The sequence below is a fragment of the Anabrus simplex genome, chromosome 5, assembly GCF_040414725.1.
Source record: "Anabrus simplex isolate iqAnaSimp1 chromosome 5, ASM4041472v1, whole genome shotgun sequence".
NCBI lineage: Eukaryota > Metazoa > Arthropoda > Insecta > Orthoptera > Tettigoniidae > Anabrus > Anabrus simplex.
In genome coordinates, this window is record NC_090269.1 from 254255670 (window position 1) to 254399848 (window position 144179).

The following is a 144179-nucleotide window of genomic DNA, read 5'->3' on the forward strand; positions in this document are numbered from 1 at the left end:
CCAAATTTTCATAGTTACCTTTGAGGACCCTGGAAGTAATGTTTCTTACCTTACAGTATCTACATTCCACCTCCATTGCCAGATTTCAGCCCTTTTGTCATTTTACCAGTTTTAGGCTTATGTATGAAAGTTGTCATAGAATCAGTAAAAAACAAATTTGATTAACCTTGATGCAAAAAAACAAGAATTGGTAGGTCCTTGTGGACACCAAAACCCATATTAATGGGCTTAGAATGTACATTTTCCTAGAAAATCATTATTAACACAGGCTGTTAATCTGTTTCTTGCAACTTCTTGTCAGGCTCTCCACTCCTCCCCTCCACTACAGTACCATCACACTTGGCGTACATCCTAGAGCTTACCCGGACTGGCTGTACAGCTTATAGAATGTGTGGATGTATTTGACATAGAATATGGTCCTCCTTTTCATATGGTCAGGTATATATCGCATGCTTCAGAGTGGGGAAACCCAGGCATTTATGACCAGAGAAAGAAATAAAAATTATATGTATTGTAAAGTATTTTCACGATACAACTGGCATTTTGCTTACCAAACAAAATCTATCTGTGATATTTACATTATTCTTACACAAGTCTTTTGATTGATTCCAATTGCCAGTTGACAAGGACAACACCAGAATAAAAATAAGAGGTTGCTCTTGAAGATAGAAGGATGTTTATAAAATACACAAAATGTATTCTTCTTCTTCTTCTTCTTCTTCTTCTTCTTCTTCTTCTTCTTCTTCTTCTTCTGTGAATTGGCAAGTATAGGCTTTACACTTGGAAGGCAAGTGAGGAGTTAGTAGACCACCGATGTCATGGCTCCAAAATTTTGAAGACTGTACTTGCATCAACAACACCGAACAACTCTTCAAGTTAGCTAAAGAAAGGGGTGCTTTGTCCAGGATGATCGTTAACATCTGAGGGACGGGATATGGCACTTGAATAATAATAATAACGTTATTATCATCATCCTTATCCCCTTCATAGATATTCACTTGCTGATGGTTATAATTATTGTCTTTCAAGTGCATCAGTTTTGGCGATTATGGGTTCTTAGATGGCTAAGGAGACCAATTTCCTACAACACAGACTCTGCTGCAATGCTGGCACATCAAATCTATCAAAGGCTCTTCTTGTTGTAGAGCCTGGCAATCATTTCTTCTTAGATTTTCTCATTCTTTTCAATGCTTTCTTTTATCAGATCCATGTCTCCATTCAATGTCAAATAGTCGCAAGATGATGGAGGTGTTCCCACAATTTTAACTCCACACAATGTTCAACAAGATTTAAAAATAAGACTGTAACATACAAACCCACAGTTATCACAAGAAGAGGATTGCAAACGTCGTTAGTGATGGGCAACGCTCTCGCTCGAGACTCTCGAGACTGACGTCACAGATCTCGAGATTCTCGCGAGACCCTCGAAACCGATCCTCCTGTAGTGCAAGCTGTGCGACATACCAGTAACTACGACTGTAAACTTGATAGTATAGTATAGTATATCATTGGCAGTTATGGCGTGAAATAACGTTCTCATATGAAAACGTGTGAGCCAATACATTTTGTCAAAAGCCTGGAAAAGTACTGCATGTTGAACTATGAGCTCCTTAATACCATTAACGAAAGTGAAGACATAATGCCAGTATCTTAAACTGTTCACAACGTATTTGGGGTGGACATTTTAGCTGAATAACCCTGCATATTTGTGAATAACTGTAGATAGAATGTAGACCTACTTGGATATTAGAGGCGTGCGTTATTCGAACTTGAGACGGGGAAGATGTGCTTTGCTACATATGCAACTCCCCTTACACATGAGTGGAACGTGTAATCTAAAATGCCCGACTTTGCTCCAATTCTTTCAGCAGGGGTGATGGGAAACGCTCTCGAGACCAATTCTCGTGTGCTGCGAGCTGCGCGACGCGACGTCCCAGTAACTACGAGTGTAAGTTTGATATTTATCATCAGCAGTTCTCATATAGAAATGTGTGTGACAATAAATTTTGTCAAAAGCCTAGGAAAACACTGCATGTTGAACTATGAGTTCCTAAATACCATTAACGAAAGTGAATACATAATGCCAGTATCTTAAAACTGTTCACGATTTATTTCAGGTGGACATCTTAGCTGAATAACCCGTATAATTGTTATTAGGATGTAACCTACTTGGATGCCTCACAATCGTTGTCGGCAGGGTAGCTCCTTGTGATTCAGACTGGGCCGGAGGTGTTCTGTGACTATTCCTCTTCATTTATATTATGTGTTTCCAAGTGTCGGATCATCCCAGTATTTCTGCCGACGTATTTTACTTCTTTTGAATAAACAACACAGTGGGATGTGCTATGTGGCATCTCTTTAATATAACCGACAACCACGACTTACGTTGCATTTCGGACATTGTCTTCAAGTTGTCGCGTACAACTAGACGCAATTACACAATGCACTGTCATATACTGAAGTACCTAACTATGACGGGAATATCTATAACATTGTAAGGAATTATTTCCTTCGATACTAAAATATCGGCAAACACAAGCAGTGGTCATATGTTATTGAATGTGGGGTCTGATAATGCTGTATACCTACCAGTCGAAAGAATATTGGAGCAAACTGAAGCATTTTAGATTACACATTCCACTCATGCATAATGGTGGTTGCATATGCAGCAAGGCGCATCTGGCCTCGTCTCGAGTTCGAATAACGCACGCCTCTAGTATCCAGGTACGTGTACCTACAGTAGCCGTCAGGTTTTGTGCTTAAACCTCTCATTCGTGTACCTGCCAGTGCATACAATACCAGAATGCGCATCCTTTATAATGAGAAGAAGTGTCTCAGTGCATTGGCACTGCCAGTGGCTACAATTAGCCTACGCAGTGGCCTCCACGGTATGCACTAGCCAGCGTCTTGGTAGGTGTGCTAGGTACCAACTGATGAGCCCAGCCTAGCACACAAGGGCGAAACGCTGGCAACCGGGAATGAGTTAGCTGGAAAATTTATAACGTCCAATAACGGACCATTTATATTGGTATTACCTGTAGGCCTACGACACGTTGCTCGCCGCACAATGAGCGGACAACCTCTCGAGATCTCTCGAAATTTCTCGCGAGAAATAGTGCCTGCGCTAGTCTCGAGAAATCCCGAGAAATCTCGAGACCTAGTCTCAGACTGCCCATCACTAAACGTCGTACCTAAAAAGAGCATTTTAATGGAGTGCATGTAATATTTAGCCACCTAACAAGTGTATTTTAATCACCACACTGTTTTCATTGTACATTTTTACATCATTCACTCATATTTCATATTTTTAGAGTGTACTTTTGTTAATTTTATAGAATGATATTAAGCAGCTGAAGATGATTTCAGTGAATCGAAACATGTCTTGGTAAAATGTAAATAAATGTCATTCCATTACTTAATAGCATAAAGTCGTTTAAGAAGTGTATTGATTAGGTGGAACATTATAATATTTTCTCTTAGAGTTATATCCATATCTTCATCACTGCTGTTCAAAATGGTTTGGGCACTCATAGACAGCAGCACACAACAAAATATTCACTGAAGTAACTCACACCCGAGCAAAGCTAGGCACATCAGCTAGTGTACTATGAATCTATAAACTGGGAATGCCATGAGGTTTTCCTACCCTTCATTTTTATAACGCAATACAGTAGACTTAAGAACTTTCTGGTCTACATGTGTGGGAATATCCACAGACCACTGCTGAAAGCAGCAACACACCACCGATACATTGTGCCCAACATGTGCAGCAATCCATTGATACGTCCATCCAACTTCCCACCGGCCCACAATGCGACTTCGTTCAAATGGCTGCAGTTGCTCGACAGGATCACAGCATACTCATTGTCGGGGCATGGTTGTATCTTAGAATGAATGTTGCTAACACTGTTCACGTCTAACTTTAGCACAGTTACTGCATGCAGAGTCAAAAGAGTGTGCGCACGGACAGGCCTCCTGAGCGCCTTCTGATCGCTGATGTCCATGACAAATGAACCGCCGATGTCCATGACAAATGAACTGCCGATGTCCATGACAAATGAATCACTAACACAACAACCCCTCAGTATGCTCATATAATACCCTGGTGACACTGAACACAGTCCTTGAGGACCTCATCTTTGAATTGTGTGCTTTTTTTTCTTTCGTTGCATGAGGTTATGTTTGCCAGTGGTTTATCCAAGTGCATTATGTGAATAATGTAAATGCACCTTGTTGGATACATTTAGGGTTTTTTTTTTTCCCCATGGCATTTGAAAGAGTTAAACTGTGAATCAAGGTGATAGCATGCATAAATGGGTCTTAAAATTTGTGACACAGCAAGGGTTGGTATTTCTGAATTACGAGAGAAGGGCCACGGCAGAAAATCGTACAAGGGTAGTCGCTGTACTGTGTTATAATGTGACGGCAGCGAGAGACTTTCTCCCCTCGTCATAGGAAAGTTCACTAAGCCACGATGTTTTAAGGGCATCAGGTACTTTCTGTGCAAGTACAGGGCATCTAAAATGCGTACAGAGCAGTAGGCCTAATCCAATGAATAAAACACTTGCACAGTATAGATTTCTCCTCGTCTTTGAATAATGTTTTTTTCTTTCGTTGCGTAAGGTTATTTTTGGCAATGAGTTGTCCAAGTGCATTATTTGAATACTGTAAATGCACCTTGTTGGGTGTATTTTGGAAATAATTTTCTCCATAGCATTTGAAAGGTTTAAACTGTGAGACAGTCTGATTTTTGCGTCCCATCAACTTTGAATTAATGAGATTTTACTGTATGTTAGAGGCCGTGTAGTTGTTAGTAACAAGCAACGTGACTTTCTGTCGAATCTCTTTGTAAATGACTGGAATGATGATTTTGCCGTTTATATCAATCTTTTGTTCATTATTAAATGTTTCCAGCTGGATATCGGATAGAGAAAAGAGTGGTGTGCCTAGTTTGTGGTATGTGGAAAATTCTAAATTCCCATGGAGTAAATTATATATTATTATATATTTTTCATCAATAGAGCATGTCAAAAATGTCAAAAACATATCAGATGTAAGGTTTTTCAGGCGTTTGCTCTATTAACCAGCGTTCCGTCTTAGGTCTGACACTAGACTGATCAGAGTGGGTTGTGTCAGACCCTACCCACTGACGCTGGGGTGTATGCAGGTGAACTCCCGTATGCAGTTATCAGTCTGTGCCTCTATATGATTTTTCACGAGAGTTTAATCCTGATGTAAACAAATAGGCGGAGCACCTTGGGTTTGCACGTGGACACAGACGTAGTTGATTGGAGAAGCAACCGTCGCACTCACTGGACTGTATGCGAGCTCGAAGAAAATTAATACGTGGCATTAATTTAATTTTATCTTAGTTTATTACATTTAGATAGTCTGAAAGAGTACGTAATCAAATTAAAATATGGTTGTCATATATACCGGTGTGTATCTATAATTTTTTTAAATAAAACAGTGATTAAATAACGAGATATGAAGGCAGAAGGCGTGGTGTAATGCAGGAAGTCTTCTCATAGCGAGGGAAAGTCCCAAGCTGTACAGCGTGGAGATAAGGTGTTGCATCTTGCAGCAGCTGTCAGTGTCAGTATTCACAGTGAGAGAAATGGAGCAAGAGGTGCTCTAGCCTACGATAGCTTTCTTTAATATTCAGAAATGAATAAATAAATAACGTAGGCCCTAATCTTCAGCAGTAGATCTCCCTTTAGACCCCTCTGTTTAGTTTCGCACAGCTCAAAAACTGTTCCTCGTCTATTTTAGGTAATATGCGCAGCACTGTATGTCCGAACACGAGACGTTGACGGGGCGGAGGTCGATACTACATGCTCAGCGAATCACAACTCTTTCTTTGGCTGAGGCGTGGACATGCCTTGTTTACATCAGGATTAAACTCTCGTGAAAAATCATATAGAAACTATATCCTGCACTATTTGTTGTTTATATGTTATGCATCAGTCTAGATATGGCATATTGTCCAAAAGCCAGATGCAAAGTATGCCTCCATTTCATGTGCTGTACTGAACAAGTTTACCCTGTCTGATAGGTCTCTAATGTAGCAGGATGTTTGGTTTTAGCTAGTGACCAAATTTTGTGCAGGTTAGTATAAATAAGAAATCATTTTCCATACAACCACTTCCAGATACATACATCTCTTATGAAATCTGTATGTTAATTTCCACATACTTACATTCTACTTATTTCAAAAAAGTCACATCATATGTGCGGTATGTAGTTCATGACACTTAACACAAATAATGAACTGATATTTGCACTAATTTCTGCTCAACAAACAAAAGAGGACTTTTTTTTTTTTTTTTTTTTCCTGTACAAGATCATTTCATTGATTTCTCAGTTGCAATTTTTCACACCAGTCTTGACACCATTAATAGTAGGGTAGCATGTCAACTTGCACATGTACCATACATGCTTGAATCTGTCTTGGCATATTGTCCACAAGATCTCAAGTCATTGTTGGTTCATTTCCCATTCATCATAAACAATTCTGCATAAATTTTGCAAATTACATGGTCGATTTTTATTTATCTCAGCCATCTTCAATAGGGTTCGTGTCTGCAGATCAGGCAGTCTCTGTATTTGAGTAATACCAGCTCAATGAAGGAAGATGTTCACGATTACTTCATGGTGGACACGCGAATTACCATATATTAAGATGAAGTCTCCTCCAAAATGCTAGCAATACAATTCCACTATTGGTGGAGCATTTATTGTGCCCTGAATAACCACAGGAGGTATACAGTGACGAATACAAATCTATCATAGGACATCAGTTAGCCACCACCTTGCTGCACTTCTCAGACATTGTGTCTGAGATGTGCAGGATTGCCTGGTACCCTCCATATACATTCTCTGTGTTTGTATGTATACAGACATATGTGTAACAGGCTGTAATGGTGTCAAGGTGTACGACCTGTATCTTACCATTGCCGTTAGAAATGCAGATTGATACTATACAACCTGTTCCTAACAGTTTGATTGGCCACGCAATATCCTGTAGCTACCTTGAACCCTGAATTGAGTCCTGTAACATTCAACATGGGTTCTCTGAGTCATCAGTAGGAGATAAAATTCAACAGCTGTAGCTGTAGAACATGGGTGGCCTGTGCAGGCCAAGTATTCAATGCCTGTTTGTTTTTCTGTGTGAATTATGGTTTTACATGCAGACTTCAAAATGCCTTTTATTGGACATGGTAGTGAACTTTGAAATATTAATCTCTCCAATATACACTGACTGACAGTGACAATGCAACACCAAGGAGGAGTGGTTCGAAAGGGATGAAAGTTGGGGAAAAAACAGAGACGGCACGGACGAATAATTGATGTTTATTTCAAACCGATATGCAGGTTACACAATGCGCACGGCATCGACTCAGTAGGATGTAGGACCACCGCGAGCGGCGATGCACGCAGAAACACGTCGAGGTACAGAGTCAATAAGAGTGCGGATGGTGTCCTGAGGGATGGTTCTCCATTCTCTGTCAACCATTTGCCACAGTTGGTCGTCCGTACGAGGCTGGGGCAGAGTTTGCAAACGGCGTCCAATGAGATCCCACACGTGTTCGATTGGTGAGAGATCCGGAGAGTACGCTGGCCTCGGAAGCATCTGTACACCTCGTAGAGCCTGTTGGGAGATGCGAGCAGTGTGTGGGCGGGCATTATCCTACTGAAACAGAGCATTGGGCAGCCCCTGAAAGTACGGGAGTGCCACCGGCCGCAGCACATGCTGCACGTAGCGGTGGGCATTTAACGTGCCTTGAATACGCACTAGAGGTGACGTGGAATCATACGCAATAGCGCCCCAAACCATGATGCCGCATTGTCTAGCGGTAGGGCGCTCCACAGTTACTGCCGGATTTGACCTTTCTCCACGCCGACGCCACACTCGTCTGCGGTGACTATCACTGACAGAACAGAAGCGTGACTCATCGGAGAACACGACGTTCCGCCATTCCCTCATCCAAGTCGCTCTAGCCCGGCACCATGCCAGGCGTGCCCGTCTATGCTGTGGAGTCAATGGTAGTCTTCTGAGCGGACGCCGGGAGTGCAGGCCTCCTTCAACCAATCGACGGGAAATTGTTCTGGTCGATATTGGAACAGCCAGGGTGTCTTGCACATGCTGAAGAATGGCGGTTGACGTGGCGTGCGGGGCTGCCACCGCTTGGCGGCGGATGCGCCGATCCTCGCGTGCTGACGTCACTCGGGCTGCGCCTGGACCCCTCGCACGTGCCACATGTCCCTGCGCCAACCATCTTCGCCACAGGCGCTGCACTGTGGACACATCCCTATGGGTATCGGACGCGATTTGACGAAGCGACCAACCTGCCCTTCTCAGCCCGATCGCCATACCCCTCGTAAAGTCGTCTGTCTGCTGGCAATGCCTCCGTTGACGGCGGCCTGGCATTCTTAGCTATACACGTGTCCTGTGGCACACGACAACACGTTCTACAATGACTGTCGGCTGAGAAATCACGGTACGAAGTGGGCCATTCGCCAACGCCGTGTCCCATTTATCGTTCGCTACGTGCGCAGCACAGCGGCGCATTTCACATCATGAGCATACCTCAGTGACGTCAGTCTACCCTGCAATTGGCATAAAGTTCTGACCACTCCTTCTTGGTGTTGCATTTGCTCTGTCAGTCAGTGTATATCCTTATATATCATGAAAATGCAGCTCCTCTATGGGATAAGTTTTTACTTGACAAGGACATGGAGCCTTATTACGGTCATCATTATGCCAAGCAGCCCATTAGAGGAAGCATGTACATTATGAATTTGACTGCTGGCGTCTTGCAACCCCAGAAGACCGGGCGAGTTGGCCGTGCGCGTAGAGGCGCGCGGCTGTGAGCTTGCATCCGGGAGATAGTAGGTTCGAATCCCACTATCGGCAGCCCTGAAAATGGTTTTCCGTGGTTTCCCATTTTCACACCAGGCAAACGCTGGGGCTGTACCTGAATTAAGGCCACGGCCGCTTCCTTCCAACTCCTAGGCCTTTCCTATCCCATCGTCGTCATAAGACCTATCTGTGTCGGTGTGACGTAAAGCCCCTAACAAAAAAAAAAACCCAACCCCAGAAGGCTACCTGTTGAAATTTGAACCATATACGGGTATGTCAGGGAACAAAAGTCGGGAAATAACTCTTGGTTTGAATGTTACTGAGAGACTGTGTGTGGAATACCCACCACATCAGATACAGTATTCATTGAAAATGACTTCCATTCTGTACCTTTATTGGAGTTGTTTGGTATTTCCCCACCACCCACTAGATGGTTCTGAATTATGCATTTAAATCCTATCTATAAGATTAGTATTCTGTTTTTAGTGTTAATTTGTCACAGTAAATCATATTTTGTTTTGTTCCAAGTTAATCAGAAACGTGTTTGGTGTAATATGATACCCCCTACTGTCCAGAGTATGATATATCAGTGGTCCTTAAAATTGACAAATTCAGAAAGTTTTGGTATCCTTGCTTCAGGATTGGCTATAGATGCAATTTTGAAAAATTTACAAGAAAATTTTAAGAAATATTTGGGTATTAGGTTTATTAGCAGACTGTGCTGAAAGACTGCAATCTAATATATTGGGTCTTGAAAATAGGAGCAGAAATTAGCATTTCCAAGACTAAATTGATGTCAATAGGGAAAATGCCACAAATCCTATGTCAACTGTAGCGTCTGTACTCCCGAGGAGCGGCTACAAAAGGCATCTGTTCTCCATGTTAGGAGCGGCCTACAAGTTTAGGCTGGCAGTAGCTCTAAAATGCCTTTGGGAGTGGCGAACCCATCGTAATAAAAGCCTATATGATGGCAAGTGTACTGAAGCCTCAGAAAATGCTAGGGCGTTCTCCACAAGCGACAGGCAGTTCTTATGATGCTGGGACAAATGGGCGACAACAATCAAATACATCAGGATAGCGACCATCAGTGTAGTGACACTAACAGAAAAAGTGGAGGAAATTGTAGATTTTATGGTTGACAAAGATATAGCATTGCTGGAAATCAGTAAGACCCAATGGAAAGGAAAAGGTGAGAGGAAACTAAAGAAAGGATACACCTTATACTAGAGTGGAGGAAGAGAAGCCGAAAATGGTATAGGTCTCATAATTAGAAAAGACCTAAAGGAATACCTAGAATTGGTGGAAAACATAAATGACAGGTTGATTAAGGTCAGATTGAGACTCGAAACTGGTGTTACAGATATAATTCAAGGGTATGCTCCACAAACAGGAAATACAGATACAGATCTAGAGGAATACCTTGAATATCTAGAAGGCCATGTACAGGACAAACGAGTTGTGATCATAGGAGACATGAATACCCAAGTAGGTCAGGAAAGAAAAGGAGATGAAGAGATTATAGGACCATTTGGATGTGGGAAGAGAAACAAGTCTGGAGTTATTTTAGACTTTTGTAGAAGAAATGAGCTGATCATTGGTAACACATGGTTTCAAAAGAAAAAAAGCCAGAAGATAACTCCCGCTTGTAGTCGCTCAGGTTGATATCCTCAACCCAAAATTAAAAACAAAGTAGGAATCAAACTACTCTCAAAAAATAAATAGAAAGTAAACATACTTATTCTTCTAAAGGTACAATACAATATTAACAGCAAAAATAAAACATAAACTTGAAATAATTGATTATAAAACTTAACTTGATAAATTGATTCTCTCGCCATAACCATTTATGTACAAATTCAAAAACTTAATAAAATAAGCCCATAAGATAAAATATCACTCCCAAAACAATAACTTAAAGTACCAAAATCACCAGATAAAATACACCCTATAAAAATTATAAAAGTTATACAATACATTAAAGATTTAACCACCCATCAATAATCAATAAAAAACATAGAGGGATTAAAAATACAATTATAAATATAAACTTTAACATTGTAAAACTCTAAATGTTTGAAAAAAATCATTACCATGAGTACGAATTATAGAAACCAACACAGATAAACCTAATGCCCCCTCACAAACAGAAAATGTTAAAAAAATCATACTAAAATACAATTCATAATTTAAAAAAATTAAATATAAATAAAGTAATCCAAATAAACTGAATGCAATAAATTCTAAACTCAACAATATAGGCAATAAATGTTTACGTTTAGAACAAAAAGTTCACACTCGTATTAAAAATACTAAAATCAAGATAACTTATATTTATTACCATTGTTTTAGTAGTTTAATAAAAATACTGGTCTTGTAAACCAATATTAAGATATCTCTTCTAGAACTCAGAGGAAAGAAAATTCTTCTCACTAATCCCCAAAATTAATATTTTACACTAAACTACCCTCTGAATTATAAATTTAAGAGTCCTTGTCTTTAATCTTCTTAACAGTCTAATTTTTATGCAAGCTAATCATCCTCCTGCTATAACCCTTATTATCATTGTGCAAACGTGCATTATTTCTATGACCATTGGATTAATATCATCCTCCTTTTGATTTTCTTATATTCTATCCTTGATCTTCTTAGGGGGTATACTAGTTCTTTTTATTTATATTACCAGTTTGGCTTCTAATGAACTATTTTACACTTCTGTAAAAACCCTTGTCATCATCATATTGTCAATCACCTTTATCTTAATAATTTCATCATTAAGAGATCTATATCTTACTAACATACTTACCAAAAATATTGATCTCATATCTATTGATCTAATATCTGATAGATTACATCTTGGTCGAGAAAGGTAACAGGAAAATGTAGGTAGATGTAAATGCCCTCCCAAGTGAATCTTTTGAAGGAGAAGAGTTGTGATACCGGGCGAGTTGGCCGTGTGGTTAGGGATGCGCAGCTGTGAGCTTGCATCCGGGAGATAGTGAGTTCGAATTCCACTGTCAGCCGCCCTGAAGATGGTTTTCTGTGGTTTCCCATTTTCACATCAGGCAAATGCTGGGAATGTACCTTAATTAAGGCCATGGCCGCTTCCTTCCAACTCCTAGGCCTTTCCTATCCCATCGTCGCCATAAGACCTATCTGGGTTGGTGCGACGTAAAGCCACTAGCAAAAGCAAAGCAAGAGTTGTGATAGCTAAGTTAAAGATGGGAAAGGTACAAAAGTTGACTGAGATTAGGCAGAGAAAGCTAAGGGTGTGGAAATTGTAGGAGAAGGAAATAATTGAAGTGTTCCAGACACACATTAAAACAAGTATACCTAGGGAAGACATCGGGAGTGTCGAAGACGAATGGGCGTACTTCAAAACTGTCATGGTGGAGTCCGCAGAAAAGACCTGTGGATGAGTATCAGGAAGGAAGAAAGATCAAGAAACACCCTGATGGAATGACAGCGTAAAAGATATAGTTAAACGGAAGAAACAAGCTTGGAAAAAATAGCCGAGAAACAGAACAACAGAATGCAAAACAGATTACAGGCACTGCAAGAAGGAGTGCTCCAAGGTGGTTCAAAAAGAGAAAAAGAAATGCTGGCAAACTGAACCTCTGCAAGAAGATACAACCGGAAACAAAAAGATCTTATTCCTCTGCAAGAAGATACAACTGGAAACAAAAAGATCTTATTCCAGTGGGTAAAAAAGCTGAAAAACCCAGGTGAAGGTGCTAACTTCATTAACAATGAACAGGAGGAAGTGATAATGCAGAAGCAGGATATAGTGCAGAGGTGGGGAAAATACCTTGGTACAAGGAGAAATCAAAGAACCAGATTAATGCTGATGGAAGATAAGGAAAACGAGGTGTCCATGGCAGAGATTGAGTGGGTCACTAAAAGGATGAAATGAGGCAAGGCAGCTGGAATTGATGAGGTCATCATAGAAATGATAATAAGCAGCAGGAGCAATTGGCCTACAGTGGTTGTATAGACTCTTCAGTGTGATATGGAGAGAAAAGAGTGGACGAAAGGGGTCATTATACCAATTTTCAAGAAAGGAGACATTAAGCAATGTGAAAATTACAGAGGAGTGACACTGATACATCACACAGCTAAGATCCTTGAAAGAATCTTGGATAAACAAATAATAGACAGAGTAGAGGGAAAATTGGCAGAACACCAGTATGGATTCAGAAGAGGCAAGTCCACATTTAACCCGGTATTTACATTGCGTCAAATGATGGAAAGGTATTGGGAATATGGAAAGGACATGGTAGTAACGTTTCTAGATAAAGAAAAGGCATATGACAGTATCGCAAGGAATTTGATATGGAAAACAATGACAGAGGCACAGATTGGGAATGAAACAATGCAGATGATAATAGCATTGTATCAAAATTGCAAAAGCAGTGTTAGAACCAAAGTGGGTCAAACTGAATGGTTCAGAGTCGAGACAGGCTTAAGACAGGGAAGTGTATTGTCTCCCGCTCTCTTCATTATCATCATGGATAGAATTCTACATGATGTCAAGGAGAAGATGATGGGTGAGCAAGTAAAGTCTATGCTCTTTGATGATGACATTGTAGTTTGAGGAGATAAGGAAGAGGAAATACAGACACTAGTTGATTTATGGAATGAGGCGATAAAAATTTTTGGAATGAAGATTAGGATTGCGAAAAGCAAGACTTTGATCATGGCGAGAGGAAACAGAAAATCCAGGGGAGTGATAAAAATAGGAAATGAGCCTCTTGAAGTAGTGAAAAATTTTAAATATTTGGGCAGCATGATGTCAGAAGATGGAAATTTGGAAGGAGAAATTTATTTAAGAATTCAGCAGTCAGCAATTTTCTACCAGTGTGTGAGAGACATTGTATGGAACAATGGTATGCCAGTGAAGTGCAAGAAGGTTTTATACTCGTCCTATTATAAACCTATACTGACATATGCTTCAGCAGCCTGGACGTTGACTAAGCGAAACCAAAGTAAGAAACAAGCAGCTGGAATGAGGTTCTTGAGGAGCATACAGGGTAAGACAAGATGAGATAGAATACGAAATGATGAAATAAGGAGAAACGTGGGAGTGTGAAAACTTCAAGAAGAGATTGATATAGCAAAGCTAAAATAATTTGGACACATGATGAGAATGCCAGGAGAGAGAATACCAAAGAGAACATTCTTGGATACAGATACTGCAAAGAGGCCTAGGGGACAGCCTGGAATGAGATGGAGGAGCTCTGTTGTGGACTGTATTGTGCAAATAGAGGATTCGATAGCAATAGAGTACTAGAAGAGGAGTGGTGGAAAGATCGAGTAAGGTGGATGGCTTTGGTACACTACCCTACCCAGAGAGAATCTGGAAAAGGGAATGGATGAAGAAGAAGAGTGCTATTTATACCAAACTGTTACTCTCCCTCATCTATCCCCCTACCCCCACATATTTTATATTATCAGCCTGAGAATATGTTGTATTGGTGTTACTCCTTTAATGCAAATTATTTAAAGAACTCTTGATCAAGCAAGTGTTTGTTTTATCCTAAGAAGCAACAACCAGAAACACTTCCACCACCAATACCACCGCATTTCACTTAATAAGCATATAGTGCATAAGAAATTGCCTTGCATCTTCCAGGTACGAAATTTCTGCTGTAGGCTCGCACTCTATGAGATGGGTGTGGCCAAACACAGGGCCCTAATGAGTCTTGCAACATTTCTACTTACCCTCCTCCACCTTATCTGCCCTGTGTGTGTGTCTCTCTCATGATGCATAACTTACCTGTGAGACCTAGAAGTGTTTCCTTTTTTTTCTTTGTCATGCTTTTAATTTTCTTTACCTGATATCCTCATTCATTGAAAGGTTGGAACTCTTTCTTTTCCTCCTTCAGTAATATTGTTGTGGGACTTAACACCCCTTGAAACAATAATCACCACTACCAGACAGATACAAAATTTAGGCAATAGAGTATTGTTATAGTCAGCACTTGTCATAGTGTGTAGGTTCTTTGAGACTTTTCTCTTTGGATAAAATATTATTACTAAAGACTTTTCTTCTTTTATGTGTATTAGCAATCATATTATGCATCACTGTTGTTTGTTTCCATTTGACCTGAAATTGGTAGAGTTCTTTCTCTTGTCCTTTCAGTAATAACCATTGTCAGTTTTCTGTATAATCTTAATTTTTCCATATATATGTTAAGTAGTTGTTCAATTGTAGCATTAGATTTGTTAACATCTCTGAAAAATTATGTAATTTATTTTTGTTTTACAATACTTATTTATTTATTCTGTCTGATGTTGATGGTTGTGGAAGTTTTATTTTGTTACTTGATAATAAATATGAATTCCAAGAGCAAGTGTTTTATTTAATCCTAGCTCGAAGTGTTACCTACAACAGACCCCCAACATAAGCACCTTTATTCTTTGGCCCTAGTTTTTGAGCCTGAAAATAAAATTTTCATTAAGAATTGTATGGAATATATATTTTTATTTATATATAAAGCTGCAGTGTTTGGGCTCTTGGGCCTATCCTACACTTAACTACATACAATTTCTTTGAGATTTTCACTGCATTAAATTTAAATATCACGGTAATTATGTACAATTAATTGAAAAACTTGTAAAAAGAAACTCATAAGTGCATTTTTATGCATTTTTTTGTTTTGTTTTCTGCAGTATTGGAAATTGTAATGAATGATTTTTCAAGTTCCCAAAAAAAATCCATACCATTTCATGAGTGTTTTATAAATAATTTTGCTATGTTTCATGTTGTACAGCTTCAAGCATCATATGATGATACTTTCTCGAAATTTTAAATGAACGAAAATCTATCTATATCAATTTGTAATCAAGCTTTGGCAGAATGATCAAAAATCTATTCATATTGAACTACCGGTACGTAAGAATAATAATCTATTTATACTGTTTTCAAAAAAAAGCAATCATTATTATTCCTGCCCAGGAAAATGATGCTTGCACTTTTTTCAGAGTATTCAAACTTTGTTTCTACCATCTGTTTTGGTATTTTCTTTTCCATCCTCTTCACATGTCTAAGTCATCTTAGTTTTCTCCTATCAATTCTCTCATTCAGGTTATCAATTATTACCTTTTTCACATCTTTCTTTCTCAATCTGTCTCTCCTATCATACTTCTTGGGTATTTCATTTCACTAGCTTGAATTCTGCTTTCTTCCCTACTTTTCACTGTCCAGGTCTCAGTCGCCTGAGTCAATATGGGCGCAAAATACATTGTTTGTACATTATCTTGTACACGTCCGTGGTACTTCCTTATTCCAGACAAGGATTACACTCTGGTAGAATGCATTGTTCTGTTGCGCCCTCTTGCTAATCTCCTTGTCCAGCCTTGTATTCTGCATAAATTCACTCCCTAGATATTTGAAACTGTCCACAATTTCAAGGCTTTGATCAATTTTCACAATGCCTTTTTCCTCTTGATATTACCATGGTCTTCCTTTCCTCTGTGCTGATGGATGAAGAAATATATACCAGGTAAACTTTATTTAATTTGCCTGTAATAAGTAGAAAATGGGTTTAAACAGGTTTAAGTAGATTTCTCTGATGAGTGGTTAATGACTGGTTAAAATGCTTTTTGCAAGTCTCCATGAACTAAGGAAATAATGTGCCAGTGTATACATAGAATTAAGTGACTGGAGATTGTAATATACAGAAATTATACTAAAATGCAGTAAAAATACTGGCCCCTTTGTCTCAGCAATCACAATAAACTACTTCCCCATCCATCCTAATTAGTCCACTATCTAAGATCACATCTTGTGGATTTACCTGGTGCCATATCAACACTGAAGCACTATATCATATGTAATTATATTCGTATTGGTCCGTATTGATACAGTTATAATAGATAGATGTAAGGATTTTAGTTTACCTGGCGAGTTGGCCGTGCGGTTAGGGGTGCGCAGCTGTGAGCTTGCATCCGGGAGATAGTGGGTTTGATTGAGTCCGCCTTGTCAATACACTTTATATTGATAGAAAACTATTTATTTTACCATACATGTTTCGGGAAAATCATCCATTCCCTTCGTCAGTGATGTCAGCTGATGTCTATCATCATAAGGTGTACTGACAAGACGGACTCAAGTAAAACTATTTTAAATAGTTCTGTAATAGATTCAGAGAAGTTAATACAGGATCAAACAACCATATTAACCTATTATGGTTAAGTTTATCAACAGTGGTGAAGCTTATGCAGTGCAGTTACCTCCTTACAGTCCTGGTAGAAATGGGTTCCTTACTTTCAACATTCAACTGGGCAGTGATCTGACTCACAGTAGCCCATCAAGCGCCCAGTATGGTTCTGCGGTTGCAACGTGATGTCCGTTCGTTAAACATCTTTGGTCTTCCCATGCGGCAGTTTACGCAGGATGTAATATTCTTACTGTGGTATTGAAGATCCACCCTCGACACTGTTGACCTCGGAAACCCTAATTCGCATGTTATCTCCGCATTGCTATGACCCATCATCATCCCATGTTCAAAATCGGTTAACTCGCGACGTATTGCCATCTCATGACACTGGTGTCTGTGACGGACTGCTCAGCTATGCCGCAGCCTAGCCACAACGCTCAGGGTTCATTCACAGCACATTGTCTAATGAGACACCCCTTCCGTTGACTTTTGGCCACTGAGTGTATATTTAATTTAAGCAAATTAATTATTTGTAGAACATGTTTCATTCCATAGGAACATCTTCAGCTACATAACATTGCTTGGGTGAAATTACATAGAATTATCTTCTCAAAAAACCATCATAAAATAGTACCTTTGTTATGCTTTAAACGAAATGAATTAAAAAAATAAAAATAAATGAAATAGGTGGGGAGGGTTGAATGGGACAGTGATGTGGGAAGGGAGGATGGATGTGTTTAGGTTCTAACCTAATTTTTAAAAAAATTCTTATTTACTTAAACAGACATTAAAAATTGTTAGTATATAGCACTTTTGTTCATACATGATGTGTATGTCTAAAACACATTAAAACACTGCATTACATGCTCTATTCACATGAAATAAACTAAAAACTTGCATTATGCATGGCCAAAACATGCACTGAAATCTATGTGTATTAAAACCAGAAAGTCATGAAATGAATACCTACCAAGATGGTGCTTTTTTAAATTTAAATAGATGGAAAGCCACATCAGCTGCTGCTAGACCCCTCCAAGGACACAGCAGGTTGATGACGTATCAAGACTTTGGGGAAGCTCTTTCATAACATCAATAAGACAGCAATCATCTTCACAAGATCCCTTAATACACAAAAATTCAAGAGATCCAATTTCACCAAATTAAATCAAACGACAACACTCACTTCAGAGACGAAGAGCAGCTGAAGGGAACAGTTTTATAATTAAGATGTAACATCGACCGAAAGAGTCCTTTTAAAAAACTTTTTTAAAATGAACAACTAAGAAAAACATACACATAACATATGAACAAAAGTGCTGTATAACTAACAATTTTGAACATCTATTTAAGTGAATAGGAAATTGTTTTAAATTAGGCTGTAACCGTACAACAGATTTCATTCAGCATTTATTATTAGTATTATTATTATCATTAATTAACCCGATTCATTATTTATATTCAGATTTTCATCATTTAGACCAGGGCCTCTCAGGGTGCATGCGCGTGGTGCATGCACTGTGCACGGTGCAAAAGACGACTTGGCTTGGTTGACCAGAGTGCAGACCCGCAATCCTCGATTTGGAGCAATAGCGCTTACTCTCTCTTTCCTCACGCTTGTCTCGCTCGCTCTGCCTGTCTCCCTCTGCCCCACTTGCGCCGTAGCGCTCCAAATCCGGGCTGACTTGAGCCGAGTATAGGCCAGTTGAGCCGAGCTTAGCCGAGTAGCCCAGAGACGAAGCGTTGATCCGAGCCATGCCTAGCGGCAGCGATGCACAGTGCACGGAGCTCTTGCACCTCTATCTGCACGCGTGAGATTTTGGGCGTTTGAGAGGCCCTGATTTAGACTGTAATATAATTAGGTATCGTGCATATTGTGTCATTTAAACATTGGATAAGGGAATTTTGTTTGTAGTTATTCTGTATATAAATAAGTGAAATTTGAAGATTTGATATAGTCATACTTTAACTGGTAACTGTAGGCAGTTGAGCTGGCATGATATTTTGCAATCGAGGCTATGTTTAACCGAGGCTGTATTAGGCAAGTAAATTTTCCGCTGACACATCCAGGTAGTTATCGTTTGTATGCATGGGGAAGCTATTAAGACATGACTATTTTTGTATAGTGGGTGGCCACGTGGTTTCGATCAAGTGTCTTTATTCGCTAGCTACCATGTGTCGATGTGGAAGGGATGACAGAGAGGAAGGGATCTGTGTGGTCATCCCGAGTTTATATAAGCCGATGTAAGGAGAGTTGTGTGAGCTAAAAGGTGGTCTAAGAATCGTCAAAGAAGTCTAAGAGTGGTGGTCTGATCTGAGTAGAGACTTGTACTGGGCTGATAGTGAAGCAGCAGCATCTAATTGCGAGGTAGAACTTCACTATGCAAGTTTATTTCAGTAGATTCACCAGAGATTTAGTGCTGTAGTCTGCTGGTGGGGTATAGGATGTATATATGTATATATCGAATTTAATAGATATGTGTAGTTAACAGTAGTCAGTGTGCTTCGAATTCTTTATTGAATTCTACTATGCAATTTGCAAACTTTGTTCGAGAATTGAATTAAACGTAGAACATCACATAGAACTGTTGTATTTATTTCAACAGTCTCTGTATTAGCTATCAGGACGTGTGAAACTAGAGTAGACAGTATGCCTGAATATTACAGTTTGTTCTGTAGCGTTTTCCAATTTCTAACAATAAATATTGAGAGGACGTAACCGCATTGAAGCTTACTACACTCGGACAGGGAAAGTAGGTCAACTCCAGGTTACATAAGAAGATAACAGCAGATGGCTTCCGACTTCTACCCGACGTTTATTCCCGGAATTTCATGTTCAACAGTGGTGTGTGCAGACATCAGATAATTACAGTATCAGGCATGTTATGCATAAATAACATGAAGATTTTTTTTTCTGCTATTTGTTTTACGTCGCACCGACACAGATAGGTCTTATGGCAACGATGGGATAGGAAAGGCCTAGGAATGGGAAGATAGCGGCCATGGCCTTTATTAAGGTACAGCCCCAGCATTTGCCTGGTGTGAAAATGGGAAACCACGGAAAACCACCTCCAGGGCTGCCGACAGTGGGGTTCAAACCCACTATCTCCCGGATGCAAGCTCACAGCTGCGCACTCCTAACTGCATGGCCAACTCGCCCTGTTAAGAAGAATTTAATCAGCGGCAATCTGAAAATTAGTTTATACTGAATGCAACAGCTTTTTAAATTTAGATAAACTTTTTTTCTAACAACAAATCTCATAGGGTACTTTTCTTAGTGTTAAATTAAAGTACGTCAATGCAAGTTCATTGTGACATAAAGTATAGTAATGAATTTAGTTTTCTTTCAATAATAACAAGTGATTCCTTATCTAAGTACAATCCTCAATATTGTGCAAATGCAATCTTAATCTACAATTGTTGTCCTGATCCATACAAGAACCAACTCGTCTCAATAACTTGCTAGATGTATTCTTGATTAAACCATGTGAAATATTTGATAAAACTGAGGTAATTGAAGGAATAGGTGACCATAAGGCTGTAATAATGGATGTAGGACTCGTACTAAAAATGCTTACTAAGAGGGTCACACAAGACAAAAAATTATACAGAAATATATAAGTTGATGAATTTGGGACTTGCCTTAAATCACAATTCAGTTGTTGGATAAGTGAAGGGAGTAGTGTGGATACACTTTGGGCTAAATTTAAAGGAATCATTTGGGAAGGAGTGAAGAGATTGTACCTGCTAAGAAGGGTAAAATGACCTCAGACCCTGTTTATTATACAAGGGAAATAAGAAAATTAAAAAGAAAATGTAGAATAGTAAACAGGAAAATCAAAGTGGGTAGGGAGAATAGAGAAACTAGAAAACAGCTAATGAGGGAACTGAATAGAGTGAAAAAGGAAGCAAAAGAGAATTATATGAATGGCATACTTCAAGAGGGTAATGACCACAAAGGGAAATGAAAAAAGCTGTATTCATATATCAGGAATCAAAAAGGAAAAGGAATCCAAATTCCTACATTGGTGGGAGAAGGGGGTGAACACTATTTAACAGATACTGAGAAAGCAAACCTATTTAGTAGGGAATTTAGAGATTCAGTAGATGATTGTCAAGAGTTGGAAACCAAAACAGAAGATAGAGAGGGAGAGAGACAGAGGGAAACAAGACGCTTCTCATTCACAAACGAAGATATTTTCAGAGAAATCCAACTGCTTCAGCAAGGAAAAGCAGCAGGAAGTGATCAAATTACTGGGGAGGTATTAAAGACAATGGGGTGGTACATAGTGCCTTATTTAAAATTTCTCTTTGACTATGTCATAAATAATAGTGTAATACCAAAGGAATGGAAGGAATCTATAATAATACCAATTTATAAAGGAAAGGGTGATAAAAGGAAACCAGAGAACTACAGACCAATCAGCCTGACCAGTATAGTTTGTAAAATATTGGAGAGTTTAATAGCAAAGTACATCAGAGGGATATGTGATGATAAAAATTGGTTCATGAGGAGCCAGTATGGATTTAGAAAGAAATTTTCTTGTGAGACACAACTGGTGGGATTTCAGCAGGACATATAACATCAGTTGAATTCAGGAGGCCAGTTAAATTGCATAGCCATAGATCTTTCCAAAGCCTTTGATAGAGTGGAACATGGAATATTATTAAAGAAATTGGAGGGAATAGGATTGGACGTAAGGGTTATACGTTGGATAAGAACATTTCTAAATTCAAGGGTTCAGAAAGTCAAAGTAGGAAATAATATATCACAGGAAGAGAAAGTTTGGAAGGGAATTGCACAGGGTAGTATAATAGGTCCGTTACTTTTCTTAATATGTGCAAATGATTCAGAGAACAATATAACATCAAAAATAAGATTGTATGCAGATGACATAATTGTTTATAGGGAAATAAATAACATTGAGGATTGTTCAGAATTACAAAAGGACCTTGAGAGTATCCAACAATGGGTTGAAGAAAATAATATGAAGGTTGATGGAGGCAAATCAACTGTTACGCCATTTACAAACAGGAGCTTTAAAACTGATTTTGAATATACTTTGGATGAGGTAGTTATCCCGAAAGATGGCAAGTGCAAATACTTAGGTGTGAGATTTGAAAGTAATTTGCATTGGAAGGGTCATGTTGATGGCATTGTTGGGAAAGCATACAGATCGTTACATGTCATTCCATCCCCTGGTCTATGGAGTTTGGTCAGCCGAAGTAGGGGAATGCCTGTAGGGGTGAAGTACATTGGGGACTTCGAGGGCCCTGGGACCGCTACGCTGTGAGGGCCCTTCAGGAACTCTGAAAAGTGGTGGCAAAAGGGGCTCTGGTTAAGACGCAGCAGCTCGTTATGCTACTTAGGTTCCAAAACAGGTTAAAAAAAAAGTAAATAAATGCAATGTAAATTTTAATCTTATTCCAGTTGTATAGTATTATTTGAAGTGATTCCACATACTGTATATGAGTTGAATATGTTTGTAAGTACAGGAGATATTATAAGTAGAATTTTGTAAACAATATAAATTTATTAAGGATGAGCTGTGTATTTAATAGAAAAAATTGTTAGCATAAATTGTATAATATTGTATTCTAGGAAAATTTTCTTCTTCTCTTGTTAATTTAAAATTTAGTGCTTGACAATAATGTATTTTAGTGTACCATTTGCCACCGAGGTAGACACCTCATTTGCAAATAAAGAGATTTTGATTTGATTTGATATTCCTGTATATTGCCATATGTGTGAGTTTATCACCTCACACCTTGAGAATAATTGAGATAGGAGGCATGCTCTCTGAATTTTGTTGCTTATTACAGCAACTGGCACTCAACCAATTTAAAGTATATTGTGTGAAGGAAATTAAGAGTAACAGTAGTGTAGGAGTAGTAACAAGGTTAGAACATGAACGGATCCATCTTCCCTTCCCACTTCACGGCCCTATTCAACCCTCCCCACCTATTTTGTTCATTTATATCTTTTATAAATTAGTTTTGTTTTAAGCATAACAAAGGTACGCTATTATAAGACTTTTATTATAAGACTTTTATTTTTTTTGAGAAATTTCACGTAAGCAATGTTTTGTAGCTGAAGATATTGCTAAGGAATGAAATGAGTTTTACAAATAATTAATTTTCTTAAAGCAAATATATATTGTATCAAACAGGTGGAAGTTTACTTTTATTGATTTAATGTCTTAGTACCATATCGCTTTGTCAGATAGCAGAATTTATTTATTTATTTATTTATTTATTAATTTCTTTCTTTCTTTCTTCTTTTCCTTCTTTATTAATCTAAGATAAATATACATAAGCATTTACAAATGACATAAACAATAAACTGTACAATCCTATATTATACATATTTACATAAACAAAATAAACAAAGGAAAAAATAACTCAAATACCGGTACAGGGAAGGGTACGATAAGATATCTTGGTTCCTGTTATAGATGAAGTACCGTATTTATGCGAATAATCCCTGCACTCTAACTTTAGCAAGGCTTATTTTGAAAAAATAAATGCCAGCATTTACACAAATAAAACCTGCACCCCAATTTTGTGCCTCAATTTTTTTTAAAAAGCTGTGTGGGAATTATTCACGTAAATACGGTAATAATAATAATAATAATAATAATAATAATAATAATAATAATAATATAGTAAATATCCTGTAAATTTCTATCAGATTTACTAGTCATGTAGGTATATACCGGTATGTATGGAGCATATGTGCGTATGTAGTACTAAACAGTAGTTCTTCCATGTAAAATGTATGTCTTTGCTGGCAGGACCTAGTGTTTACAGTGCACTATGTCTTCTGGTATAGGCTAGAGCAGTTTTGTTACTTTCATAGATCTGTCTCTGTCTTATCCTTGGCTTTGACAATATGAAAGTGACTGAGGTATGAGCGATGCTAGTAATGCCAATCCTTATGCAGCCAGTCCCTGCTATGAATGGTGTGAAAATGTTGCTCATAGGGTCGGTTGGTGTATGCATTTCAGTGGGCTTGGCAGACTGATATGTAATAGCAACTCTGGCTTGGTGAGGAAAGCAACGGGAAACTACCTCCTCATTTCCCTAGTACACCTCTTCAGTGATGCCTAGGCCATCTACGACAGCTGATGGCAGAGCTGTTGAGGATCCCACCAGCGGCATCGCTGACGGACTGAACATACATACATATATGTACATTATACCAAAAAAGCTCATAAACCCAAATGTACAATTGCGAATTATGTATAATAAAATATAATAATAATAATAATACCCCCACGGCGCTACATCGCTACATCATGATGGGTGTTGGCTTACAAAGTGACTGTAGTTTAGCCTGAGTGCATGCAGAGTATGAATCCTCTCGACCATTATTCTTTGGCTTTCTAGACCAGGGTCGCTTTCTCATCGGCAAATAGCTCCTCAGCTGTTCTAACATAAGCTGAATTGACATCGAAGAAGTTTTTAAATTCACGTAAAAATTTCTGATCTGAATGGTAATTGAATCGGTACCCTCAGAATAGGAGGTACTGTAGGTTCGATATCCCTATACGCAGGACCAGCAATTATTATTATTATTATTATTATTATTATTATTATTATTATTATTATTATTATTATTATTATTATTAAATAATGAGAACTGATAGCGGCCACATGTTTTATTAAATTATTTACTTCACTACATGTTTCAGAGACAGTGCTCCATCATCAGGTCGTGAAATAGGGATATACCGAATTTACGCGAATAATCCCCGCCATCGAATAATCACCACACCCTAACTTTAGCAAGGCTCATTTTGATAAAATAAATGCCAGCATTGACACAAATAAAACCTGCATCCCAATTTTGTGCCTCAATTTTTTTTAAAGCTATGCCGGGATTATTCGCGTAAATACGGTATTATACTTGGCTGGAATACGTATAGAGATGGACTTTTGGGTAAGAGAAAGGCTACTGTGAGTCTGAAAATAAACCTTCTACCATGAAAATGCCTTCTCAAAATCCCTAAACACATCATAAATTTGCCTGAAGACAGCAACACTATCCTGAGTTGAGCTTTATTTTCTGCCTGCTTGCTGTAGAGGAACATCAAACATTTTCAAATATATGTTGCTGTTTATAAATGGCAACAACTGGTCCCAAGAAAACAAAAGATTGATAACCATAAAAATCATAAAGTGCAGCAAAATACACTGACTGGCTGAACGTAACTGTAGAATATGCACATAAACTAAACAATCCTACATTATGTGCTCTATTTATATGAAATAAACTTAAAAAATGTATTATGCATGGCCAAAACATCCACTAAAATCTATATATATTAAAATCAGAAAGTCATGAAGTGAATACCTACCAAGTTTGTATTTGCAACAAACTTGTACAAAAACATGCACTTGCATAAAAATCTTTGTCTTTAGACATCAACATATGGATGGTATTTATAATGAAATAGAGATACCATTGATTTCCAGGCTGAATGGAGATCCTTGAGGAATGCCAGCTAATCTAGTAGCCCATGGGGATGTTTACTGAGATACACTGAGGATTTGAGAGAGATGATATGGAGTTATATGTTGTATGTTGACTGTATCAAATGTACTGAATTGACAGATGATATTCTGAAAGACAAAACTTAAATTTTTTGAAGAGATTTTCTCTGCAGCTTCTTGAACTTTAACATAGTCGAGGAGGTAAGTCACTAATTTATTTTGATCAATGAACCTTACTAATAAGCAGAAATTTAGAGTTCGCTGAATCTGTACTCTTGTCCTCCAATACAGAAAAATGCTTATCCTTCAATGTGTCTGCAGTTTTAATTTAAATTCCCTTGTTTATTACATTTTTAACAATGCAAGAATTTTTTGTTTGTTTAGTGCTAAATCTTTCACTATTTTACTACCTCACAATACAATACTCTGTATTGAATATGTTGAACTTTTCCTCAATTCCAAATGTGAATCTCAGTTCAATATGGAAAAATGAAGTTTTTAACTTATAATATTTTGCTACCTATCAGGTAGGGCAACCTGCAGTGGCGTATGCTGGGATAAGGACATGGGCTACCACTAGACTTAGAGTACCCGTTTTCGATAGTTGTTTTAGTGAACGTCAAGCCTTAAGCGTTTTGAGCTGAATAGCCAACGGAGTTACCTGCTGTGTTGTCAAGGCTGTTTCACAAGCTACTGCCTTGGCCTCTGCTGCTGTCAATAATCAATATTTGATCAGTGAAGATGGTAGCCTAAGGTTTAGTAAATTAAAATCCGGTTTTGAGGCTAAATGGATAGAATGCTTGCCTTTGGTCCGATGGCCCCGGTTCAACTCTCAGAATCAACCCTCATTAAGTCACCACCAAGCCTATACAGATGTCATGCATTATTATTATTATTATTATTAAATTCAATTTTTGAATTTTTCAGTATTACCAGTGGTCATACCCATCATTCACTGGTTTATCAGCTTCCTCGAGAGATCAGTGGTGGTGTCCAACTGATGATCACGGGTTCTATTCCAACCAACAAAAGAGAACACTAAACCTGAAAGATTGCATTTCATTTTAGCAGATCTACACATAAAAAGAAAACTATATTATCCCCATAACAGCAGCCCTGCAGTTCCTTCCTATAAGAATGTAAAAATAAATGGAAGTGAAATACCAGCACTCTGTTATCTACATAATTATGTCAGAAGAACCGGTATGAGGTGAGGAAGTATATACCGTACAATGAGTAACGCATGGTTGTTCATTAGCAGTAGCGATCTGACGAAGTCTAGCACACCTATCCCCCTGGTCTCTGCACCTATAGGATATTGAGCAGCAAGCCATGTGAGGTGTGGCGAGGGGAGAGGGATGCAGCACTTGGACTGCAATATCAGTCTCCGATGTCTTGCACTCAGAAATACGTGCAACGCTTTTTTTTCTCACTGCTTTCAGGTTTTGTAAATGGAACAATGTGTCAGATGCTTACATTGTAATGTGCTTTAGACTCCCGTCATTCTGTAAGTAACTACGTGTTATTGTGGTGGAGGATAGTTTTATGTGTGTGAGTTGCAGGGATGTTGGGGACAGCACAAACACCCAACCCCTGAGCCACTGGAATTAACCAATGAAGGCTAAAATCCCCGACCCGGCCAGGAGTCGAACCCAGGACCCTATGAACCGAAGGCCAGTACACTGACCATTCAGCCATAGACCTCTGTAAGTTAATTTCTAAACATAAAAATTAAAGTTATTTTTAAAGAAATTCCCATAAATATTAATTAATAATCAGAATATCCCTACAGTGTGATACATTTTGCAGAAAAATCCCTCATTCCCTACATGGCATAAAATATCCCTACTTTAGGGATTTTACTCTACATTTGGCAACACTGTATTGACCTTTGTTTTGTTTTTCATCTACGAAAAATAGAATGAACTGTTTGTACGGTATATATATGTAAACAAGTTTGACCTTGAACTCTGATTTCTTGCGGAATCATGCAAGCCAGTTCAAAACATATTCTTTATCGTTTTAAACCAGAAACCAAACAACTCCATTTGTCTATTGGAATCAATCGAGTCCGATTAACATATATTTGTCACTGTATGGCTCTGCCAACTGATATATGAATCTCTGTATTACCGTGTATCAACTTCCATCAGCTCGCCCCTCACTTAAAAACAAATTATTCGAGAAATGACAGTTTCTGATAGGTCTATTCCATCATTTGTTACATCAGCATATTTTCAAGCGCGAACTGCAGAAACGGAGACAACCTTCACGGTAGCATTTAAAATAGCAATTATAATTTGAGTCGCTGCATCTAGGATAAGCTAGGATAATGGGTTTCCATCTTTATCTTTAGTAAACTTCTGACAGTTATAGGGAATCAGGTAGAGTTGGCACCGCTCAATCTGCTTCAGTCTTGCCAAACACAGTATTTGTATTTAGTCTTACAGCAAGTCAGCAATATCGAACCGAGTGAGGCGGAAACTATTATTGCGGAGCGGCTCGAATTAAAGAATTTAAAGGGGATGATTCATTCAGATAGTTTAATAGAAATATTATTGGTTTTTATGATGAGCCATCCGGATCCAAAAGAAACACTGCGCCATGGGCATGTTGTGCTAGGTGATGTTTTATTGTTCTCCAGTGGTGCCATTTTAGGAAGGAAGGAAGGTGTTGACATTTGGTTCACACATTGGTTGTCAATCTTGACATACGTTTTTGTTGTGTGAGTGTTTCTTTTCGGTGTCTATGCTCAGACTTTTTTCAGTTAGACGCAAGATGTTGGGAATTGCGGAGACGGCAAAGAGGTGATTGTTTCATTAAGAGTTTCTGAAATGAAATATTGTCGGTTTTTCTACGTTATAGATGCAAGTGTGTTTTGTGAAAGGGCGTGACACCGTATTTTCAAGACGATAAACGGTCGAGTAAAGTTATGGAGCCATAGCCTGTAATTCAAGATCTGTGTGAAATAATGTTGCCCGGTATTGGAGTATTTGGAACTGGAAATGTAGTGAAAGTAATTGTTCCATTTTTGCGGGAGAAAGGATTCAAAATCGAGGCATTATGGGGTAGAACATTAAATGCTGCTGAAGAAGTTGCAACGGAACTTGAGATTCCGTTTTATACTAATAAAATCGATGACGTTTTATTACGTAAAGATGTTGACCTAATATTTATTATATGTTCTCCTAATCTGCATGCCCAGATAGCTGTCAAAGCTTTGGGCATTGGTAAACATGTTCTTTGTGACAAACCTGCTGGATTGTGCCAAGGAGAAGCATTGAAAATGGTTAGAGCTTCTCAGTACTATCCATCTCTAATATCAATTGTGAACCATAGTCTGAGATTCTTACCAGCTTTCATTCAGATGCGAAGAGCAATTGCTGATGGATATTTGGGCCTTGAAAGTGAAATAACTGTATGTGATGTTAGAGTACAAATGGGCAGTCTACTGCATGATGCATATGATTGGCTGTGTGATGATACAATGGGTGGTGGTGTTCTAACACTTGTCGGTAGCCATGTGATAGATCTGGTATCACATTTAACTGGTCAGCGAGCCACTCGTGTGCATGGTGTTGTTCGTACCTTTACTAAAACAACAGATCGTGTTAATGGTATACGACATATATCAAGCCCAGACTTTTGCACTTTCCAAATGGAAATGAGTGGGGGAACTCTTGTCACAGCGACATTAAATAACCATCTTCCTGGTTCATTCAGTCAGGAAGTCTTAGTTTGTGGACGTGCAGGTCATTTAATTGTGCGTGGTGGTGACCTTTATGGACGGAAATGTGGGGCAGGAAAAGAAGAAGTTATATATCTTGATGTGGAAGACCTGCAGAGAGGTGGTGCAATTAATTCAGCTGCTGCTAGTTCTATTCCTCGCCCATACATGAAAGGCTTGTTTAAGATGATTGGTGCTCTCAGAGAGGCATTCTTGCCTGTGGAAGATAAACGAGGTTGGGTGAAAGAACCAGTTGCTCTAGCTGCTACCTTTGAAGATGGTCTCTATGTTCAGGCTGTAATTGATGCCCTCAAGAAATCCAGTGCTAACAGAGAGTGGGTTAAGGTGAATATTATTACTGAGGAACCTGATCCTAACCCTTTGTTGAGTGCTGCAGTGCGTCGGAGTGCAATTTCCATGTGATGCCTGGATTGGCTGCCGTAAGGCAGCATTTGCTTCACAGTATCTAACTCACAGCTTAACTAACTGCCTGGCATGTTTGACATGTGTAATATATTACCCAGTATTTCAGTACTACAAAGGTTGTGTTGTCCAAGAAAGTATTACCAACTGTTATGTGATTGGATTATATTTAATATGAATACTAACAAAGTATTATGATAGGTTGTGATAGTTTTCTGATTGCCAGATGTGATAATTTTCTGATTGCCAGTATTGAAGGAGTAACTAAAAAGTACATTCTTTTTTGTGATGGTCTGCTCCACTTCTGATAGATTTTTACAGCTCTACATTTTTGCACAATACTCAGATATGAAGTCTTTAAAGTCCAGTTTTGATCTTCTCTGAAGACATGATTTCTTATAACACTTGAGTTAGGGTTGTTTATGATTAGATTGAAAGAGACAGTTGTGATTTAGACTAATAATTTATTTTAAATCGATAGGCCTAGATCTGATAGTTAATTTAAGTTTAAGTAGAAATCTTACAGAAGTTGTGCTTGCAGTATGAATAGGTTACAGGCTTATATGGTGTAAAATTAATTCTTGTAACCATTCGCTGGATATTGATACCTTGCTTAGTTTTTGGTGGAATATTGGTTGTGGAAGCACATGTGCATAGTGGCTATTTTTCCAACCTTTATCGCAGTTCAAATCGTGGTAACTGCGGAGAGGAAGTTTTGGTAGTGCTTTTGGGTTATGTGAATGATGTTGATCCACGAAATATCACTGTAATATTTGTCACAAATGGAAGATAGTAATTGATTTTACTCATATAAAGTCTCAAATCGGAGGTTGATTAAGAAATACCATCGTTATAGCGAGAAATATGTATACGTACTTACCGGCTGTAAAAGGGACTCCATTATGTTGTATTCCACTGCTCGTGCTGTCTTTTGTTTCTTTCTTGAGGTCCGGGGCTGGCACCGATCATTGGGAGTGCTATGTCTATGAATTCTCATTATCTTTGTCCATATGTCTTGCATTTCGCTGCTCGCACCGTCTTTTGTTTCTTTCTTGAGGTCCAGGGCTGGCACCAATGAATGGGAGTGCTATGTCTTTGAATTCTCATTTCTTTTTTTTTTCCATATGTCCAGCGCAGGTATTTTGTTGAAAGAAAAATAACATGATCCCTGGACAATTACATATATAGGCTATATATATTTTAAGGAAAATGGCACGTTTAATGAATCAGTTGGCCTAGAGCACATGAAGTGACAGCCCTTCAAATTACATCGAATGATAAAAATCAAATATACGACACCAGAGAACTTCAGTGAGCAAAGACATCACACACACGACAGTATTAGACAAACAAAACCCTTACGGAAGTGCTGCGACGTAGCAGAAATAGTAGTTGTAAGGCAGTAAAGTATGTATTCTCTAAAATAAAATATTTCAGAATATTTCTTAATCAACCTCCGATTTCTTTGAGTAAAAGCAATTATTACCTTCCATTTATGACAAATATTACAGTGACATTTCGTGGATCAACATCATTCACATAACCGTGCTTTTGTAGGAGAGGTAAAACTTTACTAGCTTATTAATACAACATGGTGCGGCTTGCACAACGTCATAACTCTACACTGTGGCTACTGATAGGATCATTGGTCTTCAGGTTAGAGCCGCAAAGTGGCCCATAGCCCTTCAGTATCCCTTGTGACAGCGTAGACTAGTGATAAGACCATTGGTCTGGATAGGTTAGACCATTGTGTAGTGACAAGAACATGAGATCTTTGCATTCTGTATTCAACAGTGGACAAAACTTCAGTTAATGAACATTGACTTACCCACTATGGTGGAGGATACATGTGTTTTCTACTTGTAGGAATTTGACCAGGGCCTGTTTTCCAGTACCCAGTAGGCTACAAAACATATAACATATACGGGAAAAAGGTTCCCATCCAAAAATATACCCTTCTTGACTGAGTGCTTGAACTTGCAGCCACGTTTCTGGCACACAAATTAATTTAGGCCTATGCCACACGTTAACTTCCAGATCTCTGACACAAACTCCACAACGATTCAATCGCTTCTTTGTACCTTGTCTAATAAGTTTACTTTTTTGTGTACTTAAAATATTAACATCCCAGATACTGCAGTTGAATTCGGCACAGACCATGACATCTTGCTTCCAAACTTTGTGGTTTCCATATTTTCACAGAATGTGGCAGCCATGGGCCACATATGATGCAAACTCTATCGAAGACAATAGCAACACACTACTCTGCAGCCAATTGAAGCACAGAAAATAGTTGCATTTCTCATTGACATATCCTCCCTTATTTAATTTTTCCATATAAGTAAGTTTACTTCTAGCAGTGGGGTGGTGGATCCCTCACACTAGCATAAACGAAGGATCTTTCCTCTCTGTCACTTAAAGTATTATTTCACATAATTTTTGCATGATATTCTCCTTCCTAAACATGCACCCCTGCTAGTAAAGTGTTACTGCAGGAAATATACTGGATGTTTCTAAAGCAGAAAGCAAGCAAAATACATGTAGGAACAATATCTTTAGTAAATGAAAGGAGAAATTGTTCCTTCGTGGACATGTTAAATTATCTAATATCTTTTTTATTGTACTACCAACATTATTTTCTTAACCAAAGTAGGTAAAGGTTAAGAATAGTACCTATCAGCAGCATAAAGTACACTATTTATTAAGGTGAATCATATAACTCTTATCTTGTATTTATTGTTGGAGAGCAATGTTCATTGGTAAGGCCAGAGATCCACCATCCCGCCCCTAGAAATACGGATATTTACATCTGTAACTAAATGTAAATTGTGCAACATTTTCACACAACTTGCATCAACAACCACTTTCATTAGCTGAAATTTATAAAATATGAAGTAACTCCCAGAATTCGTAACAGATGGATGGTTTTTTTATGTTTCTTTTTTTTGCTAGTTGCTTTACGTCGCACCGACACAGATAGGTCTTATGGCGACGATGGGACAGGAAAGGGCTAGGAGCGGGAAGGAAGCGGCCGTGGCCTTAATTAAGGTACAGCCCCAGCATTTGCCTGGTGTGAAAATGGGAAACCACGGAAAACCATCTTCAGGGCTGCCGACAGTGGGGTTCGAACCTACTGTCTCCCGAATACTAGATACTGGCCGCACTTAAGCGACTGCAGCTATCGAGCTCGGTGATGGATGTTATTATACAAACTGCAGCATAATAAACAATCTTAAGCAGAGACTATAAAACAAATGACCTTTCAACCTTAAAACAAACACCTAAACAAAGTCTAACCCCCTTATGCTGTAAACAAACCAAAGATGAATTAGTCTAACTTCTTGCACCTCAATTCGTTCAGCATATAATTGACATTAGATACCACGAGTAAGCAGCTGAGCAGTTGTTTTGCACTACTGAAGGCTGCAGCTATCTTTCTTGGTTGTCCGACTTTTAACCTGTAATACATAGTGTCTGTTCACCAGAATAAATCACTGCCCAATCCCACTGCTCATTAAGAAGTAACTAATTCCTTTGGAGTGATAATCCTCTTGTCCTGTGCCTTTAAGTAACATTCACTATTGTTACCAGGTATAATTCCCTTTAAAATGCCCCTTAAAATGCTTTTTGTTAAAAACCTACAACCTGGGCTAAGTGGCTCGCACAGTAGAGAGCTGGCTTGCCAAGCCAAAGTTGGCAGGTTCAGTTCTGGCTCTGTCAGGTGGTATTTGAAGTTACTCAAATATCAGTCAATCATGAGTCATAATTGATGTTCATTTAGGACTGTCACCCTGGCAGCAGATTCCCTGTCAATTGTTTACCTATTGTTTCCTTAAATGGTTTCAAAGGACTTGAAATTTATCAAACATTTCCTGTGATAAATTATTTCATTCCCTAATTCCTGTTGCTATAAATGAATATTTGCCCCAATTTGTCCTCTTGAATTTCAGCTTTATCTCCATATCTTTCCTACCTTTAAAAGCTCCACTCAAGCTTATTCTTCTACTAATGTCATTCCATGTCATATCTCCACTGATAGTATGGAACATCCTGCTTAGTCAAGAAGCTCGACTCATTTCTCCCAAGTCTTCCCAGTCCAAAGTTTACAACATTTTTTAACATTTCCCCTTTATCGGAAATAACCAAGAGTAAATTGTGCTTCTTTTCTACCTCGTGTCACACACAAAGTAACTCATATGGCACAGAATTTTAGCTTCGTGCCATTTCCAGAAACCATTAAAATACTGTAGCATGTGGAATATAAAACCAGTAACATTATTATTAAAACCCCACAGTTACTAACCTTTGCTTGGTGGGACATATCACTGCTTCACCCTACAGTTAAGTCTAAGTTACATGCTGAAATTGGCAAGGTATTTATAGTGCTAAATGACAGCCATGTTGGATTCCTAACTTAGTTGGGGAAGAGTGGGATCTGGTAAATGCAGCGCGGGTGAAGTTTAAGGAAGCGGAGATTGTATCAGTGGAATGCTGTGTAGGAGGGTTACTGACTGGAGGGTTATTGGGGATTTAAACAAGATTATAGAGTGGGTATGTGGGAAACTGGGAGTGAGATTTCTAGATCCTAATGGGTGGGTAGGAGATAGGGATCCGTGCTCAGATGGCCTTCACTTAAAATGCAGTGGTTCGTATAAGTTATGAAATTTGTTTGGAAGGGTTATAGGGAGGTACATTCAGGGAAACGGGGTGGCCTAGGGAGCAGTGATAAGGGTACAGGGATCTGGAGGTCAAGTAGGGATGACATAAAAATGTTAGTGTTGAACTGTAGAAATATTGTTAAGAAAGGAATAGAACTAAGTAATTTAATAGGTATATACTTACCAGATAAATGTAATAGAAGTTGAATCATGGCTGAGAAATTATATAATGGATACAGAAATGTTCTCACGGAACTGGAGTGTGTAACATAGAGATAGGATAGCAATGGTAGGAGAGGAGTATTCATTCTGGTGAAATAATTTGTAAGCTACGAAAGAGTTAAAGATGACAAACATGAAATTCTAGGCTTAAGGCTCATTCCTAAAGATAATTGGCAACTTGATATCTTTGGAGTGTACAGACCAGGAAAGGGTAGCACTGACGCTGATTCAGAATTATTTGATAAGATATTCAGCTATGTGGGAAACGATATGGAAAGGAATGTGATTGTAGCGGGAGATCTGAATTTACCAGATGTCAACTGGGAAGGTAATGCGAATGACAGGAAGCATGACCAACAAATGGCAAATAAGTTAATATGGGAATGACGGATGATTCACAAAGTGATGGAACCAACTAGAGGGAAGAATATCCTGGACGTGGTGCTGGTAAAACCAGATGAGCTCTGTAGAGAAACCGAAGTAATAGATGGTATTAGTGATCATGAAGCTGTTTTTTTTTTCATGGTTAAAAATAAATGTGATAGAAAGGAAGGTCTTAAAAGTAGGATTATTAGGCAGAACCATATGATTGATAAAGCAGGCATGAGAGAGTTTTTTAAAAGTGACAGTGATTGGTGGAAAAACAGTAAATAAAAATGTAAACAGACTCTGGGATGGGTTTAAAGCAGTTGTTGAGGAATGTGAAAACAGGTTTGTACCTTTTTCACCTTTAAAAAATATATATATTTTACGCCCACATTGGAGCACCTAAATCAATCCATATACATTTCCGTCTTGAGAGAATTAGCTACAAATTTGGCATATGTTTCTTTGTTTCTCAGGATCCTCTTCTCGGTCTTCAGTTTGCTGCATTGTCAAGCCTAACTCATCTTGGACTTCTTTGAACCAATTATTCTTCGTTTTACTTTTCCAAAAGTAGTTGAAAAGACCCACCTTATTATAATAGAGAAATAAAGAGGAGGAGGTGCAGATTGGAAAGAAATAGTTAGAAATGGCTGTGGAAGTAAGGAGAAATTGAAGGAACTTATTAGGAAACTGAATCTAGCAAAGAAGTCAGCTAAGGATAACATGATGGCAAGCATAATTGGCAGTCATAATTTTAGTGAAAAATGGAAGAGTATATATAGGTACTTTAAGGCAGAAACAGGTTCCAAGAAGGATATTCCAGAAATCATTAATGAACAAGGGGAGTGTGTATGTGAGGATCTTCAAAAGGCAGAAGTATTCAGTCAACAGTATGTAAAGATTGTTGGTTACAAGGATAATGTCCAGATAGAGGAGGTGACTAATGCTAAAGAAGTATTAAAATTTACATATGGTAACAATGGCATTTACAATAAGATACAAAAGTTGAAAACTTGAAAAGCAGCTGGAATTGATAAGATTTCTGGAGATATATTAAAGTCAATGGGTTGTGATATAGTACCATATCTGAAGTACTTATTTGATTATTATTTGCATGAAGAAGCTATACCAAATGAATGGAGAGTTGCAATAGTTGCCCCTGTGTATAAAGGAAAGGGTGATAGACAAAAAGCTGAAAATTACAGCCGAGTCAGTTTGACATGCATTGCATGTAAGCTTTGGGAAAGCATTCTTTCTGATTATATTAGACATGTTTGCAAAATTAATAACTGGTTTGATAGAAGGCAGTTTTTGTTTAGGAAAGGTTATTCTACTGAAACTCAACTTGTAGGATTTCAGCAAGATATAGCAGATATCTTGGATTCAGGAGGTTAGATGGACTGTATCGCAATTACAGCATTTGATAGGGTGGATCATGGGAGACTATTGGCAAAAATTAGTGGAATTTGACTAGACAAAAGAGTGACTGAATGGATTGCTATATTTCTAGAAAATAGATCTCAGAGAATTAGAGTAGACGAAGCTTTATCTTACCCTGTAGTAATTAAGAGGGGAATTCCTCAAGGCAGTATTATTAGACCTGTATGTTTTCTTATATATATAAGTGATATGAGTAAAGAAGTGGAATCAGAGATAAGGTTTTTTTCAGGTTATCTTATTCTTTATAGAGTAATAAGTTACAAGATTGTGAGCAGCTGCAAAATGGCCTCGATAATGTTGTGAGATGAACAGCAGGCAATGGTATGATGATAAACGGAGTTAAAAGTCAGGTTGTGAGTTTCACAAATAGGAAAATTCCCCTCAGTTTTAATTACTGCATAGATGGGGTGAAAGTTCCTTATGGGGATCACTGTAAGTAGGCCTACCTAGCTGTTAATATAAGTAAAGATCTTCATTGGGGTAATCACATAAATGGGATTGTAAATAAAGGGCACAGATCTCTGCACATGGTTATGAGGGTATTTAGGAGTTGTAGTAAAGATGTAAAGGAGAGGGCATGTAAGTCTCTGGTAAGACCCCAACTAGAGTATGGTTTCAGTGTATGGAACCCGCACCAGGATTACTTGATTCAAGAACTGGAAATATTTTTTAAAACAGCAACTCGATTTGTTCTGGGTGATTTCCGGCAAAAGAGTAGCGTTACAAAAAGTGTTGCAAATTTTGAGCTGGGAATACTTGGGAGAAAGAAAATGAGCTGCTCGACTAAGTGTTTTGTGATAAAGATCTTGATTCTCATAGGGAACCGATCTGTCAGTGAAGAGATGGTATGGAATGACATTAGTAGACGAGTTTGAGTGGTGTCTTTAAAAGTTGGAAAGATCACAATATGAAGATAAAGTTGGAATTCATGAGGACAAACTGGGGCAAATATTTGTTTATAGGAAGGGGAATTAGGGATTGGAATAACTTACCAAGGGAGATGTTCAATAAATATCCAATTTCTTTGAAATCATTTAAGAAAAGGCTAGGAAAGGAATAGATAGGGAATCTGCTACCTGGGCGACTGTCCTAAATGCAGATCAGTATTGATTGATAAAGCAGATGCACTCACGTATTTATTTATTTATTGATTGATTGATTCCTCTTCTCTTTCTAAAACTTTACAAAATTCTCACCTGAAATATCCTGTAGGGTTGAGAAGAGCATCCAGCCTTAAATACCGGTACCCAGTTCGCAGTGACTCTCACGTACCCTTGAAGGATTATTATTATTTTTGTTAGAGAATTTTATCTGAACTACCCACAACACAAAAGCATAAATTATCTAGAATGTAAAGTTAGTAGGGTAGTGTTACGTTCTTCAGGTTGGACTGTGCACATGTTCTGTGTACATTATGTGTTGCTTGTTGATATACTTATTGCCCCAAATCTAGGAGGGGTTCATCAGATGCCTTAATATACAATCCTGCGATGTATTAAAAACATTGGCAGTCTGCATTAAATGTAAATGGAATAAGGATATAGTCCAGTCAGATGAAAAGACTGTTCAGTAGACTTTGGAAGCTTTAACTCTTAGTGAGTTGGTATTATAAACTACAGGTTGGGGCCTATATACCTATATATCCATCCATGGAATTAGTGTGTTGTTTTTTTTTAGAAGAATATTTACTTATTGACAAAACATTATAAGATTATAGAAGTTGCTTCTTATGTATTAACGACATAATGGGAAATTTATCCAGAATTTAACATAGAAGGTTGATAATGCAAAGTTTGTATATATTTTTATGGTGTACATTTTTATGAAGTTGGAAGGTTACAGGACCAATTGCACAGAAATTTAAGGTTTCTGATGCATATTGATTGGATAATTTCTTTGACTGTGTTTTTCTGCATTTATACAATTAAGTGTTATTAATGACCTATGTTGGCTTCTCACATTTTCCACTTACTAATGCCACCTTGGTTAAGGATTCAGGTAGAATATGTATCGGTATTGGTGACTTAGACCTTTGGTATAAAAAGTTTTTTCACTATTCTTACTCAAACTGGTTTCAATTTGGTGCTGTTTTAACTATGAGCTGCATTACTTTGCCTCATTAAAATTTGTTAATATTTCTCATTGCATAGTCATGTTGTGTATACATGCATCGGCAGTAGAATGGCACTGATAGTATTACACCCACTAGTCGTAAAACTAATTACTGTTTTGAAGTGCCCTCTGTCATGAGGTTGGTGGTTGTCGCCAACAGATTTCTGCAAAGGAACTCATGGTGATGTAATATATCAATAGCATAGCAATCAAAATAGATGTCCCTTATTTACTAGCTGCAGGAATTGAGCTTTTTATTATTCATCCTCTGCTTGATACACTTTTGTGTAGTTTCCAGCTAGTGCTGAATCATTCCTCTATGTGGCTTTGGTTTTACAATCTGTGAGGTTTTTTGAATAGACCTATGTGATTTGCATTCCATCTGTTTATTAAGAATTTAGAAGCAGTTTCTGTACGCAACTAACCCTTCGTTTTTGTTAAGGGAATTGTTCAAAATAACTCTCCAACTTTGAAAATACCTATTTTCATCCATCAGTTATCAAAAAGTAGTAATACTTAAAGGTGTCTCCTAAATGTACAGATTCACTACTAACGTTCAGCGTAACTAATGATGCCATCTATTTTCAATGTCCGGCTCCATGGCTAAATGTTTAGCGTGCTGGTCTTTGGTCACAGGGATCCTGGGTTCGATTCCCGGCAGGGTTGGGAATTTTAACCATCATTGGTTAATTTCGCTGGCACGGAGGCTGGGTGTATGTGTAGTCTTCATCATCATTTCATCCTCATCACAATGCGCAGGTCACCTACGGGAGTCAAATCAAAAGACCTGCACTTGGCGAGCCAAACATGTCCTCAGATACTCCCGGCACTAAAAGCCATACGCCATTTCATTTTTTTTCAATGGTAATTGGTAATTGAGATAGTGATTGTTGTTTTAACCCTTAATTAGTTGCGCACCATCATTTACTGAATTTAGTCATGCACAGTCTTAAAGACCAGGTGCACTTCCTTTTAAAAAAGTGACTAAATGAGACTGAACACAAAGAATCGGCACACTCCAGAAAAATGACTGAACGTACTTCAACTCTGTTTGTGTGTGCTCGCGCATGCTCATACATTCACACCCTCTTTTTTCTTGACCTAACGTATATTTCTTTATCCACATATCCGGTACCCAGGGTTGGATCCTATAGTCATGCCAGTATCATATTCCTTCTGCCGGCCCCACGGTTTAGGGGTAGGCCCCAAATTCAATTCCTAGTCAGATCATGGAATTTTACCTGGATCTGATGGCTGGTTTGAGGTCCCCTCAGCCTATGTGATCACAATTTGATGAGCTATCTGATGGTATGATAGCAGTCCCAGCCTAGAAAGCCAAGAATGATGCTTAGAGGATTTGTTGCGCTGACCACTCATCACCTCGAAATGTGCTGGCCTTCTGGATGATAAGCGGTCGCTTGGCAGGCCTAGGTCCATCAGGGCTTCTGCGATGTGGGATTTGGTGTGGATCATATTATTTGTTAGTTTTGAAATATAAAATGGTCACAATTCACTGTTCATTGAGTTCTGCTAATTCTTCTCTGGTTTATTTTTAGGTTAATTCAATATTCCACCTTTACAATACCATAAGTTTATTGTCTATTTATTTAAACAACATTATTAACTATGACAGGACATGTTTCGTCTAACTTGTAGACATCATCAGCTGTAAGATATTTAAGAAAAAGCACAAAAAGACAAGGACAGAACAACACATTAAAATATATCGGGTTGCCGAACACGTCAACCAAAATAGCGAGTATGTTCCAGATTGTTCCAAGTACAAACATTCAAAAGCTGTTGATGAACAAAATTAAAATCACACACATGAGACGATACAGTAAAGCTTGTTGTTAAAGTTCTTCTTGAGGGTGCCGTTGACATGCAGCATTCAGGTGCGTCGGCAAAAGCTGATAATGAAGTGCATAATGTTATTTGTAGCAGAAAAAAGACAATCAATGAGCATGTGTAGGGAATCCAGTCAGAAGATGTAAAGAACGTCATATTGGTGCAAGGTTGACATTTCTTATTAAAACTAGGTGGAATATCAGATCGTATGACGTACGTAAAAATACAGTGGACGGCCCTAGAATGACAATAAAGATTATTATAAAAATTGAAAAAATTGAAATTAATCAAGCTTTTACGATATAAAAATGAAAGAATGAAAAAAGGAAGATTGTGGCACATCTGATTACTTGCGTTCTCGCTTCTCAAAGAGTAATTAGCTTAGCATGTTTGGTTTTTTTTTTTCTGACCGGGGATGAACTATGGAGGACGTGTGTGATGGGAGCCGGTGTGAGGGGAAATTAGGGGAAGGTTGGAATCAATAGACGGGGAGCGATCACGTGGAAGCTTTTTTGAATGTTTGTCGAAATAGGAACTGTTGAGTAATGCCTCAAAAATTACGTTCATAGTTTCGGAAATCTCATTTAAATTATGAGTGGGGTTGCGTTTTTGATCTATGTTAATATAAATGTTTTCTAAAACGTTGAGTAAATTGTCTTTACTATGAAAATAAAGAATTGTATTGTATTGTAATCTGGATGCGCTATGTCGATGATATATTTGCCATAATAGATCATAACATCTCCAACAGTGACATCGTTCTCGAACAGTTAAATGAAATCGATCCATGGATCAAATTTACTTCCGAAGTTGAAGTTAATAATTCTTTAAACTTCTTAGATATCACTATCAACAACAGCTCCAATAAATTCTCTTACACTATTTTCAGGAAGCCCACCCAAACTGTTAATACCATTCGGCAAGATTCGATACATCTGGAATCTCAAAAAAGAGCAACCTTTTATAGTTTGATCCACAGAGCCTACCATATCCCCTTATCTGATACAGATCGTAAAAAAGAACTCTACTCCATTCGCTTAATAGCAAGTAAAAACTGTTTTAGTAAGCATTTCATTGACAGGATATTCAACAAAATTGTCAACAGACCCAGTTCAACCCTTCTTAGAGAAACAAAAAGAAAAACAGACAACTATGCATATTTCACCTATACCAATAATAAGATTTACGAAATCACCAACATTTTTAAAAAGCATAAGGTCAACATTGCCTTTAAAACAATTAACAATAACATTAATCTCTTTTACAACCACCATAAAATCAATAACACTATGAATAATACAATAAATCAGGTGTATATAAGTTGAATTGCAATCAATGTTCTGCGAGCTACATTGGGCAAACCAGAAGAGGCTTTTTTATCAGATATAAAGAACATGTCAACGCCACCAAACATAAAAGATACTCTGCCATGAGCACTCATATGACGAGAGTCCAATCATTTCTTCACTTCCATAGAACAGGACCTAAAAATTCTTTATTTTCATATTAAAGACAATTTACTCAACGTTTTAGAGAACATTTATATTAACATAGATCAAAAACGCAACCCCACTCATAATTTAAATGAGATTTCTGAAACTATGAACGTAATTTTTGAGGCATTACTCGGCAATTCCTATTTCGACAAACATTCAAGCAAGCTTCCACGTGATCGCTCCCCGTCTATTGATTCCAACCTTCCCCTAATTTCCCCTCACACCGGCTCCCATCACACACGTCCTCCATAGTTCATCCTCGGTCAGAAAAAAAAAAAAACCAAACATGCTAAGCTAATTACTCTTTGAGAAGCGAGAACGCAAGTAATCAGATGTGCCACAATCTTCCTTTTTTCATTCTTTCGTTTTTATATCGTAAAAGCTTGCTTAATTTCAATTTTTATAATAATCTTTATTGTCATTCTAGGGCCGTCCACTGTATTTTTACGTACGTCATACGATCTGATATTCCACCTAGTTTTAATAAGAAATGTCAACCTTGCACCAATATGATGTTCTTTACATCTTCTCACTGGATTCCCTACACATGCTCATTGATCGTCTTTTTTCTGCTACAAATAACATTATGCACTTCATTATCAGCTTTTGCCGACGCACCTGAATGCTGCATGTCAACGGCACCCTCAAGAAGAACTTTAACAACAAGCTTTACTGTATCGTCTCATGTGTGTGATTTTAATTTTGTTCAACAACAGCTTTTGAATGTTTGTACTTGGAACAATCTGGAACATACTCGCTATTTTGGTTGACGTGTTCGGCAACCCGATATATTTTAATGTGTTGTTCTGTCCTTGTCTTTTTGTGCTTTTTCTTAAATATCTTACAGCTGATGATGTCTACAAGTTAGACGAAACATGTCCTGTCATAGTTAATAATGTTGTTTAAATAAATAGACAATAAACTTATGGTATTGTAAAGGTGGAATATTGTCTTAACCTGAAAGTATACGTACAACAATACGGACTTTACGATGAAATTTATTTTATGTAATCTTCTCTGGTTGTCATACTTATCAATCAGAAGAGCACACTTTGCAGTACGTTGTTGTATGTTTGTTGCGAATGTACTCTTGACAGTTCGTGCACGTAGCACTCATCTTCCTATTCTGCCACCAGGTTCTGAAAGTGCATATTCCAGATGCACCTGTGGCTTTGATGATTTTTGCCTGTCGGGAATACCAGCAAGCTGCCAAGGGAGGCTTTTGACTGTAGCTCTATAATTTGAACGTTGGACATTAAACTGTGAGATGTAATACTTATGTCAAGATGTTCAGGAAGGAACATAAAACACAGATTCACACTCTGTAATTTCAATGATAGCAGAAAATTCAGCTGCGAAAACTAGTCGCACATATAAGCTGTGACCGTGATGGTATGAGGCCATACGATTTAAAAAAAAAAAAAAACAGTAGAGTTGTATCCATGAAATCAGTGTTTGTATTATTTCATAGCTGCCCAAAAAGCAACCTAAGTGATACTTACCAATCTAGACATATCAACAATGTGTGCAGGGAAAGATACCCAACATGGTGGTTATCTCTGTTGCCTGGAAAGCTCATGAGAAGCAAAATATAACACATACGATCTAAAAGACCATGCACGACTAATTAAGGGTTAAGAGACAAAGCAATGGCAAGGGTGAAGAGACAAAACAATGGCATTATCAGTTCCAGTAGCCATTGCCAGAACTGTTTGTGTGGATTGGATGGCAGTCATTTAGTTTTTTTTAGCACATACTCTGCTAATGATTTTATTTTGTAAAACAAATCTATTGTATCTGTTCTGTGTTCCTTTGCCAAATCCACATTGGATTAGATTAGATACAAAATGTATCACCTCTTGAAGTATGAAGATATTGGCTAAGGAAAAGGGAGGACCATAAAAGATGAGAAATGAAAGACATTAAAAGTACAAAAGTACAAAAGTCAAAAGTACAAAAGTTAACCAGTAGAGTAAGCTGCCTCTGTGGATCCGTGGTAGAGTGTCGGCCTCCGGATCCCAAGATAGCGGGTTCAAACCCGGCAGAGGTAGTCTGATTTTTGAAGGGCGGAAAAAAGTCCATTCGACACTCCATGTCGTACGATGTCGGCATGTAAAAGATCTCTGGTGATACATTTGGTATTTACCCGACAAAATTAATTAAATCTCAGCCATAGACGCCCAAGAGAGATCCGGTTTACTCTGTCTGCCATCTAGCGGACCTAGAGTAAAACGGAACGTCGAAATTGACGAGCATACAGCCAGATGGCGTCAAATCGAAATGTCTGCACATGGTAGCTGAGGCCATACGATTTAAAAAAAAAAAAAAAAAAAAAAAAAAAAAAAACAGTAGAGTTGTATCCATGAAATCAGTGTTTGTATTATTTCATAGCTGCCCAAAAAGCAACCTAAGTGATACTTACCAATAGCAAATATTCAGCTTTCTAAAATTCATCCTCTGATTGATACACTTTGGTATAGTTTCTATCTACAGTAATTCTGAATTATTCCTCTATGAGCCTTTCTTGGTTTCAGGTTTGACCACTCAGATGATACCACAAAATGCTATTTGTCTTTTCTAATGTAATTTTCAAGCGTTGTTTCTGGCATTAATCATTCAAATCCAGAAATGGGAAAAGTACAGGGAAAAATAATTGGTCTGAATTACAGCTGTCTGAGATATATTTTACTCAGTTACAATTTATGCTTCAACAAGCAATCCATAAAATTACAATTGTCCCTGAGCCAAAAGAATTAGTCATATGCAGTTAAAATTCTCAACTAAACCAGGAATTGAATCTGGGGCCCTCTGAAGTAAATAAATTTCCAATTTCTTTGGATTAGGAGACTTGGTATTGAATTAAAGGAAATAGATGCTAGCAAGGAAACTCCACTCATGTCGTATCCAGTTAACGCTCTCTCTTCAGTTGATGACATAATTAATGAATTTCCTGATATTTTTTAAGAAAGAATTGGAAGACATATGATTGTAATTGACTTTAATATGATGATTAAAAGCCTTATGAATATTACCCATAAATTGTTGTGAATATATTTTCATGTTCATTTGGGAATTGCAGGTAATGTTCACAGTTGGAAAAATCGAGTACTTTTGATTTGTGAATGTTAGACTATGTTTCCGATCACTGTGATTAAGAACAATGGAATCGTGAGACTGATAGCAACTCTCAAAATAATCACTTAGTTGCTCATGTCTGATAATCAGATCGAAATGTACTTACTTACTTCGTCGATCCTCTCTTACCTTGCGGTATAGAGTTTTGAACAAGAGCTTGCTAAGTCTTTCTGTCATGCACTCATCCATTTAGTTAGCAGTCTGCCCCTGTGTCTCATTCCTTCATAGTGTGTTTCCCATTTCAGTCACGGGTATCTAATGTCAAGCATTCCTGCCACCTTACCATACCAATGCAGCTGTGATTCCTGTATCTAAATATTGAGGGGGTTTTGCATTAAAGACCATCTGGATAGTTTGATTGTGCATTCTCTCTCCTGGTCTTCTGGTCCTCTCTTCACAGATATCTCGTCTCTACTCTTACTCTCTGAAGTCTGCTGTTATGTTGGTCTCATAATGCCCATGATTATGAGTTATGTGTTAGATACTCAGCCAACTTTGTCCTCTTAATGCTTTCCTGTCACCCAGCAGCTGCAATTCAGGTGTAGATAGAAAGGTAACCTGAGAAAAACTTGCATCTATGATCTAACATTCTTAAAGCATCAGCATGTAGATTATATGTATTCTTAAGAAATGTACTTACTGTTATATGAGCATGCTTTAAACTTCAAAATACCAAAGTATGCTGCATCTGCTTGTATCAAATTGTATTTTCACAAATTTCTAATCCAGAGGAATTTCAGATATTATTACATGTTTATACACTTTGTAGCCTACTAATATTAATAAACTTGGCATAGGGTACCATTTTACACTTGACCTATCAGTGTAGCCAAATAGGCAGTTGCTTACCATTTTAGAACTGAAAAACTTCACTATTTAGATTTCTGAGATTCAGCTCCTGGTGCTGAATGTGCTTACCCTGAACATGACAAGTTTTTCTCACTTTTTCCTGGCAAATGGCAGTATAGTAAGTGATGTACTTTCCCAAATAATTGTTATATGGACTGCTGATGCCTATAATATATTATTATTATTATTATTATTATTATTATTATTATTATTATTATTATTATTATTATTATTATTATTATTATTATTATTTAGTGTGGCTATTGCTGGTCTTGTGCAGCCCTCTGACGAGGATGGGCAATATCGACCATGTGTGAGAAGTGCATGTTATTTTATTGGACTGACTCCTATAACTTTGGGTATTGGATAGTATCTGTATTCATATGTAGGCCCTAAAGAGTGCCCATGACTCCTGATTATATCAGTCCCCTTAATGAAATACAAACTTAAATTTTAAGACTGCCTGGATATTAAATGGAAATAAGTTCTGATGTTTTAAATATATAATAAAGAGTAGAAATTTATTTATGTTGTTTGTACATAAAAGACTGAAAGTATGGCTGCTTACTTCTCTTCATTATTGTCCTCTCATTCTTTGTTAAACTATTTTGTAGATTAATTTGTTTTGTTATAAATAAATGTACTCTGATCATGTAGTTGTATTTTCTGTAGTAACCAATTAAATATTTATTTAGTTAACTTGTACTGATGTTGACAAAAATAGTGGGAAGTAGCGGATGCAGGAATCCTTCTCCAGTAAATTTTGCTTTGCAGCTAAGGAATCTTGAAAACTTATACCTACTGACATGGTCAAATTATTATGGTAAAGATAAATATGTAACTTCATTCACCAGAAGAAAACTCCTCACACTATGGTATAATTTAAAAAAAAAAATAAGTTGTTAACAATATTTATCTTCTCTGATATGCTTTCTGAGTATTGCTTTGGATGTCTATTATGTTACTATATTTGGAGTAGCAATTGAATTATGTGCTCCATGTCATCATAATTATTTTAGTAATCTTGTTGACTGTGATGTAGAATTCTTGAAGGGGGCCTGCATCAAGTATGGTCTCTTCCCATATCAAAGAAACATAGCTAAATATATTCCTTTCAGAAATTTCCTGCCATGTTGCTGTGTGATGTGATGCTGCATCTTGTATATTTCTCCATGAAACTACTCTTGTACTTTTGATAGAAGTCTGTCATCGCATTTTCCACTAACTTGTATTATGTGAACTGTGACCAGAAAGAATGAATTCTAAGGCCAGTGTGCATTCTCGTAAAAGTTTATTTGACATAACTACAAATGACTTAAGTTATGAATATGATCTTTACTTTCCTACTTAGTTACTGCCATTATCCAAGCACTTATTAAGTGTTGGTACTAACTACTGGTTGGCAGTTTGTGGGATCGCGTGTATTTTAGTTTGATCTTTGTTCTTTCAGGGTGAATTTCAGTTTGGGGAATAGGAAAGGGTCTGCCAGAGCTAGGTCAGTTGAGTAGGGTGAATAGGCAAGCACAGTTATCTTGAAGTTCGTCAAAAAATCATGAAGCAAGAGTGATTATCAACTTTTTTTTAAGAAAGCCATTCGTTTTCAGTGCTGGCTGATTTAATATACCGTAACTTACATTTTTTTTAGTCTGTTGAAAACTCAAAATGTAACACTGTAACATATCTGTAAAAAGTGGCAGTTATTATAAGTAGAAGACAAGAAGACATGTTTAGTTTTATAAAAACATTGTCAGATTCTATCAAAATCATTTTTAACAACAACAAACACTTTTAACCATGCATTTACCGGTATGTTATATACAATATTGTTTATATTGGATAAACTTGTCTATGATTGTGAATTGGTGATGTTATGAACACGTGAGGTGAATTATAAATGTAGAAATCCTTTGTTGGCGCTTCAGTAAGTTCAAGAAAGTTTTCTGTACTTGCCTTAAAACTGCTTCTCTAACTACAATTGTTGGACTGAGTCCAGGTCACTTGCTTCTATTGTGGATTGCTAACTTGTCTGTGGAGTGGGGGGGGGGGTGATGCAGGAGGGTAACCCCTTTGTCAGTCATCACTGATCTGCATTTAGGGCAGTTACCCAAGTGACAGATTCCCTATCTGTTGTTTACCTAGTCTTTTCTTAAATAATTGCAAAAAATTTGGAAGTTTATTGAACATCTCCTTTGGTAAATTATACCAATCCCAAACTCCTCTTCTTATAAACAAATATTTGCCCCAATTTGTCCTCTTGAATTCCAACTTTATCTTCATATCTTTCATACTTTTAAAAATACCACTTATTCGTCTACTAATGTCATTCCATGCCATCTCTACTGATAGCTTGGAACATGCCACTTAGTTGGACTTCGCAACATTTTCGTAATGCTACATTTTTGTCGGAAATCATCTGGAGCAAATCAAGCACCTTTTCTTTGAATTTTTTCCAGTTCTCGAATCAAGTAATCCTAGTGAGAGTCCCAAACATTGGAACTACCTATTCTAGTTGGGGTCTTACCAGAGACTTATATGCCCTCTCCTTTACATCATTACTACAACCTCTAAATATCCTCATAATCATGTGCAGAGATCTGTACCCTTTATTTACAATCCCATTTATGTGATTACCATAATGAAGATATTTTTTCCTTTTTTTTTTTTGCTTACAGTGATCACCATAAGAAATTTTCACCCAACAAATGCAGTAATTATCATTGCAAAATATTTGTGCAGTAGGATAAATATTTCTCTAGAAGCTTAAATCTTACTAGAATTCTATTGTTATAATTAGGATAGGCTTAACAGAAGTTTAGAATTATGTAATTCCTTTCGATATTCAGTAATTTGTTCAGTAGAGATGGGGGAAGTGCTAGTTGGCTGTGTTTATTTGTCTTCAGATGTATTGGAATGAAATCACGATAGTGACTTTTATTATAAAATTAAATCTGTGTATAAGAATTAAAGAGTATCTAGTATGATTTTATTTTTAGTGATAAACAAGGAATTCAACTCATTTTTCAATTCCTTCACCCCTCGTTAAGTGGATTTTTTGAAAACAAAGAAATACATGTATCTTTATTTTTAAAGGAGACTCCAAATACCAATTTTCACCTGTGTAAATTCTTCAGTTTTTGAGATATCACTATCCTTGCAATCCTCTTTTCAGTCCTTTTTACCTCCTCCCTAAGTGTTTTTTTTTTTAAAATACATTTTTCTGTATTTTCAAAAGAGATTAAAAATACCTATTTTCACGTCTGTAATGTGTTAAGTTTATGAGATGTTCTGCAGATATTCTCATTTTAAGAATTCACCCCTTTTCAGTTCCCCTTAAGTGGATTTCCCAAAAATAAATGATCTATGTTTCTTTACTTTTACATGAGATTCTAAATACCAATTTTCACGTTTGTAACAATTTACGTTTTCAGATAATTATACTGTAGATATAATTTTTTTTTAAAATTCACCTCCTTTGTTACTCTGCCACGAACCTGCTACGCAGGCATAGCAGGGGGAGAGGTGATACTCCCACGTGGCGCGTCCCAGGTGGCTGATAGGGGTGTCCTAACCGGCTTGCCGGCGGACTTGACGGAAATAAAATACCTGTCGCAGACCAAACACACACCCCCGGTGGGTGGGGGAGGCAGACGTAGAATTCACCCACGGTATCCCCTGCCTGTCGTAAGAGGCGACTAAAAGCGGCGACCAAGGGATGATTGTATTCGAACCATGAAACTACTTTTGATTAGTATCATCACGGGCGGAACACCATGGGTCGCTTTTACTTGCGAGTAGTACTACTCTGTTAGGTACTGAATAGTTTTGTGATTCATAGCACTCAAGAGGGGTTCAGTGTGGGTTTCCAGTACCCGGGAGTCGTACGCATGTGAGCAACACCACGGGTCTGGGCGTTGCCTGTGAGTTGTACCACTCTATGAGCGACACCGTAGGTCTGCGTTGCCAGTGATTAGTACCCACTATGTGAGGAACACCACGGGAATACCGGCGCCCGTGATTAGTACACCTAGGTGAGGAACCTCATCGGTTTGCGTTGGCTATGAGTGGCGTCATTGTGTGAGAAACACCATAGGTCAGCGTTACCTTTACGATGTACAATACTTGTGAGTAGTACCTCAATGTTTGGAACACCATGAGTTTACGCTACCTTTGATTAGTACCGCAGCTTCAGAAATATCATGGTTCTCCTTTACTAGCCATAAGCACCATTTTGAGGGGCATTAGACCTGGACTTTGAACCCCTTTAGACATCAAGCATACTCGATTCCGGATTGTGCTTTATAAGTGGTCCCAAGGTCAGTAATACTACTATATATGACCTTTCTTGAGTTGAACCCACTGTTTCTTGTTTTTGTTGTTTCATGTCCATCCATTCATTCTTCATGACTTTTTTTTACTTTGGTCAGTGGATGATTTTGTACTTTTTGTTGTAATTTCATTTCGTACCATTAGGGTCCGATGACCTCGATGTTAGGCCCCTTTAAACAACAAGCATCATCATCACCTTTGTCACTCCTGTTCCCCCCCCCCCCCCAACATTAATTGAATTTTCCTAAAACAAAAAATACCTGTTTCTTTATTTTTAAAGGAGATTCCAAATACCAATTTTCATGTCTGTAACATCTTCAGTTTTTTTTAGTTTTGGCTTGGCGATAATTAATCAGTCAGTCAGGGCATGTTATTTTACATACATAAGTTTAGATTATTATTACATCTATAATTTTGTCACAGTTCATCTCATTACAAGTTGTCCATTTCATGACCGTATCGATGAGTATAATCAAGAAGGTGGTTTAGGCGGTTATTTATACTAACTTCTTGACAGTTCATCTCAGTGACCCTGAAAACTACGGATCGACACTAATATTGGTCTTTTTTGATAATCTAGAAACTTTGATTTAACGTTGCCATGGTTACGGCGGGTCACTTCTTCAGCCGATTCCTAGAGCCGAGGTACTGAGGTGCCAATAACTTTTTTAAAACAGTTGGTTTTAGGGACATACGGAGGTTTGTTCCTCGCATCGTGAGGCTTCAAATCTCTGTCTTGTCCTTATACAACAGATTAAATATTTTGCCTATATTAGCCTATAATTGTGATGTGCCAAAGGGCCTAACTCTAGGGAATGGTGAGGACTTAACATGTCAAATCACTTCCATAACCCTATCAGGAGCAATAAGAACAAAGTATGAAATTTTCAGCAAAATCGGTACAGGTAGTTTTTTAGTCTATAGAATACAAACAAACAAACAAACAAACAAACATTCATTTTTATATATAAGATTAAATACCTACATAACGGTCTTGAATGGTGAGCTGCTGCCTAAATTCATAGAATTTAGTACAGATAATTATAACCTGAACCACATTCCAGATGTATTTTTAACTCAGAGTGATCACCTGTGGGATTCATTAAGAGTAAATAAAAATAGTGTGAAATGTTATTTTATTAAAATTTTAATTAAATTTGTACCATGAAGAGGGGGAAATTTTTCAGATGTGTGTGAAGGTTGGGTTTAATGGCCTATTTTGCGATGTGGATTTCTATTGCTTCTTTTATGTTTAATGATTTGCTTTTATTTTTTATGTGTAAATTTTTAGATCAGTGTTGCTGCCTGTGAAGTAGTATGAGCTCTCATATACGTGCTTTCTGAATGCTGAATGCCAATTTTATCTAATGGGGTTTTTATGTTCTTTGTATCTTGTATGTAAATTAAATTTTGTGTGGCCTATGTAAGTGGTGTTGCAGTTTGATTCTTGACCTTTTAATTCATAAACTCCAAATGGTTGCCCAGTTGTACTTCCTCTTAGAACCATTATCACCACCACTACCATCCTGCTTTGTAGAAAAGGACTTCTTGTTTTGGGTTGCATTTGCTGATGTGTCTTTGTAGTATGTTATTCATTCTGAAGGCTACTTTAGACATCCTTTTTGAAAATATTAACTGTTTTTGTTCACTTAATTGAGGGCTATGTATTTGTTGTTTTCAGGTGTGTGGGATTTTTGTGTTTTTCTTTGTTTCCTTAATGCTCAATCTGCTGTATCAGGTGGGTGGTTGACATCTTTTTGCAGTTTGTTTTATTGTCTGTATTTCATTTTTGAAATCTGTTGTGCTCATTGCTATTGATATTGCTCTCATTGTATTCAGACCTACTAATTTGTGTTCATTCACTTATTAGATTCATTGTCTATTGTGTGAAATCTGAGTGGGTTTCCTGTATATTGTTTATGACAATTTTTCATTATTCTACTGATTATGATCTAAAATATCGATCCTCCTCTTGTTTTGAATGGCCATCAAAGCCTTTGTAAGATCTTGCTGTATGCTTGCTACAGCATTAATTGTTGTGCTTGGAGTCACTATGTGATGTCAATCAGAAGAATGTCTTATCCGTCCGAGAGAATAAAAGCTATGACATTTTTGTTACTAAAATTGAAATTTGGCTTTTGAGAAATGCATATGGTGTCCAGTATGCGGTGAAATACTCTAGTTTCATCCTCTCCCTGTGCATAGCATGTGAGAAAGTCCCTTTCATGGTATTTATCATCATTTTGGACACATAGCTTGCACACAATTATCTCTACTCCAATATCTGACTCATCTTCGAAAATGTCATGTAATTTTCTTCTTGTATCTTGGCAATTTACATGAATTTGTGGATTAGTTCAGTGAAAAAGCACTTCGGAGATCATAAACAGCCAACTGCCCCTATCTTCACGTGATCAATGCTCTTGCTCCCAGAGAATTTACAGGATCACCTTTGTTTTTTCCTCAGTCCGGTGGTATTTGAGGTGCTCAAATACATCAGTCTTGTGTCGCTAGATTTACTAGTATGTAAAGACCTCCTGCAGGACTAAATTCAGCACCCCAGCATCTCCGAAAACCGTCAAAGTAGTTAGTGGGACGTAAAGCCAATAACATTATTATTAATTTTGTTTTTTCAGTCATTTAAAATGTTCCCTTAAGCAATAATACATTTGTTTGAGTATTTCTGCTGAGTGCACACCTTTTGTGTTTAGAAATGATACAGTGCATCTAACATTTCACAGTATTCTGATTTGATGCAGCTATTTCCAAAATGTGTTACTGGAACTAAATTTGGTCTAGCACTACTGGACGAACATGAGTGGGAAAGTGAAAGAATCAAGGTCAGAGCTGATGTAGCCACAACTTATGTTAAAAATTTTCCCTTCAACCTATTTTTGATAATTATATAATTTTTTCTGGACATGGTCCATAGTGGTAATGACTTGAAAGTCAAAACAAACTCCATGCAAAACAGGTTATTTTTTGAAGAGAAGTAGTTTATATAACCTATAATTACACAATTCAGGTTTGTGTGGGGTGACCAGATGTCCCCTTTTTTCCGGACATGTCCTCCATTTTAGACGATTGTCTGGGATGGATTATGTAAGAAACCCAAAATGTCCTCCTTTTTTAGTGGATATGTTTATTTTGGCATAATCTGTTTTACTACTTTGTTTTTACAAATATTCTTCACTATGCAACGGCATCATCAATATCATATCAATATATGGAAATGTGATTATAGATATACAGTACATGCGATAGTTCTGTGCATGCCTTCTAATAACAGATGCTATTTACCATTACATGCTTCTCTCTCAGCAATACTCCATCAGAACACTGCTATGTTAATGTGTGATAGCTGACAACGTGGCAGGAGATAACCGGGATTTCAAGGAACCCTGTTTTGATTGTATGATGTGAAAAGTTATATTGATTATTGTGATGTTGAAAAATTTATTCTGTATTGCAAGTTAAGTCTAAATTCTTCCAAATTGATAATGTGAAATATTTCGATCAGTTCTGCAGTTTCAAGCAGTTCCTGAATGAGTGTAGGCCTAGTAATGACCCTGAATTGAACAAGTAACCTTGTAGTCAGAAATGGGCAAAGTATTTCAATTCACATAAGTCAGTCGATATGTAGAAAGACTATTTTCATTAATCTCAGCACAATGGACTGATAACAGGAACCTTTTCAGAGTAGCGGAGGAAAAGTTACAGGTTGGTTAAAAAAAAAAGTTGTCTATAGAGAATTTATACTGAATTTTAGTGTTATATTCATCATCTGAGACAGAAGCAAAGGAAAAGGATAAAGATTCATACAGAGGGTAAATACACATATAATGGCAGGCTAGTCTGGACAGAGGGAACCATGGTGGACTCCGCTAAATCTCATGATTCCAACAGATATGCCATTTCAATTTAAGAGATCGCAACTCCCAATTCGATTGGCGTTCTGATGAAGTTGACATTGTTCACAATGGTGGATGAGCTTCTCTATGACGGTGTCAATACTGGGCCAATAGCAATGTTGATGTGCAAGTTGCTTAGTGCGGGATATGCCCCTATGACTTTGATGTAACAAGTCGAGAACTCGTTGTCGTAGACTCAGTGGGATAACCACTCGGAAGAGGGAGCCTGTCTCTAAGAGTATAACTCCGGCACGAGTCGTGAGACGATGCTGAAGACGATGATAAGGCGCTAGGCTGGAAGGGAGTTTGTTCTGAAGAGGCCAACTGTTGCGTGTGTAAGTACGTACTGTAGCAAGCATATTGTCCTTATCCATTGCTTTAGCGATGCAGGTAGCGTCAGTGGGAAAGCTGGATACAGTGTCTTCGAGTTCGATGTTCAACTGGAGACATTCTGATTCCTGGGAATCGAAGGTGGTGTCAGGACCCACTGATAAGCGAGAGAGGGCATCAGCATTACAATGCTGGGATGTGGCACGATAGGCGATCTGATAGGAATAGTCAGAAGTTTACGGAGCGAATGCTCAGGGATCTTATTACCAGGATGGAATAAGTGTACAAGAGGCTTGTGATCAGTAATGATCAGGAAATGGTTGCCATAGAGATATTCGTTGAAACAGCGAATACCAAAGATGATAGCTAATGCTTCTTTTTCAATCTGAGAGTAACGACGTTGATGCTCGTTGAGTGTCTTTGAAGCGAAAGCTATAGGACGTTCTTATCCGTGACGATCCTTCTGAGAGAGAACGGCGCCGATTCCATAATCTAAGGCGTCCGTGGCGAGCGTGAGGAGCTTGCCGGGCTGAAAGTGAGTGAGTTTGACAGTTTGAACAAGGGCTTTGTTGATAGCTTGCCAGGCATGTTGGCATTGCGGAGACCACTGAAATTTAACACCTTTCTTGCGTAAGGCGTTCAACGGAGCTGCAACTGAAGCGAAGCAGGGAATGAACTTGTTATAATAGTTCACTTTGCCTATGAAAGATTGGAGCTGCTTGATGTTCTGTGGTGCAGGCATGTTGACGATCGCAGAGACATTCCGTTCACTAGGTCGAATGCCGTTCTTATCGAAGATATGACCTAAGTAGTGTACTTGCGGTTGAAAGAAAGTGCATTTATCTAAGTTCGCGTGGAGACCATTTTCTTTCAATTTAGTGAGAAGTAAGCGCAGATTATGGAGATGTTCTTGATGATCTTTGCCAGTCACCAGAATGTCATCAAGGTAATGCGCACAACCAGGAATGAAGGCGGTGAGCTGCGCTAAATAGCGCTGGAAAATAGCAGCTGATGAAGAGACGCCGAAAGGGAGACGCTGGAGCTGGAGCAGTCCAAGAGGAGTATTCAGCGTGAGAAATTGCTTGGACTCGTCGTTTAAAAGTAGCTGTAGATAGGCTTCTTTTAGATCCACTTTAGAGGAATATTGACCACCTGCTAAACGGCGAAATAATTCTTCCGGACGGGGAATTGGAAAGACGTCGATTTCAATCTGTGAGTTGACCGTAGAGCGAAAATCACCACAAAGGCGTACCTTGTCATTGGGTTTCTTAATGACGACCAGAGGAGTAGCCCATTGACTGGAAGTAACAGGGACCACTATACCGGCTTCTATCCATCTGTTTAACTCGTCATTAACTTGGTCTTGAAGTGCAAGTGGAACAGGACGGGCTTTGAAAAAGCGAGGCTTGGCTCCTGATTTCAGCTGTATGTGAGCAGTGTAGTCCTTGGCGGTGCCTAGTGTAGAGTCGAAGACTTCAGGAAATTGCTCCAGGAGATCCGTAACATCAGAGGTAGGTTGCAAGGTAGAGACTACATTGACGTTGTCATGAATTTGGAAGCCGAATAAATTGATGAGATCCATATCCATGCCAAGAATATTAGAAGCTGTGTAGTTGTTGACTACTAGTAATGTAATGACTTTCTGAATACCCTTATAGCTGGCTGGAAGAGTGATCTGGCCCTTAATATCAATCTTCCTCTTGTTAAACGTAACAAGCTGCATGTCAGCCGGAGAGCACGAAGGTGAGCCTCTGGCACCAGTCACACAGCATCGATCGTCAGCGATCAACTACGAGCGATGAAGATCGACTGGTTTGTAAAAACAAACGTGTCCGTTTTTCAGTCGCAGTCGTTCGATAATGGCGGACGCAACATAGTCATCTGTTGATGAAATCGAAACATTAATTTGCTTAGTGTATGAAAACAAAGTGGTGTATAATCCTAGACTCCCTGGATATAGTAATAGGGAGACCGTGAATTTTGTATGGCATTCTATAGTGTGGAGAATTGGGACAAAAACTGGTAAGTAATTATTAGATTTATTACGATTATCTTATGAATAGTGTTATCTTAGATTATTTATTGATAAAGTATATTATACGGAATAGAGTGGTAAATTGAGTTACACTAGGAGAAGTAGTAATTATCATTCTTGTAACTTAATTGAAGAAATGTTTGGAAAACATAAGCAGTGCTTTCCTAACCTCCATCTCGTACCTAATGAAATGAATACCATTGTTTGCTTTAATGACAAATAAGTGTAGGCCTATGCCATAAGTAGGCCTACTACATGTATATTTTCTTTGTCACAATATTCTGATTCATTGTTTCAGGAAAAAGTTGCCAGAACATGGCAAATTCTGAGGGCTGGATATCGAACTTGGAGAGATAACATCCTCCCTCTCCTCCCAGGTTCTGCTGTACAGAAAACATAAAATGGGTCTACTTCAATGCCCTCAACTTTCTGGAAGAAGGTACAGTTCTGTAATATTTATTTTTAAAAGTAGGCCTACATTACAGACCAGTGTTCTAGTTGTGAAAGAGTGAGGGGAAGATTCAGTCTGTAGGCCATAAGTTCCACCCATCTGTTCATTAATTTATCAGATATAACTGAAAGTAATATAATATAATCTAACCTAGCAATCATCTTACTAAAATAATTATTGAAAGTAACAATTTCTTAAACAGAAGGCTTGTGTCCAGACTAAAATGTAGCTCCAATTTAGAAGAATTGCATTAATATGTTGTTTATTTTTTTCAGTTCTATAACAAACACATCTATGGAAGTGGCACCTGGTGTATGAGAGCCTTTTCACCAAACTGAAATATAGGAGGAGGAAGCAGAAATAATTTGTGTTGGAGGGGTTTAACTCCTACAGTTCAGAAATTACTGAAGGGACTTCAACTTCCAGTCCAGTGGTTTCTGCTTCTACAAACAGCTTTGCCAGCAGTTAAAAATAAAAGAAACAGAAATGTGACAGTGATGTGTTAAGTGAATATTTAGAAAAGATACTGAAAACTGAAAAGAAAATATAATCAATGTTATTTTTAGTGTCTTCATGATGACATGGAAAGAATGAGTGAACTAGGTCGAAGGGTTTTCAAAGTTAAAATTCAGAAACTGTTGTATACAGTGTTAGACCAAGAAAGAATCTAATAAAATTTATGTTCTTGAGAAATGTTCTACTTTTTAAATTAAATCATTTTTTGTTATACTTATCTATCAATATTTATTGGAATACTCAGTGAGTTATGTGTATTAGGACCTGATGGGAAAGAACCTTAACTCCAATTTTTATTAATTATTAGCATTATTACAACATCTTAATTTGTATATTTTATGTGGTAGAACAGGTATGGTTTACAAGGAAAGGAGTTTTTGAAATACATGTAGTAGGTCCTTTCTGTGTGTATGTAGTAAGCAGTTGTAAAGCACAGGTGGTCTGAAACCAGACCAGCGTATTGATAGTTCTGTCCAAGAGCTGACTTCCTTCTTACGGTATACTGTTGATCACAACTGGAAACTCATTGCACTAGGTTTGTACAGCACAGGTGGTCTGAAACCAGACCAGCGTATTGAGACTTCCTTCTTACGGTATACTGTTGATCGCAACTGCAGACTCATTGCACTAGGTTTGTACAGCACAGGTGGTCTGAAACCAGACCAGTGTAAAGACATTAGTAGTTTTGTCCAGGAGCTGACTGCCTTCTTACAGAATACTGTTGATCACAACTGCAAGCTCATTGCATTGGGTTTAATGCATCTGTGTTCAATGTTGCTTGCTATACTGCCATCCTGCGAGAATACACATCCTAAATACCTATTTGAAATTATCTACCTGTTCCAGTTTTGTATTCTCAACCTGACATTCAGTTCTATTTTATCTCCTCATTCCAAGTACTCTCCTGCCATAGTACCTGTCTGCACCAGCAATCACTACTTTCATGTCTGTTACCGTACTTATAATTTATTAATAACATATAGGCCTACAGAGGGCATCAAGGTAGACTGCTTATTTTATTTCTTGTGCTGTAGATCCATTAATATTAGATTGCACAGTTTCAATAGACCAAGTTGTTTGCATAGGACAAAATTCTTACTACAGTTATACCTGACAGAATCCCTCCCTGCCACCTTATAACTTTGTAACTTAGGTAGCCTTTATCTCCTCATTCCAAGTACTCTCCTGCCATTGTACCTGTCTGCACCAGCGATCACTACTTTCATGTCTGTTACTGTACTTATAATTTATTAATAACATATAGGCCTACAGAGGGCATCAAGGTAGACTGATTATTTTATTTCTTGTGCTGTAGATCCATATAAACAATGAAAAACAAAGATGAAAAATTCATTTGTAACTATTTTGACAGATGTTTCCACCAAAGTTTTGTAGATTTTAATCTACAACATAAAAAACTGTATTTTGTGTGATGTGATATTAAGGGGATATGATGGCAGAATATGTACATTATTTATAAAAAATATATTCATATGACAGTTACATGCTTGTAATAAAAGGTTGAGTAGATTAATTACCCTGTAAGTCAATCCAAGATCTTACAAGGCCCATACACCCTACTCTGTCAAACATTCATTTATATAATTGGTATTTACAAACAGTTTTGACAGGCAATGTAAGATATAGCAAAATTAAATCATTTACCACCTGAGGCCTAAATAACATTTTACTGTAGACGGCAATAGTAGTCTATTTAGTTGTTAGAAAGGCATACTCTTCACTTCTAAAAATAGAAGGCAAGGTGCTTGTTATTAGCACCTATTATTTTTTGCAGTGGTTGGTTCTCATTTTTGGTGAAATTGAAGGCAAAGTTTTCATTTTCCTTGAACTGATTCATAAGGAAAGTATTTCAGGATGGATAGATAGGCTTGGTCATGTTCATATCAGTAAAGAAGTTACATATGAACAATACACAGAAAGGCAAAATCAACATTGAGGTAAGAAAGAGAGTCCTACCAGACCTTTGTGGAAAAAGTTGTTACTCTGTACTAAGGAGTTTACCAGTAACTTGGATGGAAGTGCAGGATTTATATTAATTGGCTTATTATTGCCAATTGAGCAATTAGATCAGCTTGCCAGTGCAAAGTTTGGGGAGACAGTCCTTTATGCTTAGTGATGAGGGTAATAAACAAGACCTTGTGTGTAATTTACATGTAGTTTTGACAAGTATCAGTCTATTACACTGCCAACGTACTTATTAGAACAATATTCCAGAAGCTTTTCCTATAGTTATTAAGCTAGTGTACAGAGCACTAGCCTCACCTGAACTCCTCAAGAAATGTACACATATGTGAATACACAGAATCCTAAAGAGAATTTACTTTGGAAGAGATGTCCATAGACAACCTTTCTTCACAGCCATTTGGTAAAATTAGCTGCTTTCAAAGCTGCTGTAGTCTTCAATGAAATAAATTCAGACAGGATTGTCATTCTTGCAAAGTTTGGATATGGACCTGGATTCATTGCACAAAACACAGTAGACCTACAGAAATTCAGCAACATGCTTGTCATGAAAGCAATATGATACTATTCTGAACATGGCACAATAACAAAGAAGAGGAGAGGCGACAAGAGATTTGCAGAGGATCATGAGGGAGAGAAACAGTGTAAGGAACTCCATTGCTTTTATCATTTTCACAATATTCAGAGCATATGTGCATTTTTCTTTCTTTCTTTCTTTCAAAATTATTTACAGGATTGTAATGAAACTTGACACACTATTTCTACATTAGGTAATGTAAATTTTGACTGGGAGCATTTCTTGATATGTCTATTATTTTGGTAGGTGGGATCTCACCAAGTGGTATGAAAAAAAAAAAAAGGCTGTTAACCTCCATCTAATAAACACCTCAAAATATCATTTGAAAAGACAGTAATTATGCCCCAGGATCCAGCATCATTAAAACAAATAAGCATAAATGGTATTCGTCTTAATATTTGAAATACAATGAGCCACTTTTGTGAGGCTTTTGTTGGAATTTTCACCCTGTCAAGAATTCTGGCTGTAGTGCTCTATGAATGGCATCATATATAATAGGAACAAATCCACTGATGTATTGTGAGCAATCCTAAATCTGTATGAGTCACCGATGTCCAGAAACCTGTAGGCCTAAATAAATATATTTCCACTGTTGATGGTAGCACCTTCAAATTATGAATTCAAATTGATGTACATAACAGTTTTCAGTCCTTTTTATCAATACTTTATTAGAATCCTGCAGAATGCCACTAATCTTTTATTTGATATATTTTGCCACGGACATACAGTAGTTGTTTCGAAGGTGAACATCACTTTTGACTTTAAACCTAAAAAAATCGTTGTGAATATTGAATTTAACGATAGTGTCAGCCTTTCCTCAGAACTTATACTTTTCCTGTAATTTGTTTGCCTGATGTTTATTATTGACTTCATTTTTTCCTCTAATTCCTTATACCGTAATTATTGATGGGCATTCGGTACTAGTTCCTGAATTTTTCTTCGTCATTCCGCAACGAAGGCACACTTTGGTGGAATTCTCCATGGCTCTTTACCTTGTCCACTGCGATCGTCTGGTTCTTTCCTTTCTCCTAATATATTCATAGGTTAGAATCATATTTCCACCCGAATTATCGCTTTCACAACACATTCTTTTTCTCTCGTGAATATGAATACATCTGTAGCCTGTACGGTACTGGGCGGGAGTATCAGCTGTTTCCGTGCAGTCGATCCCTCTCGATCGATGAGCAGTGTGACAAGGTAAATGAATTTAGTCGTTAGTACTCGATGTCAGTTGGTCGCTCTTGATCGTTCGATGCCCTGTGTGACAGCGGGCTAAGTCATGATACTTAGCCAGGTTGATGATAGAGACAGGTGAGCCAGTATATAACTGAAATTCAATAGAGCGATCAGAGAAAGAGAGTGGAACTAGTATCTTGCTGGAATTCTTGGTAGGCAGAATGAGATTGATCTGATCTATTTCCATGTCCTGTCGGGGCTGAGTATTAGGCTTTCGTGTCGAAGAAGTCTTGGCAGGGCGGAGCGAACTGTTACAGACTGTCTTGATGTGCCCGATTTTATGACAACGATCACAAGTGGCTTTGAAGAAACGGCAGTCACGGCGGTCGTGATGTTTGAAACATCCTCTGCAGGAAGGCAGGAGGTGAGACGTCTTCTGAGCAACAGGCTTTCTTGGAGAAGAGCGAGAGGGAACCTGGCGAGAACGCTTGGCAGAAAGTGATTTGCTGGGGCGGTTCGAAGAAGCAGACGACTGGCGGGCAGGCTGCGAGACTTGAGTGACCTCATGTTTATTAGCAATTTCCGCGGCAGTCTTCGTAGTGAGTTCATATACAGTAGCTGTACACTGTACTTCTTCTAAAGAAGGGTTACTCTTCTTAACAGCGTCAAAACGAACTTTGTCCTGGGGAGTATGGAGAATGACCATGTACCGAATGAGAGAATCTGTATAGGGCGTACCACAACCGTCCTTGGAACAGATAAACTGGCAGGGCTTGGCGAGACCACGTAGTTCCGCGATCCACTCGGCAAGAGTTTGGTGCGGTTGCTTCCTGCTTTGAAAAAACTTGTAGCGAGCGGCTACGATGTGCGGGTCTCTAGTATAATGCTCATTGATACGAGCTAATAGCTGGGCGAAAGGCACTTCGGAAATTTGCTCCTCAGGGCTTAATTTTTGCAGTAATTCACACGTCGAATTTCCAACTGAAGAGCACGTTGTCGCTTTTCGTCCGTGATTGAATGGCAGATGAAGTGTTGCTGAAGGTGGGCGTAATAGGCTGACCATTCTTCGTGAGCCGGGTCAAAAGCAGAAAATGTTGGGACTGCTGTGGGCTGTGCAGAAGCAGAAAGAGCTTGTATAGCTGTAAGCAATGCTGTTTGTTGTTGTTGCATGAATTGCTGTTGCTGCTGTTGTAAAGCTTGTAATATAGCAGCGAATTGCTCCGTCGTAGCCATGGTGTGCAGTGCGAGAGAGAGAAGAACTTATGAAGCAGCATGTACTGAGACTGGCTGACAACCTGACCTTCACGCGAGCAGCTGGGAGTTAGAGAGAGAGAGAGAGAGAGCTTGGCGTGCACCGAACAGGTGTTGGAAGAGGGCGAGCCGTGAAAAGGAAGCGGACTGTCCGTAGTTCAACAGAGTCGTTGCGAGGTAGAATTGTGCTGGATAAATGCGAACTGTTGGCAGAGTGCTGTTGGTCCCGATGTGCTGGTTATAGTACTGATGACGTTGTTTACTTCTTTGCCGAATTTGTGTGGTAAGTGAGGTACGTAGTACTGTGTGTACCTTGTCGCCAATTTTAATGTGATTTGCGAAATCTGCGTGTTAGTTTTGCTCATCGCCAATTTTAATGTAATTGGCGACGTTTGCGCGTTAGTTTACCTCGTCGCCAATTTTAGTTGTGTTGTATACAAGAACATGTATACAGGAACACAACTATATTTTATTACTTCAGATAGTCCTAACAACATATATACATACATTCAAATAAAACTTTCCTCGAAGCAGTATGAAAATTATAAACAGTTAACGTTGCTTGTAGACTGAAGTTCAAAAAGAATGTACACTTTATATACATATATACATGAATCTATCTTGATGCGAAAGTACATTGAAAAGCTAGAGTTCTTGATAGTTGAAAACTATCTGTTCTATACCATCACAAGTGTAATCAGTAGCGAAAGCTTGCACTAATAGAATATTAGTTGTTTCTGTAACTTGTCAGGAACTGACATTGAAATGCATAATTGGTAGAATACTAATTAATGTGATTGAGCCTAGGTGGGACTGAGGGAATACTGTCATTGGGCTCGACGTGGCTGCAGGAAACGGGAGCGGAGGCAATAACCCAAGGTGAAACCTCAAACACTCAGAATCAGTCCACCTATTCGAGACACCTTTTTAAGAGGGATAGCCTCCGTGTTCGACATTCGGCGTAATCTGGTGCTGGGCACTGGCAAGTCCTCACCTGTGGCTGGAAGGCAGCGCCTATAGCTGGCTGATGTAACAGGCAAGCGCAGTGCAGACGTCTCGTAGAGTCGAGAATAATCCAGGCTCAAAACAACCAACTAATTGTTAGTATATCATACCAGGAACTACACGATTGGATTTTGCATGGGTATGTCTTATTTGCATTATAAGATTACTGGTCACCTGACTGATGCACTATTTTACCTCTGATACGCCGAGAACAGGCTGTGTATGAATTTTGAGAGGGAGTAGTCTCCGAGTTATTATAAGATTGTAGAGGCATCACCCCAGGCACTTCGGTATCTCTTCTCGCGAGGGCCGGACCTACGTCCAAGTCGAGCTCCGTGTTTCTTTGTGTTGTGTACTATTAAAACAGAAAGTTGATAAAACAGCTTAATTCGAGTGAATTGTGAAGCAGATTAATATGTGAGATAGAATTAAGTGCGTGATTAAACTTTAACTTCTTGAACACAACATTTAACTTGTAAATTTTCTTCTTCTTATTATTATTACAATGATCACCCGAGATAACAAAGGGGACGTGTTATAATACAAGGACTGCTATGGTCTAGGATACAGGGTTGAGTAGTGAATACTGTGTGCAGGTCGTGTCATAATGCCCTGTGTTAATTGTCTTTGATTCGGGGACTTCACAATCAAAGATCGGGTCGGGTTGTAAGCGGTGACACAGACGATCGGCAAGAGATTAACTGTATGTGTCTGTGCCTAGATAACTGAAGATTTCTAGTGCCAAGGACGATGGATATTAACAACCGCAGTCAGCAGACAGAATCAGCAGTAATCAACATGGACATGAGCCAGCACTAAACCCAGGATGGGTCAGCCGAGCTGACCAAGGTGTTATCCAGTGATAATAAATGCATGCATGACGTAGGGGTACGGATATTCTTTATAGACTGTAGCTATTAAATGTAAGGGAATTTAGTTTATTTAAATGTAAATGTGCCAAAAGATGGCCCAGAGTTTTTCTTTTGTAACAAGTCTGAGTGACTTAACTTGTAAATATGGGTAAATTTATTTGTGGGGAAAGTATTTCTTTTTATTTGATTTTGGGTTCTACGTTTTTCTATAATTGGTTTTTATAATGAGTAGTTTATTAGTTTTTGGGATAGATGGCGTAGGGGAGCTGGTATTTAACCAGCGTACTTATCATGCATGTTGGGTAGTATTAATGTAGATTAGGTTGTGTGCAAGAAGAAATGCAACTGTGAGAAAACGCCCAGAGAACCGAACCTTGACCTCCAATGAGATATTTAGATAGGGAATATTTTCATTTTATTGTGTTTATTTAACGTGTTTTGATAACTGTAGGGCTCATTACATTTTGAATGTTGTGAAATTATCATTGTGCTTGTTGTTGTGATTAACATGTGTGTTTGTTATGACGTAAATATTAAGTGATAGATTAATGATAATGAAGTCACATAGGCACATCAAGTCAAGAGTAGGCCCATTTTAAAGGATCCATGATAATAATAACACTAATAATAATAATAATAATAATAAGAAGAAGAAGAAGGATAATATTAGAAGCCGGTGTTTTGATATCCAGATATCTGTGTTTGCTTGATTACTATCGATCCAGCTGTGTGTAAGATTGTGTGGGTAGATAAGGAAAATGTACGCTGACATTTGCGTCAGATGGCAAAGTTTAGGATGATTTGAAGTCAGGACTCACGGTGTGAGATATTGATGTTAGATCATGTTTGTATACACGTGTATGCTTATGAATTGAGAGATGAATTAGGAATTACCTCACTGTATTGAGGAAGTTATTTTATGTTGCCATTGATGCTTTCGCGGCCCGTACTTATAGACATGATACTGTATAGGCTTTTGGGCTTATGCCGTGTCAAGAAAATAAGGTGAAATTCTTTATGTTTTGCAGAGAACTGTGCTCTCCATCATCAGAATAAAATCTTGATGCAGAGCACAGTTCTCTGCGAAACGTAAAGAATTTCACCTTATTTTCTTGACACAGCATAAGCCCAAAAGCCTATACAGTATCATGTCTGTAAGTTATTTTATGTTGCAATTTGATGTAATGTGTTATTTTAAAAGGGACAATATTGTCCTTGCTTGACAGCAGCAGCCTGTCTCATTTTTTTCACACTCCTCCCGCTGAGAGGGTGGTGTCAGGGAGCCCGCAATGATGGGCCAGCCTCCTAGTATTTTTTGTGTATCTTTGAACACACACCGTGAGCATGTATGTCATTCTGTGTCCTTGCGGAGAGATTTTTTTTGTCTTACCTCCTCGGCTGATTAGATAGACGTTGGAAAGATGTGACCTGGTTTCTTTTTTTTTTTTTTTGCAATTAAAATGATTAGTACCGGGCAAGTTGGCCGTGCGCGTAGAGGCGCGCGGCTGTGAGCTTGCATCTGGGAGATAGTAGGTTGGAATCCCACTATCGGCAGCCCTGAAAATGGTTTTCCGTGGTTTCCCATTTTCACACCAGGCAAATGCTGGGGCTGTACCTTAATTAAGGCCACGGCCGCTTCCTTCCAATTCCTAGGCCTTTCCTATCCCATTGTCGCCATAAGACCTATCTGTGTCGGTGCGACGTAAAGCCCATAGCAAAAAAAAAAAAATGATTAGTAGGGCTTGCAGGATCCCTGGGGACATCGTGGACCCTGGTTTGGTTCTGGGCCTGTGTACAGCAATCTCACAGTGTTGGGACAGATGACTTGTGTCTCAGATGTATTGTGTATATAATATTTGTGTATCTTGTGTGATAATTATGTTTTGTATTGTTCGGTTATTCAGCGTCGACAATGATATTCCCCATTGGGGTAGTGAATTTGTGTATGCGGGTGGGTGTTCAATCCGAAATCATACCTCTGAAGATTGTGTTGTTTGTATTATATTATGTAAAGTTATTCCATTGGGAAATCAGTTTGTGTTAGGCTAGGTGTCACTCAGATTTGTTTACATTTGAGTAATTATAATGTTGTTTGCCCAATATAATTTGGGAATAGCTTCAGTGATTAATGCTCAGTATTCCGTACACGTGCAGTTCGGTGAATCATGGTAGTACTGTCTTATCCCACAAACATATATTTTTTCAATGATCCACTACAATGTATAATCGACTCTTGTATTCGCTTGTATATGTGTATCATTCTTCATCATCATCACCAGGATTCAATAAACCTCTTTGATTTTGTCTTAAACTTTAAAAAAATATTTTTGTTCTCATTCAGTTATGACACCCATCTTCTCCTACCTTTTATGCCACTAAGTTATTTTAGATTTGATGCCCATTGATTATAACCCATTTAGCGACCCTGATGATCTAACGCTGGAGACCCATTGGTGTAGGGGGCGGGTGCAGTTTGTCTGAAATCTCCTGCTAGAAATATTAATGCATTCCCAAATGGTCTGATGTTTCCACGCAAATCTTACAATGATCAGTTAAGAGCCTCAAGCAATTTTTTTGTGTCTGCCATTGTGCATTCATCCAAACAAGTAGTTTGTATTTCTGCTATACATTTTTCCATGTCTGATGCTTTGGAAATGTTGCACATAGGAGTTTCAATTAATTGCATGTTCAATGGCAATTCCAAGTGGAATGAGCTATTCTTCCACCTGGTAGCAATATCGCAGCTATTCCAGACGACGCAAGAGCTAAGGCGTCATTTTGGGATTGAATTGCTTAAAGAATTAATGTAATTAGGAACTTTTTAGCAGTTCCTCCTGTCACATCTGGGAAGAAGATTTTTCAAACCTCGTTATTGACAGTTTGCATTATGTGATTGTAAATGCCTTTTTGTTCAGTTGTTACCTTAGGAATATTTGACTGCACATATGACAAAAGATAACCTACGTTGTAATTTTGTTCACGACGCAATTCTACATCGAATGACGCAGCAGCCGATTGATTCAGTGATGCCATTCCCAATTGACTGAGAACTTGTTCGCGATTTGTAAGCACAAATCTTCAATCATTATCAATGTTTTGTTGTAGATTTTTGCTGAGAAATGTCCATATTAGAATTTTCCTCACGTATTCAACAGAAAATATCTTCTGACACGTGCGATTTATATTTCTCCCATAACTGTTGGACATGAAGGAGAGCAGGCGGTCAATGTGATTGCAAAATAGCATGAATTTGATTTGGATGTGACATGTTGCACGAGTCATAACCCATTAACGCCAGAATTAATTTTTTTCTGAGATTGATTTATTTATTGTGTTTTACAGCATGTTTGGGACCAAAATAAACTAATGAAACAAGTTTCAGAATTTTGGGACTTCTAAATAATAAGATGTAAAATATTTGATGTTGCTACATGGCAACGCTACGCTCTTGCAGTAACTTTTTAACAATGAGTTTTGGAAGAAGAAGTATTCAGGTTATAAAGGGCTTTTTTGTTTGTCGTACAATAACAATGTTAACACATTACTGACGGGCTACGTTAATTAACGTAGTTTCGTATTGGTGTGCAGGCGACCGGCTACTTAAATTAACGTTTCCTCACATTGCTTCATTCTTGTGTGATTTTATCCTTTCCGCCGTTTATTAATCAAAATATTTCGTGTTGTTTACAAACTAAAGTCTTTGTTGATCGGAATGTACATAGGTATATTCTTTCCTTGACTATGCTTTCGGCACAGGAAATGTGGTTTCATAACACTCAGTACCGCGTGACCGAGTGTATCAGCATGGCACGCCATAGCAAAGACAGCTTGAATGATGATATAATATTTGGAGTATTGCTTGGTGATAGTTTATCTGATGTTCCTATTGATTGCAAAAAATGTAAGTATTAGTGATTGTTAGAGGCATGATTTTTTCACATTAATTTTTGAACGATTTTGCAAGAATGATACTAATTTTCGCATTGTTTTGTGAAATAGATATTGCCGTATCACTTTAATTTCACTTTTACGAAATTCTAAAACTAATCATTTAAGGTTTCATTGCTATCACTGATCGTTGATTGTGGAGGTTTAATTGATAGACTGTACATACTTGGTACATACTTTTGAAGCCATTTCCGTACTGCAGGGTTGTCTACCTTCTCCAGCAGGATGTTGGCTTTGAGTAGCATTGCTGTTGTTTCGTGAATAAATTCTATTTTTTCACTCTTAGCTTTCTTCTGCATATCTAATGAGAGTTCTATTGTGGCCTGCCGTTTCACTGTTGGAGTACTAAATTTACGTTCTGAATGTTCCTTATTTTTAAAACAATGTTTTGAGAGAGTATCTTTTTTTCTCCCACTCGATACGAACATTACGAACTTTACACATTAAAATATTGCTTTCTGAAATGTATAAACCCTCACTTGCAAAACTGTTTAGCTCTGCTGTGCACCATAACACTTGTTGAGCGACCCATCTTTGCTACTGTCTGTGATCACTTTCTTAATTTTACCAGACCACGAAGCCAAAATACACCAGTCAGTTGTGCTGTTTGTAGACGTCATTAGGAATTCCAGGATTGCACAATGCCGTGAGGAAATAGGCTGGGGTGGGATTACCAGCCACCACTAGAACAACATTCCAAACATTTTGTTTGGCAAGAAGCCTGGAGCCAACCCCTTTTCTTTGATGCCATGTCTTAAAAAGATTTTCCAGAACATTAATGATAACATATTTCTTTCCTGTTGATTAATCTTTGTTCGCTCTTCCTTTTCTTTTCATACATAATCTTGGAACAAAATGTCAAGTTCATTATTCACTACAGATTTCGCTGTAATATCGCGAAATAATTGAATTTCACTTTAAAATGGCCTTATCGCTTTAATTCGCGAACATAATATCCATATTTTCTTAACCAGGAACATATGATTCATAAAGATATCGCAAAACTGCTTCAAATTATTTTTTGTCACGTTTATCGTTAATGTGAAAAAATCCTGCCTCTAGTGATTGTGAAGATGTGTGTCCATCAACATCAAAATATACTCGTGGAAGTGAAAGTGCGACATTCAGTTCAGACGAGTCTGTTGACGGCGACAGTAATACAAGTGAAGAAGCCAGTGATAGTAGTGGCAGTGAGGTTGATGGATGGACAAATAAGGATGAAAACAGAGTCCTAGAACCATTTATATGTTTTACAGGCCTCACTTATACGGCCAGTAATTCCGCCAATATCCCGGAGGTAGTAGATCGTTCCCTAGGCAATGACTTCCTTCAGCTTGTAATGAAACAATCAAATCTGTATTATGAACGAAATTCCGGGAGATATAAAACCTCCCCCAAATCCCAGAAATGGAAAAATATAAATGTGGTGGAAGGAAAAAGTACCCTCAGAAGTCCTGCAGAGTATGTGCTAACTCTCAATAAAATTCTATATATTTTTATGTATGGTGTTTCATTTAAAATGTAATATACATGGCACACATTTTAATGACCAAAAAACTACACCGTGCTTAAATAAATAAATATCATATTAAACATCATAAGGTTTGATAAATAACAATTTACAGAATATATTTCTTTTATTATAACTGATTAAAAAACTGACACGTACATCATCATACTGATGTGGAATCTTTGAGACTCCTACACTACTTCAGATATTATTTCTGTTCCACATTATTGCTCAGTAATGGCCAGCTGCGTGATTGCTTAAGATGATGAAAGAGGAAGGTACTAGGAAGAACAAGGATGTAAAGTGAAAGGTCCGAACAGAAGCGAATGACTCATCTACAGGAGTCTGTGAGACCCCACATCAGTAGCTGAGTGTGTGTGTGATTACATAAAATCAGCTTCATGGTCTGTATCGCACTTAAACAGATTCACAACTAAGTTTTTTTTTTTTTTTTCCACCTTGTCGATACACTACATTGCTTAAGGCTAGTTAAAAGTGGTACATGCTTCGTATATTATCAACATCTTCAGCCACATAACACTGTTTAGATGAAACATTCATATAATGACAAAGTATCAATGGTTTAGAGGAAGTGTCCTTAAAATTAATATATGTTTCTCAGCCATTTTTTTCATGCTTGCTTCTTTCATGGTACTGCAACTTTTACTCTTATCATTCCACCAGGGTGTTTCTTCTTGATCTTTCTTCCTCTCTGATACTCATCCACAGGTCTTTTCTGCATATTCCACCATGATTGATTTAAAGTATGCCCATTCTTCTTTCCCTTTTTTTAAATAATCTTGTTTTAGCATGTGTCTGAAACTCTTCTTTTTTTTCCATTTCCTTTAATTTCCATACTTCTAGTTGTTCAGTTATTTTCTGCATTTTTCCATCTTTAATTTTGATACCACAACTCTCTGATCTCCTTCAAAAGATTCACCTGGGAGGGCTGTTATATCTACCAGCATATTTCTATTCCATTTCTTGGCCAAAATGTAACCTACTAGGGTTTTGATGTTGTTATCCCAGCTATACTTAGTCATCTTTTGACAGTTTTTTCTTTCAAAACCGTATGTTACCAATAATCAACTCATTTCTTCGACAAAAGTCTGTTGGAATATCTCCTGCTTTGTTTCTCTTCCCGTGTACAAATGGTCCCATAATCTCTTCATCTCCTTTTCATTCTTAATCTACTTGTGCATTCACGTCTCCTGTGATCAAAACCTGTTTGTCTCGTGTATGGCTTTCCAAATTTTCAAGGTATTCCTCTAGATCTGCACCTGTATTTCCTGTTTGTGGAGCATACCTTTGAATTATGTTACACCATTTTAAGTCTCAATCTGACCTTCATTACCCTGTTGTTTGTACTGTACCTGCCACTAACTCACAATGTGCAATTTTCCTGATCTAGCTTGACTTAGGCCAAAATATGTACTGATTTACATTCTTGACTGTACAAGAATGGTGGAATGCATGACTTTTAAGTTTTTGCCAGTGATTTTTTATGACCAGATACCATAAACAAACCCGCTGTCATTCTTCAGTCACAGTGAAGTTGGCCTTGTTAGCAAATCTGCAAGTGATACTAAATGAATGATCTGTGTATGCGAAAGGCATGGAAATACATAATACAGGTATGCAGTTTTGCATGAGGTGAAAATCAATGTTATCAACAGTAGTTTGACCCTTGTAAAGAAGATTATATTTGAAGATGTAAAGATAAGATTATTCTTTTTACAATGCTAACTTCAAATAGAGTTATTAAAAAATGACTCCATTCAACCCTGTAAAACCATACATGACTGAATCTGTTAACTTCTAAACTTTTGAAATATGCATTCATGTTCTTTGCTTATTTTTGGTTATAATAGAAGTCAGTGTATTTCAGTAACACTGCATAGACTATCCAGGCATCATGTTTTGAAGTATGGTACCATAGCAGTGTGGAGTCAGGGAAAGATGAGATTTTCAGTTACATAGTACATAATTTAAGAATAAAAGGTATTTCAGGTGATATGGAGCAGAAAATTAAAGAAACAGTTAAGGTGTTTTCGGGTAAAATTTGCCTGCGATAGATAAAATGTCACAGGCACTATGAAAAATTCTTAGAAAGGAATTCTAAATGGCTGGGTGGAAATTTAGTTTTCCCAGAAGAAATGTGCAACTTTGAGTCTAAACCTCCAAGGGGAGTTACGCCTGGGCCAAGCAGGGATAGAAGGGGACGTCCTAGGGAATTATTTAGTAATAATTGTATTAAAGGTTAAAAAAAAGGAAGGTGCAATCATCGCGGAAAAAAAAAAAAAAAAGAAAACACATCCATGTTACAGCACAATTAATATTGAGAGGAGTTTCCTTTGCTAGGTCAAACCTTTTAACATCACCTTAACATCAAGTACAAGTTGTCAGCTTATAAGAGAGATTTTAACTCAGTTTTAATTAGCTGGTTATTAATATAAACATAACATCATTCTACATGAATGGACTATTATCATTGCAAGGACACAGTACAAAAAGAACTGTACCATCAAGAAAAAAGACCAAAGTGTTACCCATACACAGTGTTTCAAAAAATTATTCTTAGAGTGTGTGTTGTCACTGTTGTATGTATTTGTATACTTTATATATTCCTTATCCTGAAGATGTCCCATATAAGAGGACAAAACATGTTCTTATAATTAGTATAGAAAAGTGTATTTCCTCTGAGAGATAGCACAATGTAATGGCAAATAGTTTATAAAGATAATAGTGGAAACTTGGTTGCATTTGCTTGCATTTACCAGGAGACAGCACTTACAGTGCCATCTCTTGGTGCGAGTTGTACACTGCACCTGTCTTGCCATCTGCAGTTTAGCATTTTACTTGCCCGCATATAAAAATTACTTTGCAAGGTTGTATTGCTTATGCTATTTAAAATGTTATGTTCGATAAGAAATAATTAAAAGTGGAGATTTAAAGAAAACTAAAGCACACAGTTTTGTACGGGTTATTTGACTAGAATACAAACTGAAAGTAACCGTACATGACATAACTTTGATGTTGTAGGATAGGTACTGGGATCAGAAATAGGGGTATATTTTTAAAAAAATTATATTTAAACACTTTTCATGAACATTTGAGCCTATTTGTGAGTTACTTTCTGTAGCTTAAAGTGACACTTTTTCAATTTTGATACAGAGGAATTATTTTCCTTAATTACAAATGCTTAGATCAGGACTGCAAGATATTTGTTTGCCAACAACGAATACCGTTAACAACAGTCACACACTCGCTTTACAATAAAAAGTATTTATAAAATCCTCCTTATCAATACAAATCAAATCTGTTAGATGGAACAGAGTCTATACATGTTTCAGCCTATTCTCAAGGCTGTCTTCAGTAGCAGAACAATTATTACATAACATAAAACAAATTAAAAATCTTGATGAAGTGAAATGACAATGATCATGATTAATGAATTAAAAAAACATTTTGAGGTAAATTGACCATGGAAAACCATCTTCAGTGCTGCCGACAGTTGGGCTCGAACCCACTATCTCCCAGATGCAAGCTGACAGGTGCGTGATCCTAACCACACGGCCAACTGGTCTGGTAGGACAAAGTTTTACTCAAATATTAAATCATCTAAAACTTGGAATCAGGCACATTCAAATAACTCTAAAACTGCATAATAGATCGTAAAATATCAGTCAACATCTCAAGAAGGAATTCTATAAAAATTCACTTCACAACTAACTGATAATACAAATCTTAAAGGTTAACAGTTTTCCGGGCAACGCCGGGTGCTACAGCTAGTACTTAGATATGAAGAACACTCTGCCCGTACTAGATGAACCAATATCTACGGTTGAAGTATCAGAAGCAATGAAATAAGGAAAGAGGGTTGGGAAAATCTGGTGCTATTAGCGGAATCACTTACGAATTTTGGAAAAAGTTAGGTAACAAGAGTCATATGCTTGAAATAATAACAAAAATATTTAACACAATATATGATGGTATGAAAATCCCAAATTTTTGGCAAGAGGAGTAATATGTCATACATACAAAAGGACGGGAGAGAGATCTAATACAAATATTTATAGAGGTATTACTCTGTTGGACACACTTAGTAAGATTTATACGAGGATATTTGCAAAAAGACTCATAAAATGTGTGGAGGATTACTTTATACCACTGGTGTGCCAGTGCGGATTCAGGAAAGGAATGAGAACTTAAGATCAATAAACAATAATAGATAAATACTTAAAGAGAGAAGATGGTAATTATATATTACAGAATTAGATTTACAGAAAGCTTTCGATTCTGTCAGCTGAAGGGCAGTCCCCCGTTAAGCTGGCTGGAATAGGAGTGCAAATTAAAATGATAAAAAAACTGTATTCAGAAGGCAAATGCAAGATTAAAGTAAAGGAAGACTTAGCAGTGGGTACAAATTCCTCTCGTCTGATAGGTCGTTCTTGATTGACAATTAAAATTTGCTGACTGTTAAAATGAAACACTGTGGTGGGCAGTGTTGTGAAATCATCAATAACGTGGATAAAAAGTGTGTAACATTTGTAATAAAAAGTTGTCGTCTCGAATGGAACGACCTTGTCAGTCTCAAGTCACAAATGCTGGGGCTGTACCTTAATGAAGGCCACGGCCGCTTCCTTCTCACTTCTAGCTCTTTCCTCTCCCATCGTCACCATAAGACCTATCTATGTCAGAGCGACGTTAAGCCGATTGTAAAAAAATCCTTTGTCCTTGTGGAAGCTCAAATTGACTGGGAAGTATTTGATTATCATCATCATCATCATTATTATCATTTCCCAACTCCAGTTTCCTGGGTGTGGTGTACAAGTGCTCGCCATCTCCTTCTGTCTTCATACATCTTCTGATCCAGTACATCCTCCTATTTGTATCCTCTCTCCTCCACATCTGATCTTACAGTCTCTATCCAACGTTTTCTTGGTCTTTCCTGTGGTCTTATTCCTACGAGATTAAGCTCGAAATGTTTTCTGGCAGGTCTCCCTGTTCATTCTCATTATGTGCCCATACTACTGAAGTCTGCGTTTCTTTATGACACTGATAATAGGAACCTCAATACCAGCTACTTTTCTATTCACTTCATTTCTGATCTTGTCCTTTCTGGTTGTTTGGTTCATGGTTCTAATGAATCTCATTTCAGTTGCTTGGATTCTTTCCAAAAAAAAAAGTGATAACTATATGTATTTACCCGTTGCGCTATAGGTATGATGTACACGATTTCAACCGTTATTGAGACTGTCACCAATCAGCCTTGCGACCCCAGAAGAAGTGGGTTCAACACTAATCTCAGTCATTTGACAATTTTTAAGCCCCTTTCAGTCCCCTGTCTCATTGGAGGCTGAACATGGACTTAAACAGTACCCAGAGCATCAAAATTCATATCAGCGACACATAAACAATGGATTGGACATAAGTATCAGTTATTTTCCATTACTTTTTAAGATAGTAAGTCATATGTGTACCAATTTTGTATGAGGGCTATGCTGGAAGAAACATACATACATCCATAATTTCGGTCATTTTGAACATTTTGTTTTCCACCCCTTCTCATCTCCATGCCGATGGGTCTGGACGACTACATCTGGAGTGTCATTGTTCACCTCAGCGACTACGAAAGCTGTGAACTATACATTAATATTTGTCGGCATCTATTGTTTGTATGTTTTATATTTTTTTAATCCGAAATGTTACTATTCATCTCAGTGACCCCGAAAACTGTGGATTTGACACTATTTCCGATTATGTTTGTATGCACACACCCCGTACCCCAAAGAGGACTGAACTTGTAATTTTAAAAAATCTGGACTCTCACTATTCATCTCAGCGAGCCCGAAAAGGATGGATTCGACACTATTTTTGATCATTTTTATATATCACTCCCCCCTCGTCCCCACTCCAACGGGGAGTGAACTTGTACTTAACAAAATTCCGGACTGTCACTATTCATCTCAAGAGGGAGCATCGGTAGTGGTTAAGTGTCTGATTGTGATGAAACTTGGAAAACACATTGAGGTACACATAAAAAAGATGTCAGCATCAATTTTGGGTTCCGACATTCATTAGGGCGTTAACTAAGGGGCCTAAAAGTTGCAACATTTCAAGTTCTGCGCAAACAGAGATGAATAGCTGCTGGCCAATGCTAAGCCGGCGCAGTCTTCCTCGTGACACACCTCTGCACCTTCTCCCCTGCCCCCTCTTCTGGTTCCCCGCCACACGTTTTCCTTCTCCCCGTGCCTGCCGTCTGCTTAGCTACTGAACGGGACCGGTGCTACACTTTGCGTACTCTGTCAGCTTTCCTTATAGCTCTCCTTTGTAATTCCTACATTGTATTTGTCGTTTACTTTTTCTGAAATGTTTATGAAAACGTTTGTGTTGATTCCTGAAGCGTAATGTCGTTGAGCATGTCAACAGTTATTTTTCATCTTCAAACAACTCACGGAAGTTACGGTGAAGACGGTCCGCTGAACTTTTGGGAACTGCAGCTTTATGAAGCGATTGAGGGTGAGTGTTAAGCACTCAACTGTTTTCAGATAGGTTTTGACACTCATGGGGTGATGTCACATTGCGAGACATAGGCTGTAATAACGTAGATTGAAGCGTGGTCTTTTGCGCTACATGTGGAATTTTAGGTTTTAATTTTCAGCACTGGACCGTCTGATATGTTGATACCGATAATTGTCTTGTTTGTTTTTTTAAACAAACATTTGTTCTTTCCGTAGTTTCTGTTCATGAATATACATATAACAACATGTATTTTCATTATTTTTATTTTTCAGAGCTTATAAATTACTGCCTTGAAGGTGACAGTCTCTATTTGGAGTATGTTACAAGTTTGACCTACAGGTCTGATCAGTCAGAGGGAAACTAAAAGGCCTATAGCGAGCCAGAACCGTGACAAAGCCAAGACAGTGCCAGTTCGACAGACACTGCAGACTTACAGTATAAAACAAGAGCAATCACCTACTGGATGGGTGGAAAATGAAAAATCTGAAATTTGCAACTGTGCAAAAGAAATTCCATCGTTTGCATAGCGAGGCACAAGGCGCGGAGTACCGTAAGTCCGCAATTCCTGACGTCACAATCAAACAGTGGGCAATGCAGAGTGCCCGCTCTCAAGGGATCCATGACTTTAAAGCGTCCTCAGGCTGGTTGTACGACTTCAAAAACAAATTTGGAATCACATCCCAAAAAGTTACTGTTGTGACAACAACGAAAAAACTTGATAGGAAAACTGATGTTACGGTGGAAGCTGAAATGTTTGTGGAAAACGTAAGTGAAAAAATACAGTTACACAGCCCATCGCATGTTTTTAACAGCGACCAAAGCGGCTTTAATTTGGAAATGTACAATGGCAAAACGTTAGCACGCCAAGGAGAAAAGTCGATTAGCACAGTGGTCCAATCAGTTCCCTCTACTACGCACAGCTACACGATTATGCCTACCGTGTCAGCAGAAGGTGACAGTTGCTGATAGTTTTAAAGGTAAGAAATGGTGCTTTTGGTTCCCTTGTTAAGAAAATAATATTTTCACATGAAACTCTTAATGTCGTGTGCACCACATCTGGAAAGATGTGCAAAGCAGAAGTGCAGAGCTGGTATAACAACATCTTGAAACTAAGTTTACCCGATGGACAAAACATTTTATTGTTAGATTCTCTCTCTGGCCACAATGCACTTGTTCATTGCACGGAATTAGAAGTTATGACGATTCCAGCCGGCTCTACAGCAGTTTTTCAGCCATTTGACATGTATGGGTTTCAGATTTGGAAAACGTGTGCAAGACAAATTTATTACGGGCTGCGACTTATGAATACCGGCATCATGCTGCACCACCGTAACACCATCTGAAAGTTGCAATCACTGTTACATTTTCAGCTGACATCTCCTCGATTCAAAAACATGTGGAAGTACTCGTGGTACTACAGTGGGTACTTTGATAATCATCCTGGACAATTAAAACACCTAGTGTGTATTCCTTTGACAGTGTTGACTTGGTATGTTCTTTGTGCCCGAATACAAGTTTCGTCAAATGTTCTTGGTGTACAAAGGACTTGTGCATCAGACACTTCTACGAGGAACACCACTATTGTAAAGCATACGTCCCGTGATAAAAGTATGGTGCCTGTTATTGTGTTTTGTTTCAGTTGTCTTTTCATTATTTTTTAATGTTTCGAATAGACCAAAGATTGTTTTTTGTTTACTATCAGTTATTGACGGGGATTTTGCCCACTGTAATATATACAGAGTCATTTATTGTGTTTTCTTGTAATGTTTTGTTGTTGTTGTACCAGTTCGTACAATAGCCATTTTAATTTTTACATATGTAACTGCCATTGTACCCAGAAGACTGTAGGCCTATGTGATAGTTTAATATCCATGCTTGTTAAATACATAGACGTTCGTTAGCAATAATGCAAACGTACTGGTAAAGTAAGACTACAGGTCTGCTTGTGATTACTGTATATCTACTGCATATATAAATACACATTTTTTTTCCTTTTTTTTTTTCTCCAAGGCTTTTCTTATTACGTCAAACTTTACTATATTCCATGTGGACAGTACCTTGTGTGTATGTGGAGAAGAGCAGACCACAGCCCATTTGCTGCAATGCAGTTCATGCCCATTAAGCTGCACAACAGAAGACCTGGTTAAAGCGAAGCCAAATGCACTTGATGTTGCAAGGTTTTGGGCTCACATAGTTTAATGTGGCTCTTTGCCATTGGAGTATTTATATTATGTTTTATGTTTTTCCTTATCTTTAATTTTAAACTTATGTATGCTTCTGACACGATATAAATAAATAAATCAAAGTTGTCTGCATTGAATTTATTTATATTCGGCAGCCATTGCTGCAATTGAATTTTGTTGTGTCTGTCACTGCAAAACATAAATAAATCGTTCAGTACAAGCACAAAAAAAACATTCTACCTATATTCCTTATACCAGAGTACACAATACGGAAATTACCAGTAGTTTCAAACTTGCAGCTTATAATTGTTGTTGTCCGCGATTTCATTATGACACAACTGATAGCGTACACAAAGTGGGAAGGGGGGGTCCATAAAAAGACTTGTAACCAGGTTTTGGTATCCCGAGGTACCGAATCTCATTACATTCATTGAGGTCCTCTACCTGGGCACGTAATTTCTTTAAATAAAATGATATTTAAATTTGTTTAAAGGTGGGTAATTTATTTAATGGTAGGTGATTTAATTTAATTAATTTCATATGTATATCCACTCTTTGCCTTTGCTGGCAGGACCTACAGTAGTGTTTACAGTGCACTATGTCTTCTGGTATGGGCTAGAGTATTTTTTTTTATTTTTTTTTACTTTCATTGATCTGTCTCAGTCTTATACTTGGCTTTGACAATCTAGAAAGTGACTGAGGTATGAGCGATGTTAGTAATGCCATTCCTTCTGCAGCCAGACCCTGCTATGAATGGTGTGAAAATGTTGCTCATAGGGTTGGTTGGGCATGCATTTCAGTGGGCTTGGCAGACTGATATGTAATAGCAACTTCTGACTTGGTGAGGAAAGCAACGGGAAACTACCTCACTCCTCATTTCCCTAGTACGTTTCTTCAATGATGCCTAGGCCATCTATGACAGCTGAAGCCGGAGCTGTTGAGGATGCAACCAGCCTTAGAGCTGAAGATTGAATATACATACATCCACTCTAAAGGACACTACCGACAGCTTTAAGGTGGTTCTAGAAGTAAATAATCATTTAAGCGTTGGTTGGACGCAGTACCCCATCCTACGTTTGACCACGCCTGATGGTGATTAACTCGGGGTTGTACCCATGAATGTGACAACTCACCGGAATGAAAGTATAAAATTTGAATAAAATCTGGGTATATTAGTTTAGGTTATTTATTGTTATGTGTGAAGAGGAACGTTATTTAATTGATTTTAATAATTACAGTATAAAAAGAAGCAAAGTATAGCACTGGTCCCGTTCAACAGCTAAGCAGATGGGAGAAGGGAAACGTGTGGCGGGGATTCAAATGGAGGGGTAGGAGAGGAAGTGCAGAGGTGTAGCACAAGGACGACATTGTGCCGGCTTAGCATTGGCCAACAGGTATTCATCTCTGTTCATATGGTACTTGAATTGTTGCAACTTTTAGGCCCCTTAGTTAACGCCCTAATGAATTTCGGCAGCTAAAATTGATGCTGACATCTTTTTTCATGTGTACCTCAATGTGTTTTCCAGGTTTCATCGCAGTCAGAGACTTAACCATTGCCGATATTTCCTTGTGACACTTGTCACCGTATTGTAAGAAGTACCACGAGGCACTGTAGTAGCAATGAAAGGGACGCACCATCATTCAAATATTGTAAAAATAAAACATATCAACACCTCAAGATTCTCGGATTGACTTCCCTTTTGACTAAGCTCTCATAAAAACAAACTACTTCCAATGTAAAATCTGCTCGTCAAATCAAGATTAGTTCGAGGAAATGAACAATAGTTGCATTTCACCATCTACAACTAATAGATTACAGAAGCATGCCTCAAATCAACACATGAAACAGAATATTTCCAACTCATTAAAGATTTTAAGCTTTAGACGCTATTGAGTTTTAATGGAATTTACGACTCAAATTTTAATACAATAAGTCAACTAACAATTGTTTTTAAAAAACAAAGAACTTGAGAATTTTAGCCAAATCTCGTTATTATGAAGATATTACTGTGTTTTGGACGTCAGTGTTATTAGAATCAACGGATATCCCAATTTTAGCACTGTCATTTAAATTGTTAAACTGTCCATTGTGTGTACAAATGCCTATGTTTACGTATTTTACCACTTAGTTTTTAGAATCATAATTAAGTACAAATTAGTTATAAGCAAATTAACAATGACAGGTCTTAACCTTGAGATAAATTCAAAGGCTGAGGATGCTTGAAACCAAGCGAAACATGTCCCTTTTAATGTAGTGTTGTAGCAAATGTGAACTTCTAATAGCATAAAATCAATTGTATTGAAAAGGTGGAATAGGAAATGAAAAAATACAAATTTGTATGCAAATTATAGCAAATTTCAATACGGGTCTGAACATGAGATTACTTACATGTAACATTATGTGATGTCAAAATAAGTTTTTCTCGCTACAAGTCGATACTCAGTGACAACAGGAGGGGGATTCTCATTCAACAATCTTAAGATGCATGTGGTCATAAATTGCAACAATTCTGATAATGGAGACTAGATCAGGTATGAAAGTTTCATTCAAATAACATATGTTTTGTGTATAAATTAAAACTGATTGAACAGTGAAAATAACTGTAGTATTCGTCTTCCACAGAGTCCGTCCTTGCCTAGGAGTATGCAGTGTAACCTTAACGAGTTCATGAAATATTCATCATTTTAGTTGATTTTGGGTTAAAGATTTCAAACAATTAAAACTTTTAAACTCTAAATTAATTGCAGCCTGTAGCAATCGTAATAAAAGTGTTTCTATGTAACGTAGATGCTATTCATTATGACATATTTTGAATTTTATAGGTCATATTTTTTATGTTTTTTAGGTCATAAATGCATACATATTTCATACATTTTTAGGTCATAGAAATCCACCCCCTAGTTATTATTATCATATTTTCAATACCTAGCTTCAAAATTTCAAATGTTTCCTCTCTAAAATAATACCTAAATTTGTCTATGTTCATCTCTCCATCTGTACCTTACCAACTGTTTCTGTACATTGGTAACTTATTGTTTTTCTTTTGATTTTCTTTCACACCTCTCTGAAATGGTAAAATGATGCCAGCTCAGGTACTGTAGTTATTTGTTGAAGTGTGGAAGATGGCAAGTCAGGATGAAAAAATGCTATCATGGAGGTTCTTTTCTTGTGTATACATTACATTGGTGTTGTGAGAAGGATGGGTTGTAGACAACAGAAATTGCATTCTAGAACAGAATTGAAACTGGGGCTTGATGTGAAAATTTGTTTTCCTAGTCATCTTGTTGATCTGTACTATCCCACCGGTTTGTATTTTTACAGCTGCCCCTTAATACAAAGGTATGACTGTTTGCAGATGACATAGTCGTCTTTGGAAATTATAGAAACAATGTTCAGGTTCAACTTGATACCTGAAATAAGATGTTAGAGGAGTGGGGTCTTAAAAATAAGTAGAGACAAGCACAAGACAAGGAAATAGGAGCAGAAATGGGATAATCAGACTGAAATGAGAGGCACCAGAAGTGGCACATAGTTTCAAGTACTGTACTTGGGAAGCATGATAATGAATGATGGAACTGTTAAAAGAGAAATAAGTTGAAGGATACAGCAAGCTAGTAGATTCCACCCAAGGGTAGGGTATTTGGTATGGATAGATGATGCTCCAAGTAAAAAAAAAAAAAAAAACTGTCTACAAGTCCTATTACATGCTGGTATTGAACTATGCCACTGAGACATGAACAGCAACCAGGAGGGAGGAGAGTAGAATACAGGCATTGGAAATAAAGTTCCTCAGAAGTATGAAAGGTATAACAAAAACGGGCAAAATCAGCAATGGGGAGTTCAGAAGAAAGCTGGATGTTGAATGATTAGGAGACAAGATAGGAAACGTTTACATCAGGTGGTTTTGGGCATGTCATAAGAATGAAAGCAGACAGAATTCCACAAGTAAGTTTGGAGCAGAGATGTGTCGGAAAGAGGTCAAGAAGGAAACTGAGAAAGAGATGGGAGGACTAGATTAAGGAGGGTAGTAAAAGACAAGAAGTTGAGGTGGAAACCATATACAAAGAAGGGTGAAATGGGGGTCCTGCAGAAAGGTGATGGAAGAACAAGAAGGTTCTTATTTTTATTTGAGGTGAACTTCCTTGAGTTGGCATGGCATTTTAGAGTATTCAGTCAACATTATTTTATTTTAGTTTATCTTTCATTGAGGAAATGTCACTTAATAGAAATCTGGTACTAAATTATTGTTACTGCTGATCTTTAAAGAGGAGGTTTTTCCAGTGCATGATTTCTTAATTTGGGTGAGAATATACAGTATTTCAATATTCTCTACCTTGTATTGAGACTGAGTTTGCTTTACCATGTATAACTTATTGTTTGATTTTTCTTTTTATGCTTGCACTAACAGTAACATCAAATGTTGTGAATTATAAGATTTTATGATGTCTTCAAGATATTATCACTTAAATCTTCATGTGTTACAGATGACAAATCCGTTATTGTTTTGACAGTAGTGAAGATCTGAAATACAGGATTCAAAAGGACACCATTACCATCTTATTATTTTGTAAAGTATTATTCTAAGTTTTATTACACATTTTAGAATGTTCTCTACTCTTGTGTTAGGTTAAAAATATTTTTGACAAAATGTACAAGAATTAATCTGGCCAGATTTTGTAACTATTTTTGTTGAAAAGATTATTTTCCAGTTCCATAGCAGCATGGTAGCATGCTTCTGTTACAGTAGCAAGGTCACTTTTGACTGTTGTATTGAACATGTGCCTTACATAAACAAGTGTTTTTAGAAATGGTATATACTGTAAGCAATGTATTTTATGTTTTTTATGTCATTGGCATTAAACTTAAAAGCTTTCCACTGTGCCGAACACACAATTTCAATTTAAATATTACACAATAACATACCTGTAAAAACCCACATTATTAAACAAAGAATAAATACACACTACTAAGTGAAGAATGACATGTTTAATTCTTAATAGAACATCACATTCTATCAAGTCACATTCAGTATTTGGAAATAATGTTTAATAGTGTGGTTTTTTTACAGGTGTGTTATAGTGTAATGTTTATATTGAAATTGTGTGTTTGGGTAGACTGGAAAGCTTTTAAATTTCTGTTTAAACTGAGTTGACACTGACAAGTATGGCTTCCTTCTTAACAAATAATTGGCATTGCATATTTTTTCATTTGTATTATTTTATCATTTGAGACCAATAGCGGTTAATTTGTAAGTAATGTATTGTCCATTTGCAATTTCTTTTTATCCACATTTTCAGTATTCTGCAGGAATGATGTTTGAAAGGAATGTGAGAGAATAGATATTTAGAAGTAATTGTCATTGGTTGATGCTGATTTTATCAAAATTTATCAACAATTTTCTGAATGAGTAAAACTTCATATGCTTTCAAAAGCAATATAAGTACCCAGCTTTTTACTCATGTCATTTATATACATAAGAAAACATGAAGGTTCTGGGAGAAAATCAACAAGGAATAGCTGCCCCAAAGTAAATTTATTGCCATAGGTAAATTTAAGGACTTTTGCCAGTATTTGTAACCTCCTCTAACTGGATATTTTCCTTATATCCAACTATCTCTAAGTTATCACATATACACTCCCCTTATACATGAATGATTTTACCTAAATGAGTGTGCTCTTCCATTTTTCCATAAAATTCATATGACTGCCAATTATGTTTGCCTTCATGTTAATCTTAGCTGAATTTTTTACTAAATTCAATTACCTACTAAGTATATTCAATCTCTCTGTAATCCCACAACCATTCCTAACTCTTTCTTTCTAAAATGCACCTTTTTTCTAATCTCTTTATTTCTCTGTTATAATAAAGTGGGTCTTCCCCATTCCTTACCACCTTTAAAGGTACATACAGTACATATTTTCACACTCCTCAACATTTGCTTTAAACCCATCATATAAGCTGTTAACAGGGTTTTTTTGTTTTTTTTTTTGTTTTGTTTTTTTCACTAATCATAATTACTTTCCAAAAATTCCCCCACACCTCTCTTGTCAACCACATGGTATTGGGATCCTAGTTTTACAACCTTTCTTTCTATCACATTTTTTGTTAACTGTGATAAAGGCAGCTTCATGATCATTTATACCATCTATCACTTCAGTTTCTTCATAGAGCTCACCTGGTTTTATCAGCACCATGTTTAGAATATTTTTCCCTCTTGTTGATTCCATCATTTTCTGATTCTGCTGCCCTTCCCAGATTAACCTATTTACCATTTGTTGGTCACCCTTTTTGTCATTTGCATTATTCTTCTCAGTTAACATTTGGTAAATTGAGGCCACCTGCTACAGTAAAGTTCCTTTCTGTGTCATTCCCCACTGTAAAGGATGGGGAATGCCATAATAGTAGTAGTAGTAATAATAATAACAACAACCAGAACAGCAACAATAATAATAATAATAATAATAATAATAATAATAATAATAATAATAATAATAATAATAATAAAGTGGTCTAGACAGACTCCAATCCCAACTCAGATGGAAATTTCTGCTAGTAGTAAAAATTCCTTACAATAATTCTTTGAGGTTGGCACCACAGAAATAACGAGGTTTAGTACTTAAGTGTAATAGGAGATATATCCACGTAAAATTTTTTCTTTCAAATATGTACCGGCATGAAAGAAAATTCAGAACAAAGCAGTGAAAGCATTAGCTGGGAGTATCAAGGACAAAGTTTGAGGTCAACGTCAGATTAAATAAGGAGCACAATAAGTAAGTGTTGCACTTAGGGATTCACGTTAGGCTCGGACATAGGACTGCCAAAGCAAGATACGAGAGCACCGATAACTTTGACACAAAAATCTATTTGAAAACAATAGTAAATTTTACAAAATTTTCAAGAAAATCTAGTGACATTTATAATGTAGCCGTAGAAAAGAAAGGAATTCATACAAACATTGTTTTGTCCCAACCAGTCCATACATCGTGTAGAAAAGAGAAATTCAAAAAAGGGGAGGAAGGGATAAAATAGATACATGCTCAAAGGCAAATTAACAAGCTAACCAGAAATACCAAAACACTTTACACAGATTTAAATTCCAGGCAGAAGAAAACGTTAGAAGTTCATTAGTTACACACGTTGAAGATTACACACCTCGAGAATGAGAATATGAGTTTTCTGATATCAAGTAATATCCGACAAGTGATTTAGACTGCAATTTTAACCATCACGACATCTGAAGCTAGTCAGCCTAGCTTCACTTAACCGTGAATGGTTCAAAGCAAAGTAACGAGAAAACAAGAGTATGGATCAAGACCAGGGTTGATAAATAAATAGTCCATGCTCACAGTTGAAGAGGACACGAAAAGCAGTAGATGCCAGACACACACACCACAGAAGGCTTAAAACATTACGCACCAGGCGTAGACTGGTGAAGAAGAATAAAATCTTTGTTAGGAAATGGCATGCTCTCCATTAGCCACTAGGTAAATACAAATGGTCGTATTGAAGGCTTTTAAAACATAATTACGTGTCAGTCATACCTAATGTCCATGTCCATCGTTCCGGAGCGAGAAGAAGATAAATTATATACACTGCTCCTTAAGAGAGAAATAAAAGAGTCATAGTTCCACCCTCTACACAGACTTGAAATCCATCTCAATTGGGTATGAGCGAAGCCGTAATTTTTAATATATCTTGCCATTCAGAGCTCAAGAGTCTAGTATGATTTATTACCCAAGAGTTAGCCAATGAGACTTGCTCAAACAATGGAACTCTTCTCCTTTTATGAGGATAGTTACACCAGGTCTCGAAGTCTCTGCCTTTAGAATGCCTCTGTTTTTCCGTACTGGGATCTGTCTTCACTATTAATTTAGAGTTCATTAAAGCAATGCATACGTACAGCATCATAGTCCCAAACAGCATTCACGTGCTAATTATTTGTGGCTTGAAGTTTATTACTGATAATATTTAACTGTTGCAAGTAGGCTTCTCACATAGCACGAGGTACTGAGAGACCCTTATGTTTCTGACTTTCATACAATATACTACTTGATCTATCACTTGGAAGTTGAAGAATTTCTTTTACTGCACTCATGATGATGTTATCTGCTTTAATGAGACATTTCTTCGGAATGTTGTCACTATGAGCTGATTGGAAAGGATATATTAATGTAGGCCCAATGAACTAGTTAACAACTGTTAATTTCTGTCTTGGATGTAATAGATGGGTTGTTGCAAGACTGTCTAAATTGTCCTTCAGTTTCTTCAGTCTGGTCCTCATTGAATATCAGGATTTTATTAAATGAGGCTCCCAGGTATTTAATTTCCTCATCATGGCTTATGCTGACGATATTTTTGCAGGTAGTAGGTAACTCGTTGGATATTAATTTCCCTTGTTCAATGATAATCACTGAAGATTTCATGGTATTAATTTGTAGACATATCTCATTCAACATTTGAATGATGCTGGTAACTAAAAGTGAGGCAGCCTCTTTGTCTTTCCTGACAATAGCATTGTCCGTGGCAAAGCATAATGCGGTCACTGGATCCATGTTGGGGGTTAATTCAAAACCATACACATTATTTTGCCATATTCCAGACAGCAAGTTCATTTAAAATGTGGCTGATGTCCCAGTTAAATAGAAGAAGTGAAACTGGATCTCCTTGCATTAGTCCACACTTGATATAAATTTCATCAGTCTGACCTTCATGTGTTTTTACCTGTGTTTTATTTTCTCTGATAGGTTTTAATAATAATGTTATTCGCTTTACATCCCACTAACTACTTTTACGGTTTGTGGAGACGCCGTGGTGCCGGAGTTTAGTCCCGCTGGAGCTCTTTTATATGTCAGTAAATCTACCGACACGAGGCTGATGTATTTGAGCACGTTCAAATACCACCGGACTGAGCCAGGATCGAACCTGCCAAGTTGGGGTCAGAAGGCCAGCGCCTCAACCGTCTGAGCCACTCAGCCTGGCTGATAAGTTTTATTGTGAGTAGTTTCAGACATTTGGGTAACTGAGAATGTTTGAGTGTTGACTGAAGATGATCACGCCCAATGCTGTCAAACACTTTGGTGACGTCCAGAAACATCATACATGCAGAAGATTTGTGTGATACGGCTATGTATAAAAATGCCATTGATGATGTTGTTTACAAAGCTTCCCTGTGTCATCATGAACCCTTTCTGATATATTTTTTTAAAAAATGATATGTGTTCGTGGTGTCGACCTCTGTAGATCTTTTGCCACCACTTTCACCATATGATAAGAATTGCGGAAGTGTAGAGTGTTGAATGTGAGGAAAGGAACATTAAGGATGACACAAACACCCAGTCCCCAGTCCAGGGATATTAATCATTTACAATTAAAAACCCATTACAAGATATTAGAATCATTCCGTATTGACGGTTTTCACTTTACAATGGCGAAAAATGAAAGTATCCTCCTATTCAATACATCATATATTCCGTCATTAGACGGAGTAAACAAGTTCAGACATGTTTCGGCTCGTTTGAGCCATCTTCAGTGAAAAAATTAGGGGGGTTGGAATAATTTACATATTATGAGTTGAAAAAATGCTAAAAAACATAATGAAAGCGCAAATGAAAAAACAAACAAAAGAGAGCCTAGACGGAAACAAAATAGCACAAATATACAATATTTACATCAGTATGCAGAGCAAAAAACAACTTATTGCGACAAAATTCAGTGAAACAGGTGTTAATTTTTTAGCATTTTTTAGCATTTTTTCAACTCATAATATGTAAATTATTCCAACCCCCCTAATTTTTTCACTGAAGATGGCTCAAACGAGCCGAAACATGTCTGAACTTGTTTACTCCGTCTAATGAAGGAATATATGATGTATTGAATAGGAGGATACTTTCATTTTTCGCCATTGTAAAATTAAAAACCCCTTACCCGGCCGGGAATCGAACCCGGGGCCGCCGGGTGACAGGGGGACGCATTGCCCCTTACACTGCGGGGTCGGACTTCTGATATTAATTTAATGACACATAATCTCTGATAATACCATCTAGAGTTTTTACTATAACATACATCCCCGACTATGTTGGTACTTATTTCTGCTTGGCTTACATTGTTGGTACTAATGTGGAAAACTTCCACCTTCTCTTTACCTTCCTCCTTCCCTTCTACTTTCCTCAACATTTGCCTTAACCAAATTCCTGGATAACTCTCTAACCTGGTTCCCTTTCCTTCACACACTTTCTCCACCTGCCAAATAGTGGAGCCTCCCCCATCATCAGAGCCATCCACCTCACTTGATACCCTCTGCTCCTGGTCTCCCCTATCTTTTCTGGTGGCTTTAGAACCTACTTCCTCTTTTCTCCCTCCTATGACTCCATTCCACCTCTCTCTCTATATATCATCTCCCAACATAAATATCTATGCTGTTGATGGTTGATTTGAGTGTGGATTTTCTTTGCATTTTTCCATATCAACTACAAGAAAATATACCAGATATCAAATAAATATCTGTCTTTATCCTGGGCTCATGTAGTAAGAGTTGCAATCATTACCATTCATCTCGTGGTACATTATTAGACGTACTCAACACTCATGAGTGAACAGGGATGTTGACTAAACAAAGAACAATTCTAACTACACTTCAACTGACACAGATTTCGTAAAGTCCCTTAGTTCTTCTGTAATTTCATTGTGCATGTAACATTCACTTCTATTGACTAAAGAATCTGGGGAATGATTAAGAACTTGCACACAAAGAATAAACATAATGACAGACTAATGTTGGCAGGAAAGAGAGACAAGAATAAAACATGAAATGATCTAGTTTTACAGGCATCTTTTGAACATTTTTGTTGTCATATAAATATGGAATCATTTTCTCCTTCTGTGTTTGTACTGTATTCATGATCTTCATCTCATTTGGTTACATCTGTGTTATGTGTATTCCCTTTTTTCTGTCTTCGTCTGGCTTTCTTCTTATCCTACACCTCCCACATCAAAACTGAAGTTCTGTCAAGATGGTCCCTGAGAAATGTTGATGACTGCCCTCATTAAGAAGCTGGGATTCAAACACTACAATAGGTTGTTGAGGTTGAGAAAGAATGGATGTAGAACAACTAGGATTGTTGAGGAGAGTGCCCATCTCTTTAAGGATGATGGTTTATGAATATGAAGAGAGTGTTCTTTTACTTTTGTGTTGTTTTGTTTCTTCCTTTTCCCATGCTGACTTGTCATCATGTATATCCGGTTACATGTTTCTTTTCATGTTCCTGGCTCTGTATAAGACAGCCATATAGCCATATACTGTATTTTGTCTAGAACTATCTTATGACCTTCATTGACATTTCCACTAATATTGAGACTGAGATTTGTTCCAATACTCCTATCTACTAGTTTTAAAGCTGATATTTATTGTATGAAAATCTTAAATAAATTTGTCAAATATTTTTGATTGTTGTGTGTGTTTTATTTTTGAAATGCCATTGCTTAAGTTGTGATAAAAACCTGATATAAACTTCAGGTGCCCATCCTACTCATATGTGTGGCTTTTATATTACATGAACCGGGCGAGTTGGCCGTGCGGTTAGGGGCGCGCAGCTGTGAGCTTGCATCCGGGAGATAGTGGGTTTGAAACTCCACTGTCGGCACCCCTGAAGGCGGTTTTCCGTGGTTTCCCATTTTCACACCAGGTAAATGCTGGGGCTGTACCTTAATTAAGGCCACAACCTCTTCCTTCCCATTCCTAGGCCTTTCCTAGCCCCTTGTCACCAAAAGACCTATCTGTGTCGGTGCGGCATAAAGCAAATAGCAAAACAAAAAAAAACAAAAAAAAGAAAGAAACATATTACTCGCTCCATTTATTTATTGTATGGCAATATACTCGCTCTATATTAAGTACTGGTACCTATGGAAATAAAGTTGTTCTAAGCACCCTTGCAACTTACAGCCTCATACGATTACAATTATTTACACAAGAACTGACATCTCATTGACATGAAACTGCAGAAAATATTTCTTAACTGTAGATGTGTGACTGCAGTTTTCTTTCTCCCAAACTCTGTTACATCTCACACCATCATGCAACTTGGTTTGAATTGAAGAATAATATTTAAAAGCATAATACTTTGCTTAATTAGCCTGAAAGATAAGTTTCTTCCTGTACGTAATACAAAGATAAAAACAATATTAAAGCTTGTTTTGTTAATTATTTAGGGATTGTTAAAGAAAGGCAGTATACAAGTAATCAATCAAGCTGGATGCATTATATATCGAGAGAGGAATATTGATTTACCTAGACAAGAATGTAAAGACACACACATTAAAAAACAACACTATGCCTTCTTTAGTCGGGGAGGAAGAACAGCGATGTGTGAAGTGATATTGGTAAGACTAATAGGAGGGATAGGTGTTAAAAGCAGATATACTGATTGATGTTCTAAGGGGGAAATCAACAAGATGATCAACTCCTCTTAGAATTAATGGAAAGAGGACAATGAAAGGTAGGAATGTTTAAGACACCCTAGGCTTCACAAACCTAACACTGTCAGAGTCAGAAAACAATGACATATAATTAAGGAATTAAGAAGGAATAGAAAAAGGTCTGACACAAGTAAATCAAAACAATACAAAATTCATCTGGGAATGAGATCATGACACACAGAATAGTGGAATGGTGTTACTAATAGTAGTGTACGGATCTTTTGTCCAGAGCATTGTCTTGCTGCTAGCACATTTTTTCACTTTGATATTGGCTTAAGACTTTGTAAACCCAATCCGGTTGCCCACAATAGAACTTGGCATCAACTCATGAACTATTTTACAAATTCTATGTAATACAGGTTGCATGAAACAACCTTGATAATAATGTAAGTTCTTTAACATAAGGTACTTTTACCAATAGTTAAAAGCCCTGCATGGATGCAGATATCCGCAAAGTCTTGGTGGATGCAAGCTGTATGACAGTGCGGATAATTTTGCTGATATTTTCTAAGTAATGAACTTGATTGATTTTCAGTCAGGTATACTCTTATTCTTGCTTGTGGTTAGGCAACCCTTGGCATTGGTATGGGAGAATAGTGATATATAAAGAGCCTTGAAACCATAAAGCCTTAAGTTATACCTAAGCCTAACTGCTCGCAATTAGTGGAAGGATGGAACAAAGGTTCCAAAAGGGAACCACTCAATACGTCGGTAGTTGTCGCAAAGGGAAATCCCTCAAAAACCTGTGACTGTAGGGGTCTGGTGCCAAGTGTCAGGCCTGTTGTATTATGATAACAGATCCATCCTTTTCAATACCTTGGGTGTAATACAGTTAAATATTTACAATATCTGCGGATAATCATGGCTCTACCGAGAGTATAAAGTGTGGGAAGTAAAAAATTATTTTTGGGGTTGCGTGTGCGTAAAGAACTGCACAGTGGTATCATGAAGAGAACTATTTGAGCACCCTTTAGAGGGCCTGACACTGCATGACTCACTGACGCCAGAAAGAACCCTTGTTTTGGGTGTTCTAGTTTATGTCAGAGAGTATGAGAATTTGCCACCCTCATGTAAGAAGATGCAAGGGCTGCTGTGGTTGAAATTCTGCATGTGATTGTTTGATCAGTTCAATTGTTGTGGAAGGGTGCTGTCTGAAACTGGTGGGTAGGAAAGTTAGCAGCCCTCATTCGTATATTGGTTCTCACTCAAGGCAGACGTGTCTGGCTTGAGCTCTTGCTCCATAGGGGAGTTCGGGTTGGTGTTGCAGGATAATTGGATAATGTAAGTTGTATTTTCTTTAATATGTCTTAAATTAACTTGTATCACTCTCAGCAATTCTACGGGACAGTCTCACATCTTTGATGATTTAATTCAGTCAAAATAGTGCTTTTCAGCACTATGGTACACATTTTGTTTTGAAGCAGCCAACCTTACCATATAATTTGTAATGTAAAGGTTATGTCATTGTATCTTCCTTTGTTTGCCTGTTTCCTGTAGAATGGGACTAGCCCACTGTATAACCGAATCTTAAAATTCAAACTTACAGTTTTGCTATCTACAAATGTAAATCATAAATTTGACTTTCTAATTTAATTTTTGTTTACTTCTGGTAGAAGGGAATAATGGAATCTTATATTCCACCATAGGTCCAATCCTAGACGGTGCTGCCTCACAGCATGCATTTATGTATGAGATGGTAGTTAATGTTTTTAGAATCCCCTTGATGTTATTTTAAATTAATATCTTTTGCCAAATTATCTATGAGTGCCTTTTTTTAACTGTTAATTTTTGTGATTTAAAATATCCCTTTAATGATAATATTTAAAGTCAGATGGTAATTTGCATCAGTAAGTACATCATGCAGGTTCTGGGAGCTGGACCACAAACCCAAGTGCCTGTAAGCTCTCCCATAGTTCCTTTTAAGAATTTTTGTATTTCCTGGAAATTAACCTTGTAATAGGTACAAGTAAGGTACCTTGTTGTTCTTCCTTAATGTTTTGATCCCACGGGTGAATTTAAAGAGTTTTATATTTTAAGGAACCTGATTGGTATGTTCAAGAGTGCAAGTATCATCACTTTACGTTCCTGGCAGGGTTGTCCAACATATTCCAAATCTTGTTGTCCATCTGGTCGTATCACCTTTAGTTGCCCCTGTATTTTGGTTATGTTCCCCTTTGTTAACTTATAATTGCTTTTTAATGTGTATAAGTATTACCCATGTGCTACAGTATTCGCTGCTTTTGCATCTCAGAATAAAGCAAAAAGAGTCAAATTGCTTCAATGTCACAATGCATTTCCAGAACAGAATAGAACAGAGAAGTTGATTGCAGGTATCAAATTGTTATTGAGCCTGAACTGCAATCATTGGCTTCTGTATGTGGATATGTAAACTAGTTTGGCTTTGGTAACACCAAGGTTTACCAATAAATTTTGGTGCCAGGAAGTGGGTGTTCTTTTCTTATCCAGAGGTCCCGATTTTGATTTTCACCCAGGTCGGGTAGTTTTACCTGGATCTCAGGGCTAGTTTTGAGGTCTACTCAGCTTACATGTTTACAATTGAGAAGCTATCTGAAAGTGAGATAGCAGACCTGGTCTAGCAAGCCAAGAATAATGGCCAAAACGATTTATCGTGCAGACCATGCATCGTCTCAAAATCCTCAGGCCTTGGGACTGAAGAGCAGTCACTTGATAGGCCAAGACTGTAGTGCCATGGGGTTTGGTTTGAAGGTCACCTTAAGAGAAATTTATTTTCAAGGTTAACATGCCAATCACTGAATACCCAAACCATTTTGATTCTGTTCTAATAATAATTTCTACCTCATATATTTCTTTAGAAGCTGACTTTGTTCTTAAACCTATCCTTCGAAGAAATCTAAGAACTTGAATTATGATATCATTACACATTTCTAATGATATGTTGTGGCATACATACAGAATAAATTATTATATAGGGTGTCAGGACAACTGCCATCTAATAATCACTGGTGGGAATAAAGGAGATCAGGATGATCAAAGTGAGAATAGGAACCAAACCCTCTTTGCATCAGTAGGGGCATCACGCAGGTACACTGACAGGCTGACAATTAACTGGAAAGTTTATACTTTCCAGTAATGAGCCGTTTGTATTGGAATCAACCCTCTTAATTTGCTATTTCATCCAGAGCCAACTGGGTAGAAGAAAGCCATATCACTTACATAATTTTCATGCTTCTTTCATTTCAGAATTTTTTAACCTAAAAAAAGTGGAAGGGAAAATAATGCAAATTTAATTTTGAATCTAATATACCAATGAAATTTATGGTATGGTTGTTCAGCAGTTGCTGACATACAGATGTCCTCCTTTGAAAGGAAGGTTGTTCCTCTTCATGAATCTACAGACACCCTGCACTTGCTTTAAACTATGAAATTCTTACATTGCTTTCCTCTGGAATTTCCAGTGTCTTTAATAGTAGCAATTCATGCAGAACTGAATGGCCATCTTTTCTTAACCCAGTTATATATTTTAACAGTTCTTTCTCATTTTCTGGGTACTGGCCTGATTTTGGTCCCCAAAATGATAAAGCTGTCTTTTTGGTACACTGTAACTGTTCTTTTACCAGTAGCATACATGTGATGGCTGTACACAAAACCCATGTGCCGCAGCATGATTGCTGTTATTTTCTGCAAATGAGGTCGCTGTTAATTTCAACTTACACTGTAACTCCACATTTTTCTTACCCTATCCTAACCACTATTAACTTACGCATATAGAAACAACTAGCTCAGAGACTGGTATTTGTCACAGATCAAGTGCACTTCTCGCACATGGTTACAACATATATATGAGTGATACCTGCATAGACCAACACAATATGTAACTTGCTGAGTGGTCTCATTACTGTAGTGTTGCTGTTTGTGCTTCTCAATTGGTACAGACAAACTGGAATTGAAACAAGGCTACAGACAGACAGGCAGGCAGGCAGACATTAAACATAACTGTTTCTACCAAAATTCCATTCACTCCCAGCTAGAAAATAAATGTTAAATAAAGCAGTTATCTATGTGGTTACACAGTGTATTTTAACATAGTTGCCTTTGTTTTAGGTCCTTGGTGTAGACTTTCATTCATTTTTGAAGAAATTAAGTGTTTTGAAAAGATGATAGAATTAAACATAACATCAAAAGGTAATGGGAAAATTCAATGAGAGAGTTGGAAATAGAACTAAAGAATATGAAAAGGTGACTGATGAATGTGTGGAATATATTGAAGCTGAGGAATGAGAAGTATTTACTGGAATCTGTGCAAGAATGGGATTAGCAGTTATTAATACATTCTTCAAGTATAAAGCTATTCACCACTACACATGGGATGATAAGGGTACCAGATCCATAATGGACTATATCATAACCGACTTTGAGTTCAGGAAATCTGTTAGGAATGTGCAATTTTTTTAATGATACAGACCACTATCCAATCTGTAGTGAACTAAGTATCTCTAGAAGAAAGTGAAATCTGTCTGCAGATGATTAAGGGTAGAAAATCTCTAGGATGAGAAAATTAGACAAAAGTACATGGATATGATTAGTGAAAAGTTTCAAACAACGGACAGTAAGCAGGTTCAAGATATAGAAAAAATGGGTGACATGCAGGGTAGCTATAGGAGTAACAGCAGGGGATTGTGTAGGAACAACTGTATGTAAGGCTGTGAACTGTGAAAGAAGAATGATGAAGTGAGGCAGCTTGTAAAAGGAAGGTGCATCAGAAGTGGCTCCAAACGAGGTCTGATGCAAAGAGAGAATTGTATGCAGATGAAAGAAATAGAGCGGAACAATTAATTGTTGAATCCAAGAAGAAGTCGTGGGAAGATTTCGGTAATCACCTGGAAAGGGTAGGTCAAGTGGCAGGGAAACCTTTGTGGACAGTAATAAGGAATCTTAGGAAGTGAGGGGAAAAGGAAATTAATAGTGTTTTGGGTAAATCAGGTGAACTCATAACAGATCACAGGGAATCACTGGAAGCAACGTAAAAGGAAATCTTTCTGTTGACATCGCTCATGGAGAGGAGGACAATGATGTTGTTGAAATTACACTTGAAATGGAAAGGATGTTAAATGAGTTCCTTTCTCATAAAGCAGCAGGAATAGATTAAATATAGTGGGGATACAGGGATGAAATGGCTTCATAGAATAATAAGATTAGCATGGAATATTAGCAAGGTACCTTCCGATTGGATTAAAGCAGTAATTACACCTGGCTATAAGCAAGGGAACAGGAAGGATTACAACAATATCGTGGTATTTCATTGATCAGCATACCAGGCTAGGTGTTCGCTAACATTTTGGAAGGGAGGGTGCGGTAAGTCGTTAGAGTAAGTTGGTTGAAAACTAGTGTGGTTACAGATCACAGAGTGGCTGTAAGGATCAGATTTTCAGTATATGCCATGTAACTGAAAAATGCTATGAGAGGAGTAGACAGTTATGTTTCGTAGATCTGGAGAAGACATACAACAGAGTACCAAGGGAAAAGATGGTTGCTGTACTGGGGACTATTGGCTTAGTGGTAGATTGCTAAAAGCAATCAAACCGGGCGAGTTGGCCGTGCGATCAAGGGCACGCGGCTGTGAACTTGCATTCGGGAGATAGTGAGTTCGAATTCTACTGTCTGCAGCCCTGAAGATGGTTTTCCGTGGTTTCCCATTTTCACACCAGGCAAATGCTGGGGCTGTACCTTAATTAAGGCCACGGCTGCTTCCTTCCAACTCCAAGGCTTTTCCTATCCATCGTTGCCATAAGACCTATCTGTGTCAGTACGACGTAAAGCAACCAGCAAAAAGAAAAAAAAAAAGCAATCAAAGACATTTATGTTGACAATAGTAGGGCTGCAATGAGAATTGATGTTAGAATGAGTTTTTGGTTTGAGGTACCTACAGGGGTTAGATAAGGCTGTAATCTTTCACCTTTGTTGTTCATAGTTTACATAGATCATCCACGGAAGGGTATAAGGAGGTGGGGAAGAATTTGCTTAGGTGAAAATATAGTGAGCAGTTTGATCTATGCCGATGATTTGGTCTTAATGGCAGAAAGTGCTGAAAGCCTTGAAAATAGTTGCAGTGAATATTTTATGAAAATTAGAATCTCCAAGACTGAAGTGATGCATCTAGGGAATGTCAGTTTGGGAATACAAAGCTGGAATAGGTAGATCATTTCAAGTATTTAAGATATGTATTCTCGCAGGATGGTAGTATAGTAAGTAAGTTTGAATCAAAGGGCAGCAAAGATAATGCAGTGGGCTCACAGTTGCAATCAGCAATATTCTCTAAGTAACAGACATGAAAGGTGGGAACAAGGGCAGGAGGGTACTTGGAATGAGGAGATAAAGGCTGAATTGAACTTGATTGATGAAGCTGTATGTATTAACCAGCTTTGGTGGAGGGGTCATTTGAGGTGAATGACGGAGAATAAATTACCTAGGAGATTAATGAACTCGGTCATGGAGGGCATGAGAAGTAGAGGGAGACTTGAGACAATGATTGTTAGTCTCAATTTCTAATGATTTGAGGATAAGAGTTATAGAACTAAACAAGGCCACAGAATAGATACAAATAGAGGATTTTGGAAGTATGTTGTAAATTTGCACAGGCTTGCAGACTGACCGCTGAAAGACATAACAGTCTATAATGAAGATGATTGTATGTACTTACATATGGCAGTGTACAGACTAGGGTTGGAAAGATGGAATGGTTTAGAAATGAAACTGGACTAAGACAAGGGATATGAGCAAAATTCTAAAGGAGACAAAGGAAGCATTTGCAAAAAGGGAGATGAAGTTATTACTATTTGCAGATGATATTGTGGTCTGGGGAATGAACAGCAAAGAAGTACAAGAACAACATGATGCACTGAACAAGAAAATTGAAAAAAGTGGTATGAAAATCAGTGCAGAGAAAAGTAAGACTATGGTAATATCAACAGGAGAAAGGCAAGGGAAAGGCAGTGTGAAATTTGGTGGTCATAGCCTTAAACTTGTTGACAATTTCAAGTACCTAGGGAGTGAATTAATGCAGAATAGAAGGCTGGGCATGGAGATTAGCAAGAGGGTGCAACAGGGTAATGCATTCTACCAGAGTGTAAAAAACCTTCTCTGGAATAAGGGAGTATAAAAAGATAATGTGGAAAATGCATTATGCAGCTGAGACCTGGACATTGAAAAGTAGGGAGGAGAGTAGAATTCAAGCCAGCAAAATGAAATACCTAAAAATTATGATAGGAAAGACAAATTGAGAAACGAAGATGTGAGAAAGGAGGTCAGAATGGAAAATGAGGATGAAGGAGAAAATAATTCTGAAACAGATGATGGGGATGAAATTTGAGGAAAAGAGAGTGAGAGGGTGACCTAGAACAGGGTGAATCGATTCAATAAAGAGGAATGCAAGAAGAAGAAATCTGGACTGGGACAAAATGATGGAAGAGGAATAGTGGAAGGAGATATAATAATGTTATTGGTTTTTTTTATGTCCCACTAACCAAGGGCAACCATGCCCAGGACAATTGGGGGCTGCGCCCTCCCCCCTCCCCCCACCCCCAGCTCTCAGGGAAAGGCAAAAATCTAATGTAGTCTGGTGTTTTTCTTTCAAGATAATTATTTAAAAGTCGGTATTATGTAGAAGTGGTAGTACCCCCCTCCCCCCCACCAACAAGCAGGGGATACTGTGGGTGTTATTCTACTACGGAATACAAGTCGCCATTCATCTTCAAAAATGTTAAAAATACTACATACCCCCAGGTCTAGCCCCCCTGCAATATGTCATATGGGCTCTCATGTCACTAACTACTGTTATGGTTTTTGGAGACACTGAGATGCTGGAATTTTGTCCCAGAGGAGTTCTTTTACAGTGGAAAGAGAGGAATGTGAAGAAGTTCCATAATTGCCCTGACCCAGCGGGAGCTGGATAAGGGCAAAGGTATATAATGATGTATGTTTTCTAATAATTTATTAACAACATGCTCCATTACAGATGATGATGCTAATGATGGAACAGTTTCCAATGGTGACGTTTCTGCCAGAAGGGATCCTACTCAGCGATGGTGCCACAAAACAGAGTGGTCCATTTAATAAATAATCAACCCAAATAAAAGCCAATTTCCACAGATTATCTCATTGTGTGTTGTAGTTCAAACAGTAAAAAGTATCTTGTTACTAATTTTATGGTTTGTTTTTCTTTTCAGGTTTCTGGGGCCATCTCATCATGCCCCTTTCATGGCCAAGTGAAGATGAAACAGTATGTGAAAGGAAAACCCCAACTTGTTGGGTTAAAAAATTTTGTTATGACAAGTACCAGTGGCCTTCCCTTAGATTTTACCTTGTAGTAACTGTAGGGAAATTGTGTCGGAAAAGGTTCCTCTCCCAGAGAAAATGGACATTGGATGAAGGGTTTTACTTAAACTCTTGGACTCTCTTTCTTCTGGTTCAACCATTTTTATGGACAGATATTTATTATCTGTGACTCTCTTTGATGCATTGTTTACCCACAGGTCCATTTTAGCTTGTGGTACATTTTATCATGGTAAACAGGATTCCAAAATCTGTGACACTGAAACGAGATGGTGATATGAGGCGCGAAGGGAGAGGTGGAAGTGACCAAGTTGTAAGAGCAGATGAAAAGATGGTTATAGTAAATTAATTTCAACAGACTACGGTGTTGCTCCCATTGAAGACTGCAGGCGTTGGTCAAAGAAAGATGATCAGTACATACGTATTCCTCGACCATTCCTAGTCAAAATGTACAACAACATCGTGGGAGGTGTTGATCTCTTGGATAGAATCCTCAGCAGGTATGCTATGAGAAACAGGACTAATAAGTGGACAATTAGAACAATCCACCATTTTTTCGATTTTATGTTGGCAGTCCCTTGGATCGAGTATCGAATGGCTGCTATGCAAAATAAGTGGCTAAGGAAAGACATTCTAACCTATTTCTCATTCAAGCTATGTATTGCAGAGCATCTCATCTACTCTCATGTCACTAGGAAAAGTGTAAAAGGAGAAAGTGAAGACGAAGATGACGAATTAGCAGAAGAACAAAGAAAACGAACCCCAACCCAGCCACTTCCACCATTGGCAAAAAGATCAAGAAATGCCATGCATTTACCAGAAATGATGACTCAACAGAAGTCAAGATCAAGGTGTAGAGCTCCCGGATGATCTGCACTAACATATGTCAGATGCATAGATTGTAACGTGTTTCTATGTTTCACTTTCCAAAGGAACTGCTTCCGTGATTTCCATACCACAAGAGGGAGTTGCCTGTTGGATGGGTATGGAAAAGCAACCCTAAAATTCATTCTTTCAATGTCTAATAGTTCTAACAAGTAAAAGGCTATGAAAGAGCTTATTTTAACCTGTATTATCATGTAAATAAATTTTCTTACAATAGATGTTTGTTCTTGATACACACCCACTGTATCATATATGATACATCCCCTCCTGCCACTATGGAAACCCTAAAAAAAATTTTTTAGTGAAAGTACCATTTTCAAGCCTGAAAGAGTAAAATTAATTCAGAGAATCATATTTCACAAAACAAATTCAACCTTGGGTCTCTAGAGGATAGTCAGCTGTCTGATTGTTTCACCACACACACACACACACACACACACATGCAGGATCTTCTGTTATTTTGAACCTAAAGAACCATGGCCTGTTGTCATAGTTGTCATATTATGACTTAGGTTTAGTTTAATTTTCAGTCTTCTCCATACATTAGGAAGGTATGATATTTTTATGCTTCCGTTTGTAGTATTTTCCCACTTACTCTCCTACAATCGAATTATTGTTTCCTCCCTCAGGTCTTGTTTGATTATACAGAGAGGTGTTTGATTGTAAATCACTTCTAAGTCCAGGTTGTTTGCTGTTTAATTGGCCAGATGTTCTGCAAGTTTGTTTCCTTCATTGCCAATATGAGCCTTGATCCATGTAAAATGTATGATCCAGTTTTCTTGCTGAAGATATCGTAAAATACTTTGTATTTCTTCTATCAATGTATTGTGTTTGCTGTTGTTTCATAAAAGTTCAAGGTTATTTTACTTGTGTATTACAGAAGATTTTTCATGTATATTGTCTATGTCTTGTAACACCTCGAGGGCTTTCAGTACTGCAATTTGCCGAGCCTGATTGTTTGAGAATCTATTATATAATTTGAACCTAAGTTGATGAATTAGTTCAGAGTTGATATATATAGTTATTCCAGACCTGATACCTGACTTGGTTTTGCTGCCATCTGTGTACATCTGAACTGTAAGACAGTACTTCTTCCTTTTTGTCTTGTATTATTATGTTTTCAGCTGGGTGTGGCTAATTTTTGTAATTCTTTGTAGAGTCAATTTCAGTAGTCTCTCTCATGTATTTAGTTCTTCCTTTAATTATATTGTAATAATTTGCAATTTCCAAAAGTTTAATATTAATTGGAGTCATTCCAGCTAGTATGCAAAATGCTTCATGTGACGTCGTTGTGAAGCCTTTCATAACTTTAATATTTACCCCCTGTACTCGTTTTAGTTTGTTGACATTATGGTTTGTATTTAAGGCATCCACCTAAACAGGAACTCCATACGAGAGTAATGGAAGTATTGCTCCTCTGTAAATGATACTTATTGCATCAGAATGCAATCCCCAATTAATTTTAGCTGACTTCAGCAAGACATGTATAATTTTCGTAGACTTTTCAGCTGTATGCTGTATATGACTACTGAATCTGAACCTGCTATCGATTAGTATCCCCAAACATTTCATTAAATTAGTTTGCTTTATTTTGTCATTGTTGAGATATATGCTTAAAATCAGTGGGGTTTTGGGCTTTCTTCTAGACACTAGCATTACTTGAGTTTTATTTGTTTTGAAAGATAGTTTATTTACTTTGGCCCAATTGGAGATTTTCAATATTTTGCCCCCGTGTGCAGGTTGGGCTCATCAGTTGGTACCTAGCACACTTACCAACCCTGGCCAGAGTTAGCTGGAAAATTTATAATGTCCAATAACGGACCATTTATATTGGTATTATAAATTTACTCATTCAGGACAAATATTTCATATTCCCTATGGGAATCAACATTTATATCTTCTGAATGGAATTTGAAATACAAGCACAAATAGGCTCACTTTGCTCTTCAGCAATCTCGCTGCTAACTGGCAAGCAAAACTGAACATTCCTGAGGCTAACAACTTACTCCCCGAAAGTGCAATTTATCCTTTGAAGTTCAGAAAGGCCTTTTCCCGTAATCACACAACTGTTGCAATGGCTCCTACCCAAGTTGGAAATCACGTTTCTTTCAGAAGGGATGAAAAATACAGTAACAGCTTCAGATCTAGGAAAAATGTGACCATACTAAGCGGTAATAGCGAAAATTCGTGACGCGATAGGTGTGGTATTCGTTACATAGATCTAATATGATGAGAATTCGGACTTCAAATTTACAACGTGCTAAGCGGGAAAACATATTAATGAGGAATGCACGAACGAGGTTTCACTGTATTTACGATGTGTATTCTCCCAGGATGGTTGTACAGTAAGTGTGATTGATTCAAGGTGCACCATAGTTAATGCTATGAATTTGCAGTTGCGATCAGCAAGAAAGAAGTTGGCTACCAGATAATATCTGTACAAACAGGTGGGAACAATGGCAGGAGGGTACTCTGAATGAGGTAATAATGTTAACTTAGGAATGAACTTAATGGATGACGTGGTATACTTACACATGCTTCGTTGGTGGGGTCATGTAAGATGAATGATCAGGTTGGGTTATGTAGGAGACTAATGTACTTGGTCTCGGAGAGTAATAGAAGTAGAGGGAGACCAAGATGACGATGATTAGGCTCAGTCTCTGGTGATTGAAATATAATAGTTTTGGAACTAAACGGGGCCACAGAGCTAGTTACAAATAGAGTATTGTTGGGGCGTTTAATAAATTCACAGAGGCTTGCAGACTCAGTGCTGAAAGGCATAACAGTCTATAATGATGATGTAGTCTATGTTTCAGAACCCTGAGGAATGGTGAGAAACAACAAAGATATTTTTTTTTTTTTGCTAGTTGCTTTATGTCGCACGGACACAGATAGGTCTTATGGCGACGATGTGACAGGAAAGGCCTAGGAATGGGAACGAAGCGGCCATGGCCTTAATTAAGGTACAGCCCCAGCATTTGCCTGGTGTGAAAATGAGAAACCATAGAAAACCATCTTCAGGGCTGCCAACAGTGGGGTTTGAACCCACTATCTCCCGGATGCGAGCTCACAGCTGCGCGCTCCTAACCGCACGGCCAACTCGCCCAGTAAGATAATTTTTAGTATACTCTCAAAGCAAAGGTACCGTAGTGTATTTTGTGCCCCATGTTTATTGTGTAGTGGATCATTGCAGTTTGCAAAACCTATTTAAGGATATAACAACAGAAAAAATGGCCATCCCAATTAACTGTCCATGAAAATACAGGTGAACATAGGAAATGTGTGCTAAGTTTAAAAGCTAAAGGACAAATCATGGGCAGTATAAATAAACCAACATCCAAGCTTGAGACAGAAAAAGCATAGAATCATGGATATGATTTTGGGCATAGAAGACAAGACAGTGAGTACAGATTCTTTGTTTGTTCCCCTCTTAGTAGCATCCTGTGATGTGCAGGGGTTACAGATTCTTTCACTCCACCCACAGGGGAGATACGGAGTTCTGATAAATTGAAAGAAATATATAATATCATGATCTATATCCAATACTATGGCAGCTGATCCAACACACAACATTCCCATGCCTTGTCACATGATCTAACGAGATCTACGCCCACAATTTTATGGCCATAAACATTTGCAAGATACATATTTTGAGAATAATTCTGCTGCCTTCTGTGACATTACCGTGTACAGTATAAGAGGCTTTGCAGTGACAAAATGCCGGTCAACGATAGCAGAAACCTGTTTAAAACATGGTGCCATTTGTACCTGCTGTATATAGAAGGCAGAATTCTGGCACACGGTAATAATGTGAGAAAGAAAATGACAAAGACTTAGTATAGATAGATGATGAACACTGGTTGCCTGATTACCACAGTGTCAGGTTTTTTTGGTCTAAATTGATGATGCTAATCCAGATGTAACCCCAGCCCAAAACATATCCATGTTAATCTATACAAAGCCTTTCTTTCAGGGGTCAGAACTATGAGTTTGGGTCAGCCCATACTGGAAATTTTGAGATAGCTTTAGGGCTAATAACAGAATTTGATTGTTTTCTAGCTAAATCTAGAGAACTTTATGGGAACAGAGTAAAAGGAAACACATTTTTCTTTTGAAATGTGTGAAGTGTTTTTATCAATTCTGGTAGAAAGGGTGGTGAAGTACAGTATATTGTAAATGAAGTGATGGAAATGCAATATTTTCCCACCATATTAGACTCCATCCCTGATATTACACATGTAGATCAGCTGTCTTTTGTTGATAAAAGGTATTTATCAAAACATGGATTTCCCATAGAAAAAGTTATTTTGTCTCAAATTCAGGGCACAAATCAGAAGAATTAGCAGTTGTATTAGTAAGTTTAAGAAGAGAATGAAAATTTATTTCAACTTTGAGGTTGCCAGTTGACAAAGTATAATACATTATATAATTATGTATTATATAATACAGGTAATTGACACGATTATAATTTATTTTGAATCATTATTGTGGTAATTCTTCACTAATTCTGGTTTAAATGGTTTCGCATTAACCCTGCAGTCATCGCACTGAGTCTGAGAGACCCAGTTTGATATGTTTTTATTTTTCCTGTTGCAAATGTGCAGCAAGTGCTTCCCCCTCACAGGTATCTTCCTAGCTCCTCTTCCCCTACAAAACACAATAAGCACTCTTCGGTTGTCTTTTGATAATTTATTGTGTACGGACTCGTTGGGTCTGGCTGGCCCAGTGTGACCATTTATGCTAGCCATTTTTTTTTCAAAACACTCATTACTTTAGTATATTTTGACTGTTGTTTAACAATGGATGAAGCTAATGTGACCTGGATTTGTTCCTTGTTGGAAGAATCTGGAAATGAAGAAGTTAGGTGGAGATAAAAGTGATAATGGTAGTAATGTGACCAACGAAGAAAAGGTATAAAGACATCCTTCATTTCTCCCAAGTACCAAAATTACATTTGTGGAGAATGTGGGCAACTTGTTTATAGCATTTGCATAGAAGTTGATTGAGCTGAAGTTGTCATGTCCTTGAATGTGTTTCAGTACATTTAGGCCTATGTAAAAAAAAGTTTCCCAAAAAAGTGTTTTAAGTTAAAAGTTTTTGTCTCTTAACATGTTTAAGGAAACAGTTCACTTTTTCTGTATAGTTTTAAAAATACTGTTATTCTGAAGAAAATTATTCAAAATAAATTATAATCGTGTCAGTTACCTGATGCATTAATAAATTTATTAAGTAAATTGTTATGAATTAAGTTATTAAGTTGTTCTATGTATAACACATATGAAAATGCTGGCATCAAAAAGAGTAAGATAAATATATGCAAAAAAAAACCAAATAAATCAGGAAGCCTGGAAGTGGATGAAACAACCGAGCTTGATACTACTTTTGAACAAAAGGAAGATTTTCTGCTGAATATATTTATGGTTATTATAGACAGTTTTATATCTGATTTGGAGAAAAGTACAAAAATTGTTTGTAGCAAATCAAGTTCCTAAATAATTTGCCTGGACGAGACAATACTGAACCATTAAAATGTTCTAGAAAACTGTAAGAGCATTACAAAGATGACTTGGGAGAATTTTTGAGTGATGAGGTTATTCATATTAAAGCCTCCTTAAGTACATTGTATAGAGTGTTGCTTGAAAACCACATTCAAGAACTGTTCCCTGATTTAGAGATTGTATTACAAATACTTTTGTCAACCGCTGCAATCAATTGTTCAACCGAGTGCTCTTTTTCACTCCTTAAAAGACTCAAGAAATATTTATGATCAATCATATTGAAAGGTGGAGTCAACTGCCTTGCTGTTCTTGCAATGAATTCTGACATAACACAGTATCAACGAATTTGCAATAAAGTGAGCAAATCGTAAACCACTTGTTGCTTGACTTGAGTTTGGTGATTTCAATATGCATGTATTTATCATTATTATTGTTATTGTGCATTTGACTCTTTAAGAAGCACGTAAAATCATTAGTTAGCATTGGTCTACTTGTTCTTATCTTCCGAGAACTTCCTCATCCTCTCGCAATGTGTCTGTTGTCTTCTTTGTGTCCATGTGTTTTTGAGTTTCAAAATTCTTCCGGTATTGCTTCCATGGGTGTGAACTTGTGAGAGTTGATTTTCTGTCTATGTATAGCTTCTGTAGTTGCCAGTGGGTTGATATTGACTTCCTTCTGTGAGATCCTTGTGCGTGTCTACTAGCCAGTGGAGTGTACTTTAGTTTATTGGATTCCAGAGATGATGAGGAAGATTTTCTTGGTCAATCATTAATTGCCCATTTGTATTATATGTCTATAGAATTTCTTACATCTTTCTTGTGCGACTGAAGTGAATCATTCAGTCGGTGAATGGTGTTCTTAACAGATTTTGCACACCATTTTGGACCTTCAGTCTGAATATTTCCTCAGTATTTGCCGTTCCATGTTCTTGATGTCTTTGATGTTGGTGGTTAATTATGATGTCTCAGTCACGTAGAATGCTTCTGGAAGATCAATTGTCTGGTGGTGATGGGGCTTGGCTTTGGTGGAAAATGATTTCTTGTTGCACATATTCCAGGTGATTGTGTAGGCTTTACGTAAATTTTCTCCATGAATTTTGTCGAGGGGGCCGGCACGTTTACTTACAACAAATTGGAGTGCTTAAAGCAGGCCAGCTGCACCTGAATACTGTGTGCATGGAATAATGGACTAGGACCTCGGTTCTATTTTGTTGGTTTTCGGAACCCGACGTAATGATTAATAGGGAGAGGTAGGGGCATTCGTATTGCAACATTGGAGGTAAAATTCTTGGATCGTTGCAAGACCGAAGCAAAAGCAGTTGCCAAGTTTATTGGATTCCAGAGATGATGAGGAAGATTTTCTTGGGCAATCATTAATCGCCCATTTGTATTATATATCTATAGAATTTCTTACATCTTTCTTGTGTGACTGAAGTGAATCATTCAGTCGGTGAATGATGTTCTTAACAGATTTTGCACACCATTTTGGACCTTCAGTCTGAATATTTCCTCAGTATTTGCCGTTCCATGTTCTTGATGTCTTTGATGTTGGTGCTTAATTATGATGTCTCAGTCACGTAGAATGTTTCTGGAAGATCAATTGTCTGGTGGTGATGGGGCTTGGCTTTGGTGGAAAATGATTTCTTGTTGCACATATTCCAGGTGATTGTGTAGGCTTTACGTAAATTTTCTCCATGAATTTTGTCGAGGGGGCCGGCACGTTTACTTACAACAAATTGGAGTGCTTAAAGCAGGCCAGCTGCACCTGAATACTGTGTGCATGGAATAATGGAATAGGACCTCGGTTCTATTTTGTTGGTTTTCGGAACCCGACGTAATGATTAATAGGGAGAGGTGGGGGCATTCGTATTGCAACGTTGGAGGTAAAATTCTTGGATCGTCGCAAGACGGACCGAAGCAAAAGCATTTGCCAAGTATGTTTTCATTAATCAAGAACGAAAATTAGAGGTTTGAAGGCGATCAGATACTGCCCTAGTTCTAACCATAAATGATGCCTACTAGCGATCAGCCGAAGTTCCTACGATGACCAAAGCTTTTGGGTTCCGGGCGAAGTATAGTTGCAAAGCTGAAACTTAAAGGAATTGACGGAAGGGAACCACCAGGAGTGGAGCCTGCAGCTTAATTTGACTCAACACGGGAAACCTCACCAGGCCTGGACACCGGAAGGATTGACAGATTGAGAGCTCTTTTTTGATTCGGTGGGTGGTGGTGCATGGCCGTTCTTAGTTGGTGGAGCGATTTGTCTAGTTAATTCCGATAATGAAAGAGACTCTATCCTGCTAAGTAGTTGCATCCGGTATCCGTTCGTGCTACCGGCGACAACACATCTTCTTAGAGAAACAGGCGGCTTCTAGCAGCACGAGATTGAGCAATAACAGGTCTGTGATGCCCTTAGATGTTCTGGGCTGCACGCGCACTACACTGAAGGAATCAGTGTGTCCTCCTAGTCCAAAAGGACTGGGCAACCCATTGAACATCCTTTGTGCTAGGGATTGGGGCTTGCAATTGTTCTCCATGAATGAGGAATTCCCAGTAAGTGCGAGCCATAAGCTCGCATTGATTACGTCCCTGCCCTTTGTACACACCGTGAATTTTGTTGGCTACCCTTTCATTGCCAGTGCTTCGAGTAATTTCACCCAAGTATTTGAAGTGAATTAACTTGTATGAAATTGCTGTGCTTCATTGCAAGTGATCCCATGTTGGAGTCATGTACTGTTTTTTCTTATAAAAAATTTGGAGGCTGGTTTTAATGGCAATCTCATGAAGCTTTTCAATGGCTTTATTATGGCATTTATGATAATTATTGCTAAACTGTCAGCAAAGGCACTGGATTTTAGGTTGATCTGCTTACCTTTTGTTCGCATATTTATTCTTGGTATTTCTTTCTCTCATGTTCTAACGATCTTATCTAGTACCCAGTTGAACAGGAGTGGGGATAACACATCGCAAGGGCCCAAATTGTTATATAATTACATATTCCAATCCTTTACTTGTAGACAAGTGAAAATGAAAAATGTCAGAGAATTGTGGTTCTGATATGGTTAATCCTGCGTTTCATTTTACATATTTTTACATATTATGTGATGAATGTAACATTTTTGTTCATATCTGCAGAATTATTTTTTTTTAAATACCAAGTGTGTCAGCTCATTCAGTTTACAGACTATAGTAAAATAATTGGCAAATTTCATTCCAAATAGAATATATTTCAATTCCTAATGTTGGCATTATAATTCCTTTAATATTGTGATTTCTAACCCTGTGTCTGTGAAATACAGTACTTCAACTGCATACAACAGCACTAATCCCTTCTCAGAATTTGGGATGGCTAGGTGCCTTTCATTGGTCAGTTTCTAACAAACTCCACGCAGTCTTGAAACAAAATCTAGGTTATTCAAGCTCTCTATCTGTTTAGAATATCATTAATGGTGAACAAAAAGTGTCCCCAGAAGATATTTCACCCAGCTAGTTTTATCTTTTAAAATATGCGATGTTGAACGATCCTTCTCAGCCTACCAGAGAATTTTATCGGATCAACACCAAAACATCATTATGGAAAACGGAGAAGTACATGGTGACACACTGCATTATGATTTTAAAAAGTTACCATACTATTTGTGGTACTTAATACAGGTGTAAAGACAGATTCTATATTAACTTTATCTAGTAACATTTATTTTTTTCATTTTCAGGGCATGAGGGGCTACAGGAAATTAGCTACAACAATACATTGTGTAATATACTCCGTGAGTTACAGTGCATATTATTATTTTTAAATATTTGAAGTATTTTGATTATGCTTTTAATTTGATCATTTAACATGTTCAGCCCAATGGTGAACAACCATTGAGTTCCCAAAATTCTGACGTGCGCCACCGGTGGCGCACAACGTGATTCGAGATACACATTGCTTTATATTGCAGTCAACATTTTGTGCAAGGAAATAGACTAATGCTTCGGCTTTATTAGGATCGTATACATTGTGTACCACTGGTGGTACATGACATAACAGAAATTGGTGCATAAAGAGCTTGTAAATAACTATCATTCAGTAACCTCCTTTAATTATGAAACCATAGCATTTTATCTATTTAAACAAGTAGTAAGGTTACAAAATTCCGTATAGTTGTGATAACAAGGTTGATTAAATTCCAATACAAGAACACAGGTTTTGATTTTTGCTAGGCATGATTCAACAATGGTTGGTTCTTCGTTATTATGGCAATGCAAGCATTTCATTGGTGTCATATTTTTCTTTATAGCCTCATTTTAATACATATGATTATTAGACAAGTACATTTTTCTTTGGGGAAGATGATAAATGCCCATGATCACACAAACTCAAGGAGCAGCTTCTTCATTTCTTCTTTCGTGCAGTCCTTCCATTTAACCATTGGTGAGTGTCATTTTACGCTTCTAGAGGCAGCGTATTGCTGTGCATATCTTTTGGTTTCTAAAACAATTACATCTAAGATTATATCATATAAAAATTGCTTATATACTGTAAAAGGTTCTGGCTGTCCAGAAAAAGGAAATTCCTCACACAAGGCTTTCAAGTCACTCCACTCCAAAATATTGTTTACGTGATATTCATGAACAGAACTTACTATCGTTTGCACTGGATCACCGTCACTCCTTTCTCCATCACTTTGTTCTTCCTCACTTCCTTCTGCCACACTTACTAGGTCACTATCACCTTCAGTTTCTGATTAAAAATCTTCACCATCCGGGAAATAGTGGGTTACCCCACTGTTGGCAGCCCTGAAGATGGTTTCCCGTGGTTTCCCATTTTCACATCAGGGAAATGCTGGGGCTGTACCTTAATTAAGGCCACAGCCGCTTCTTTCCCATTCCTAGGCCGTTCCTATCTCATCGTCGCCTTAAGACCTATCTGTGTCAGTGCCTCCGAAGAGGCCACACGAAACAAATAACAATCTGATCATTTTGGATATTCTCTTTTGTAGTTCTAAAAAGTTCTAATTCTCTGATGTTCGGTGGCTGTGCCTAGAGTCCCGTCTCAAACTGCAGCCTTCTGGGGTTGCCGGCCTCTCACGGTAAGCACTATTTTCTGATGGTTGATTTCATTTAAATTCTGTCTTCTGTTTCTGTCTTCTGTTACCACTTTTCGTGGTAATGTAACTTTTAATTTTGCGTGTCGGAGTTTCTCTCTAGACTTCCACATTCACCAATTTTTCAGTATTTGTGACTAAATGTAAATTTATTAAATGATATTCCCAATCATGTGTCAATTTCTATGTAAAGTTTTAATCTCCTACCATTCAAGGAGCTTGATTACATTATTGTTTTCTTAAACTCTATGTGTTGTTTAACTTCATTGTCCTTCATTTTATCTCCTAGATATCATTTGTATTTTATTTGTTCGTTTGATTTTGTATTCTCTTCCTTTGTTAATACATCGTTTCAAGGGTAATTGATGCGTGTCTCCCTCTCCCCACAATGCCATACGTTCCCATGGCCTCATTAGGGTTCCTTCCATGTTTCCACATCCTTCCATAGTTATCGTTTTTTAGACCTGTAAGTCAAAGTTTTCGCATCTCTAACATGGCGTTAATTTGGTTTTAATTACCTATTTTTCAATTTTCGTTATTTTATTATTATTATTATTATTATTATTATTATTATTATTATTATTATTATTATTATTATTATTATTATTATTATTTTGTGTACACACAAAGTGCTACACATTGGTGGCTGTTGACCAAGATGTGACGAAGATAAATCAACAACAAAATGTCTACCTGATACATGAAAACTTTCTCAAGAGCTTAAAGATCATGAAATGAATACCTAGTGCTTACTGCCTCACAAAGATTTAAGATGTAGATTAGTTACAGATTGTATGTCTGTCACTAATTAGAGCAACCACCATGGAGGCCTCTTTGAGCAAATGGTGGAAAATAATTAAAATGACAGGAAACACCATTGCAATCAGAACTGTGCAGTGTGTGTTGTGTATGTTGGCAATGCCCTCATCCAAGAAACATATCTCAAGCATCAAGGCTCCGGAGCCTACGCAGTGGCCTCCATGGTATGCACTAGTCATGCGTCTTGGTGGGTGTGCTATTTACCAACTGATGATCCCAACTTAGCACACTGGGGCGAAATGCTGGCAACCAGGAATGAGTTAGCTTGAAAATTTATAATGTCCAATAACGGACCATTTAATTGGTAACATACCACATAGTCAAGCATCTCATCTCCTTACTCCCAAGTCTTCCCAGCTCAAAGTTTGCAACATTTTAGTAACACTACTACTCTTTTGTCGGAAATCACCCAGAACAAATTGTGCTGCTTTCCTTCGAATTTTTTCCAGTTCTCGTATCAAGTAGTCCTGGTGAGGTTCCCATACACTGGAGCCATACTCTAGTTGGGGTCTTACCAGAGACTTATACGCCCTCTCCTTTACATCCTTTCTACATCCCTTAAATACTCTCATAACCATGTGAAGAGATCTTTAACCTTTCTTAACCACCTCGTTAAAATGATTTCCCCAATGAAGATCATTCCTTATATAAACACCTGGGTACTTACATCGTACCCCATGAGGAACTATCACCCCATCAACAAAATAATTAAAACTGAGAGGCCTTTTCCATGGTGGAGTATTGAGGAACTTTGAACATCAAAAAAATCTTGAATTGTTGATGAAGTTCAGAAAAAAGGCTGTACTGTTTATGAAGTAGTCCATGCTATCTCATTAGCTGGTAGCAATAGATAAACTCACGTGATAGCTTCTGACCTTCAATCTGAGCATTGTAACAATCAGCTAGAAGATATGAATGCTGTGAGAAAGAACACTTTTCAGTGTCAGTGTCCATTATGTGGTTTACGAACAGTGTAGAAACCTCCATCATTGCCACTGGCTTCGGTGCTTTGGGTAATGGGCATATCTGCCTTATGAGTGACACCAGGCTTCCTCACCATTTTCTATATGGTGAACTTCCCTCAGACAGAAAACCATATGGTGCTGCTTTGAAGTTCATAAGGACCAGCTTAAACAAACCATGAAGGTCATAAATATCAACACTTTCCAAGGATCCCTCGCTTTAATGCTGAACCATCTCTACTGCTGTTGAACTCTTTGAGCAAGATGGTCGCAGGCACGGAGTGTCTAAAGGATAGAAATACATATTTCGTCAGATGCAGCCTCATCCTCTCCCATCCATCGAGTGCAGTCTGTGTAGATGCATGTTTCATGCTTGAATTGACTAGTTCACTCATTGGAAGTACAAACAGCCTTGAGTGCAAATGGATTGTGAGCAGGTGAAATTGTAAACTCAAAAAATGAGTAACAACTGACAATGAGTAATGATGAAGATATATTATCTGAATTGGTATGGTCATATGAAGAGAATGGTCTGTATAAGATCCCAAGAATGAATTGTGATCAGAATGTCCCAGGAAAAAGACCACAAGGAAGGACTTAGAGATATTCAGCAAAAACAAATCTGGAGATAATTTGCCAAGATAAATACAGGGTGGCAGCGAAGATGGGAACAGCAAATATCTTCTTCTTCCTAGCATTTTCCTGCTGTTGCAGGGTCCACTATTTTAATCTTGCCTTGCCATTTTGCATGATCTTGGGCATCATGTGGTCTTAAGTTCAGAGTCTTCATATCAGCATTTACTATGTCATGCCAGCTCTGCTTTGGACGTCCACATGTATGTTGTCCATTAATTTCAAAGGAGTGGGTGAAATTGGCAACTGTTCCAGGTGCAGCATTCAGGACATGACCATACCACTGGAGATGATTTTCCTATGCCTTCTCAGTGATGGGTACATTGCCCATTTGCTGGTGAACGGTGTCATTTTTTACATGATGCGGGAGTGTGATGCTGATCAACCAACAGAGCATACACATTTCCATGGCACATAGTTGGCGCTCCATAGCTTTGTCAGCAGGTCGACATTCAACACCGTAAAAAGCAACAGGACATACTATCATGCAATATATTTTGGACTTCAGATGTAGTGGCATCCTTCTGTTGCAGAGTACGCCTGCGACTTCCCTCCATCTCATCCATGCTGCCTTTATCCTACTTCATACTTCATCACCCATTTCACCATCAGTCTGTAGGTGAGATCCTAGAAGCTTACAGTCTTCATTAAGGTCTTTCCATCAACTTGAATGGAGCCATTGTTTGGGATGGCTTCCATGTGTTCTGTCCTTTTTCTTTTTTCCAGCCTCAACTCAATGCTGCAATCCTCTTCTGGTGGTATCAACAAGCGCGACATCATGTGCATGTAAGAGAGTCCAGAGGACACTCCTTTGCAGGTCCCATGTGATTGTGTCCATGACAAGGAGAAAAGGGAATGGGGACAATGGAGAGCCTGGGTGTGAACCGGCTTTCACTGGGAAGCTCTCTAAGATGCCAACATCGCAATGTACATGACTTGTGGTGTTTGTGTATAGCATCTTGGCCCAACTGATAAGCATTTTTGGTACACCATGGTCACAAAGTGCATACCAGATCACACAATTTAAAGCCTTTTCAAGATCAAGGAAGGCAATATGCAGTGGCTATTGTTTCTCTCAGTGCTTTTCAATGAGCATTCTGGCAGCGAAGATTGCATCAGATATTCCAGCATCCTTGACGAAGCCGCATTGTTTAGTATTAATGCTGATGATGTCACACAGACATCAATCCAGGATTCTCTCAAAAATCTTCATTGTGTGCAACAGGAGGCATACTGGACGATAATTTGCACATTCTGCTGGATCACCTTTTTGTTTAACACTTTCAACACTACCGGTACCCTATTTTAACATGGACCCTGGCAATGAACTGAGTATTTTCCCTGAATTTTAAAATGTTATAACGCAACAGCGAAACATAGTATATACATGATTTTTGTGTCATATGAAGGTATCAGCCATCCGTACTGAAGATGTTACTGTAATCAGGAAGTACATATCTAAAGTAATTTAATTATACTAGTCGTATGAAAAACATTTTTAAAATGTACAGAAAAACCTTTTTACATTAAAGTTCTACCAATAAGCCTGCTCAAACAATAAAAATCAATCATTTAATGTGGCTACTTAAGCCACAAATAAAGGCAATTACATTTTTAATAAAAATGTACCTATTTAGCAATATATTGTTTTGGTATAGTACCCCTGAAACATTGGGCTATGCATAGTCCAACCTTGCATTCCTTGCACCACCATCTACATTCTTTTCGTGGTACAGGTGAATCACCAGTCTATGTCTCTTCATTTAAATGAAAGAATAGGCCCAAATTTCTGGAGAGGTGAAGTATTTTTGTCATTTGTAATTGGAGTAAAATAAAGCAGCTAAAAACTTGCATTTGAAAGTGCTGTAACTAATAAAAATCTTGCCTGAACTATTACTTGTAATGTTATCTGGTTCGTAAGCAGAGTCTTCATCACTGTCATCTACTTCTGAACCCACTTCTCCTGATAAAATATCCAAGATATCACTATCATTGAGGAAGTGCTGGTACAGTAACACAGCTGACAGTGCAAAATATTTGTGCGCTCTGCACCTGGCACATCGAGTGCTTCGGTAGAGGTCACGGCAAGGAGAAAATACTCTTTTTATCATTTCACTTTGAACTTCCCGATAACTGCTGCATTCTAGTGGACACTACATGAACTACAACCTCCAAGCAAGGGATGGAAATCATATGGGATGTGTGCAGATGCCTATAAACACATGCGGAAATCACGCCCATATAGTTTATGGGCGCCACCCACAACCAGGAAAGCAGTGTGCTCGTATCCTGTACAGGCATAGTGTTGAAAGTGTTAAAGATAGACATAGTGATGCTTGTAGCCCAATCACTAGGAACAGAGCCAGAGTCAACTATGGCATTGAAAATGTTGGTCAGCCAGTTGAGCGTGGGTTTTTTTATTTCCTGCAACTTCCAGAAGTCTCAACTTTAGTTTTAAGAGATGATTTTCACCTTCTGGTGCTTTTTGGTTCTTTATACTCCTGATGGTGCTGGTGACTTCTTCTGATATGACGTGTAAGATAGGACCTGCTGTTGAATTACTATTTGGAATAGGAGGATGTGGGAACTCTGTTGGAAATCTCTTCAGTGTTGTTGCCTTCGTTTGAAGATATCCTGTTTGTTCTGTAATCCCTCATCATCTTTGCCCTTTTATGCACACATGGTGCTCAACATTCTGTGCCAACAGCATATATGAGTGAATAAATTGGACGAGACTCAGGTTTTTTTTTTAACCAGTACCCATCTTTCTGAAGCAGAGAAATGATCACATAATAATGATGATGGTGAGTACTGTCTGATTCTGATAAAATTATTAACTCACTGGAGTCCTTTAAAATAGTGTTTGTTGCCAAGATGTAGTAATTTTGCACTGCAACATTCTAAAGCCTTAGAACAGTATACTTATTTACTGTTATGACCTGTTGTACCCCAGTTGGTACTTGACCTCACCAACATATTGGCACAATTTATTTCTGTCTGCTGCATCACCCTCCTTCAGACCTGTCCTCGTATCTTTCTGGTCCTGATCCTATCTCATTTTAGGCATTCCTGGTGGTTGCCTTACCTCTGGTACATCACACCACACTTTCATCTTAGGAGTTTTGACAGTGTTAAAAAACATGTCCCTCAAATCAAGTATATTTGTTGATGTCCCAAATTTAGCTGTAATAAATCTAGTATGTACTAAAACAAGGAGACAGATCTCATTTAGGCATTTACAGACGTATTACTCGAATTTGTACATTTTGTACGATTCTAGAATAACTTATGTGTTTTATATAACAGAATAACAGAGTTTTCAGAGAAGAATGACAGTTAATAAGAAGCAGGCTTTTCAGCGGTAAATGCAATTGCAGAATATTTTGAAGCATTTCTTGATTTTCTTGATGGAAATAAATGTTCAATAGGGGCGTTAATTGATATTTCAAAGGCCTTCGACTCTCTGGATCACAGTACACTGGTAGATATATTAGAGACTTGCATCATAAGAGGGATAATACTGTATGTAAGTCCAATCCTTATCTCGTATCTCTATCTGGTTGGGTATGGAGTGAGACGAATCTTCATAGCAAGTTTTTATGACTGGATGCCCTTCCTGACTTCAATGTCATCTGAGGAGTTAATGAGATGAATGATGTGGTATATGATATTAGGAAGGGAGAAGATGAAACATGGTGCTGGCACATAGCCTACTCCTGTTGATTAGTCCCAAGGGATGAGTCAAATTGGTTCACCCTTTTCACTACTAGAATATTGTGCGGTATTATTTTCTTGAAGGAGATACTCTTTTAGCTATTGTACAGTAATTTAAAATAACATGTCCCTCATTAAGGACATCTTTAGCTTATAGAAGATACAAATATATATCAAAATACGTGGTAATAGTTGACAAGTAGACACACTAAAATTAATTTAAATTTTTTTGGAACATTGCATATTAAAAACAGCATAGTCTTCTGTTTTCTAATGTACAGTTCTTGTATATTGCGTCTATGCAGTGATGATATTCCAGGCCATGAAGGAAGATGTCAAGTTGACATTTAAAATTAGATGAGTTAAAACCTCTTCTTATAAGCTATTGTTTTGTACTTAATGATTTGAGGTGATAGTTGTTGTAATTAGCATAACCAGGGAACTTATCTCAATATCATTTTATTGCAACACGGATGTAAAAATTCACCAGTGAAACTTGAAGATTTTCCAAATCATTTGTTGAGGAGTCTAGGAAAAGAAGTTCTAGTATTTCATTGTAGGAAGCATAGAGATTATTATGGTTATTTGAAAAGGATTAGAAAAAAAAAAGTTTAGTACTCACTTCCCTGCTGTTCCCTTTAGAATATTAATCACGTCTTTCATTCTGTGTTGCCAGTGTCTGACTATGTCAGACGACTGTTGAGGGGGAGATGTGGCTGGGGTGAGAGGGGAAAGGGTGGTACGGGAAATATGTAGGGAGGGAGGGGGGTTTGTGTCCTCATGTGTAGTTTTATTATGTTTATTTTTCTAGGAAGTCATTTAGGATATTTCCTCTTGCAGAACATTATATTTTCTGCAATTCGGTGATAGCCTTCTGTACAAAAAATATGAACAGCCAACTAATTTATATTCATAAAAGTAACAGATTTTTTAATGCTGGCATTCATAAACATACAATGTAAAGTTACATATATCGGCCAAACAGGAAGTTTTACAACATGCTATCAAAAAATAGATAGATCTCTATCACACTTTTACAACCATAGATCAAGACTTAACTCTTTTGTACACTTTAAACAAAGGCATTTCAGTGAACATTTTTGATGGTATTTTTTATAGAAATAGACCAGAAATTAAACCCCAACCATACCTTAAATGAAATTACAAAAAATATTAATATTCTGCTAGTGGAGATCTCCAAAATATCTTCCCAGAAAAATAAACATGATAAAGCTACAAATGACGACACGGACCCTCCCCCCCGCCACTACATATTTCCCCTACTGTAGTCTTATCCCTCCCGTCCTTACCATGTCTCCTCCTCAACTCCCCTACACAGTCAGTTACTGGCAACACGAAATGGAAGACATGATCAACATTCTAAAGGGTCCAGCAGGGAAGTGAGTACCGGTACTAAACTCTTTTTTCTAATCCTTTTAAGTAACTATAATAATCTCCATACTTCCTGCAACAAAAATCTAGAACTTCTTTCTCCAGACTTCTCATCAAATTGTTTGGAAAATCCTAAAGTTTTACTGGCAAATATTTACGTCTGTACTGCAATAAAACAATTTTGAGAGATGTTTTCCTGGCTAGGCTAATTACAACAATTATCACCTCAAAACATCAAGTACCAGGCGAGTTGGCCATGCGGTTAGGAGCGCACGGCTGTGAGCTTGCATCCGGGAGATAGTGGGTTCAAATCCCACTGTTGGCAGCCCTAAAGATGGTTTTCCGTGGTACCTTAATTAAGGCCACGGCCACTTCCTTCCAACTCCTAGGCCTTTCCTATCCCATCACCACCATAAGACCTATCTGTGTCAGTCCAAAGTAAAGCCACTAGCAATAATTTAAAACAAGAACATCAAGTACAAACCACTAGTTTTTAATTAATCTAATTTTAAATGTCAACTTAATGTAATATTTTATGACCTGGAATATCATAAATGCATAGACACAATGTACAAGAAGTGTACATTAGAAAAAAGAAGGTTATAGTATTTTTAATGTGCAATGTTCCAAAAACATTAAAATTAATTTTAGAGTGTGTACTTGTTAACCCTCCAAGCGGTACCTGATTTCAGGTGCTTTATAATAAGAATATATTGCAGCCGAATAGCCATTATGATACATAAACATAACGTTATGATTTACAATATTATAGTAATGATTTTGTTCTCGTTGAACATTTCTTAAAATGGTATAGTTCACATTGTTCATTGCACAACGCACACACACACACATACACTGAGGAGACAGGTCATGAAAACCTCGGTGTGCACATAGTTGGTGGTGAAATCCACATACCGCTAGTCTGTTCAAGGTGCTTCTTAGGTTGTTGTTTGGTCCTGTCTAACTTCGATCCAACATGGCGTCTGTTGAATAGAAGTCTGGGTCAATCTCTGCCCTTTGCCTTCGCCTGGTTAGGAGCAATTCCTGTCCCTGCTGTGTGGATAGGAGTGGAAGTCTGATTCTCAAATATTCTATTAGAAATGTTTCTATGGCTAGCTCATATGCCAGTCTTGAGCGCGACATCTTGGATATTCCTAGAATCTTTTTAAGGAATCTAGCCTTAACATTTTCTATGGTCTTTAAGTCGGTTACTGTTAGATTCTCCCAGATTAGTTCTAGCCCATAGGTTAGTACTGGAAGCACCTTGGCGTAGAACAGAGTCATGGCTGTGGATATAGACAATCTAGTTGGGTTCACTGATATCATATACACTTCTTATTGTAGCCAAAGACCTCTCCCTTATATGGTTTCTAAATGAGATGGCTGAAGGTTGAAGTGTTATTCCGAGGTATTAAACGATTTTACGATTTCACCACTGCAACGTGTTCTGTCATTGTATGATATTCTTCCTCCCTTTTGGAAAACCATCTGAACCGTCTTGCTAGTGTTGATTACTAGGTTGTTGTTTGCGGTGTAATCTTCAAGTTTAACCATTACATCTTGAGTTCGTCTCTGTTACTTGAACCTATAACTATGTCGTCTGCATACATATATAGTGCAACCGAGGTGTTGTGGGTGATGTTTATGATATCATCAACGGCTATATTGAATAGCAGGGCGCTGAGTGGATCACCTTGCAGCACTCCATTTGTTTGCATTATGGGAACTGAAGATGTCTTGCCATCTTGAACTATGACTATGTTGTATGCCAGGATGTTGTTGATCGTTATGGTCAGCGGATTATCTGATCCAATTATGCTTTCCAGTTTCACAAGGAGTATTTCTCTGTTTTCCTAAAGTCAACAAAGACAGCATAAAATTTCCCTTTTGGATGTCTCGTTGCATTCTGTATATTGTCGAAGAGGTTTTGAATTGCATTGAGAGTTCCCCTACCTTTCATGAAGCCGAACTGCTGTAATGCTAGTGCGTTATATATCTGTCTATAAAGAGGGACTAAGTTTCTTTTGTGGTTTCTAGGGAGTAGTTCTGTCATTATTTTGTGTGCTAAGTGTGTTGGAGTGTTATCTAGTGTGTCTATGGTCGTTTAATAGTGTTTTAGGGGCCACATTTGTCTTTAATTTTGTGCCCTGAGTGTCATCCACCTTGTTTATTGCTACAGTTGATCCATAGATATTACTATTTAGAGGGTGCCTTGTTTTTATTTGATCATTATCGCTGCCCTAATTGGCACTCATCTGTTATCGTATAGGTTAGTCAGACGAAACGTTTAGACAATCATGCCAAGCTCCAAAGAGAATATAGGGGTGGAGACAGACCAGACAACCACAGTGTATACGAGTGCGATATCTGTCACAAACAAGTTAGAAGTAACGAGAATGCAGCGGAATGTGAGAATTGCAACAGGTGGCAGCACTCAGAATGTTGTGGCATAACCTGGGGAGAGTTTAGCATTATTAAGTGGAGAAACTGCAAGTTAACTTGGCTTTGCAGTGAGTGCAAGCCCCAATTGCTTAAGAAATGGCTAACAAATGAGCAATATCTAGAGACACTAGACGGGAAAATACAAGTAATTATAGACTTTTTGGAAAACGGTCTGGAAAGAAAAATTTAGATGAGATAAAGGACACATTAGGGAAATACTTGGCAAATGGGTCAAATCAACAAACTGCAATAAAAAAAAGTTAGCCAAATCATTTGTCTAAGAGACCAAGATCAAAGTTCAACAGCAAGAAACTCAGGAATCAAGTACTGCAGAACACAGCAAAATAGATGGAAACAACCCATTTAGAACTTCAGAAGCAGAAAAGGAAGACTTGGAAAAGCACACCAAGGAGGAGGAGGAGGAGGAGGAGGAGGAGGAGGATGCTCAAGACTATTCAAGGCCATGCACTACCTCTCAGGGAAGAAGAATAGGAAGAACAAAGGTACAGGAATTTAGAAATAACCATTCACGAGAGAACTCAATAGTTGGATCAAAGCATGAAACAGATATGCATATACAGGCAGCCGCGAGAAAAGCATGGATTTATATGAGAAGGCTGCATAGCGGCACAGAACCAAAGTCAATAATTAAATTTCTCTGGGCAAATGGTATTGAGGGAAATATCGAATGCAAAACGTTACAAACAAAGGGGACGAACAGAGCCTTCAAAGCAGGGGTGGATTTTAAATTTCGTGAATTCCTACAGGACTCCAACTTTGGTCAAAAGGAATCATAATCTGGCGACATTCTACTGGTTGCTTATAAAGAGAAGAAAATATGAAAACCAGTGTATTGTCTCACAACTGGATGTCATGCTGAGGACAGTGTTGTAAGGAGCCGAAAGGGGTAGGGTTGAAACCACTACTGATTCATAAGTACAGAATCTTCATGCAATGTGTAGGTAATAAAGATAAATGCATTTACCACACCACTTGTTCCAGACCGACCAGAAGGTACTTGAAGCAAAATTTTTCAAATCTCCTAGATATAGCATTATTTGATGCATACACCCTGTACATAAAGAACAATGAAAAACCTTTAGCAAGATGAGACTTCATGGTCAGTATAGGTGGGGGATTGCTTAATGAACAGTTCCCAGTTCCAGTTGTGAGGCCAACAGGTCATGCAGGAGGCCCTTCTCATGCTCTCGGAAAACTGCCACAGAATAACAATCACTTATGTGTTGTGTGCTTGTAAGAGAAAAAGAATAATATATTTTGGTGTCCAGGATGTAACGGTGGTATTCACCAGGGGTGTTACCATAAACTGGTGCACTTCTGGAGGCCTGACAATCATGGAGTAAAGAGATTTTTTCGCTAGTGGTTTTACGTCGCACCGACACAGATAGATCTTATGGCGATGATGGGATAGGAAAGGCCTAGGAGTTGGAAGGAAGCGACTTTGGCCTTAATTAAGGTACAGCCCCAGCATTTGCCTGGTATGAGAATGGGAAACCATGGAAAACCATCTTCAGGGCTGCCGACAGTGGGATTCGAACCCACCCAAGTGACTCTGAGTGAAATGTACAAGTGGTAGCATACAATTGTTGTATACATTGTTGTATATTTTTTCCAGCTAAGAACAGTATTATGAACTATGTACTGGTACATAACTATTTACTATGAACTGGTGTTCCTTTTGTATATGTCATTTTTTAAAATTTACCTAAATGTAAACATATATAGCAAAACTTTTGTAAATATAAATAATATAAACAAATTCAACATATTTTTGGTGTTACATTTTTTGGATAATAAATAACTAGTATGTTATAATCATCATCTTATTCCTTGTATTTGGAGGATAAAAGGGTGTGCTGGTTTAGTATGTTTAACATATCAACGATTTTTGGCACAATTTATACTAAGAGTCTGCAACACCGGTAAAATATCGCTGTTACTACAGGGTAAATGACCGCCACTTCAAGGGTTTACTATTGCCATGTATTTTGATATATATCTGTATCTTCTATAAGCTGAAGATGTCCCCAATAAGGGACATGTTCTTTTCATTTAGAATAAGTAAAAGAGTATCTCTTTCAAAAAGATAATACAATATTGTAGTAGTGAAAGGTGTGGACTCTTCTCAATTTGACTTCTCACTTCATGCTGTTCAACAGGAGTAGGTTATGTGCACATGTACTATGGGACATCCAGACAGCTACATGCTGGACTAGTTACTGCCTGGAGGTGGTGACTCGCTCTGGCCAGGAACACGCACAGAGATGCGGGCTCGCAGACAAGTCCACAGTTTTATGTTCATGCCGCCAGCTTGCAGACTAGATCAGTATATATTTGTTTCTTTTAGACAGTCAGGATAAAATATACACAGTGCTATGAGCGAGAACAGTTTCAAATCCACAAATCCCACACACAATGAGATGAGATAATATGTAGCAATTAGCGTTGTCTTTATATTAATAATGCCATACTTTCTTTTTCAGGCAGATTATATATGTTTATTTTATCCATAAATTTGTTTTGGCAGACTGAGGAGCCTAACAGTTATAAATTAACTGAGTTGAAACTGGAAAGAAATAGCTTTAGATATTGCAATAAAAGAAAGATAAGTTCTTCGCTGGTACACTTTTCTCAGAAACAATTGAAGCTATAGACATAATGTTTGTTGTGGATATCCACAGGTTTGTATCTACATAGTAGGTGAATTATATTTTGATAATAATTAAAATTAAGTCTAAAGAAGAAATGAAATGTTAGGAACATATGGTATCATGCACTCAGTTTTTTTTAGCAACTGTATTGTTTCAATTTATACCAATAACCTTCAACATATGGAAATTATTTCAGTTTTCTTTTATTTTAGCCATCTATGGACCATGTAAAATAACTTCCTCATGTTTCTGTCTCCATTCTTGATTTTTACTCTCTCCATTAATTCTTCATCCTTTCACTGTGTTCTTTTCTTCTTCATTCATCCAGATTGTTGCATGCTTTCTGTATTTTACCTGAAAACTCCAATTTTTCTAATCCTATTGTGTAATCTGTGCCTGTCTAGAACTTTTGCTTTCATATCTTTATCTCTGCTAAATCCCTTTTTACTGCAATGAACCAACTTATTCTGTGTTTTGGGATATTTGACAAAATGGTCAAATATAATTTTTAGTCAGTCTTCCATATTCATTTGGACCATGTGACCATAAAAAGAAATTCTTCGTTTCCTGAGGGCATCTGAACATTTTTCAGTATGGCTGTATATTTCTTTATTATTCCTTCTCATCCAAGCACACCCAACTTTTCTTTTGGTCTAAGCATCTTCCTTAATACTTTCCTTTTTCTCTAATTCTTCACTTTCTCCTTTCTTATTTAATATTAAACATCCCACTGTATAAAGGCATTGTGGTTTTATGGAAGTGTTGTAGCATTGGATTTTCTTTTTACAGAAAGTGATTTTTTAATTGTAAATGTCTTTTGATAGTTGATAAGTCAATTCCATTTTCTGAGCTCTATTTTTATTTGCCTCTTTATCTAAACAATTTGGCTGTATTATTTCCCCAGGGTACTTGAATTTATTTACTTTACTGATTCTGTCGTATCTTGTGTTTAGGATTTTTTGAAAATTAATGTTCGTTATGAATTCCGTCTTCTCAAAAGAAATTTGAAACCCTGGCTTTTCCATTGTCTCTTTCAAAAGGTTTATGTGTTCAATTGCCGTTTCAATGTTTTATGTAAATAATGTTAAGCTGTCCGCAAAATGTAGATAATTAAGTTTGATGTTTAGTTTTTTCATATCCTAATTTGATTTCTTGGACTCCTTTCTCTTGAAGTCTAAGGTTCCATTCTCTTATTACTTTTTCCAAGTTGCAATTAAAGAGTATTGGAGAAAGGCCATCACCTTGCTGTACTCCAGCTTTGATTTCAAACAGTTCTGATATTTTGCCACAAAATTTTATTTTGGAATTTGTTTCTCTAATAATTGCCAAGCTCTTTATCTGTGCCAAATTCTTTGAGTGTATAGAAGATTGTTTCTCTGTCCGCAGAGTCATAAGCTTTTTCGAAGTCTTTTTTATTTAATGGATGTATGAGAGTGCATTTTACACATTTCCATGACAATTGAATCTTCTCCAGTAGTCTTGTTATTTTTTAGTTCTTTTATTATGGTATATGCTTGATATCAGTTTTGTCTGGTGGTTTTAAATCTAGATAAATACTTTCAGGTTTTATTTTATCACTGGTTTCTCATGATTGAGTAGCTTCTTGAAGTAATCTGCTAATAGTTAACAGTTTTCTTTATTATTGATAGCCAATTTAGTGGTTGATACTATGCCAACAACAACAACAACAACAACAACAACAACAACAACAACAACAACAACAACAACAACAACAACAACAACAACAACAACAACAACAACAACAACAACAACAACAACAACAACAACAACAACAACAACAACAACAACAACAACAACAACAACAACAACAACAACAACAACAACAACAACAACTACTACTACTACTACTACTACTACTACTACTACTACTACTACTACTACTACTACTACTACTACTACTACTACTACTACTACTACTACTACTACTACTACTACTACTACTACTACTACTACTACTACTACTACTACTACTACTACTACTACTACTACTACTACTACTACTACTACTACTACTACTACTACTACTACTACTACTACTACTACTACTACTACTACTACTACTACTACTACTACTACTACTACTACTACTACTACTACTACTACTACTACTACTACTACTACTACTACTACTACTACTACTACTACTACTGTGTTCGATGGGAAGAAGAACGAAGAAAAGCCTTCCAACAACTTGGCCGACAACTCACGCCAGGGAATCTGGTTCAGATTATGTTAGAGAGCCCGTTTGCCTGGAACACAGTAAAGGCAATGGCGACAAGCATTATGGGGATGAAGGAGAAAGAAGAGAAAGGAAGAACTTAATAACATACATCACTCCATTCTGATGTCATGCCGACAAGCAGTTCCAGAATGGTCTGAGTGAAGAGGGCAGGGGTTTTTAGTTGGTGGAAATCCAACTCCCACACAGAGTGGTGTCTTTAAAAGATTTTCCCCTGCCATATCAAAAAAAAAAAAAATTACTACTACTACTACTACTACTTAATAGAGTAAATTACTGCTATCTCTAAGCATTGACTGAACTGTGATCTTTTCATTGCTTTAGTGTAGCAAAGTTTGGTAAATTTTGTTGAAATGGGAAAATTAGAATCTTTATTGGCCTCTGTGAAAAGAATCTACTTCCTGTAAATACAGACAACATAAATTGACAGTTTATAAACTCATTGAATAAAACAAGTTGAAATTTAATCAATAGGAAGTGTTGCTATAGGAACAGCTTTTGTTTATAACCTTTGAAGGGAAGCAAAAGAGAATAAGTCACTCTGGAAGATGATTTTACTAATATCTTTACTTAGATGTACTAATTATGTTCAGTTATGGTTTTCATTAATAAGATGTGAAGTGCCTTTTTGAGTTTAATATATATCAGTGTTAGTTCTATTATAGAAGTGATCTTACCATTTGGATAACTTTTGCAATATTTTTACTGATAGGTTAACTTAGTACTTTTAGCTTTAGTTTGACACAATGGATTCAGACTCATCGAGCCCTAAACCCAGGTCACCTGTAGATCTGACTGAAGGTCTGTTACAAAGAATACTGTACAAAGCACCTCAGCAGTACAAAAGGTGAGGAATATTAACAGTAAAACAAAAAGAATTAAATATACTGTCAATTGATCAGCAAAATCATACTTAATGTCTAATGATTTTATGAAAATAAGATTTTTTCTACTCATGTAAGCAATTTTATACTTATCTACTTAATCAAAGTAAACTAGGTGAAAGTTTCACTTAAGAATGTCTGTATTTTGATCATAATTCTAAATATTATTCTCTTTTAATAAATTAGGCCTGCCGGGTGCATCCCATTTCATATACCTCACCGGAAACTACTGGAGAAAATTGAGCACAAAAAGGAGAAGATAGAACCCTTGGTATGTAAAGAAATTTAGACCTTAACCATGTAATGGTCAATTAACTTTGTTATTTAGATCAGTTCTGGGGTTCAGGATAAAACTGTAGACTATCGTATTTTGTTTTCTTCTAGCTTGAGATGGCATTTGAGCCCTAGGATTCTTATGATTCCCTTTTCCCTCATTGTTCAAGTGACTGATCATTCACGCCTTTTTTCTCATTTAGATAGTCATCTTCAATTTCTTCTTGATCAATAAGGAATAAAGACCATGTGGTTTTGCACAGTATGGAAACAAATACTACAAGTAGTACAAGCATCAACTCGTCTCAATAACTTACTAGATGTATTCTTGGTTAAACCATGGGAAATTGTAGATAAAACTGAGGTAATTGAAGGAATAGGTAACCATAAAGCTGTAATAATGGATGTAGGACTGGTACCAAAATAGGCTTAATAAGTCACACAAGACAAGAAATACAGTAGTACAGAAAAATTAAAGTTAATGAATTCAGTACCATACTTACCTTAAATCACAATTCAGTTGTTGGATAAGTGAAGGGAGTAATGTGGATACACTTTGGGCAAACTTTAAAGGAATAATTTGGGAAGGAGAGAAGAGATTTGTATCTGTTAAGAAGAGTAAAATGACTTCAACCCAGTTTATTATACAAGGGAAATAAGAAAATTGAAAAGAAAATGAGAATAGTAAACCAGAAAATCAAAGAGAGTAGGGAGAATAGAGAAACTAGAAAACAGCTAATGAGGGAACTTAATAGAGTAAGAAAGGAAGCAAAGGAGAATTACATGAATGGCATACTTCATGAGGGTAATGACCACAAAGGGAGATGTCAAAAGGAATCAAAAGGTAAAAGAAATCCAAATTCCCACAATGGTGGGAGAAGGGGATGAACACTTTTTAACAGATATTGAGAAAGCAAATCTATTTAGTAGGGAATTCATAGGTTCAGTGGAAGATTGTCAGGAGTTGGAAACCAAAATAGAAGATAGAGAGGGAGGGACACATAAGGAAACATTAAGCTTCTCATTCACAAATGAGGATATTTTCAGAGAAAGCCAACTGCTTCAGCAAGGAAAAGCAGCAGGGAGTGATCAAATTACTGGGGAGGTATTAAAGACTATGGGGTGGTACATAGTGCCTTATTTAAAATTTCTCTTTGACTATGTCATAAATAATAGTGTAATACCAAAGGAATGGAAGGAATCTATAATAATACCAATTTATAAAGGAAAGGGTGATAAAAGGAAACCACAGAACTACAGACCAATCAGCCTGACCAGTGTAATTTGTAAAATACTGGACAGTTTAATAAGCAAAGTATATCAGAGGGGGTATGTGAAGATAAAAATTTTTCATAAGAAGCCAGTATAGATTTAGAAAGAAACTTTCTTGTGAGGCACAACTGGTGAGATTTCAGTAGGACATACCAGATCAGTTGGATTCAGGAGGCCAGTTGGATTTCATAGCCGTAGGCCTTTTCAAAGCATTTGACAGAGTGGAACATGGAATATTATTAAAGAAACTGGAGGGAATAGGATTGGACATAAGGGTTATACGTTGGATTAGAACATTTCTAAATTCAAGAGTTCTGAAAGACAAAGTAGGAAACCATGTATCTTAGGAAGAGAAAGTTTGGAAGGGAATTGCGCAGGGTAGTATAATCACTCTATAACTTTTCTTAATATACTCAAATGATTTAGGGAACAATATAACATCAAAAATAAGATTGTACGCAGATGACATAATTGTTTATAGGGAAATAAGTAACATCGAGGATTGTTCAGAATTACAGAGGGACCTTGAGAGTATCCAACAATGGGTTGAAGAGAATAATATGAAGGTTAATGGAGGCAAATCAGCTGTCACAACTTTACAAACAGGAGCTTAAAAACTGAATTTAACTATACTTTGGATGAGGTAATTGTCCCAAGAGGTGGCAAGTACAAATACTTAGGTGTGAGATTTGAAAATAATTTGCATTACAAGGGTCATGTTGATAACATTGTTGGGAAAGCATACAGATCGTTACATGTCTCAATGAGGGCACTTAAAGGATGCAACAGAGACGTAAAAGAGAAAAGTCACTTAAGTATGGTCCGTCCATCCTCACCAGGAATACCTAATAAAAGTAGTAGGTGGCGTATAGAGAAAAGCAGCAAGATTTGTAACAGGGGATTTCAGGAGAAAATGTAGTGTATCAGAAATGTTAGAGAAACTTGGGTGGGGAATTTTAGGTAAGAGAAGGGAGAAAACTAGACTTATAGAATTATACAGAGCTTGAGAGGAAGCATGGGCACAATCTGTGAGAGGTTTCTGTTGGAAAATAATTACATCAGCAGGGCTGACCACAAGTAAAAAATTAGAAGGGATTTTAGCAGAAGCGATTGGGGTAAATTTTCATTCATTGGGAAGGGCGTGAAGGAGTGGAACAGTTTGCCAGGGGGAAGTGTTAGATCCTTTTCCAAAATCTGTACAGATACCCAAGAAAAGAATAAACAGTAACAAAGATAAGAAATGTTAGATGGCATTTGGCCTGAGCAGGTCCATTAGAGAAGAGATCCTCACTTGAACTATGTGTAAGTAGGGTAGCATCCTGCTTCATGAATTTACCGAGCTCAGAACATTTTAAGCAAGCCTCAGACCATTTGACAGGCGTGGGACTCCTTGGAAAAAAATAATTGGCAGATGAAATGGAATTCGATGAGGAGCTATCAATATTAATGGGGCCTATGGAAGAAAGAAAGTGGAACTGGCTGAGTCAGCAACGAGGATGCATCTGGTTGTGCTAGGAGTAAGTGATATTCGGGTAAGGGAAGATAATGAAGAAGCGGTAGGAGATTATAAAGTGTACTTGACGGGTGTTAAAAAGGGAAGGGTAGAGTATGGGTTAGGGCTGTTCATTAGGTATATTATTGCATGCAACATAGTTTCTGTTAGGCACGTAAATGAGCAAATGATGTGGGTAGATTTGGCAGTTGGAGGAATTAGGACGAGAATTGTCTCAGTGAGGGTGCAGATGAGGATGAAGTTGACAAGTTTTATGAAGCATTGAATGACATCATAGTCAGGGTCAATAGCAAGGATAGGATAATGCTAATGGGCAATTTCAGTGCGAGAGTTGGAAATAGAACTGAAGGTTTACGAAAGGGTGATCAGTAAATGTGGGGAAGGTATGGAAGCTAATGGGAATGGGAAGTGTTTGCTGGACTTCTGTGCTGGTATGGGTTTAGCAGTTACGAATACATTCTTTAAGCATAAGGCTATTCACTGCTACACATGGGAGGCTAGGGGTACCAGATCCATAATAGACTATATCTTAACCGACTTTGAATTCAGGAAGTCTGTTAGGAATGTACAGATTTATCAGGGATTTTTCGATGATACAGACCACTAGTGAACTAAGTATTGCTAGGCCTAGGAAGGAGAAAGTGAAATGTCTGCAAACGAGTAAGGGTAGAAAAGGAAATTAGACAGAAGTACATGGATATGATTAGTGGGAAGTTTCAAACAGTGGACAGTAAGCAGTTTCAGGGTACACAAAGAGAATGAGTGGCATACAGGGATGCTGTAGTAGAAACAGCAAGGGAATGCCTAGGAACAACTGTGTGTAAAGATGGGAAAAATTGAACATCTTGGTGGAATGATGAAGTGAGAGCAGATTGTAAAGGTAAAAAGAAGGCTTATCAGAAATGGCTCCAAACAAGGGCCGATGCAGACAGGGAATTGTACGTAGATGAAAGAAATAGAGCAAAGCAAATAGTTGTTGAATCCAAAAAGAAGTCATGGGAATATTTTTGTAATAACCTGGAAAGGCTAGGTTAAGCAGCAGGGGAAACCTTTCTGGACAGTAGTAAAGAATCTCAGGACGGGAAGGAAAAAGGAAATGAACAGTGTTTTGGGTAATTCAGTTGAACTCCTTATAGATCCTAGGGAATCACTAGACAGGTGGAGGGAATATTTTGAAAATCTTCTCAACGTAAAAGGAAATCTTCCTGGTATGTCGCGAACAACCAAGCTCGTGGGGAGGAGGAAAATGATGTTGGTGAAATTACGCTTGAGAAAGTAAAAAGGATGGTAAATAAATTCCATTGTCATAAAGCAGCATGATAGATGTAATTAGACCTGAAATGGTGAAGTATAGTGGGAAGGCAGGGATAAAATGGCTTCATAGAGTAGTAAGATTAGCATGGAGTGTTGGTAAGGTACCTTCATATTGGACAAAAGCAGTAATTACACCTATCTATAAGCAAGGGAACAGGAAGGATTGCAACAGCTATCGAGGTATCTCATTGATTAGTATACCAGGCAAAGTATTCACTGGCATCTTGGAAGGGAGGGTGCGATCAGTGGTTGAGAGGAAATTTGATGAAAACCAGTGTGGTTTCAGACCAAAGAGGGTCTGTTAGGATCAGATTTTCAGTATGTGCCAGGTAATTGAAAAATGTTATGAGAGGAATAGACAGTTGTGGTTATGTTTCGTAGATCTAGAGAAATATTTGACAGGGTACCAAGGGAAAAGATGTTTGCCATACTGGGGGACTTATACATTTTTGTTGACCTTTGGGCTGCAGTGAGAATTGATGGTAGAATGAGTTCTTGGTTCAGGGTACTTAAAGGCGTTAGGCAAGGCTGTAATCTTTGACCTTTGCTGTCCGTAGTTTACATGGATCTTCTGCTGAAAGGTCAAGTGGCAGGGTGGGGTTCAGTTAGGCAGAAATGTTGCAAGCAGTCTGGCCTTTGCTGACGCTTGGTCTTAATGTCAGATTGTGTGGAAAGCCTGCAGTCTAATATCTTGGAACTTGAAAATAGGTGCAATAAGTATGGTATGAAAATTAGCCTTTCTGAAACTAAATTGATGTCAGCAGGTAAGGAATCCAAGAGAATTGAATGTCAGATTGGTGATACAAGGCTGGAACAGGTAGATAATTTCAAGTATTTAGGATGTGTGTTCTCCCAGGATGGTAATATAGCATGTGAGATTGAATCAAGATGTAGTAAAGCTAATGCAGTGAGCTCGCAGTTGTGATCAACAGTATTCTGTAACAAGGAAGTCAGCACCCCGACAAAACTATCTTTAAAGACATGATACTCTATAGGCTTTTGGGCTTATGCCGTGTCAAGAAAATAAGGTGAAATTCTCAACGTTTCGCAGGGAACTGTGCCCTGCGTCCTCAGAAGAAATCTCGACTGTCCACGAGAAAGGCTTCTTAAACAATGATACTTTAAATTTGGAACATGATAATAGAAGTAGAAAATGGTACGTTCAATCGCCACCAGGTGGGCCCCAGGACGTAGCAACGCTAGCATGCGAAGCGGAAGCTGGCCGAACCATCACAATCAGTCTAAGCGGTTCACATAACGTGTTTGCGTAACACATGACGTTCGCAAGTGTATGGCATAGATACAAGCCTGGAATGAAACATCTGGCAACGAGGAACGTACGAATTTGGAAAACACCGAGACGAAATAACAATAGTGAAGGGACCGGGAAAGGAACTACCTACGTAAATTCTTGATGGCTGGCAACCAGGTATTACTTAATTGATAGCCGGTGTCCCTGTTGAAATTGTTAGGATTTCTACATATTTCCACAGCTTCCCGTATAATCCTGTACCTGTAGTGTCTAGTGTGGGTAAGAGCTCGAGCATCTTGGAACATGACATCATGACCCGACGATAGAGCGTGCTCAGCTATGGCTGATTTGTCTGGTTGGTTGAGACGAATATTACGTTCATGTTCTTTGATACGGGTACCAATGGACTGGCATGTTTGGCCGATGTATACCTTACCGCAGGTACAGGGAATTTCATATATCCCAGGATGTAAAAGTGGGAACAATTTGTCCTTGGTTTTACTCAGACTGTGAGCAATTTTAGTGATGGTGCCAAACACGGTTTTTATATTGTGTTTGCGGAGGACCTTGGCAATTCGATCTGTGGTGTTGTGAATGTAAGGCAAGTAGGCAGTTCCCTTCACTTCTTCCTTCTGTGAGCTTTGCTTGGTCGTTTCTCTGGGATGTAGGGCTCTATGAATTTGCAAATCACTGTAACCATTACCCTTGAACGCGACTTTGAGCGTGTCCATCTCCACCTGGATATGTGATGGCTCACAGATTCATCTCGTCCTCTTGGCGAGTGTCGTGAGAATGCCTTGTTTTTGTGCAAATTTAAACTGTCATTGTTTAAGAAGCCTTTCTTGTGGGCAGTCGAAATTTCTTCTGAGAACGCACGGCACAGTTCCCTGCGAAACGTTGAGAATTTCACCTTATTTTCTTGACACGGCATAAGCCCAAAAGCCTATAGAGTATCATGTCTTTAAGTACGGGCCGTGAAAGCATTAATGACAAAACTATCTTTACATCGGTCTGTTCTCAGACCAACTTTGCTTTACGGGAGCAAAAGCTGAATGGACTCAGGATATCTTATTCATAAGTTAGAAGTAACAGACATGAAAGTAGCGAAAATGACTGCTGGTACAAACAGGTGGGAACAATGGCAGGAAGGTACTCGGAATGAGGAGGTAAAGGCTAAGTTAGGAATGAACTCAATGGATGAAGCTGTACACATAAACCAGCTTCAGTGGTGGGATCATGTGAGGTGAATGGAGGAGGACAGGTGGCATCTCGTATATCCTTCCTGCTGAGACCCTTCATTTATTTACAATGCTGTTTGGAGAAAGTGAAACTCCAAGACCGAGAGCTGTGATCACAATGCAATTATTTCACAGATTAGGGACATGACAAGGCACAAATGATTACAATGACAGACCTGTGCATGCACGGTGACAGTGGATCTTCACTACATCGTAGCGCCACCATGCGCTTCAATCAGAACTGCTAGATGTCATAACATGGAATCAAAGAGGGCCTGAATATGCTGCTGAGGAATACTCTGCCACGCAGTTTGTAGCCACGTCCACAAATCATCAACAGTGGCTGGAGGAGGACCTAAACAAACAAGTTACCGACTGACCATATCTCAGACATGTTTGGTGTGCGACATGTCAAGCAAACGGTCAGGCCATGGAAGCAGTGGTACTCATCATACTTCCAAGAAGGCTTGCACATTCGTCGCCATATGTGGCCAGGCTTTGTTCTGTTGGAATATGGTGTGTGGAATGGCCTACAGAAGGAGCAGTGCCTCGGGCTGTAAAACCTCCCTGATGTAGCAGTAGCTGTTCAGATTACCCTCAAGACATAGGAGGCGAAATCGCATGTTATAGGCAATGGGGCCCCAAAGCATTATGCCTGGCATTTGTCCACCATGCCGTTCAACAATACAGTCTGCCCGACAGTCACCACGGCGGCATCTAACACGTATGCGCCCATCACTGTAGGACAAGTTGAAGTGGGACTTGTCCGAAAATACAACATTTTGCCACTCAGCATGCCAGTGTCGGTGTTCACGTGCCCATTGCAGTTTGCGGCATTGGTGGTTGCTGGCCAATGGAAGCCGACGCAATGGCATGCTTGCCACCAGTCCAGCCCTCAGAAGACAGCGTCGAACCGTCGATGCAGACATGTCCACATCCGTTGCAGTGCTCCAATGTCGAGCCAACACCGTGGACGAAACTGTTCTGTCCGTTATGGCCAAGCAGATAAGATGGCGGTCATCTTGCGCTGTGGTCACACAGTGTCGTCCAGTACCCTGTCGGCGATGTGTGCGGCCCTCTTCTCTCCACTAGTTCCACATACGCCTCACTGTTGAAACAGCGTGCCCTATACGAGCCGCAATGTCACAGTATGACAGACCCACCTCCTAGAGCCCAATAATTCTGCCCTGTTCGAACGCACTCACATGCCAATATTCTACCCTGTGATGTCGGTGAGACATAGTGACACTTGGGTACACGTTTCCACTTCGTATGATGGTTCCACACCAACCAACTGAGCATTGCCTAATATTGACCTGGCCGGTCACACACAGGAGGGCACTGCTGGGCCTATGTGTATGCCATCTCTCTGCAATTTAAATCACTTATTATGGTTCCGCTGTTCTACACGTCTTCTGATTTTGGCGTGTCTCAGACCATTGCTTTTGAGTGTTTCGCTTTCTCCAAACTGCAGTGTATTTATTTATTTATTTAATGATGAACATAACAGGCTTTTTCCCAATTACGGTGTTTACAATATACAATTAAGAATTATAATACTAAACATCAACTGAATACAAACAAATAAAAATACAAATTGAAGAATATGGTTAACTACTCAATATATATTTGAGAATTCCAAACAAGAGAAAGTTCATAATGCAGTAAAAATATACAGTTACTACAATAAATATTTTTACATGTGTGCCTAATACAAAGTAACACTTTTAGTTATGAAGACATGGCCATTCAAGTCTCCTCCAAGGAAAATGACTCATCTGGGAGAATCACTCGAAGATGGGTATCGAGACTGTTCCATAATTCATCCTTCTCATACCGTGAGTCAGTTTGAGGGACGTAGCAAGATATAATATGGACAGTTATTAATGATAAATCAGTCTTGATAGACATGAGGCTATCTGGAACTCTATTGACACTTGTGATGTTGTTGCGGTAGTGCTGTTCAACTACTATTGCCACACCATTCTGTGCAGTACTTGTACCATGATAGATGACTTTGTAGCCATCCCCAGTTTCTTTCACTTTTGAACCTTTCAAGTTGGTCTCCTGTATGCAGGAAATATTGACAATGTCATCCAGTCCGTGTTCTAATGTTGAGTGCAGAAAATCTTAGTCTTACTTGATGTTCTTGGACTACCTTCTTTAACCTTCCCTGTCCATGGGAAGGTAACCCTCACAAATTTCTCACATCACTCGGGCACAAGTGGCGCTTGCCACTTTACAGGAATAGCCTACCATGATCCAAATTTCGAAGATATATTTTTCATATTTGGATATGCATTCAGTTTCTTGGTTATGCAGTCAAATTGAAAAGATGGTAAAGTGTTTGGTCCTTTCTTGAACTGTTATTACAAGAAAGAATAAAAAATGGATGATGCATCACTTTGGAAGTAAATGTTGAAAACAGACAGCCACATACGTCTCTTGTAGAATTGCTTGGTTATTGTTAGATTTTGGGAATAGCCTGACTCGACAACTAGAATGTTGTCTTCCTCTCTTGCATTCCTTAAGAAGTCATAGTTTAACTTTTTTCATACATCTCGCTTCTCTTCTTGTGCAAAAGGTACACAATGCAACATTCATCTTGTGGATTGGATTGCAGTTTGATCTTTAATTCCCGGCAATAGTTATAGGTGTCAGTTTTTTATTTTTGAAAAATGAAATTTGTTTGTCTAAAAAACTTGAAATAAGTCTTGTATTTCATCTGTAATTGGTTACCAGTTTTCTCTATACAGTATATCTGAAGCTCATTGAAGATTCTTTTTAGTCAGGTCTGGGTTAACAGAATAGAACCGATTTGAGTTTCCTTGCATATTGCACCTTTCCCCTGTCCCATATGGCCTGGCTCAGTGGAGATGCTACGCGGTTAATGTTCGGAAAGCAAAATGTATTGGTAAAATTGATCATATAAGATTGGGACAGGATCTAGAATACATATTCGTGAATGAGAACTCAGTAATATAAAGGAGGTAAAATCATAAATTATTATGTCAAAAGCATAAAGGTTAAATGAAACACTCCAAAAACTCCAAATTAAATTACACATAAATTTACAATTGAAAATTTGACACTAAAGGTCATTCAAAATCCTACAGGTTGAGAACCCAGGCACATCAAGTTTAATAACATCGGAAACGTGAAATCTACCGATTTGTGATGGAGATCGAAATAATTTGACTGTTTTTAGCCCACAGGCTGCGATTAAGTACTGTCTCTTTCATGAATATATAATGATTGATTCAATATTAGCCTAATTACACTAATTCTGAATTTGTCAGACATTTACATATATAAAAAGAACACTTTGTTTGGGACTGCCCTTAGTTAATACAGTGGAACCTTGGATTGCCAGCATAATTCGTTCTGGCAACATGCTTGTAATCCAAAGCGCTCGTATATCAAAGCAAGTTTTCCCATAAGAAACAATTGAAACACAGATGATTCATCCACAACACAAAAATATTTATTCGCATACCATTTCTAAAAAAAAAAATATATAACGTAAAACAAATTAAAGCGCACTTTACCTTACCATAGAATCATTGTTGGTGTGAGGGAGACGAAAGATGACATGAGAAGAGTTACTGTGTAGTACGAATTTCACAAACGGAATCACTGCTACCTGTTGGCTCACTGGAATTGTTTTCTCTTCGTGGAACTTTAACGAGGAACCTGTCCAATGACTGTTACTTTTGCCTTTTTTTGAGGATTTCATGAAAATGTGACATTGCATTGTCACTGAACTGATTCATCGCTCGCACTGCTACAGCCTTATTCGGGTGGTGTTTCTCTACAAAATTTTGCACCGTTTTCCACATTTTGCACTTCTCCTGAATCTTTGTTGAAGTGAGAGATTCTATTAACTTTTCCTCCTCCTCTTCCCCGGACAATATCTCCTCCATAACTTTCTCCTGTTGTTCGCGATGCAGGTCCATCAGTTTGTTGGTGGTGAGTTCCTGGCCAGGTTCTTCCACCAGCTCTTGAATATCCACGTCATTAATCTCTAGTCCCATAGTCTTCCCTAAGGACACAATTTCATCAACAATCAGCGGTTCATTGTCCCCAACAGTCCCCTCAAAGTCACGTCCGAGAACACAGTCAGGCCACAGCTTTCCCCAAGTGGAAGTGAGAGTTCTCTTCGTGACTCCATCCCAGGCTTTATCGACGATCTTCAGGCAGTTCACGATGGGGAAATGATTACTTCCAAACTCACGAAGGGTAAGGTTTCTTCCTTCGGTCACTTGGAAGCATCGCTGAAATAGTGCTTTGGTGTATAGCTTCTTGAAGTTCGAAATGACTTTCTGATCCATAGGCTGGAGTAGTGTTGGGAAGAAGGAACTTACCCTTAGCAAACTTGAATTCCTCCAGTAAGTCATCCTCAAGGCCTCAAGGCCTGGAGGATGAGCAGGAGCATTGTCCATAAACAGCAAGATTTTGAGCGACAGATAATTTTCTGAAAGGTATTTCTTCACTACAGGACCGAAGACCACGTTCATCCATTCAACAAAGGCACAGTGGAGGGGACGCTCGTATTGCGGAACCTTACTGGGTTACAATTTATTTAAAATGTTTGCTCGTCTTGCAAAACACTCATAGACCAAGTTACTCACATTCTGAGGTTTCAATGTAATAGATTTTATTGCAGCTAATGGTCATACAGATGTAAGATCATATTACAAGAGGTAATGCTGAGTAAATTGCATTTTTTATATTTAGTCTGTTTTATGTCTTACAGAAGTCTGTTAGTGAGGTTCCTCTGTTTTTTCACCACATTACATGATATTGGTTGCAATTTGACCCACATAGCTTGCACTTGCACCTGTATTCTGGGTTATGGTATTTCTCTGTTGTGCATAGTCGGTGGTGAAACCCATGGACCACTACACTCGTCATGATGTGTCATAGGTCATATCTGTCTTCAGTCCAGTCCCTGTAGATCATCGCATCTGTGACTGAATGGTCAATTCCCGGCTGGGTCGGGGATTTTTAACCTTCATTGGTTAATTCCAGTCGCCCGGGGGCTGGGTGTTTGTGCTGTCCCCAATATCCCTGCAACTCACGCACCACACGTAACACTATCCTCCACCACAATAACATGCAGTTACCACACATGGCAGATGCCGCCCACCCTCATCGGAGGGTCTGCCTTACAAGGGCTGCACTCGGCTAGAAATAGCCACACAAAAATAATTTTATTATTATTACATCTGTGGCAAAAAAAATCCAGCCATATCTCTTGTTTCTTCTTGGTGAGTTCTCTTAGTAGATCTTTGTAGGCTTCAGTGGCTGGCCAGGAGCAGGTTTTTTTTTTTAAATATTTGCTTTACGTTGCACTTGTGTGAAAATGGGAAACCACAGAAAACCATATTCAGGACTGCAGACAATGGGATTCGAACTCACTATCTCCTGGACGCAAGATCACAGCTGCGCGCTCCTAACCGCATGGGCAACTCGCCTGGTAGGAGCAGGTCTAGGTGCAGTTCTTCTATGAAGAACTGTTCCTTTGCTAGCACGTAGGTGAGCTATGAGGGTGTGTACTTTGATAGACTTGGAACTCTTTTCAGAAAGTGAGTTTTGAATTCTAGATTTTTCTTGTTTAGGTTCTTCCATATCACCTCTAATCTTTAGGTCATAATTGGTGCGATCTTCAGGCAGAATTTGGTCATCGTCGTTTCCAAAGTTAGTTTTCTCAGATTCTTTATACTTTTTGCTGCCATCCTGGCTGCTGAGGCACGTTCTCTCATGTCTAAGTCATATGTGTCCCCATATGCTTTGCAGCATGATTCCTAGGGTATTGAAGTTTGGTACATTTCGCAGTGGATTTTCTTTATAGAGGATGTAATCATTTGCTGCCAGTCTTCTGCCCCTTCTAAATGTAATTTTCACTGTTTTCTTCTCATTTAAATTCAAGTCTTTTTTTTTTTTCCCATGGTACAAGTTTGTTGAAGGCTTCTTGGGAATTTTAAAGTTCTTGGGATACGATTATCATGTTGTCTGCATAGGTGTATATTTTGACATTTTCTGTTGCTGTTTCTTCTGGTACTGCTGTAGTGACTATTATGAAGAGCAGGGGGCTCAAAGGGTCACCTTGAAGGACACTGTTCTCTGTTCTTGAGACTCTTTAGATGCTTGAAAATAATACCGCCTGGACTGCAGGCTTTGTTGTTCTTTGAGTTTGCAATTTGCTTCTGTACTACTTCTCTGGAGAAAGGACAGGATTCCTCTACCTCTTCCTCCCTGCTTGGGATTTCTGGGCGTGTTTCTTTGGCCTGGAATACTTCTTTAATATGTTCTTCCCACATGCTAATTGGGAGGTTTCTTGGGAAATAGGGCTGATTTGTGAGGACACTTTGTACTATTTCTTCTATGCTTGTTCGATGTTTTTTCTCCTCTTCCACCGTGTATATCTCTTTGTGTTTTTCCAGCATTTGTTTGTAGGTTGTCCTAGCGTTGTTGTACTCCTTTAGGTCTTTGTGCGTTTTTATTTGTCTTGCCTTGTGGAGGACTGCATAACACTCCTGTTTGAACCATGGCTTGGCTTTTCTCTTTTTCCATTCTTTCTTGACTATTGCCTGTTTTATATGTCCTTCGATCATGTCAAGTGCATCGTTTATTTTCCCTTCTTGTATTTCCTTCAATACTTTTCTTGCTGCTTCTGTGTTTAGTTTGTCCTTGTTGATTTCCCTTGATGGATTGTTTATTTGTTTTCTAGAGGTGTTTCTTTGTTGTGGGTCTTTTACATATATAACGGTGCATATCTGTATATGTTTCCTCACTGGGATGTCTATTCTTATCTCCTGGTGGGTCTTGTTGCTGTTTGTGAACATGAGGTCAATTTTACTAGCCCTGTTTGGTCTGAGATATACGAGTTCTTTCCCATTGTTTACCAGAGTTAGTCCTTCTTTTTCTACGTAGCCGATTACAGTTCTTGCTTTCTGTGTGGGAGCATCTATTCTGCAGTTCAGGTCTCCCATTATTATCACGTTGTCTGTCTTGTTCATCTTGCTTAAGGCCTGGTTGGTCTCCCCTTGGATTTCTTCTGCCTTGTATTCTGGCTGGAAGTAGGCATTTAGTACTGTGCATGCATTGGTCTTTACTAGTAGTTTGGTTTTTGTGTTTTGCAATATCTCGAACGGTGCTAACCTTGGTTTTAATTAGCATTGTTATTCCTCCTTTTGGCCTGCCTCTTTCCCAGTGGCTTGCGTACGAATGCACTGCATAGTAGTTATCTGTGCTCCATTGGGTTATTAGAAATGTTTCTGTGAGTGTTACTATGTAGTATTTGTCGAAGATGTCTTCCGATATCATGTTGATTGCATTTCATAGGCCTTCTATATTCCTTAGTAGTGTCTTTATTTCCACTTCTTTTTCCTGATTCTTATAGTGCAGCGTTTGTGCTTTGCCTTGAGAAACAAAATGGGCGTAGGATCGCTACTTTAGGCCAGCAGATTGGGTCCTCCGCAATCTTGTAGTGTTTAAACTCTATTCCGATTCTGCATGCTTTGTTTCTTCCCATGACAGTTAACTCTTCCACTTCTATATCACCGTCAGTATCGTTTTTTCAGTAGGTGTTCTTTTACCATCTCTGGCGTGGTGGATTTGTGTAGCTTTCCTATATAGAGCCATGCCCTTTTCTCGGCCACCTGTACTTTATTTTTTCCTCTGGTCATTTGTCTTGTCCCGACTTGTTTTTCTTGGGTGTCCTCTTCTTACCACTTGTGTGAATGTTTCCTTTCCCTTCTCTTCTTCGTATGTCCGGTCTAATGTATTGCTTGTCTTATCTGTTGTATGTTCCGCTCGCTCTAGTGAGGTTTGCCCCTTCATTTTTAGCTCCTTTTGTATCATCCGTTTTACGTCATGAAGTAATTGTTGTATCTGTTCATTTAAATTTCCTATAGTGCTTTCTTCTATGATTTCCTTTTGTGTGGTGAGCTGTTTTGTGCTGATCTGTTATGTAATTTCTCTTGGTCGCCTTCCTTGTTACACTCTTCTCCGCTTGGCAGCAATAGGTATTGGGTTCTGTTCTGCCTGGCTCTGCTTGTGGTGGTGGGTGCTGGTTGCAGTTTGTTGCACTGTGCGTCTGCGCAGTAAAACCACCAAAATAACACAGATGCTAACACACGATATCTGGACCGTGGACAAAAGTCAGAGGCTTGGAAACCTTGCAACCCAATTACAGCCAACAGGCTGTGGAACACTAATCAACACAAATAATTGACAACACTAAAACATACATACGACACATAAAAACAATAAACACAAATAAACCACTTCTAAAAAAGAAAGATGTACATGATATATATTCACCATTAGATCAATTAGGATCCGCTCCGCAGATTGACGTAGTTCTCGTGACATTACTGGTTACATTATCGGCTATATTTGTTCAACTGTCATAAGCAGCTGGCAAGGGAAAGAAATACAGTCGTTGTCTGTGTGGCTCAGACACCACTTTCACACATAGCTAATGGGACTATGTATAATTTTCACTCATGGCCTTCCGTGAATCATACAATTTGCTCGCTGTTTACCTGGAACGCACTCTCACCGAGTGAAGAGTAATCTCGGCTAAGTAAGCCTTTGAACATATCACTCATTACAACATCTGGTCTGGGATACACCCCCCTCACAAACCAGGTACAACTCCTTAATTCAGCCTCTAAGGTGTACTGGCCTGGTACCGTCAATGAGTTGGTACAAGTTAAAGTAGATTAGGAAGCACAAAACCCAACAAAACACAACATCAAAGGAAGACAGACATAAACTTACCTTAAGCAGGTCAAGGTGTCACAAATTACCCGTGAATCAAAGGAAGTTTTGGCATGGTACCACGTTGCCAAGAGTTAACCAAAAAAAAAAAAAAAAGGAACACCCATTTTAAGAAAATAAAATTAATTTTAATTCAGAAAAAAAAGATTCAAATTAAGGTAACAAAGAACCTTTGTCCTCGATGAGTAAAATAAAAATTAAAGCTTTGGAACAAGTGTTCAGTTATTAGGTTAGAGAAATTAAATTAAACTTAACCGCAGCTGGCCGATCAAGAAAGATAAAAAAAAACAAGCTAAAATTATTACAATTACAGCAATTTAAGCATATATCTATGCAGTTTCAGTAACATCACATTTTTCCTTCTTCATTTCGAACACCACCATTAACACCATGGGAAGGACAGAACAGTAATAATATAAGAAAGCGCTGGACGGTAATCAAATTTGAAGTCGTATAACCAGCCAACTTCACAGAAATACCTAAAACATTCATTCCACAATGGAACACCCAATTAAATGAAAAGGTTATGAAATACACCTCTAATCAGATGATCAGCAGGAAAATTAAAGAGCAGTGACACTACACCATACACTTCCGGTTGTCCACGAAGGACCTCAGGAAACCCTAGACTAAAAATATGTGACATCAAAAGATTCACCTTGTAGTATACCAGCAAAACAGGTACCTCTCCAATTACACAGGAAAATGAGGTAAATAAAATATAAATGGCAGATAAAGAGGTAGGTCGATCGAAAATGCTCAATAGCACAACGAAGAAGGAGGTAACACCACTAAATGAGACCATAATCAATTAGTAGGTTGATGACTTCCATAGCGACTGGAAATAGCCAAATAATCCCATACTTATCCAGCAAAATCACAGAACAGTAAGGTGTAAAATCAACAAAATCAGCAGATATTCAAATTTCCACTGAGTAAAACACCATAGACAGGTAGGTTATTTTAAAATGAACTTTACAGTATCATAAATTAAATTAAAAATAACATCAGAGCAACAGGTTATGGAGGTAAATATAAGGTGAAGAAATAATAACCCTCAAAGAATCGGTAAGTTACATTCACCAAGACAATATTATTCCACATGAGTTGCAGACACACCAGTTAAATAAGAGCCAAATCCACTAGGACACAGAGGTTAAACTACAAAGGTGATGTACTATCCCACCAAAATGCCTGAATAATTAACACCCTTAACACAACCAACCCTGAACAAACAACAACCATATAATACCCCATAAATGACCACCAGAGTCCATGTGTCAGCCCACGAAGGTTAAAAGGACACTTACCATCCTCGACAACATGCCATCAAGAGATGAGTTATTTATAAGGTTCAACCTATTCAATACTAAGGTTCAGTCTATTCAATACTAATCAGTATTGCATAGGTTGAACCGTATAAATAACTCATCTCTGTGATCTCAGTTCAATACCGAAACAACAATGGAGCTTATATCTTTGAACATGCCATCAAGTCATTATGTAACCATAACCAACCCAAATCAAATCCACAGTACCACAATACACCATTACCAAACAGAGGATCAGTAAACCTACCATCAAGGTCAAATGAAGATAAACTCCTCAGGTTATGAATCCTTTCTCACACTACATAACATAACATCAAGTAGAAGAGACAAAACTTCCCACACATCACCAGCAATCTACAACTCATACAGAACAATACAGTACATAAATAGGTTATCAATTTCATAAGAAATTATTCAGAAAAATAATTATTACAGCAGTGCAAAGAACTAAATACGTAGGAAACCTTTTAATACTACAAGGGATGACATCTTAAACACCACTTACATTAAATTAACAACAGAATTAGAATTTCAAGGTTGACAGGTTAGGCTGATTTAATACAACACCAGAAGAATCATCAAGCGGATAAAACTTGTGATTGCCCCTTTCAAGAATGTGTAATCAACAACAAGGTGACAGTATAATTAAGAGGAGGGCACTAAGACTTATTAGAAATTGAGAAGCCCATACAATCGATAACGTAAATGGAAACAATGTAAAGACACAGGATCTATGCACGACGCAAGCAGGTATTCCTTTTCCAGCACCAACC

General features: G+C 37.9%; 1 protein-coding gene across 3 annotated transcripts; it reads left to right on the plus strand.

The window, feature by feature from the left end:
• The first annotated feature begins 28221 nt into the window (after positions 1 to 28221).
• LOC136874811 (glucose-fructose oxidoreductase domain-containing protein 2) lies at positions 28222 to 83204 on the plus strand. Of its 3 annotated transcripts, none has more exons than XR_010860304.2 (3): positions 28222 to 28322; positions 79629 to 79784; positions 82876 to 83204. XR_010860304.2 is itself a non-coding variant. In XM_067148485.2 (2 exons), exons 1-2 carry the CDS (start codon positions 28487 to 28489, stop codon positions 82897 to 82899), a joined length of 1125 nt encoding a protein of 374 aa, XP_067004586.1. In that variant the 5' UTR covers positions 28236 to 28486; the 3' UTR covers positions 82900 to 83204. The 3 variants fall into 3 exon arrangements, 1 of the variants encoding a protein (XP_067004586.1); XR_010860303.2 differs by having other exon boundaries at positions 28236 to 29587; XM_067148485.2 differs by lacking the exon at positions 79629 to 79784 and having other exon boundaries at positions 28236 to 29587.
• Positions 83205 to 144179: the final 60975 nt, after the last annotated feature.

Excerpts from the sequence above, each read along its gene's own strand:
- LOC136874811 (XM_067148485.2), top strand. The coding sequence starts at position 28,487 with ATGTTGCCCGGTATTGGAGTATTTGGAACTGGAAATGTAGTGAAAGTA. Across the intron at positions 29,588-82,875 it reads CTAACAGAGAGTGGGTTAAG|ATGACAAATCCGTTATTGTT; the intron begins GTGAATATTATT and ends CATGTGTTACAG.